Consider the following 142,570-nt stretch of genomic DNA (forward strand, 5'->3'; position numbering starts at 1 on the left):
TGAGGAGAGAGAGAACTGGGCATGTTCAGTCTTGAGAAGAGAAGACTGAGGGGGGACATGATATCCCTCTACGAGTAACTCAAAGGCTGTTACAAAGGGGAAGGTCAAGATCTCGTCTTGCTGATGCCAGAGTGTAGGACACGGAATGCTCAGCTCAAGTTATTTTCTCCAAGAGAAAATGTAGCTGTTCAGCAGGCTGACTTTCTATGTACTGGGAGTCAAGTTATAATACCACTAGTTCAAACAGGTGGGTAAATGGCCAGCAGGAAAATGAGGTGTGAAGCTCAGCGGCCGTAGCCTTGCTTGGTGATGCCAATGTGCCCTCTTAGCTGCTGGGCAAGGAGCTGACCACCCTGTAGACCTGCATGGCTAAAACCAAATGGATTTTTGATGAAGGAGGAACATAATGTTTTTCACCATGAATTTCAAGAAGTCAAGCTGCCCTGTATTTTTGTTAAGCATTTCACTGATAATCATTTGAATGATCTTGAAGGCAATTGTAAGCCGCCCCGAGGCTTCAGCGAATGGGGTGGCATAAAAATGTTTAAAAAAAAAAGTTATGACAACCCAGATTCAGGCTGGACATCAGGAAAAGTTTCCTCGTTGTCAGAGCAGTAAGACAGCTGAGCCAGCTGCCTAGCAAGGCGGTGGGCTCTCCCACACTAAAAACATTCAAAAAGAAACTGAGTGGAATGGTGTGAATTGGTGACCTCTTGGCCCCTTCAAACTCCACTGTTCTTGGATTCTGTGAGAGCCTCACAGAGACGTCCCACCCTGTTATGTGTCAGGAGCTGAGCGGGCAAAACTGCGTCTCTCCTCCAGAACTGCCCGCACCAGCCCGGTGCCCTCCCAGGGTGAGGGGCTGCAATGCCTGTGATTCACCGCCAGGGCGGCCTTTCTGGCTGGAGTTCTGGAAGCCACAGCCTCGCACATTCTGAGGGCGATCAAGGTGGGAACAAGGGCCGAAGAATGCAGAGGCCCCCAAGTGCCCTTGAGTCCTGGGCTGGTGTCACAGGCAAGGGGCCTTCCCCTTGCTTACGCCGTCTCAAAGCAGCTGGTGGTTGAAGACAAGCCCTGTCTATGTCAGCACAGTTTTATTTGCGTGATCTCTGCCTTCCTTACATCTTATAAAGTAGGAATATGTGATTCTCATATTGCAGACAGTAGCTTCTTTAAGGGCCTGGGTGAGTTCATTGCTAAGGTCAGATTTTGGCCCGGGATTCCCCAATCACCGTGTTCCTTTCTCTTGAAGGTATGACAGTGGGGCTAATTATCCCCATAAGGACCAAATAGTTGCCATATTTAATAACCTGGGATGGATTCCGCCCCCAGGATCACTTGGCCTTGGAATGGGAACAAGGCCAGGCCACGGGCGATGGTCTGAGATGAGCCAAGAAACGCAGTCCCAGATCCACCGCACGGAGCAGCACACAGAGAGGACCTCTTGCAACAGAAGGTTTTTCTTCCCTACATTCTCCTTTGGTCTATGGTAGGGCTCCCTTCCTTGCGTTAATGATATCTGTATGCTACTTATTAAACTAGCTTTTCTAAGGGTTCAATCCTCTGCAAATTTAGCAAGAGAAAAAAAGCCTTTGTGGCCGGGATATGCTGGGAGCTGCGGGCCTTTCTTTCTGCCTAAGCTTGCCTAGGATTGCACCTTAAGTGGTTTAGATACAAAAATACCAAAGCAAGGGAATGGACTCTCCTCAGCAGGAGGAAGCGAGAAGCCATATAACGCGGTTCTCTCAGCTCAAGAAGTTCCCTTACAAAGCTGCCGGCAAGATAGAGAAGACTGCCACCTAGTGATGGAAGACGTTACTTCAGATTCCCTATCATCACATGTTAGATTAATGGCAGTTTGAAACAGCACGGAAAGCCTGAGGGAGCAGTAACATTTTTGAGTGGTGTTTCCATCTAGTAAGAAGAAGCACTAAATGGTCAATATGTTGGGGGGTGGGGAGGCATTCAGAAAGGTGAGGCTTCACCATAGAAAAGGCCCAGCTTCCTCTCTTTGTGGTCTTAGCAGCAGCTGGACTCCCAGTGGAAAACTTGGTAGGCCCTAGCAATATTGAGCACTTAATCTCAATACGTCCTGTCCTTGCATTGGGCTTCAGCCTTTGGCGACTAGGGGTGCTATCAGATGAAGCAGTCACTGGCCAGGTTTGCATAAACACTACGACCCACTCTCATCTTTTTAAACCATGGTGTCTTGGAGCAAGCTTTAAATATGTAAAGCTTTAAAATATTTAGGCTGCCTCTGTGACTTGTTGTATCACCCAAACATGGCAAGGTTAAATTCCTGGCATGGCTCACAAACCACCCAGAACCCACACGCTGTTTTAGGATTGTGGGTGGTTTGTTAGTCACCCCACTTGTGGGTTTGCCCTGACATGACAACTGCTGTCAGAGTCTGAATGTCCAAAATGTCCACCTGTCTGGGGGAGTTTTAAGACACAGGAATTACCGCCCCACACAGTGTATGGCATTGGCTGCGATGGGAAGTGGTGATGGCTGCCAATCAGGGTGGCTTTACAAAGAGCTTAGTGAGATTATCCTAGCCTTGCTGGCCATGTGCTTCCTCCTTGACTGAGCTGGCCTGCCTGCCTGCCTGCACGCCCCAGTTGCCGGGGAGCTTGGGCAGGAGGGGGTCTTGCACCCCTCCTGCCTGAGGGGTCCTGTGGCAGCTGGTTTGCCACTGTGTGTCTGGAGTGCTGGACCTACTGGATGGACCTCTGGTCTTAAGTTCTTGTATGCTTGATTGTGCAAAGTGGCCCAATGTGTAATCAGGTTGCCTCTTTCATGAAATGTTACAGCTGGAGGTGATAGGTCCAAACATCCTCTTCCATTTGCAATTCTCCCACATTTTCCTCTGGAGTATGATGAAGGGAGTTGCAACACAACACTTATGGAAAATACCAAGTTGGGAACAACTTCCATAAGGCATGGCGCTCGACTGGTAAACTCCAGTATAAAAATTTTAAAGGCTTGAGCCTTTTGGTGGGGAAGGACAAATCTGCCTCTCACCAGAATCTCAGAATAATCCCTGCTAACCTAATTACAGGCAACTGGGCTCAGTCGTGTGTTGTCCTAGAGTGGTGCTCTTACTGCCTGGAGCAAGCCAGAGAAGCAAGTTAAAAGAACTATGGACCCAATTTCCATTTCAACCTGAGAACCATTTCCAGTCTTGTCCATATTCATTGCCACTCAACAATTGCTCTGTCTGCATGCAATCATTTAGGTGTTTCCAAAATGTCAACATTCAGGGCTGCCCATGGCCTTGAAACACTCACACTTTATATCATCATCATCATCATCATCATCATCATCATCATCATCAGTAGTCATGGAAAGGACATTTTGAAGGGCTTTCATTCATACACCCCCCATAACTTGGAGATGACTTGATGGCACATAACAACAACAACAACAACAACAACAACAACAACACAGGAGTGGTTGTCTTCCCTGTTGTAATAAATTTTCAAGGGTTCAAAATGTTTCCTGCGCACTTTGGAGTTCTGCTCCCTACAACCTTGTAAAGTGTGTCCGTGTTACTTCCCATATTGCAAACCTGAGTCTGAGAGAAAGCAGGTTACCAAAGGCAAGGCTGAAACCGAGGTTTAGCCACAAGTCTACACCAACTCACACAAAACTCTAGGTTAACTGTACTTATTAAATAGGTGCAGCAGGTACGGTTGCTGTGTGTGTGAGAATGGGCGGGGGTGCCCCTTGTGTTGTTTACAACTGCAGTTGGGCAAGTGTGGGGAGGGGGCACTGTCAGAAGCAGAGAGAGGTGTGAATGCTTCATTGTAGGGGAAGCTGATGGGTCCTTTTGGAAGAGGGTGGTGGGGGGGATGCAACTCCTGTAGGCCAGAGAGAAAAGAGGTCCAGGAAACCAACCCCAGGGGAGAGCCATCAAGGCCTTGGCAAGGAGCATTGATAACTTGACAGCTTCTTTTGCAAGACAATGAGCACTGAAGGCCCTTTGATACATTGTCCTAGTTCCAGAGCATTGACACCTCCAGGGGCAAGGGGAGGGGTGGGCTGGAAAAGGAGGGAGAGAACTTGACTCCCCTGGTTTTATCTCGCAGCCATCAGTGGTGCTTTTATCACTTTATAGGCCCTGATGGGTACTGAAGGCCAATCGGGGATAGACTGGAATGTCTGACCGGCACTGGTCTGCCTTGGTTAGGATAAGAATCTTTGACCTATCTGGGAAGGACTGGGCCATTTCCGAGGGATTCAAGGTTACAGTGATGGGAAGGCATGTCCTACCATATAACGCAGGGACAGGGGGTAATATGGCCCCTTAGTGTATCCATACGATGAACAATCCAGAAGGTTAACTCTGCCACAGAGAACAACCCTTGTTTGGGCAGTGAAAAACTTTAAAGGGGAGGGAGTTAAATTGATCCTTACTTTAAAAATACATTTATACTCCAGCTTTTTCCTCTTGCAAGGCATTCCTAGGAGGCTGATTGTTCCCCTAATTCATCTTTGAACAACACTGTGAAGGAGGTTAGGCTGAGCTTCAGTGGCTTAGGCTGAGCTTCAGTGGCTGACCGTAGGCCACCCAGTAAGTTTCATGGCCAAGACTGGACTTTGTTGTTACCTCACACTGGCTCTGAATATAACTGACACATTTATTTTGATTATTCATAGTTATATCCTGCCTTCCTCGCAAGGAAACCAGAGCAGCTAACAACCCAAATAAAAACAATTCAGCATAATCACATCCATGATATATCCTGTATTATGCGTTATTTTATTTTCATTTATTTATTTATTAAAACATTTCTATGCCGCCCCTTGCCAAGGCCTCGGGGCGGCTTACAACATCGAATACAAAATACATTAAAACAATAACAATTAATTTTGTGGCATCGTTTGTGTGTGATAACAGACTAGGGGAGACTATTTTTTAAGAATATTCCTAGCTATGCTTCCTTGGAACCGAGTGGGATTTATGGCTTGGTAAACATGAACAAGATGATGGGGAGTACAGCAAATGCTCTTAAAATGTGGCACTCTTTAGTGATTTGATTCTTGCACATAGTCAAAACAGGCTGCTGGGCTTTGTTGTTGTCAGTCTTGGTCCCACCCTCTGTTAGTAAAATCTTCCATTTCCCTAGAACCTAAAATGGAGCCTGGCAGTATTATATGGGGCCCGAGCCATAGGGGAGGCTCTTACTAATGGATTGTATGACGAGGCAGGCCAGGAGCCAGAAAAGGGAGAGCCATGGTGAAGCAATAGTCTAAAACTGAGCCTAAACCAGATGATGAATTTCTTAGATCCTCACCATTACGTATTCTGCATTTCGGGGTCAAACCAACTTTGCAGCCTCAACTACTGAGGTGTATGTACCATGTGGAAAGCTGAGCTTGTACAAGCAAATTGAATGGCATTTATTAAGGTGTGGAAAGGATATACTTCCTCTGAAGAAAAGGAGGAAGTTCTGGTCATGGCTGGGGGAAGCTACATCTTTGCTAAAATGATGGATGTGCATATTGCAAATTTGTAGCATATTATACAAGAGAGAGAGAGAAATAGTGATTTGTTTATGCACAAGGGAACATCGTTAAAAACAATGTTTCCCTAATCTGTTTTCACAGCTGGGTGTATTTCTGATCATTATGGTGTTCAGTGTTAAAAAAGTTTATTCCTCAATTCTATTTGTAATCTTAGATGTTTGTCTCAAGGTGTGGTTGCTCAGCTCCAAAGGGAAGTACTTTGCATATTCTGAGAAATACATTTCTACCTTTAACTTCAAGGTCAAGGACTGAGTGCAGGATTGGGCTTGTGTCCTGAGACTGCCCCCCTTATAATCTCAGTGTAGCTGGGACTGATTTCAGTTAGCGGAATTGTCTTTCTGGTTAAAATCCGATGCACATTTTCCTAGGAGTAAGCCCACAGGACTCAGTGGTACTTACTTCCGTGCAGACAGTATGATATTGCACTGCAACTGTTTCTCCCTCTTAATGCATAATTTGACTAGCTTCTTTCATCCCCAACAGTTACATTTTTGTATTCACTTTAACGAACTGCATGAAGTTAGTAGTTTTACTTTGGAGTAAACATGTACAGGAATGCATCCTAAAACAGAAGCTTGTGTAATACTATGCACAGATTATTAGCAGCTCAGGCTGAAATTACAAAAGTGACATCTGGACAACTGCAAGTGGAAATGCTTGTACTGCTTTGTACTGTTCTTAGTAATTAAATTCTTTGGATATTGAATTAACTTTTTAAAGTCATCATTACATTTTTATTGTTAGTATATGGTATAGTTAGATGCTTTAAGCTTCCTTTTGAAAGGAAAACTGGGTACAAACATGCACTGTAATCCCAAAGGGTTAAGACTAATTGAACTGAATGGAATTTACTCCTGAGTAGACATACGGAGGATGGCATGCAGTCACCTGCAAGCCCCATGGAACACTGACACTTACTTCAGAGTAATCATGCATAGAGTTACACCAAGGACCTATTGCTGAGTTCATTCAGGAGGCAATCCTATTGAGACAGCTTTTCCCCAGGTAAATAGACATACTAATGTAGATGCAAGTTTTAATTCTAAGTAGACCTTCCAGAAATTAAAAGCCATTGAACAGCCTGGGATTTAATTCTGAATAATTATATTTAGGACAGGACTGTAGGTAGTTTAATCAAGTGAATTAACTTTTCATTTCAACAAAAATAAGTGAGTGTAGATCTTTAAAGTCAAAGCAAGGGACAGGGAAGATTTCTAAAGCTTGACAGTCAAACTACCCAGTCATATGCAGAGTTAGGTGAAATTATTGGATGTTGACATGACAAATTCCACATAAGTTTAGGCTGTAAATCACCAATATCACATGAGGTCTAAAGGCCAGGTTCCACAGGAAGACCCAGGTTCAAATACTACCTTAATCATGAATCTTACTGGATAATCGTCCGTCAATCATCATCTCCTAGCTTAACCTACTCCATGGGGGCTGTTGCAAATAGAAAGTGCGTGGGTGGGGGAGGGGACCATGAGCCTGATGAGTTCAATTCCATATAGGACAGGCAGAATATAAATGTAATGAATGCATATATTCTCAAAAGGTCTTGTTATCCTGGTGTTACCTCTGGCCAGTAAGCACCACCACCTTGCCAAGAGACCCAGGTGTCCTGATACATAATTCTCTTACCACCTCAAATAGGGTTGCCACCTGTGATTGTCCTTAGCAAGGTTCCTGTGCCTTTAATAACTGCATGTCAGGCAAACACCAACCAGATGCAGCATATTCCCCAGATGGAAAACTTGTAGCCAGATGGAAAACTGCACCAGTTGAACATCTGTCCACTAACTGCTGTTCGTGAAACACTGCTAAAAACCTTGGTCTGATGACTTTTAGACTCTCAGACTCCAGAAACAGGGGTAGGCATTACTTTTCAGATTTCAGAAATTCTTCCCTAATCCCAGTAACTGGTAAGCAATGCAGGCGACTGTGGATCATTGATTAATCTTCACCTTTCACCTCATGGGGGATCCCAGTAATCCAGCACTGCCCCCCAGCCAAGAGCCCCCTTGCAGGAACCCCAAGGGCTGCTCTTGCGTCAACACCGCCCACTTCCCGTCCACCCGTGGGGCCCGTGGCCCCCTCTGCGGTCCCCCCTTTTGAGCCTCCCGGTCTCCTCCCCATTTCCCCTTTGGCTTTGAAGCACTCGGGCGCCCTTTCCTCCCACTCGGCCATCACCCCCCCCCTCTCCAGCCCCTTTTCCCCCCCAGGGCAGGCCCGAGATCTATTGTCTAGGCCTGAATGGGCGCAAGGATGGCCGGGGCTTCTCAGCCCGCTGAGCTGGTGGGCCCGGCCTTGGGAGGGGAAGAGGCTCCCCTGGAGCCCAACCTTGACTGAGCTTTGAAGCCCGGGGCGGGGAGGAGCCGCGGGCCGATTCATGCCCCAGAGGTACGTGGGCCGGGTGGGGTCTCTCCCCCCCGCCACATCCCCTCCCTCTGGCCAATACCTGGGGAAGAGGCGTGGCCAGGGGCACTTGAAGCTGGGGGGGCGTGCCAACCCCAAGGATGGCTTCAAGCGACCTTTTCAAATCAACCAACCAACCAAGCGTTTGGGTTGGTCAGGGAAAGCTTTCCTCTTCCTCCTCCTCTCTCTGTAGGACGTTTGGGTTCTTTCCTCATCCTTTGGGTGTTCCTGGGACTCTTCTTGCCTCTTGACCTTCCTGCTCCTTTGGGAACCTCCTGTACCGCCTCTTGGTGCATTCTGGGGCGAAGTGCCTTCAACAAATTCTGCTGGCTTTTTCCTTCTGCACTTGGCTTTTCCTGGGTCTTTCTCCTTCCCACCTGCTTGCATTTCTGGGTTCCTTTTCTTCCTTCGTTTTTTAAGACAAGCGCAGCTGTGAAAATTTGAAGCTTCGTTTTTAGACGTGGTGGATCTACCACGAGGTTTTAAGTACCTGCTGGGGAACTGCTTACCTTGGATCCGTTCTCCTCTCACCCTTTCTTACCTCAAACGTCATTCCCCGAGGGACTAAAGTTGGCCTTCATTTAGTCACTTGAGTAATTGTCAAGACCTGAAGACGCAAAGAAGAGGGAACATCTGGATGAAGGAGGAGGAGATCTGAGAAACAACATCTCTTTGGCTGCTTGGGATCGCTCTCTATTAACTTCAGTGTAGGCATCCGAGAAGCCTTTGGGTCTCCTTCACCCCAGCACCTTGGGCTGCCTTCGGATCGAAAGCTCTGCGCCGCACTCCTCTGGACACCCGAATTGATCCGGCCTTTAGGCAAGATCTCCATGGCGGGGCACCTGGGCCGTGAACTGGGCCGCCCATACCCTTTTCCCATCCAGGGCCTTCACCTCAGCAACATCCCTGCAGTTCCTCACCACGAAGCACCCGGGACCTTCTTGCCCGAAGCCTTTAATGGAGCGACTCCAGGGCAGGCCTTCGGGTTCAAGCCTGACTATGGGACGCAGGGAGGGGTGATGGAAGCCCACCCCGGCGGTGGCGAGGCCCCCCGAGCCTGGTACTCCTTTCCTGCCGGGGGGGACGCCTGGAGCCACCATCCTGGGGTGGTGATGGGGCCCTACGCAGTCCCTCCTGGGGAGGCCTGCCCAGGCCCCAAGCCGGAGATCAAGGTGGAGCGAGACTTCGACCCGCCCGGGCCCTACTACGGCCCTCCCTGGGCGGCCGGCTGCTACCTGCCTCCCCCCGCGGCCCGAGCGGCACCTGGCAACAGCAAGGAGGCCGGCTCGCCCGGCCACGAGCCCCAGCCGTCCGGCAGCCCGGCCAGCCAGCTGGAGGAGATGGGCAGCGCCGAGAGCAGCCCCCCCAGCCCCCCCAGCGATGGCAGCCGGAGCCCGGGGGGGCAGGCGGCCGCCGGGGAGGGCAAGGAAGGCGGCAGTGGCGACGAGGTAGGTACGGATGCGGTGACGTTTGGCCCTGAGCGGCCCGCGGCGCGACGGGGACCGATCCCTCCAGCCCGTATCTCTGGGTGCTTCGGGCTCCAGGCTTTCCCGGTTTAAGCAGCCGTCAGGAGCGACTCTCGAGTACGGAGGTTATATAGTTTCTCAAGCGCCTTCCAGCCACTCGGTTGTTTTGCTTTCTGACATATCGTAGCTGTGAATTTGTAGCAAAGGCGTGGATGGAAAACTACGAAAAGCTGAGGTTTGGCTTAAGTGGTCTCTTTTTGAACTCGTCTGCCCGTGCTTTTGCTTTCTGGCTTTGGAGAAAGCGCTACGTTTAAACCTCAGACGTGGTAAGAGCCATCCGTAGAGAGGGGGCGCAAGCATGATGTTGTGGGGGGAATGCTTGAGTTATATCCGGAAGATGGGAGTTCGGATAATCCAGATACAACCTCAAACAGGTGTCTCGCCGCACCGCTGTAGGCTGTCAAGGATAATGCTCGGTAAGGCGTGACCACTAGCCCTTGCTGCTCAAAACACAGTCAGGATGGATTTCAATGGAGGGGCCTGCAAAAACAGGCAGAATGGCCCCGCTCCAACATTAACCAGCCGCGTGGCCTGGGAAAGCCTTCGCTGTTAGCGCAAGGACGCAGCGTCTGGTACTCCGCGCGTCTCAGCTTGCACCGTTTCAGAATTGCCTAGATGGCTCTACTTCGCCCCTTGTCACAGAGCCACCGTGGCAAGAGAACCGCTATTACTATTTAAAAGTGCGTAGACCCTGCCCGTGTCTGGGCCCTGCAGTTAACCTTGGGCGGCTTTAAGAATGTTAGTAACATAATTGTCACTGCCTGCCCTTAACGCATTTTATTTCCTTCAGGTTTCACTGTTTATAAACTCATGCAGCTGAAACTGTAACACTTTATGCATCGGATGTAGCCGACTTTAGTTCGCAAAAGGCCCTGCCATACTAAATAATTAGTCTTTATGGTGTCGCAAAACTCTATCGTTGTTGAGTCCCCCCACTCCCCCCCCCCACAGTTTGAGTGGTAAGGATGGGTGAGAATAGAAGTAGCGCGAAACTGAATAAATGTCAGGTGAGATTTGTATCTTGTTCCCATTGTAATGGATTCCGCCTTCCCTTTAATTTCATCAGGGTTACCTTAGTTCTAGTTTTAAGTGAAATTGTGAACAGATGTTTCCCATTAATTTGGTAAGACAGCTATTTCTTTACTCATCATTTCACAGATTAGGTACCTCTCTTCTAATTATTATTCACAGCATTGTCCATTTTCAATGCTCATTGTGCAGTAGTAGCAGAGAGAGAGGATGAAGAGAAAAAAATGCAGGTTTGCTGCGCTGAGTGCCTATAGTCAGTCTACAAACAGGTAGGGTAGGAAACGAGGCAAGAGCAAGCTAGGCAACATTTGCCTTACTTTCTAGCATCTTATAAAAGTTATTATTTCTCAGCAGATTATTTAGTATCAGTGTTTTAAGATGCAAAGGGCATTATGTAAACTGTCTCATTTAACTTTGCAGCAATCAGTGAGGTGGAGTTGTGTGGAGGGATAAAGTTGCATCTGTAGCTTCCTCAGGGCCATCCCTGAAGTGCAGAGCTGTGCAGGGATTTGAACCTGGGTTGTTTTGAATCGGAATCCTCACACTTCACTTCTAGAGGTTATATATGCTGTCAGGTTCTGTTTCTAGTTCAAGTGGAGCACTGCCTGGACCAGATGCACTGCATGCAGGGGCATCTTGATAAGTTCTGCTTTTTTGTCTCTCCCTCCAGTGTTTCCGGATTGGATGTTCATGATTCTAGGCTAGTTTGAGCCCCTTTAGAAATACTTCGGAATGTTCCTAGCTACTCCTAGAAATTCCTCTGTGAGAGACGGCTCACTCCATGTGGTGGTGGTGGTGGTGACTATTGGTCTTATATATTTATATTATTTATATCCCATCCTTTCTTGTAAAGAGCCAAGAAACAGAAACAGAGCAGATACCTCTGAGCCCACAAGCAGTGGAGGAACTAAGAACCCTCCCTGTTCAAGCAACTAGTATTTTAGTATTCACAGGTAGACTGCTTCCACATGGGGAGTTTCTACTTAGTTATCATGGCTAAGAGCTGTATTCTTCATCTTTGCCAGTTCCTCCCATCTGAACCCATACTTCTAGTCCCGTCCTTTGGTGACAAGCTCCTACTGTTATTCAGGATAGTTTCTGCAGTTGTTTGGCAGCAGACTCAGGAACAATAAAAGGAAAGTATTTCTTTCTGTGGATTGTAGCTGTTGAAATTTGCTGCTAGTTGACCACTGCTGCTTTTTAGGGTGACTTGAAGGGGAACCAAAAGAAGTGCTACAGCTGGTGGACGTAAGTCTTCTTTGTCTAAACATACATAGTTTACATCCTACCTTTGGGATCGGGAGGAGGCTGCCTGCTTTCTCTCTATCACAATTATATACATTCTTGCTGCATTTTATGAACTAAGAAGCCTCAAACATCTCAACTATTCTTTGTTAGCAAGTTGCTTCAGATGCTTTTTTCTGTGCCTTTCTGGCTCTGTGGTGCTTATTTTTCCAGATGTTTACATGACCACAGCAACTGGAATTCTCTTGTAGGAGGGACAAAATCTTATCCTAAGCTGTTTGGAAACAGCTAGTATTTTTGTGTGGTTAGCCACACATTGGGCTGAATAGAAATCCTGATCTTAATAGGAGTCCCTTGCTCTGGAACTGGCTCCTGTTTCTGGAAGTATCAATGAAGACAAGAGTTCCTTGGAGCAGGTACAGAGTGTATTTCTACAGCACATACAAAATTACCTGCCATTGCACCCTGGTTTCATTCTCCCATTTGGTGCTGAGGGAATCAGTTTCTTGGCTAAGAGGAATGGCTTTTGTGCTCAATAGATGCCTTTTCTCCTCTTTTTTTCAAGGACCAGCTTTGGCGCTTCTGTGATTTCAGTGCAGGGTGCCTGGAGAATCTTTAAAGGGAAAATTGTGAGGTTTGCTAGACTGAGGCAATGCTGCTCCAGGCAGCTGTTTCTTGTGCAGTGCAAGTTGTGCAGTGGCAACAAGTTGTGCAATGGCAACAAATTGTTAGTTATTCCAATTGTTGTTTCTGTATTTTTACTGCCAGGGAGGGCAAGAGGTGCTTGTGGGATTTTCTGTCTGAGAGGCCAAAATAACTTGGTTTTTTCTCAGGTAGGGGAGCAGCATAGTAAAATGGAAGGAGGAACTAGCTTCCCATGATGGGGTTGAAGAGGTGGGCAAGAATATGGGGGAGGGGGGAAGAGTGGGGAAGTGTGTTTGTGTGTGTGTAGCTGTTGAAGCCACGTGGAGTTAAGCTGTAAATGGCTCTGGACGTCAGGAATCCTTTGTGGATCCTGTTGTGCAAATATTATTCTTTAATGTCTATCAAAGGTGCTGGGGTGTGGGGGAATCAAGTCCTGATGCTTTGCTCAGACATCTTCAGGGAAAGGTAAGAGGTACATAATCCTGCAGAATCCTGTCTCCCTCAGAGTCTGCGGAAAACAAGTCACATCTGTAGAACAGGTGAGGCGCCACCAGACTGGAGCAGGACAGATGTTGTCCCGGTCTTCTTCAAATAGGGGAAAAGGAATATCTGGGAAGTGGCAAGCTGTTCAGTCTGATTTTGATACTAGGGAAGAAACTAGAGGAAATGATGCAGCAGTCATTCTGAGAGCACCTTAGTAACAGTGCGGTGGGCGAGCATCATGACAGTTCACCCTGAAATTCAGCTGGGTTAATCAGGAAACAATCTACAGAGAGACACTCAAGTTCACCAGAGATTATACACCTTGGTCTTTCCACAGGGATCTCAAGAGATCCCATAGCAGTACCTGCCTTGTCAGTCTCTCCCCTGCTGTGTTGACAAGCCCTTCTAAACTTGCAGTGGCTCCCCCTTTCCTCCCCGCCCCCAATTTGACAGGCACCGGCAGTTCCTCTAAAATGCCCAAAGAGCACATTGGAGGTGTTGCCCCTGGTTCGTCATCCCCCCTTTTGTGCCCCAAATGTGTGTAGCTCTGTTCTTAATCTGATGTGCAGAGTTGTGCACTTCTTGGGTTCAAAGGCAATATCCTGGTTGACTAGGGGAATTGCAAGGAGTCTGTACCTATGGCGGGAAAAAAGGGGAGCTGCAGGTTTTTTCAATGTTAAGGAGCTAGAGTTTTGATCAACCTTCACGTTCCTGCAAAAAGGGAATGGCTAAGACTTCCACCTTCCTGGGCACAAGAGCCTCAGAAAAGGATAGAAAAGTGATAAGGATGTGCCAACAGTCCAATGGGGGAACCCCCGATGGATCTCACCATGAAAGGGATGAGCTGCTATCCATATTCTGGGGTGTCAGGAAAAAATACACCTCAAAAACAAAGCTCTTGGCAGTTTCTCTGGGTCAGTTCTGATGAGACATACCTGTTATCTTTTGATATCAAGTACTTCCTATGATATTGTCCCTAAATCACATTGCCATTCAAGAAATATATGTAAAATTCTGCATGGGAGAGGGGGGCAATCAAATGCACAGGAACAGGATGGTAACTCTCTGGCTTTGCAGTAGCACCTAGGAAAAGGATCTCAGGATTTCAGTTGATCAAAAGCTTAACCTGAGTTGGCAGTGCTTTTTACCTGCAAAAAAGGCAGGTGCCATTTTTAGACTGCATTTACAACAGTAATTTCTAAGTTACTTGAAGTGATAGTTCTCTTTTACTCTGCACTAATCAGACTTCACCTGGAATACTTGGGTCAGTTCTGTATATCATACTTCCAAAAGCAGACAGATTGAAAAAAGACTTAGCAGAGACCAATCTTTTCAAAGGTTCAGAGGAGGTCTGATAAAGCTGACACATGTAATTTATGGACTTCTCTGGTGTGGCGATGGCTTTAAAAAGAGGGTGATGGTTTTAAGGACCTTTCATATTCAGAGACACTGTGGTTTGGGGAAGGGGCAGGTATGTTGGGATGGGGCTAATGCCTCCCAGATGGAAGACATCTGATGGCCCACTCTCCATAGTAGGCTGTTGGGCTAGGTAGTCCTGCCCCCTCCTGCAGCGCTGCTCTGCTTTCATTCCAGAATGTAATTTAGTGTAATACCTTTATCAGGACAATCAAAAGGTCACAGAGAACAAGGGACAGTTTTTGCTCTCTGGGTTTCTTCGAAAGGGGAGAAGTTAAAGAAAGTGAGTGGGGGCGGAGGAGACTAATGATGATTGAGTCACCCCGTCTGCATGATTGCAATCTTCAGCTGGAATGGGTGGGGGTGGGTTGCAGGAGGAAGTGTCTGCAGCCATTCAGCTAAAACTTGGTAGGTCACCTGTCTGGTGGCAGAGAAGTGAACCTGCAGCTGCTTCCTAGGATAGCTGGGCAACCGAAATGGAAAAATGTTGGATTTTGGAAGTGTAAAGTCAAATTGTTGTTCAGGCATGTTTCCATGTCAGGTGGAACACACTGGCCATGTTTAACTGCTGTACAGAAAAGATACTGGGCAGTCTATCTATTAACCAAACCGGAGATATTAATAACTGGTTGACCTAATGAAAGTACTACATTATTATGGTTTTTGGAATTTTTCCAAGGGTCAACATGGCGACATTTCCCCTGACATTCTTATGAGGCTTTCTAGGAAGACTCTCAAGCCAATGCGCCTCAGCATTTCTGACTCACCAATTTTCCTCCTAGTCAACAATCTAAGAACTTCTGCAGTAAAGGATGTATCTCAACTTTATTCTTTGTAATTGCCTTTTCTTTTTGCCCTGCTCTGCCCTTGGGGAATACCAGCAATTTGTGAGAAGTGGCCCAAATTCAGGGGTGGCTGCCAACTTAAAATGAGAGTGGCTTATTGCTGATGGGATGGAGAGATCTTTAATCTGTTCGTGTACATCCCTCAGACCTTGATGCTCAAGAATACCATAGACTCTTACAGGCTCATGCACAGCAAGGCTATTTCTTTCCTTTTCTTTAAAAAAAAAACTCTCGAGATTCCTGACAAATGAATTTTTTATGCCTTTTTGACAGCTAAAAGACTGATATCACAACATCGGAAAGATAAACGCCCCCTTTCTGTAACAGCTTGAAAACTTAGTTGCATGGGTGCTATTTAGACACCATCCTTGAATGCATAAATATATGGATCTTTAGTTAACCTTTCTGAAATATATGCATATTTGTTTTTATTAATAGTTGACTTTTAAATAGACATATATACTCATGGGTACATATTTCATATGCACTTAACACAAGTGAGTCATTTCATTTTGTGCAAGGAAATAACTTGCTCTTTTTTCACATGGATTTCTTTTGTTGAAATTCATGATTAAAGATTGATATAACCTCCCCTGGCATTCCATAGCATGACTGTCTTCAACCATAAACTTAATTGATGGATGGGTGATCAATGCAACCCACTGTGACATGTGCTACCCTCTTTTGGAATATCCAGGCCTTGGTGGGTGGGCATGTGGCTTCCTGTGTGGTGTGAACCTGGTGAGGGTGGTTCATGAATAGGTTAAACAACCCTTGCATAACCCTAAAACAGTCCACTGGTTACATGAGGCTTATTTAACCCTAGCATAAGCCACCCTCACTGGGTTCACATGATACAACGAGCTACAACAACTCCCTGCTGTAGACTGAACATTCAAAATGGCTGCTGATTCACGCTCTGTGCCAGCAAAATAAGCCACGGTGGACTGTGGCAGTACTTCAGACTGCACAGACTTGCACAAAATGCCTGACTTCTGGGGATTTTAAATCAGGAATGAACAACATAGCATCCATGTGCACTAATGTGTGCTGAGATACCTTTTTGTACACACAAAGGTTTCTGCCCCCCCCCCCCACACACACACAAAGGTTTTATACTGGCATATTTTATTACGAGCAGCTGGGATTGCTGTGAAATAGGTTTCTGTGGGTGCTGAAGACAATGGGTTCAAAGAAGTTGTCCAATGTGTTGGGACTCAGCTCTTACCCCTGCCTTTTGGGCAGACACTTTGAGGGTCCCCATGACACTTTCCCAAATTGTCAATGTGCCCATGGCCCCAAAACCTAGCCTGTACTTTCTCTAGATCTTGCTTTCTCTCCCAGATCTTCTGAAATCAGGTGGAAGCATGATCCACCTATCACCCCAACAAGAAGTAATGGTAATTTGACTTTTAAAGTGAATCCAGAAGTCACCTCTCTGGTCAAGTGACAGGAGGTACTCCAATTCTCTGTGTTCTTCATGTCAACTGGGTTCACACAACATGAGTCCATGAGTCTAGTCTGACACAACTTTTGGGCCATCAGGAATATGTCTACAGTGTGCCTGACACTTCACAGCCATAGTTGACTCTTTTATAGATTGTTTACCTCCAAACCTAGTCTGCCAGGTTACTTAGGATTTCTTGATGGTGGTTAACCCATTATTTTATTTTATTTATTAAAACATTTCTATGCCGCCCCATTCACCGACGCCTCAGGGCGGCTCACAACATGAAGTAAAATACAAAAATAACAATATAAAAATAACAATATAAAATAAATAACAGTATAAAATAAGTCGCCCTGGCCAGATAAAATAAGCAACTACTGTTAACAATTAAAATGACGCTTAAATAAAAAGGTCTTAGCTTGTTTAGGCCCTATGATCTAAATAAGCCAGAAGTCTCAAGTTCAGACAACATGCTCAGCAACCTACATTGTGGGCTGCTGAGTAAAATGAAATGGCAGGGACATTTAAGGCAGTAAGTCCAGTCAGTTGCATGAACAGTCCCATTCTGTAGATGCTGGAAGCTCAAAGGGCTTTGTACAAAAAATATTTTAATTTAGAAATTCAGGGGCGACCCTCACCAGGGAGCCCTTGGGCAGGTGCAGGTTGATAAGCCTACAGCAGCCCGTGGTTGCTTCTGACATCTTTTGTTTTCTCCCACACACAATCCTCGGAAGCCCCATTGTATGTGGGCATTATGGGCAAGAACAAGCAACCATATAGCCACCACAAGAATGTTATAGCCCTCATAGTAGCCCCCATATTTTTCTGGCGGTGGCCACCTTTTCTCCCTCCCAGAATTCCTGGGTCATTTCAGGTTTCCTGAGAATGCTAAGGACTGTTGCCTGGCCCTACAAACATGTACTTTGCATCCAGGGAGTCCCCCAAGTGCCGTAGAGAGAAGAAATGGAGTCAGAAAATGTAGGTATGTTGGTGATAAAGGCTTCCTTTGCATATGCCTCAATTTCTTGGAGATTGGAGCCTACTAAGGAATGGAGCATTTTGTCCGCCTTATCAGTGGTGATGGTTGGTGCACCATCTTTGGTTTTGAATCCTGCTACAATGTTGGGAACCTTGAGTGGCTGTGAGTAAGCACGGCCTCCAGGGAGGGTCCTCTTGGTCATGGTATTCTGACCGAGGAATGCCATGGCTGGAGATGCTCAGTTGGCTCGTTATTTATACTCTTCTGGTGCCAGGTCTCCTAGGTCTTTAAAAACACTAAAATTTTAAAGAAGTGAATTGCAGCCTGCCACATATGTTTAGCTATACTGCAAACCTGCCGGTATCTTCCTTTCTGTGTTGCCTTTTGTTTTATGAAACTGTGTTTTATGTTTGTGAGTTACCTACAAGACGTTGTTAGGTGACCTACACAAATGCCATAAATAAACAACACATTTTTGACTGGGCCTTTTAAACAGCAGCATGCCATTCATTTCTGCTAGCAAAAGCTTCACCTGGCGAATGTATGCACAGGAGCCTACTTTTGAGACTAGAGCAGAGTCAGGAATAGAGGTGGCAGTCCTCTGTGGAGCTGGCTCCAATGAGGAAGCATCCTTGATGGTCATCGTAAGAACTCCTCTAATCTCAGACAGATCCAAGGGGCTCTTTCAACACACCCTCTCCACAGTGATTCCATACTTGTATTAAAAAGGGTGCGGGGAGGAAGGAAGGATAAAAGACATGAGTTACATTCCTCACTAGGTGGGAGAGATCTTATCAACAACAAAAGCTGAATCAGACCTATCAGCAGCGGAGGGGGAGGGAAGAACACAAACACTGTTTCTGTTTTCAAAGTGGTACATCCCAAGTACTTTGGGCACACCATGAGAAGGTATGATTCACTGGAGAAGACAATCATGCTAAAGAAAGTTGAAGGTGGAAGAGGAAGACCAAATACAAGATGGATTGACTCCAGTAGGGAAGCCACACCCTTGAATTTGGACGAGCTGAGCAGGAATGGCTGTTTTGGAGGGCCTTTTATTCATAGGGTGGTCATAAGTTGGAGAGGACCTGACAGCACCTAACAACAAATTTCCTAATTCTTAGACTGCAGTGTCAATCCTGTAAACTCTATTCAATTGCATTCCCAGAATATAAACAAGAATCTGCTGTTCTTAGCTTTCAAGAAAATGTATTTATGTGTTTGATTTATACCCTGGCTTTCCACCCAGAAAATGGGTGGGTGGAAACCCAGCAACAAGGAATGTGAAGAGCATTTGGGTGATAGGACTGTGAACGTGTTATTCAGTTATTTTATCCACTGCTACCTACAGTTTCTTTTCCTCTTCTCTTTGTTGCAAGCTTTGATTGCTCTGCTATATCTTGACAAGCCCCCAAATTGTGTCAGGCCTTTTAAGACAAGGAAATGGAAGTCTTCAGGGTGGACTGGAGATGCCTGCCCTGTTCCTTCACTGTGCCTGTATCATTCCTACCTTGTGAGATCGATCTGCTGTCATGTGCTTTGGCACAGCAGGCCTTCTAAGGGTGAGAAACTTGCACTCCTGCTTTTGGTGGGAGGTCGGGGGGTGGCACTGAGGAACGTTCTCTTTTCCCTCTTCTGTCCTTCGGGTCCCTTGGAGGGGGTGAGTAGAAGCCAGGGAACATGGATCCAGTCAGGACTGCTGCATTTACACAAGCAGGAGAGGCCACGAATGGTCTATGGATTAATGCCACCCTCTGCTCCAGAAATGGCCCAACTCCCATCAGCTGCCAAGAGCTGCGGTCCCCCAACATTGATGGTCTCGCTTGCTGTGCAGGAGCAACATTTACATGGGGGGTTGGCAAAGGAGATGGGAACAGAATAAGAGGCTTGTTGAGGAATCAGAATAGTGGGGGGAGTTAGTGGGTGTACTGAAAACCCCTCTGATTTTCTTGCTCTGTCTTGGTGAAGAGGGAACCAGTCCTTACCCGCAAGGAGTAATAGAAGTGCCTTGAGAGACTTGGAGCGAGCTTGAATTTTGCTTGTAAACATTTTACCTTGCTCCTCCTCTAGGGAAAAGAAGAGCCCAAAGTGGGCGCCACCTGCCTTGGAATCCTTTCCCTTTAACCCCAGGGGTGTGGGGACAGGCAGCAGTGGCTGAGGATGAAGGAAGGGAACGCGTCATAAGTTTCTGCACTCCTTTTAATTATTGCTGCACAGATCCTGGGCTTTGCAGCTGTGTGTGTTGGCACTACCTGGCTATGTCTGTTGGATCCACTACTGTAGCAGCAGCCATTGAGTGATGATCCAGTTGGCCAGTGGCAGTGGGGAACTTTCAGGCTCCCTCCACTTGCTGCTTCAGCTAACCTTGAAAAGAGGAACCATTGTATGATGGCTGGAGCAGTGGTCCCTGACCTTCTGTGACTTGGGGGCCACTTTAGAGTGGCCAGTGCCTAAAGAGGGCCACACCTTAAATCAAAATTATTAACCTACCGATTTAGATCAAAAATAAACATTCACAGGTCAATGGGGAAAATATTTACTTGAATGCAATCTATCTTGGAACTATATTTTACTTTGAAATCTCTTTATCTAGCTATACATGCTTACCTAGTCGGTATAATTTTTGTGGCTGTTTCCCTTAGCCAAGGCATTAATGTCCAATACAAGGTTTGTAACAGACACCCCTAAAATGTTGTGTAAATGTTCATCTGTAAGTCTTAACTTACTCTTGGTTTTCACAGTTTTCATCTTAGAAAAAGTTTGTTCACAGTTGTATGTGGTGCCAAAGACTTTGAACATTCTGGCAGCAATTTTTTTTTTAGGTTGGTAAATATTTTAGGTAGACCACAAGAGAAATCTAACAGACATTTTTCTTTGTAAATGTCTCTGAGATGATCATTGGTTTGCAAATCAATGAGTTCTGTCTGAAAACAGTTACCTGCATCTTCTGGTGCTACTGCAAATGGATTCTGAAAAATTCTTATTTCTTTTCCATGCTTATGGCAATCAGAGAACCTGATCTAGAATTCCACCTGTGTTTTGATGTGACTTGTGAATTGTAAATTCCCATTCTTCTCAAATTTTAGTTCATTGCAGCATGAGAAGTTTGAAAAGTTACTTTCACTAACTTGCTTCACAAAAATGTTTAGTTTCCTTCAAAAGCTTTCAGTTCAGAATACATGTCACACACAAGCTTCCTTTTCCCTGTAATCTTAGAGGCAATGTGTGCAGATGCTCTGAGGTACCAGTTAAAGCCAAAACAAAAATCCATCCAGGGTCAGAAAATACTTCTTGATCTTTCTCTTTGTCTTTGAGAAAGACATCAACTTCATAACGTAGACTGAAAAAATGTTTGAGGACTTGGCTTCTGCAAAGCTACCTGACATCTGCATGGTAGACTGCATCTCTGTATTCTTCATCCATCTCTGAGAGAAAATTTTTGAAACTGACAATGAGCAAGGCCCTGATGCCTGATGTAATGCAGGATACAACAATATGCATCGTGCTTTCCCACTGTAGAATCTTTCTGCACAAGGCTCGCAGGCAGATGATGCAGTGAAATGGCATGGGAAATGCACTATCTAATTTCAATATCTCTTCACTGATTCTTGCAGCGACACCAGCTTTATTTCCCACCATATTTCTTGTAACATCCGTTGTGATGCTTTTCAATTTATCCAACTCAGACCAAGAATCTCTACTGATTCACACACCTTCAAGAAGATGTTTTCTGCAGTCGTAATACCTTTCAAGCCCTGTGGTGAACACTATTCTTTTGTAATGCTGAAGTTGGAATCTATCCCCTGATAAATATTAGTAGTTGAGCAGTGTCTATAATGTCATTACTTTCATCTAAAGCCACAGGAATAAAATCAAAACTTTTTGCCTTGACAATCAGTGACACACACAGCTCCTCTCTTAGTTTTTCAACATGTTTGGCAATTGGAGATGCAGATAAACTGACCCAGCTGACACAAGATAGCTTATCAGGACACATTTTTTCCATTACTTTAACCATGAACTTCTTAACAAATTGACCATCAGTGAATGGCCCACCAATCTCAGCAATACATTCAGCAACATGATAGCTGGCCCTCACAGTCCACCAGTTCTCCCCAGGGTGCTTTCTAAAACTATTTTGCTGCAAAACATTGATTTTTTAAAAGAAATTATCTTGTACACTTGCACCTCTCCTTGATATATTGAGTAGCTCTTGTGACAGGACTCAAAAGTGCCTTTGAACACTGAGACAGTTGCAAGATGTATCAGTCAAACTGCTTCAGCCTTGTTTAAAACAAAGTCCTCAGTAGTCCATTTGTCATTAAAGACATGCTCATCTGCAATTTTTTGTTTCTTGGAAACAGCACTCTCTTTTGCAGGCATCTTCTTGCAGAATTTTTAGCATAGCAGCAGTTGCAGAGTTTAATCTTATCCTTGAATACATAAAAATGTGAGAGGTATAGTTTAGGGGTCTAACTCTTCTCTTTCCCATCAAATCCACCCCACTCTGGCTGCTGTTAGCTGGGGATTTGCATTTTGACCATGGCAAGGAAGAGGAGAGACCCCTCCCTCTACACTTCTCAGGAATATTGGGCCATATGCACAGGCTAGGAAGAATTTTTTAAACATGGATAATGAATCTGACTTACCAGATTGGCAGAGTTGCAATCCTGAGTACATAGAATACTATGAGATTTATTTCTCAATAACCGCACTGCCTTGAGATTTAAATCTACACATTCAAATAACTTAAAAATTGGGTGCCCTCCAAAAATGGGCAGGTAGAGAGAAAGCGTGAAGGAAAGGGCAGCCTCCCACCTGGAGCGCAGGAGACGCCATTAAGTTGGCTTCAGATTATATGCAGGGCGCACAGACACATCCTGCCTGCCCGCCAAGCCTCAATCAGGAGAAGCAAAATGTCAGCAGGGGGAGGGAACTTGGCTGGAGGAAGATGTGGGAAGGGGACTCCCATGGGCTTCCTGCTAAGAGAGGACTCCTTCCCCTCAGCCCAGGGGGCCACTCCCTGGCTCCTGCAATCACGGATGCATGAGGAGACTCTTGGCTGGAGTGGGTCGCCGAGGGAAAGGGAAAGCGAGGCCAAAAGCCAGAGCAAGCAGCTCTTGCTGAGACGGAAAAACATTTGTCTGAAGCAGCCACTTGGAGGAGCTTTGATGGACGAGCCTCTAGGGGGCAAAAACACTTTGTGACCCTTTTGGAAAAAATACCAGGCCTTTTCCTGCCTTTTTTGGAAAAGCAGGCCAGACATTTCCTGGACCCATCCACACAGCTGCTTTATCTTCCTTGCACACACATATCGCCTTCAACGTGATAGTTCGTGGAGAGGGGGGGTGGCAAAGCCCTCAAAATGGCCAAAATGCCCATAGGGAGGACAAGACCAAGAGAGGGCTGACAGAAGGAACTAGGAGACCGGAAGAAGCAATGTTTCTCTTGTGATTTTTGTAAGAAAGGGACAGGAAAAGGAGCAATCGCTGATGTGCTTGAGGCGAGAAGAAGAGTGTTTGGCTGAGGGAAAATGCATTGAGGGCGGTAGCAATAAACAAGCTGGTTGGGGGGCTTTGTGCAGCCCACGGGCCACAGGTTGGGGACCCTGGCCTAGAAAGTTAAGTAGGCCTCTTAAAAATCCGGTGAATTTCACACGGAATGACTATTCTTCCCCTTCCCTCCATAGTTATTTGACAAGTCTGAAAATTAGAGCAATCCTGAGTGCCTACCTACTATTTCTGTGTTTGGTTTATTTTAAGTGAGTTATAGGCTATTTTTAGAGGTAGAACCCACAGCAGCATATATGGTAGAAGCAATATATAAATTAAAATTTTATAGTGGTTCCTGAAAGATTAAAAGTGTTTTTGTCTCAATCCTAGCAATTTTTGTACTACCCATCAACAGAAATTCCCAGGGTTGCTAGCATAAAATAGAAAAAAGCTATTAAAATATTCATAAAATACAAAAAAACTAAAGAGGCAACAAGGGTTTAAAGGGCCTAAAGCTGTCTAAAAAGGCCCAGTATTTTCTTTCAAAGCATTTATCTGGTACTAAAAAGACAACCAAGTATGTTTGGACTGGGCTTTTTTAAAGGCAAGAATTCCCAAATTAGGGCTCTGTCACTGAAAGTCTGCTCCCTGTGAGACCCCTCTCTCTTCTCAGGTAGTGGGTAACAAATGGGGAGGGGGGGCAGGAAAGGCCTTCTTCTGAAAATGTTAATATACAGATAGGCACTTCATTGTGCCATCTTTTGTTTCATAGAATTAACATGAGTGGTAAAAACAGCTGCGGAGTGAATTGCTTCTGGTTTTCTCTGCTCTTTCCCAATGGCCTGTATTTTAGTTTGTACAGGGGCTGCCTTGTTTTGGAAAGTTTTTATTAAACTCTTAGATTGAAGGGCATGGTAAAAATGCTTATATGTGCAGGATAAAGCCATCAATGGCTGCTAATTGAGATAGCTACCTGTGTATTAACCAGTATGAGAGGCACGATGCCTCTGTATATCAGTTGGTGGGAACATAGGAGGTGCTGCTGCTGTGTGGGTGGGTGGGAGTGGGACCCTCTCAGCTGCAGTGCACACAGGATGCTGGGCAAGATGCAGCTTTGGAATGATTCAGCGGGGTTTCTTGTTCGTTCTTATGTTAAACAGGTAAATATCCCATAATCTTTTAGAATAAATAAGAAGCATTGGATGATTCTGCTTTTCAAAATGATTCTGCTTTTTCTTTAACTCAGTGGGCTGCAGCTGATAGTCCAGGAGTCGCAGCCAAGGTCAAGGCCTCACTCCAGGTGAAGTTGCCTTGGTGGTCTCACTGCCATACATATGCATGGTGAAGAAACTGAGAGGTGGTTCTTATGATACACATGTTTAGCAAATGCTTGGTTCAGTGTCTAAGAAAGATGGGAGGCTACTGAGGACCAATAGTGTTTTATGGCAAAATACTTCATGGCAGCCCTCCTCAGTCCAAACTGGCTTAATGCAGTGGGGCAATATCCATCAGGAACTCACAAAAGCCCTGTTCAGATATTCAGTTCCAGTGCTGACCTCCCTGTGTTGAAAGGTTTCCAAATGCGAGTGGGATTCCCAATCTTGCATTCTCAGGATTCCGGCCTGTGCAGAGCGTCACAACTGTGTTCATTTGAACAGAGCTTCATTGCATGGGGAAGTCGGGCATGGAGGGCACAGTGCTGGATTGTGTGTCCTTGGCTCCCTTGGTCCAGTTCAAAATGAGCAGGGCCACCTATGTGCACCCGGTGCAGGTCTGATTCCTGGACTGTGGCTGGTGCAAATCTGTCCAAAATGCATCTTTGGGCTGTGTTTCCAGTCTGAGGACTAAGGCACACTACTGTACCAAAACGCGTCCTATTTTCATTAACCCATCATTTCAGGTGCATTAGTGGCTTTTGCTGTGTAGGATCTTGTTGCTTTTTCCTCTTTCTGTGATCCAGACATGGCACACATTGAGGTTTCCTGGATGAAATGAGCATGCTGCATGTGTGGTGGAAATGTGCAGTCATTTTCTTGGTAGAGGTATGGGGGATTGGAGGGGTGGAAGTGTCCCCCCACCCCTCCTGCTTGGCGCCCTTGCTCAGGCATCTGTTAGGTGGCTGTCCAGCCTTCTCTGCTTGAAGACGCTGAAGCAAATTCAAATTGGCTGTGGCAAAGAGCTTTGCATGGCTTATAAAAGGGAGCAGGATTCTCAGAGGCAGTGCCGGTCTCCTTCCTTGGCCTCTCCCTTTGTGCCTGAGCACACCAGATGGAGAGAGCAACATGTGCAGAGGCTGCTGCCCCCTTCTCTCTTTTCTCAGTGGTGGTTCGACCGTCCTCTGGAGCGAGGGCAGGTGTGCAAGGCAGCAAGGGCAGCGGCAGAGATGCAAGAGGCATCAGCGGCGGGCTCCCTGCTGAGGCGTAGGGTCCAGCAGGTGCCTCATGATGCTTGCCCTGCACAGAAGCTCTGTGGCAATTTTAAGTATGGTTATCGCTCAGCTCAAGCATAGTCCAACTCTTGCTTTTGAGCTTCCTGTTGGCTATTCTGGGAAGTGGGATGCTGGACTAGCTGGGCTCTTCTTATATTCTTAAAGGAAAAAATAGGTCTGTCAATGAATATTAGGAGTGATAGCTAAATGGGATATTGTAGAGTTGGAAAATGTGCAGAAAAGGGCAATTAAAATGATGAAGTGGCTGGGGCAACTCCCCTAAGAGGGAAGGTTACAACAGCTGGGATAGTCTAGCTTATTAAAAGGCGAGTAAGGGAAGTTGCTACAACCCCTTAATCTTTTTGTTGCCCTTTTCAGCACTTTTGCCAACTGTGGAACACCCTTTTTGACTTTGGTGCCCAGAACAGCACATATTGCTGCAAATGAGTCTGCAGAGAGGATTTGTGTAAGGGCAGGATGATAGTGAATATTTTAAGTTCCTTTCCTAACCGTGCTTAATGTCAAATGTTCCTTTTTCACACCACACGGCTTGACTTTTCATCAAGCTGTTCAACGCAACCCCAAGATTTCTTTCTTGGTCAGTCACCACTAGCCCCAGGTTGCATCAACTTAGACTTGAGATTGAGGTTTTTTTTTCCATCCCAGCTTATATTCGCTTCCAATGAATCATATTTTTCCTTTTTGATGCTCCCTCTCCCAGTCTGGCCAGATACTTTTGGAGCTCCACACAATCCTTTCTTTTTTGACATGATGATAGTCAACCTTTTAAATAAATTAAGAAAGAGGAGTTGAAAAATGGGAGTCCTCTTGACTCCTCATCCTTATTTTTACAGGAAGAAATTCTGAGAGGTTTGTGATTAGCTCTAATGGGCCATCAGGTTGGGAATGCTCACACTACTGCTTGATACCCCTTAGATAATAGTCAATCTGATGTGGCTGGTCTTGCCCAAGGCAGAATATCCAGCTGTTTACTTATCACCCCCCCACCCCCCCAAAAAAAACCCCATAGAAAACTTGCCTTTGATATTTGTGACCATAGTTTGGTTGCTCTCCTTATCAAATTGACATTGCAAAATGTTAAAAGAAACCTGAAATTGTGTATTTACTTGACCATTCTGTCCATGGGGAAGATCTAATGGATTATAATAATGTTAACAGGGTGGGAGTGAAGTATTCTGATTTGTGGAATAGGACAGCAGTGAGGTCAGTTGGATTGGGTGCTTCATAGAAGTTAAGAATTTCCAGGATTCAAAAAAAAAATCTATTGGATTATTTGGGGTCTAATGAGTAGTTTTTACGCTGGCTGCAAATCATTCAAAGGTCCTTAATTTCTTTAATGGCTAGCTTTTTAACAGAATGATTGGTTAGTCATAGGTGAGTCCTATAAATAATGCTCTCGCACACTGAGTTTGGAAGTAGAATGGGGCTACTCTGGAGTAAGGGAGTACTCTTTAGGCCCTTTAGCATTTAGGGGTGGGGATTCCCTCGGAATGCAGAAGTGTATTCATTTGTAAATTTAATAGGTCAATTTAAAAGGCAAATTAAAAAAAACTTAGAGGACCTGCTGGCTCTGGTGGCTACAAAACTATCAGCTGAAGAAAGGAACTAATAAAAAATAGATGGTGGAGACTGACCAGCTCAAGCCAGAATAGCTCATTTTAAAACAAGCAAGGCTATATTAACTGTAAGAAAAATTCCAAGACTATCATTAAAGCTGGCACGATTTTTGTAAAATTTTGTTTAGTAAAGGTGTGGATAATTGCTTGTACCAGCCATATTGTGATATTTGCATACTGCAAAGTTAGAAAGCCACTGCTTTGTCCTCAAGGTGTTGTTCTTTTCTGCTAGCATTGGATGACATCTGAAGCGGGCTGGGGGAGGGGGAAACAACACTGTTTTCTGTTTGGACACGTTTGTGACAGAGAAGAGAGAGATGGAAAGGTTGTGTTACCTTCATGAGCCCTAAATCCCAGAGTGTTTTTCAAGCCATCGCTTTCCTTTGGAGTGATTGGTGAGGCCAAGCTTAAAGTGTGCTTAAAGTCATCAAGAGAGAGTTTCCAAACTGTATTCTGGGAGCTTATCCAGAATACTGAAAGGGGATGTTGGTGCACATACCTCTCGATGAGAAGATCTCATTTCCTCCAGAATGACATTTTTATGCCTCTTCCAAAGAGCTCAGAGAAACAGAACGGATTCACTTCCACAACATTTTATCCTCACTGTAAGCATGCGAGTTACACGCTAGACTGAGAGCTCAAGGTCTCCTGATGAGCAAGTCTGAGGGCGGGTTCCAATCCTGAGAGGCTCCATACTGAGCCTTTGGAGTGGGAACTGCCATGCTCTTGATCCGCCTGGGGCTCTGATGGATGGCGCTGTGGAGTGATGTTCCTTTAGGGCCCGGGGGCGTGTGGGAAATGAAAAGAGCTGGGCCAGCTGTGTCCTTTTCCTGTTCCAAGGCCTGCTTTTAGCTGCTCCTCGCGCCTGCTGTCTGCTTCAAGGGGAGAGGAGCAGAACTGAGATAAGGTTCCGCCACTACCCAGTTTCATTTCAGTTCAGCTTGTAGGTTACAGGAGAAAAGAAAAGCAGTGGCTGAATTGCACAAAGGCTGCCCCAGTCCAGAACTTTGACTTCTACACCACACTGGCTTCCCTAACAATGGTAGTCCAGTTTCCTTCAAAGGTTCCTTCAAAGTCTAGGACACATTCCCTTCATGCAGGGGCAACAAGAAACAAGAGAAAACATTTCTTGAATAGAAAATGTGCCTGTAATGTTCAGGTAGCATTCTGCAGACAATGGGGAAAGGGTTTGCTGATAGTGGGCAGTCTTGAAAATCACCATCAGATGGCTAATAATTTTAAACCTGCACTTGGGGCCATTGATGTTTTGTTCCTTTACTAAGTCCTTCCCACTGTGACATCTTCCAGTTGTTTTGGACTCCTCCACTACTGTGGCTACTGTGTCAGACCTTTCACTTGTACTTTTAAAATTTAACAAGTAAGAATACAAACACTTTTAACAGTTTCATGGAGTAAAAGTCAGAGTTCCAAAGACATAAGCCACTGAGGAATCTGAATGTTTTCTAGTTTAAAAGCATTACTGTAACTCTCAAGGTGATTTTCCTTTACACTTGAATATAATAGATGCAAACTTGAAAATAAGGAATCCTGACCACAAAATTGTTTGTATGGTTTGTGCTTTGTAAATGAATCAACTTTCTGTCTGTTCTGTGTGAATATATGACTTGTCCAATTTGCAGCACATCCTCTTCGTCAAGATTGTATACATCCACATCTGAACATTCTTTATAGTTCAAACAGGATAAGTCTGCCGCTGTTGCTATATCACTTGACAATTCAATAATTCTCTCATGAACTTTAATACAATTGATGATGATATTGAGAGCTGCTGTGGTGCTTAGAGGATTGGACTAGAGCCCTGGGAGATCCAGGAACTTGTCCCTGCTTGGCCATGAAGCTCTCTAAGTGACTTTGGGCCAGTCTGTCTAATCTACCTCACAGGGTTGTTGTGAGGATAAAATGGAGCTGTGTATGCAGTCTTGGGTTCCTCACAAGAAGAAACAAGTGGGATATACATGCAATTAATCATAATAATGCATCTAGGGCCTAGATTCTAGGCTTTGTTGGACAGACCCAAGGTTCCTTGCAATAGCTTTCTTATTGTATACCAGTACTTTTTGGCAAGCGCATACAGTCATAGACCTTTTAGAAAGAACTGTTAAGCCATTATACCAATCTATACAGGTGGGAAGTCAGTCCAGCTGTCAAGGAATGCAACCCTTGTGGACCTGGAGTGCAGTATTGTTGTTACTGGGAGACCTTGCAGAAATGATTTACCATTTTAGGAGCTGAAGTTGTTTGGAATGGAGAGCCAGGGAACCTGACTTCTGATTTACAAGCAGTATTTCTTCCACTTTGCAAAAAGCTGTTGCTTGAGCGGGAAACCTTGGAAGATCCAATTGGCTTAACCAGTCAGAATCTGGTATTTTCTGGCTTTTACTGGTTACCTTGAAGGAACATTGTTTTACTGGTCAAACCAGTAGAAGGTAATTGGTTGGCAACCCTAGAAGGAGACAGCACATGGTGGGTGGGAGGGAAGGGAGAATGGCTGAGGCTTTGGGGCATGGATTCCTAGGATGTCATCCTAGGGAAGTGCTCTTCACCTAGCTCTCTGGGTCTATAAGAAAGTGGTGTGTGGTGGCTTTACTGAAGTGCTTTCCCACAAAGAAAGCTGGATGTTTTCCCGAAAGTTCATCTTCCTTCCTGCTTTCCCTTAGGAAACCACCACCACGGAGGAGCTGGAACAGTTTGCCAAGGAGCTGAAGCACAAACGGATCACACTGGGCTTTACTCAGGCAGATGTGGGACTGGCCCTGGGTATGCTGTACGGTGGGTACAAGAAGAAGGACCTAGAGGACATGGGTGGGGGGCGAGTCTGGGAGCAAATTGCTTGTTGTGGAGTCTCATCTGCTCCAGAAACTGTAAATTATCCCTCCAAAACCAGGGTGGGGAGGACGAAGAGGTGCATGATGAGGTACTTTATGGGGTGAGTAGGAACAAGGCTTGTCTCATGGGCTCTCTTCAAGTCAAGAGTCTTACTGTGGACTAAAGACTGAGCTGAATATTTTTCTTTTTGTTTGTATGGGGAGAAGTACAGGACCCTACCTCTCTTTGTCAGTTTGTAGCTATACACTCTCCTTTTTTCCCTTTTTATGTTTTTGTGTTGGGTGACAAGGCATTGCCCAGTAAATTGCCCCAAACCAATCTGATTCACAAAAGTTCAGAACATTCATTCCCCCTACCCTTATTTTAATTCTTCCACAGCAGATATGGGGATTTCGGAAAAGCAGGGGGTAAAGCATCGAGGCTGGCAAACTCAATGTCCTGTCACTTGTTTGTAAGGCTGTGTGATGTGTTACATTGTAGAAAGAAAAGTTCAGAATGGGCCATGGTTATTAAAAGTTCCCTAAGCAATAGGAAATTCAGTGCACAGAAGCCGCAAGATAAAATTACATGGAGGGTGGTTCTTATCAACATCAAGAAGTGGATTATGGAATTCTCATACTTGCCTAACACTTTCTTAAACAGAAATGTTCTATTATGTTTGTACACAAAAGTTTTACAACTTTTTCCCTGTTGTTCTTAAAACTGATTTTTAATTCCCCCATGAAATCCATTGTGTTTTTATTTGATTTTAAAGATTTCGCCGAATTGTGCATTGTACTTTCTGAATTCTAAGAAGCATTAGGGGTAGGAATCCTTGTTGTATAAATGTGAAGAGAGCCTTCCTCAAGCTGCTATCCTCAATGTTTGGTGGGGAACAAGTCTCATCAGCCCCACCTAGAATGATGGGAGCTGTCTCAAAGCAAGCTGGAATCAGGTTGGGCTAAGAAACAGCTTTGTGCTTTGTCTTGGCCTGATTTCTCTAGGCGGCCCCGGGGCAGTCCCTGCTGTCTGTCTTGGTCTCGCCCATCTGTGGTAGATGATAAGTGTTGCCCAAAGGTGCCATTGCTGTACAGGTCCCAGAGTGTGAAATGTTATCACTCAGACCTCCAACCAGTGAAGTGGAATGTGGCTGATTTGATTGGGCAAGTTTTGGTTTCTGTGTCTATTGATTAAATCTTACACATCACCTACCTGCATTTGTAATACAATTGTTTGTAATACAATTGTACCTTCTGACTGATTAACTGGGCATTCACTTAGTCAGTCAAATATTTTAATGGATTGATCTTGTCAATTAAACCATGTTGTAATTCTGATTTGCATTGCATCAAGAGTGTCTGTGAGCCTGAAGCTTAACTGTTTTGTTTCTTTGCTCCTGTTGGGAAGCCTCCAGAAAAAATTGGGAAGCCTCCAGAAAAGAGTTGACCTAGATGACCTTCAATGTCGGTTCTGAGGTTAAAATAATTTGTGCTGGTATTTAATAATGCCATTAATAACAGAAACGTGGCAAGCGCTGGGTACTGATAGGGGTTATTTTTCTTCTTCTTCTCCTCTTCAAGTTGAGGTACTTGGAGGTACCGGATTGAGGCACCAAGGTCCCACCTGAGCATGCTTACCTGGGAGAAAGCCTCATCCAACCCAGTGGACCTACTTGAGTAGACATGCCGAAGGCGCTGCCCTTTCTCACTTCCTGTTCCAGCTTTTCTGATCTAGCCTTTTCCTCCCTTCATGCCTTCATGCAGGGAAGATGTTCAGCCAGACCACCATCTGCCGCTTCGAAGCCCTGCAGCTCAGCTTCAAGAACATGTGCAAGCTGAAGCCGCTTCTCCAGCGCTGGCTTGAAGAGGCAGACAGCAACGAGAACCTGCAGGAGGTGAGCACTCCCGGAATGGCCATGGATGGCGTGTCCCTGAGACTGGAAAGAAGTCTCTGTGTGGGATGCTAAGTCATTATTTATTGCTAATATTATTAAGAAGATAATGGCAGCTTACAGAACTGGGTAAGCAACATAGACTTCCGCCCAAGTATATACTTTCCTGTCCAAAGTATTTATTTTATTTACCAGTATTAACTACCATCTGGGAACAGAGACTCCTGGGTGGTGTGCTGCTTAAAAGCAAATGCTAGGAAATAGCACAAATGAAACCATGTGACTATGATTACAGAAGCTGTAGCAAAAATACAGAGTGGGTAAATATCAGAGGAAGGGAAAGATGAGGATAGGTAGGGAGCAGTTTGTGGAAATACTATTAACATGTACATGTACTTAAAATGAGGTGTTGAATATCCTGCCTGAGGGCTGAATTCCCCTTTGGAGAAGCTCTCTGGCTGCATTCCAGGGCAGGGTGGTGATGAAACCAAAAGGAGTGGGTGCAAAATAACAAAAATACCAACTTATTTTAGCTTTGCGTTGTTACTGCCCATGCTAAGCCTTCTGAGAAACATCTCAATAATCGGTGGGGAGAAGGGAGGACCAGGGAGAGAGAGCGGATGTAGAGTGAGTCTGTTTTGGACCTCAGGCCTGAGGTTCTTGGCTTGAAGTTTTGCTATGGTTGGGAACGTTGCTTAGGAGCATAAATCAACAGTCATGATGAAAAGGTGAGTTTTTGGGGAAGCAGCAGAGAATGAGGTGGTCTCATGGACTTATTTTAGGAAGTCATTTCATTTGTACAGGGCAACAAAGGAGAATGGGTAGAGTTATTTAAAAGATTAGGAAATCGTGGGCAGGTGAAAGTGATAGAGCTGGAAAAGTAGAGAGGATGTGTCAGATATGAATGAGAAAAGGGGCCCAAAAGATAAGGTAGGGCAGGGTTGCAGAGGAGTTTGCAAAGGAAGCACCAGGAGATCTCGCTGGATGCAGACAGGGATGGGAAGGGCAGGGAGGCCTCAGTGACTGGCAAGGTGGACTGTTTTGGTGGTGCTGTTTTGGATAGAGAAGAGAGGCTTGAGATATGAGCGTGGAAGGTTAGAAAGAAGAAGATTGTGTCAGTCAAGAATGGCAGAGGACAAGCCAGGGTTTTTAGGCTAAAGGGACAGAGGAAAGGTAAACTAGGTGGGATTCTGCAATTTATTTATTTATTTTTGATTTATATCCTGCCTTTTTCCTACAAAGGGCTCAAGGCAGCTTCCATCATTCTCCTCCTCCATCTTATCCTCACAACAACAACCCTGTGAGGTAGGTTGGGCTGAGAGTCTGTGACTGGCCCAAAGCCACCCAGTTGGCTCCATGGCTGAGCGGGGACTAGAACCCACATCGCCTGAGTCCCAGTCCCGTGCTCTTGACCACTACACCACACTGGCAATATGGCCATGGGGAAGAGGAGATGGTGGCGGTAATGTGCCATCAAGTTGTCTCCAACTTGCAGCATCCCTATGAATGAAAGCCCTCCAGAATGTCTTGTCTGAGCCAATTCCTCTCAGCTCTTCCATGTTCAAGGCTGTGGCTTCCCTAATGGAGTCATATTTGGTCTCCCTTTCCTTCTTCTGTCTTTGACTTTCCCTAGCATGATTGTTTAGGAAAAGAGGTACAGTTTGATAACTAACTGAACGTGTGGGCCAAAGGAGAGAGGTTGAGAATCAGAGAATACTAAAGTTGGAAGGGATCTGCAGGGCTATCAAGTCCAACCCTCTGCTCAAGTTAGGCATCTCTGAGGCAGGCGGCTGCTTCTTGAATGCCTTCTGTGTGGGAGAGCCCACAACTTCCTTGGGCAATTGGCTTCATTGTTGTGTTGCTCTAACAGTCAGGAAATGTTTCCTGATGTCTAGCCAGCATCTGGCTTCCTGTTCTTGAGCCAGTTACTCCCATGTCCTGAACTCTGGGATGGCCAAGAAGAGAGCCTGGCCCTCCTCCGTGGGACAACCTTTCAAGTATGTGAAGAGAGCCATCTTATCTCCCCTCAGTCTTCTCTTCTTGAGGCTACACATGCCCAGTTCTTCCAATCTCTCCTCATAGGGCTTTGTCTCCAGTCCTGGGTCATCTTTGTTGCCCTCCTCTGAACTTTCCAGTTTTTCTGCCACTTTCTTGAAATGTGGTATCCAGAACTGGACGCAGGACTCAAGACGGGGCCTAGCTAATGCCAAATTTAGGGGATCCAGTACCTCACATGATTTGGAAGCTATACTTCTGTTAATGCAGCCCAATATAGCGTTTGCCTTTTTTCCAGCCACATCACATTGTTGACTCATATTCAACTTGTGATCTACAACATTTCCAAGATCCTTCTCACTTGTAGCATTGTTGAGCCAAGTATTCCACATCTTGTAATTGTGTATTTGATTCCAAGGATGAAGCCAAGGAGAGCGTGACTGGTTGATAGGGTGAGTGTTGGTGTTGTTGAGAGATATGGAGAGGGGCCAGACTGGAGAAGGCTTGGGCAGAGCGAGGTTTGGACTTGGCCCTCTTCAGAAAGGAAGATCTGGGCAAATATGTCAATACCTGAGAAGATTCCAGAACAGGTGATAAGCAGTCCACGTGTCAGCACCTCGATGCTAATGGATGTTCAGTAGAAACCAGAAAGGATTTGTCAGCAGCATGTCCTGCCAGGCCAATCTTATTTCATTTTTCAATCAGGTAACTTCTTTAGTAGATTGTGGAAATGCTGTTGGCGTCATTTGCAGCAAGGTGTTTGACAAAAAGTGCCCATGGCGTGTGGATTAGCAGGTGATGTAAGAGCAGCTGGCTATCAGCGGCACTGTGTGGATCCACACTGGCCGGAGAATTGTACTCGGAGTGCTTGTGAATGGAGGCCAAGTGGAATGAGCCCTTATGGAATTTGTAGATGACCCGAAATAGGATGGCATAGCTAGTACTCTAAGAGACAGAAACAAAATTCAAAAAGCTCTAGGCAGAAGACTCGACCAAAATAACCAAGGTTAGCACCACTCTCTTCATTTAGGAAATGAATAGGCAAGGAAATGAATAGTACAAGGTTTAGTAATACTTCGTCATGAGCTGGCTATGAACCAGCAGTGACGTGACGTGACACGACGTGACAAGAATGTAGTTTTAGGTTGCACCCATAGAGGGTGAATTTCAGAATTATAGGAAGCAATAGTTCTACTCTAGTTTGCGCTGATCAGACCTCACCTTAAATACTGTGTCCAGTTCTGGACACCATGCTTCAAAACTGGTTTTGTTCACAACACAATGCTAACAATAACCTCTGCCTCTCCTGCCCCTCCCAAAAGTGTTAAAATGGTGGGGAATAATTCATATCATGAAAAATAGCAATATACAATAATCACTACTGTGGGAGAAGGAGCAAAAGAATACAAGGAAGGGAAGAAAAAGGGATTAAATTTTAATTTAAAATATGTACATTAATATTAATAGTCCATATATTTGTGGATGCCACATTTTCAGCAGGATTCAGATAAAATGGCCTGTGTTCAGAGAAGGGCAACAGAGTTAATCAGCAGACTAGAAACCCAAGTCCTATAAAGGGAAGAATGAAGTCTCTGAATACGGAAAGAACAGCATTTTCCACGTGCCTCAACTTTGTCATATAGAAATGGATCGCAGCCTGTTGTTTATCACCTTGTTAAGGCATGCAATTATTGGGCTTCAGTTATGGCGGGGTGGACTTATATTTATCTAAAATACTGTTATGCTGCTCTTACTGCCCCCCTCCCCCAGGCTGCTGAGACAACTTTCAGTCAATCTTTCAATCAGTAAAGGATTTCATTTAAAGATCAGGAAAAGCATCGTAATGCCTAGTGCAGTCAGGCAGCGACACCAACTGCCTAGCAAGGTGATGGGCTGCCCATGACTGGAGGACAGCTATCTGTGAGTGATGCTTTAAGTTAGATTCCTACACTGAGCAGGGAATTGGAATCAATGACCTAAATGGCCCTTACCAACTCTATAATCTCTGTTTTGCATTTGTAACTTCTCTTCCATGGATTAAAATCAAATACGAGGCCATTTACAAATCATGCATACTAATAATGATCTTAGTTTTCCATGTTCTCTGTCTTTCCATCACGGTCTGTGCACAAGAGAGGAGATCACAACAGGCCTGCAAAACCTGTAGTGGACAGAGGGATTCCCTCCCGTGCCACAGCCAGTAAGGATGTGCTGAGCAGCCACAGAATAATAATGGCCACGTGGGAAGGGGGTAGAATGGATTGCCATGGAGGGCGTGGCTGGCAAACCAGAGCAGTGGATGAACACTCTGCGTGGCAGCCGATTGCTACAAGCCCCACTGCAACAGTGCACTTCTCATGTTGAGACGGTGATGGAGACATCCAGGTGCATATTTCTGGCAGGCAGCATCTGGAACTGCAGACCTGGGTGGAGGGAGAGAAGAGAGAGCTGGACATCATCTGTATATAGGCGGAACTAAAATATGAGAGTTGAAGAGACGGTCCAAGGAGGGGAAATAGTAGGGGACCAAGAAGACAAGCATGAGAGAAGGCACAGGAGAATCTTCTCACCATGGAAACATTGGACAAACATTCTGATGGCTAGGAGGAGGATCAGCTAAAAATGGAGTTGTGGACGCCTAAGGCATGGAGGGAGACAAGTAGGAGGCAGTGTTCAGCTGGACCAAATGTAGCAGAGAGAGTGAAGGACGATCAGAACAGTTTAGAGATCTCTGGATTTGTCAGCGAGAAGAATGTGATTGTAGCAAGCGGAGTTTGAGCACATTGTGGTGGAAGATGGACTGGTTCACGAATGGAGTTGGAAGAGAGAAAAATCACAGTGATTTTAAAGAGCTCCAGGAGAAGAAGAGTGAAGAAGAGCTCTGGGAGTTTGTGGGTGAAAGTGAAGAAGTGAGACTGGCTGGTATTTCAGCCACCTTAAGTGCCAATTTTTGGTATGGAAAGATGGGGTACAACTCAAAAGAGTATTTAGGATATGACAAGGGGGAGGGATTTGGGGGGGATGGGAGAGATTGAAGCATTTGAATTAGATGATGTGCCAGAGGGAAGGGGTAATAAGGCCCTAGGGACAGGGAGTCCCAAGGCAGTAAGACCAAGGGGTCAACTGGCAGGCTTTGAAGAGGATCAGAGCAGAGTAACCACCCTGTTGAGAGAGGCTTGCTAGGGAGAAGAAGGAAAAGGCTAAGGAACATGGAGGAACAGCACGGAGTGTCTGATGGAAGTGGACTGAAAGGGGGAGGAAAATCACGTCTGTTTCTGCGGAAGGGCGTTGCTTGGTGGAAAGGTGGCAGAGTATGGGGAGCATTGCTGTAGTTGTGTTGCTTGCCTGGATTCACATCGGAGGAGAGGACAGCCTGGAGCTGTTTGAAGGAGCTCAGGAACAGCTAAAGAACTGAGCCAGAGATGGAGGCATCTAGTGCCTCCTTGTGGCTGTGATGGCGGTGGAAGTGCAAAGGATGGAGAGGGTTGCTTTGGCATGGGCAAGGGTGGGTTGTGGTCTCTAAGCAGCGTCACCGAACACCGCTCTCCTCCTCTGTGCAGCAACTCTGCTCCATGGAGACGGCTATGATCCAGGCTCGGAAACGCAAGCGCACCAGCATTGAGAACAACGTGCGGGGCTCGCTCGAGTCTTACTTCCTGCGCTGCCCCAAGCCCAACCTGCAGGAGATCTCTCAGATTGCTGAGGACCTTAGCCTGGACAAGGATGTGAGTGAATCTCTGTTGCACTGTCTCCCCAGGTGCCGCCCACACCTTGCTGCTCCTGGGAGCACAACCCCTGCCTTCGCAAGGCGTGCCCTTTGAATCTTTACGTGGCAGGTTCAGTCTTGCAATAGGGTTCCCTCCAGGTGGGAGTCACCATGCTGCTAAACTGCGGCAGGACACTGTGGATATCGTGATTCCTCTGGGATTGCAGGTGGCTGGCAGACTGAAGAACGTCTTCATGTGGAGCTTAGCTGAAACTGGGGCATCGCCACCAGAAGGCCACAAATGGAAGGTGTTAACAGAGAATAGGCAAGAGTCACAGAGGAGAATCAGTGGCGGCTAGTCCTGATGGCTGTCTGCTAGCCTGAGTATCAGAGGCAGGACACTGTCCTCAGCATCTGGTATTCAGACATTTCTAGAGACCGTTGGATGTGGAGGGTCCATTTAACAACAATTACAAAGCAAAGCCGGTCGCTGTTTCCTCTATGATTGAATGTCATGAGCTAGTTGGGGCAGGTGCACACATCTTCCTTTGGTCAGCCCTGAATCTATCGCTGATTGATTTCATGGGTTAAACCTCAGCACTGTTAGACAAGTTTCCCTGTCTACCCATTCCGGGCGTTCTATAATTTGTAAATCTCCATCCTCTCTCCTTTTAAATGATATTTTCCACTCTAAGCTACCAATTCATAAAATTCTTGATCCTTTCATGTTGGAAAGGTGCCACAACTTTTTGATTTATATTTTAATGGCCGTTCCCTGTACTTTCTGGGGGTGTTTCCTCCTTCTCCAAGAGAATACTATAAGGATATGACACAACACTCTTAACTGTGCCCCTGTCTTAGCTTTTTATATGCTAGCACTATTGCTATTTGCTGGTTTAAAGTTTCAGCTGTTTTTGAATTGGCCTGTTTCATTACTACAGGCACCCCTGTAGACAGGAATGGCCTGGTGGACCTTCTTGACTTAGTCTTCCAAAGGGTTTTACAAGGTCCCTCATCAAAAACTTTTGAGCAGACTTGGTAGTTCTTGAATAAGAGGGGAGGTCCTGTTATGAATCAGCAATTGATCAAAGCATAGCAAGCAGAGAGTAAGAATAAGTAAATATGTTCCCAACAGAGGTATGCAAACGGCAGGGTCCCTGAAGAATCTGTTGGGACTGGTGCTTTTTGGCTTGTTCATAAATGATCTGAGGTTAAGAGTGTGCGATCAGGTAGCTAAATTTGCTGACAATGCTAAATATTTAGGATGTTGAAACAAAAAGGGGGCAGGAGAGCTCTCCAAAAGGATTGCTCCAAACTGGGGGGTGGAGAGTAAAATTGCAAGTGGAATTCAGGGTAAGCAAGTGTAAAAGGTCCCAACTTTGTGTACGTACGGATGGGAACCGAGCTGGAGGTAACTGAGAAAGAGATCCTGGGGTTCTAGCAGATAGCTTGATGGAAATGTTGATTCCATGTGCAGCCGCTATGAGAGAGGTACATTCCATGTTGGACATAATTAGAAAAGGAATAAACATAAAACTGCTGATATATATAAATATATTTACATATAAATATAAGGTGTGAGCACACTTGGAATACTGCATATAATCCTGACCAATGTGTCCAAAAAGGGCATTGCAGAGTTGGAAAAGCAGCAGAAAAGGGCAACTGTGATGCGCGAGAGGCTGGAGCAATTTCCCTACGCGAAGAGGACAGAACATCTGGAATTGTTTAATGTAGAAAGAAATAAGGAAAGACGTGATTGAGGTGCACAACATTATGCACGGTGTGCAGAAAGTGGCCAGGGAGATATTTTTCTCCCTTTCTCATAAGATTAGTACCCAAAGAGGTCCTCCCATGATGCTGATTGGTAGAAGATTCAGAGCAGATGAAAGGAAGGACTTCACATGGTGTGTGTGGTTAAACTAGGACACCAGGCAAGTACATGGAAGAGAAAGCAACTACGGTCCACTTGTCATGAGGGGTTTTATATTACTTCTATATTCAGAGGAAGTATAAGCTCCACGTATCAGTCAGTTGCTGGGGAACATAAGGGGGGTGTTATGTCCGATTTTTTAAAATAATTATTTTTACCGTAAATCTCAACAAAACTATAAGAAAAGGAAGCAATAAATGAATCTGTGTGAATTTGGAAATATCATGGACATACGTACATGGCTATCCGGTGTGCCTTTGTTGCAGTTTATTATCTCCAAAAAGCTGTCTTTTCTCACAGTGTGTGTGTGTGTGTGTGTGTGTGTCCACTTTGGGACTGTGAAGAGGCTGTGATGTGGCCACAGTGAACACATGCTAGATTAGGCAGCCTTGGTCTGATTCAGCAGGGATGATTTCTGGGGAGTTGTAACTAATTTAGACCCCAGCAGCAGTATGTGTAGCATCTGGGTGAGTGCAGGACGTGTGCCTCCAAATCAGGAAACCTGTTAATACTCAAATGTCGCTCGCTCTTGAATGTCAGAGCACTCAGACAGTGGCATGAGAGGGCGATCTCCGTTTGGGATACGCAGGAATGTTCGCAGGAATCTGTGTGCATATAAAGACGTCTCATTTTCTTGTGGCTTCTGAGGTTACGAGTAGTTAGGCCAGGAGGTGAGCAAGGCACACAGGACCCCTTGAAGGGAGGTGCAGGCCCAACCCGCCCTGCCCAGCTTCCTGAGCCCGTCCAGGGTGGGACTGAAGGCATATAGCTGGGCTCTTGCGTCCGCTTTCCTGCCGGATAATTCCCAAAGAAGGGGCTACCAATCACTCTGGGCATGAGCTGTGAGGGGAAGTGGAGAGAAGGTCTGCAGGGGAGTATCGGCACGTGTGTGGAGAGGGCAGGAGTCACTTGGCAATAACACCTGTGTGTCTGTGTGCCCCCCCCCCCATCCCCTTGCCCTTTGCAGGTCGTCCGTGTCTGGTTCTGCAATCGTCGCCAGAAGGGCAAGCGCAACGTAGGAGCTGGCGCTCGGGATGACTGCGATGGCCCTGCGCTACCAGCGCACTTCTCCCATGGCTCCCTCCAAGCCCCGCCACCCGGGCTCAGTGCTGCCCACCACCAGCTACCCCCGGCGCCCCAGGGCTACAATACAGCTGCCTTCGCCACTCTTTACCTGCCCCAGTTTCATGACGGGGACTCCTTTGTCCCTTCCACATCCAGCTCTGCCGTCATGGGCCACCCTATGCATTCAAGCTGAAGTGCCCTTTAAGCAAGCCTCTCCCACATCTTTAATCAAGAGGACATCCTCCAGCCACCTTCTGCTTCTTAACTTCCTTTTTCTTTAATCAGGGTAATCTTTAGGAAGGGGAGAGGGTCTTGTATGTGTCCTCTCCTTGCTTTTTAAATCAGGGATGCCGGTTTTCTGTGATACTCCACTTCTGATTATGATTTTCATTGTGATTCTTACAACTGGGCTTTTCCTATATTGGGCTTTTCCTTCTAAGAGCCACTGTCATTTTTAAAAAATATTCCTCGGGGCACAGACCTCATTAACTCCCAGCTGGAGGGCATAGGACTTTGTTTCCTAGAGCCATTGACACCTGCTGATATCTCCATCACAGGAGCAAATCTGTAATCTGTGAGGAAATTGCAATTCAGACACGTTTCTCCTGTCCTGTCCAAGAATGAAAGCACCAAGAGTCTCCAGGAGCCTAAGCATAATCTGGCTCGAACACATTTTAAGTATCAGTCTCCAACGGGCATGGGAAATTTTTTAGCTTTTTTTTAGTACATGTAAAACAGATAAGTTGAGAATAGGAAGTGCAACCAATGTGTGCTGCCTTTGAAGACACACCAGCTGGGACAGAATCTATGGATTCATGTCGTCCTTCCTTTCTGCTAAATATTGCCAATTGATCTATGTAACAAGAGGGCAGGTCTTCTGGTCTTTTGGACTTTCAGCTCCCAGCATTCCCAACCCTTGACCAGACTACAAGTGGCTTCTGGGAGTTGAAGTCCCAAACATCTGCCTTCTTCCCACACCTAGTCTAGAATATCTGCATGGCTTCCTAAAAATATGATGCAGGGTATTTAAAGCAGTGTCTTCCTCCATTGGTTTAGGCTTTTAAAAATCCCTTTTTAACGTGCCACACTGAACAGTTGTTGCAGGCATCTGAAACAATGCTTTTAAGAGAAATTTTAAATTCAGCAGGATCTCCTCTTTACTCCCTTCCCCACTTCTTTGACTTGAATACCTACCTATCGGTATTAACTATTGTTTCTAGTGTGGGAGAGGAATGGTGGTTGTAATGTGTTTTTTTAAAATCATAATTATTTGGTCTCTGTATTTGATTTAAGTTTCATAATGTGCTCTTGGCACTCTTAGTTGTATGCATGACATTTCTCATAAGAGACCCCTATTAAAATTTGCTAACCATACTTTGCCTCTGTGCCTTTGTGTTTGGGAAAGCAGAATACTTATTGCTAGATTTGCATTAATATACTGACCACAGTTAGCCATCCATGTATTTCACAGTTTTCATAGTCAGTACCATCCCCTGTTGTCTCCAAACAGAAATAAGCAGTGTAGAGAAAGAGGAACTAAAGAGCCTTTTGATGCAAGTGAAGGAGGAGAGTGCAAAAGTTGGCTTGAAACGCAACATCAAGAAAACTAAGATCATGGCATCCGGTCCTCTCACTTCCTGGCAAATAGATGGGGAAGAAATGGAGGTAGTGACAGATTTTATTGTCCTGGGCTCCAAGATCACCGCAGACATGGACTGCAGCCAAGAAATTAAAAGACGCTTGCTCCTGGGGAGGAAAGTTATGGCAAATCTAGACAGCATACTAAAAAGCAGAGACATCACCCTGCCAACAAAAGTGCATATAGTCAAGGCTATGGTTTTCCCAGTTGCGATGTATGGCTGTGAAAGCTGGACCATAAGGAAGGCTGAGCACCAAAGGATTGAGGCCTTTGAATTGTGGTGCTGGAGGAGACTCCTGCGAGTCCCCTGGACTGCAAGACCATCAAACCAATGAGTCCTAGAGGAGGTCAACCCTGACTGCTCTTTAGAAGGCCAGATCCTGAAGATGAAACTCAAATACTTTGGCCACCTAATGAGAAGGAAGGACTCCCTGGAGAAGAGCCTAATGCTGGGAACAATAGATGGCAAAAGGAGGAGGATGAAGTGGCTAGATGGAGTCACTGAAGCAGTTGGTGTGAGCTTGGGTGGACTCCAGAGGATGGTGGAGGACAGGCAGGCCTAGAGGAATGTTGTCCATGGGGTCATGATGGGTCGGACACAACTTCATGACTAACAACAACCACCACTACTTTTGCAAGTCTGCCTGTGTTCCTTTGCTTTGTTCAGAATAGCTTTGAGACGGAAATGAGAGGTAGTGTTAAATGAGGAATAAGGAGACTTTACCATGGTGGCATCACCACCTTTCACCTGGTTAAGTAGGGGATATTCTCCCAGCTTCAAGGGTGTGTTAGCATTTATCTCTACCATCATCATAAACCATAAAGCCACAAAGTAAGGAGGTCAAAGAATGGCATGCTTAATGGAGTGGTTGAAAAATGAATAAGGGACAGGAGTGAATAAAACAATTCTTGCACTGGGTTGAAGCAAGAGACCAGCTAGGAGGAGAAGCCGGGTCAGGCACCCCACTGTCCCCCCTTCCCCCCTCCCCATACTACAATTCATTGTTCTGGCCACATTTCCACAACATTTTCAACTTTTGGCACCAGTTGAAGTGGGATCCAGCCAAGTGTGTCTACTTCCCAATTTTGTCACTGACTTATACATTGGTTGTTCCCATTTTCTAAATACATGCCAAATCTTTCCATGAGCTCAGCCACCTGGTTCTTATTCCCCCACAAAGGAATTTTGTGTGTTTTGTTTACTTTAATACAATCCAATGAGCTATTTTTAGGTATCTTTTTAATGCGATCCATCCTGGCTGCTAGCTGAAGCCAGCCATATAGCCTCCAGAGCAGAAACTTAGGGAAAGGCACTCTAGGAAGAGGCTCTGTGGTTTCATACCTGGAACACTTGTTTTCAGAGCGTCTGGCAGCAGTGCAGCTTCTATGGCAGAAACCCTAGAGCTTGTTCCGAGAGCATTCCACTCTTCAGAAAGTTCCACCTAACAGTGTGAGATGCCAGGACCCCTCAATGAGAGTGGATTACTGGTGGGAAAAGGGATAGTAGTCCGGATTGCTGGGTAGTTTGAGAGCAGAATTCTGGAGGGGGTGGGGGAGAGAGTTGGCTTCATTTCTTCTGAACAACTCTTGAACAAGAATTAGATTTGAGTGGAGTCTCAATTGTATGCGGTAGAGTGTGTATGCATGTACACATACATGGACCACACACTTTAGAATTGCACTTTAGAAGTTAAAAGTCTTCAGAAAAAAACATTCTTGGGGAATACAGGGAAAAACCCGAAACATAGCCCAGTGAAGCTTTGGGTACTGTATGCTGAATTGGGAAGAAAAACGAACGCCAGGAGGAAGGGGGAATCTAATGCAGCATCCCAGTTGGGGCAGGTAGGTCGGTCCACAACCCTGAGCTAGAGCAACGCCACACTGCAATGTTTTCTTGCAGGTCACATTTTCAGTGCCGTTAGGATTGCAGTATGCAGGTGTGGCAACTACTTTCCAAATGGGCTGGCCTGCTGCATGTTGCAGAGATGCTCTGGGCCATGTTTCTGAGGTGGCCGTACATGTGTCTTAATTATTAGGCCGCTTAACTGTAGTGAATTGACTCAACAAGCCTGATAGTTCTCCTGTGCACTGACGCAGGTCAGTAAGAGTTGCCAAACTCAAAATGTCACAAAGCTTCTCTGCCTTTGCTGTGTTCACTGGAGAACTCTCATTCTCCAAGTTGTTTAAATTCTTGACCATCAATTTAACTGGTCAGATTTCAGACCTTATTGCAGCATGCTGTCAGGAAGAGAATTTTAAATCAATAAATGTAAATGCAATGCATATAAAATAGATTTCACAAGGGACACAGTTACACACTGGGTTTTATTTCAGGATCTGTAATCATGCCAGCTGCAAACTGAAATGACCTCCTGCAGTGAAGAGTAACCCTTCCTTCCTTCCTTCCTTCCTTCCTTCCCCAAAGATAAACAACAGGGCAGAATAAGCTGGCAGGAACTAACCTTCCTAAATGGTCTTTGGTTATTTATGTTGCTTATTTTTGTTGCAGAAAGTTCCCTATACATATTGTAGCTTATTTTCGATTCATCATTTTAGAAGGCATTCTCAGCACGTCTAACAGTAGAAACAGCAAAAGCGGGGGGGGGGGGGGTTTTGGTGCTGCTATACTTCGTCTTTAAAGGTGCACACAGGGTAAATAACAGTGTGATGTTGAAGTGGAAAATACATTTTCCTTGCACAGAGTACAGTTGATCTTGCAAGCAATGTGAGACAACAGCTGCAAAAAGGCAGCGGAACTGCTGGTCCTCAGAAGGCAGCATTTTCCTTTCCAACATAGTGCTTGCAACTGGTGTGTATCCCTCCCCTGCGGTGGTTTAGTGCTGTCTCCCCTTATTAACAGGCTGGGACTCCTGAGGTCTGGGCTTGATTTTTGGCTGAGTTCCTGAAGAGAAGGTACTGTCTGAAGGCGACAGTACAAAGGAATTATGTGAAACAGCTTGAAGCCCCCATTTCTGTACCTGGGGTAGTTTCATCATCAATCATCATTTATGCCATTCTACCATCTGCCAAAGGGCAGGAATAAGACGTGGGGTTTTGCCATTTCCAGGGGTGCCTTGAGCTGCTGGAGCCAAAAAACGGATGGTCCTCCTCAGTTCTAGGTTTTGGCTCTCTGATAAAGGGGAGCACATCTGCCCAGCCCTTGCAGGTGGTGTCCCGTGCATTTGTGTGTTCATGTAAAACTATTTCGTGGCTCTGTTGCTAGTGTATTCTCGCTCACTTAAAAAGGTTCCCCAACTCCTTGGCTCAAAATCGGAATCATGAATGGTGAAAAGATGACGTCTGTTTGATCTCTGCATGCAAGAAGCCTTAAGGAGGCCCACACTGTCCGCACAGGTTTACTGGGCACAAGCTTTTGTGAACAGAGACACTTGGTCAGCTTAAGGAAACGGTATCACAGTGCCTTCAGTCTGAGTCATTCTGCTCTTGTGTATGGACCTGGGCTCCGTCTTAAGGGTACTGCAGAGCTCCTGTCTCATGCTGCATTTCAGCACACTGGGTCTCGCCATGCGTCAAAAGTCCCCTCTCTGTCCCTGTCTGGAGGTTAGATCCAGAAGGCGCCTTCTGCAAGCGCAGCAACCTGCTGTCCACTTCTGCAGTGTCTTCCCACTAGGGCAAGGATGCCAATCTGACAAGCCAGCTTTCACGGGCACAGCCGGGGCAACCCAGTGTTCCAAGTTAAGGCTAAGTCTTCCTCATTTTCCAGTCCCAGTGGCCAGTGGCTGCAAATCCCAGGACTTCCAGGTTGAGAGTAAACTGAAACGTAACATCACTGGCTTGCTGTAGCCTCGGCAAGGCAGGGAAAGCAGCATATTCCTTCCTTTTCTCTCACATGTGCAAGCGACCCCTTGAGCCCATTATTCTTCCACCTTGGCCGCAGCCGCGCAGACTCACTTTGCCACTCGCTACCCGCAAGAGCTGCCACCTGCCTTCTGTCTCCCGGAGAAGCCACTGGCCTTGCTCCTAGCAGGGCGCTTGCCGCAGTGGGAAGGCAGAGCCAGCAAGGCCCCATGAGCACGCCCTGTCCTGCCCTCCTGCTCCTGAGACAGCAGCAGGGATGGACAAGAGGCATGCTGCGCTAGCATTTCTGCAACTCTTTGGGGACTGCGCCATTGCTACAAATCTTGCAGCCCAACAGATCTGCACCAAGAGTGTGTTCCCTGGCTGGCTCTGGCCCGTGAAAGCTGCTGCCACAATGACTCTGTCAGCCTGTAAAGTGCTAGAAGATGGTTGCTTTTGCTGCGAAGGACTCAGGGCTGAATTCGAGAGAAGGCGGACATCTATCATCATTCATGTTTCCGTCCCGTGGGAGGAGAGTGCAAGGGGATGATTTGTTCTTCTAATATCAAACAGGGACATTTCTGAGGAGAATTTAACCCGCACCCCTGCTAAGTTCCATCAATTCTGTCCAAGGGTAGAAAGAAGAGCACACTGAGACCAAAGGGGTGGTGGGAGCAGCTCTCCTCACCTGCATTCTCCCTTTGGGGGGAAATTCAAAATACACACAGGCTTCGTAAGTGAACAGGGCAGGTATGTAAACCCTGTGTCTGCCCCATCAGATCAAGGCACGGCCTCGCTGTGGCTACCTCTTCAGAAAATAATATTCCCAGCTATTTGTTTTAACCTTCATTTCATAATTTATCCCTTGGTGTTAAAACAAAACACCAAAAACCTTGGAAAGGCAGGACCATCGTCCTTACTGGGTTCAGCCCCTTTGCTCTTGGACAACTGTCCCAGTGTTGGTTGTGTCATGTGTGCCTAATGAAGTGTCAGCAGGGAGTGTTCTGGAGACACACGTGCCATGCGGCTCCCTCACCAGCTGGCTTCTTTGGAGTCTCAGGCTGGGCAGGGCTTCTCCGAAGTCGATCCTTTTGCAGCTTGGCTGGTTGCCCAGACAACAGGGCTCTCACCCAGTGTAAGGCTTAGGGTGACCTCTTTTAAGCAAACCAGTGGGTGTGGTTAGGAAGCCAGCACATTTGTGTCCATCCACGTTGATGCTTTCAGAATTTCACAAGCCTTTCCTCTGAATTGTTCCCATGTACTGGGATGCCTTTCTTTGTATACCTCCAAAGGTTCTGAGGCCCGGAAGGCACTGTGGTGTCGCTTATCCGCACCAGCGGTCCCTGGCAAGCATTTTCATGCTCAGGCTAGCCTGTTTGCACTGGCTCCCATTTGTGGACACCTGCAGCGTGTAGTGCAGAAGCGGCTCCACCACATTCCCACTGATACTCACGGCCTAACCAGTGCAGTGGTTCTCGAGAGGGAGGGAGGGAGGGAGTGCTGACCACTGGGCAGTGTGACTCCTTTACACAAAGAAGAAAAAGAAAGCAAAAAGCTAGGTAGGATTCGGGTTCTTGTAGGTCAGGTAATGCTTCCAACAATTCTCTCTGACAGTCTTCCATTTCTTCAGGTTGATTATATTTTTCAGTTGGTCCTTCATCCACACACTGTTCATCACAATTCCTTGTTTGTTTGCCCATGAAACCATATACTCCTTGTGCAAATTTTCCCTGCTCCATGCGTGTCCACCTGGCACGTTTTGTTTAAAGTTCTCATGCGTCACACTTAGGTGCACTGAGATTACCTGCTTCCCGGGGGCCGCTCCTCTCCCTTGCCATCCTCACCTCCGTTAGGAGCGGCAGGCAGCACAGCGGAAATCTGCCTCCTTCACAGCGCTGTAGCTGCAGCCCACACACGCAACGTGGAACCAGGCATCGCAGCCATCACACTGGACCCACTCCACCATCTCGTCCTGAGGGAGGCGGCACCGGGGCGCTGCACATGGCTCAGATGCAGACAGAGTCTGGGAGAACACCTGGCAGGTGCCCCCTAGAGGGTTCTTCCGCGGTCGACCCCGCCGTTTCCTGCAAAGGAAAAGACCGGAAGGCATTCTCAGCACGGCTCATTTTCTCCCCACCAGCACAGCACATTTCCCACGTGTCCGAAGAGCCAAGCCTACCTTTCCGTGCAGAGTTGCATTTATAGATGATGTTATGGCCAATTGCACTATGACGCACCACTTCACAAGCGCACAGTTCAAACACCAAAATTCTCTACCTAAAAAGTAATGGGGGCAATGGGGGGTCACCACAGCTTGCGTGTCCCCCTCATCCCCAGTCCCTCTGTGCGGAGAGCATCACCCACAGCAACGGGGCCCTCGAGGTTCCAAGCACCTCTTGCCTCATCGTACTGCCTTCTCTTCGACAGGCAACTTGCCAGGTATCTCCACCTTAGCACTGAAAAGGTGCTGCGATGGAATTTAGAGCTGGATCCTAATACCTCTGCTCAATTTACATCCCCGTCAACTGCCACTAAAGGAGGAACATGATTGGTGGGTGTGGGTGTGAGGGTGGCAGGGAAGGCCTTCGAGACAAGTATATTCATTTACTCAACTTCTATTCTGCAGTTGCATTAATCCCAAGGAGTCTCTCTGTACAGCAATTCCACATCTGCGGAATAAAGTGCTGGGAGCAGATCCTCGTTTGCGGACAAATTTGCAGGTTATTTGCTGATCCTCTTCTTTCCTGTCTAGAAGAGCAGGTCATAAAGCTGCAAACGCCCGCGTCAGAAAGTGTCTGCAGACACTTGAGAGAGATTGGTGGCCACACTGAATTGCAGAGCTGGAACACTGCCAAGGGGGGAAATTAATGAGTGGGAGAGATGCTGGAGCATCTTCCCTGCGAGCTAAGGCCTGGGGCATTTTTAGTTTTTGGGGAAAAAATGGACTCTAGAAAAGCATGATAAAGGTTTGCAAAATTGGGTATGGGGTAGCCTTCACCCTACCCCATTTTCTTTCATAATGGTAGAACTCAGACACTGACAGGCAGTTGATCCATAGCTGATTAATAAAAGGACTATTTTCATGCAGCACAATTTATAAAACTTAAATGGAAAGGGATGTGGCCATGGCTGCCTACTTAGATGGCTTTAAAAGGTGATTAAACATCTTTTTAAGGATAAGGTTGCCAACGGCTACTAGTCATGTTGGCTCTTTGTTACTTGCAGCATTAGATTTTACAGTTCTGCATGCCAGTCGCCAGGAAACTTGAGCAGGAGTGTGCGGCTACACACTCGTGTCCTGCTGGTGAGCTTCCCTAAGGCACCTGGCTGACCATGCAGAAACAGAATGCTATTAAGAGGGGCCTCCAGCCTGATCCAGAAGGCATTCCCTGCATTCGTATTACTCTCACTTCTCTAAAAGGCTGTTTTGCCTCCCTTGCCAGCTCCTGACTTAGTCACTGGGGCGTGCTTCTGCCCCCATATGTCCTTATGAATTGGACTGCTGTTCCTGTCACCACACAGGTCCAGGTAAAATCGTCATGCATTATGAAAGGATAAACAGAACATTAAATATAAGCGAGAAGTCTGTAAACAGACATTTTTACACATGCAGCCATTGTGTTCGATGCACATGCCAGTTCAGCAGGCAGGAGAACTCTGCTACCTAGAAAGCAGCTGTGGATTCCTAGGCTTGTAAGGCGTGGCAGAAGAAGGCAGGCATGCTAGCTGGGCATGGCAAAGAAATAGGAGCTATTGGCCTCTAGAAGCTTCATCCATATACACTTAGATATCAACACATGAAACAGCCACATTATGCCAAGTCTGAGCATTGGTATCTCTAGCCCAGCACAGTCTATCCTGACAAGCAGCCACCCTCCAGAGCCCCAGAAGTCTTTCTTAACTTTGCTAAACCAGCAACCTGCCTATAACTGGGGGAGGGAGGAGCTTCTGGTGTGGGCCACTGTTTTCAGTGTTCTGTCGCCTTAGTTTTACTATTTAAAATGATTGTACACAAACTTCATGACATTTGAGCGGATAAGGGGGCATATACATGTTCTTATTACTATTTATTTATACCCCACCTTTTTCCTTCAAGGAACTCAAGACAGTTTACAAAAACCTCCTCCTCTCAATATTATCTCTGCAACAACCCTGTGAGGTGGGTTAGGTTGAGAGACAGTGACTAGCCCAAAGTCACCCAGGGAGCACTGTGGCCAGGTGGGACTTGATCCTGGCTCTCCTCTAGCCCAGTCCCACACTGCAGGCACATGACGACGACGACGACGATGATGGTGTAGATTTAGAAAGGAGCTCACCCACTGGGCGTGATGTGAAGCTTTGGTCCGACATCTTCCTGCGAGCTCTTGCTTCCCTCTGGCACTCGCTGCTGGAGCTGCAAGGAGGTGGGGCTGCTGGCGTGACAATGTGTGAAATGACTCGGGTGCTGCCCCTTGCCGGGCAGCAGCTGCTCCTCTTCAAGGCGCGTGATCTCATCCTCCAGTTCGGGCAGCAGGGTATGTGCCGACTTGCGGCGGTTCCGAGAAGCCCTCGGCTGGGCAGGGGGTTCCGCGCATCGCGCCCGGCCCAGGGAGAACGTGAACGGCTGCGGCTTGAGTTTGCTGAGGCTGCCGATGGAGTTGAGGATCAGGGTAGCTTTGGAGCGGCAGGAGAGGGAAGTGGCCGAGTGACGGGACAGTGGGCGGATGCGGTGGTTGCCAGACGGCAGCACCGGTCGGAAGCCGCTGTTGGAAGCCCAGGGTGCTTTTGGTTCTGTGATAGCAGCAAAGTCCTGTGGTCGAACGTGCACCTTCTGGAAGAGGAAGTAGAACTCGGAGCTGCCGTGCGGGCCTGGCAGGGCACAGCCCTCAGGCACCGGGTTGGGGTGGCCAAAGGTCAGGAGATCACCATCGGTCAAGTCGACCCGCCGGCCGTGGGGAATGCGGATGGCATTGACATAGGTACCTGGAGTGATAATTGGATAAGAAACCGAGGATATCTTTAGACAGCACAGTATTCTCCAGCCTGGGCCATCACCATTTTAGCTAGCGATGGCTGTCATACCAACCAGCCCATGTGCCTGAAAGTATCATGGCTGGGTCAGCATGACGTGTTGGCCCTGAGGAGAACAGCACAAGAGTCATACAGCCCCCACATAAACGATGAGTGCCAGCCACGCTGGTTCAGGGCACTCAGCCTTAGGGCACAATCCTGTGCGTGGTCGGGCATTCTGGCCGTGGTTCTCCAGGAGCTGTGCCAAGCTTTTCTGCCGCAGGACCCACCCTAAAATTCCTGCAATAGTTGCCAAGAGCTAAGGATCAAGAGGAACAAAGCTGCATGAAGACGCCCGAGGCACAGTGGGCTTCCCTCACATTCCAGCTGAACCATCATACAGCCAGAAGTAGGTAGCTAGTTCAGTCGACTGAAGCAAACACACACACACACGTACACTGCTGTGACGCATCACTGTGGCAAAGAGGTTTGAATAGCCAAGCCAATTTCACCAGCTGCATCAAGTGTTCTCCTTAGCTGGTGTGCACACATGCAGTTTGTCACTGCCCCTTGCATAAACAACGCACAAACGTACCACGTGTTGATTGTGAGCGCAGTGTCCAAAGTGGCTTGGTTAGCAGTGCAATGTCTGACCTGGCTATTTATGGGTTACACGACCTGGAATTAATCTAAAAATTAATGTTATGTTAACTCTAGGTTGCAGAGCTTGTAATCAACCCAGAGTGTCTGCATTTGGACATCGTATTATCAACCTACAAATGGGCTGGATGTAGGTTGTTCATGAAAACCGGAAGTGGCTTCTGCAGAGCACACATCCCCAAATCTTGGGTTAATTATCCCATGACTTGCTGCCATTTCTCTCTCCCACACACACAGTTATAGGAAGAAAAAGATAAACAGCAGAGCCAAAAAGCTATCTGACTTTTATACAGAAGACATGTGAACTGTACTTCTTGCATTTCGTGGCTGTTTGGCTCAGCTGTTTGTGTGTTGATTCTGATACGCCCCTGTAAGCATCTGCAAGCCGGCTGAGGACAATGGCTTATGCATTTGCAGAAGCAGGTTCTATTTCACAATAAATGCAAGTCTTGAAGTCACCAGAACAAAAAGCATTTCACAGAAACTTTGGGGCACAGTCCTATGACCCCCAAACGTCATCTGAGACACCAAGGAATTCTTTCAAGCCAGTTCTGAGATATTCTCTCTCCACTGTTAAATCTAGACAAAAATATCTGTGAAATAGTATTTAGGTATGCAGCACCAGCTAACTGTCCTAGTACTTACAATGGATCAAACCCTTTTTGTCTCAAATTAGTTTTCCTTCAAAAATCTGTGCTCCCCATGCTGTTTAACAGAGTGCACAAGCCCAGTCCTGCCTGCGTTCAACACACCTAGGACTAGGTACCCAGAACAAAAGGTGATCCTTGCAGTGCTTTGGTCTGAATTCGGCCCCGTCCAGCGCCAGCTGCGAGCTTTTGAAGGGCCTTGGGGAGACACCTCCCACCAGCCCCTCCCCTTGTGATTCTGCCATTTCACTGCCACTGCCACTAGCTATTATTGCACCTCACCCTGTTTCTCGTCATGGCTGCTACTTGTCTGCTTGTTTGACAGTCGGAGCCAGTGAACAAAACAGGCAGTGGTATCTCCTCCTCCTCCTCCACTCTCCTCCTCACCACTACCACTGCAGCCTTGGGGAAAAGGCAGGTGAATAAGCCAGGACCAGTGAAGGAGTAGAGAAGCAACTCCAAAGAGGCTCTTGCCAGTGTGGGCCCCTGATGGGATGTGGCCCCTTGACAGGTGGCCAGCCATGCTTACTCTTGGTTCCCACCCTGGTCTCCTCCCACTTGAGGACGGACACTTGTAAGGACTCACCATGAGTGCTGTAGTCCACCAGGCCAACACACCACTCGCCAGCTGTGCTGTCAGCATCCCTCTCTGCCTGGATTTCTGCATGGATTCGAGAGATCAAGGCTGGGTTCTGCTCTGACACCAGAATAACATCACAGACTTCTGCTCGGCGGCCCAACCGATAGGTACAGCTAGGCCTGGCAGGTCGGAAGGTGTAGAGATCCCTGTTGGGTGAATCCCCAGGAGAAGCTGGGCCCATCCGAAGTAACTGGAAGCAAGGCAGAGCCTCAGAAAGCATGGCTAACTCCTTCCTCCTCCACTAACATAGGAGGGATTGCTGTCAAGGAGTGAAGGCAGGGCAGAGATCTGATAGGTGGGAATGGGAGTCCAAAGGTAACTATGAAGACTGAGAGAAGAGGACTTGCAGATTTCACCTAATTTTACAGCAAGTCACTAACCACACCTTCAGCTTTGATAATGGCAAGCTTTTGGCAGTATATCAAGCTGTTCAAATATATAGCAGCATTGGGTGCAAAAAGATCTACAGTGTAAACTGGGATTGCTACAGGAAAGGCTGGCTAACTCGGTGCACCTGAACAGAAAATCTAAAAAATGACAGTCTACACAAAGACAAAAATCTTTAGGTGAAAGAACTGAGGTGGGAGAGTTTTGTCATACAATTTACAAATCACTACCCTGATCGGCCTTATTGCACAATAAAGCAAAGCCCTTCCTCAGTCCCCGCCACCTGTTTCCAGTCACAAAACTCTTGGAAGTCACTCCTAAACCTGCTTCCAAATCTCGGCAAGTGCAACGCTACAGACGTTCAAGTGCAATTCGCTCAAGAGCTCCTTCGAGGTAAAATTCTACATGAATGGGACAGGCTGCCCCGTTCTTGTCTTGCAAGTTGCCTCTGGAAGGCTTCGATGCCTCTGGAAGTCTAGTGCAATGATGATCCCAGAAGTCTCCTGTAAGAAAACCGCCGCCTTGTCCCCTAAACACGCCTGGTGGCTCCTGTGCGCGGCGCCTCCGGGACTCCAAGAAGGCCCAGCCCTTGACAGGGAGAAGACGCGAGTCCGGATTGCCTGAACTGGCTTCTCTTCGCGTCGGCACTTTGAGCAGCGGGAGGTCGGGGCCCTGAGCACTCACTCCCCGTTCCTGGGTTCTTTCGAGTCTCCCGAGCAACGAGGTTCTGTGCTCACCGCTCCCCTCGGGGGGCTGCCGCGAACGTGCTCCTACGTATCAGGCTCCAGAACGGGGGAAGGGGCGGTGTCAGGGCAATCCTCGGACTTGGAGCCCCCGCCTAGCGCCCCCGTCTCCTTGACAACGCAAAAAGAAGGTTCGGTTTCCTTCGCAAGGCGCTTCCAGAGCCCTCGACGTGGCCGATGGTGATGGCGGCGGCCGCGGCGGTGGCACCGTCCAGCGGCCACATCCACAGCCGGAGCCGGCCGTGTTTTCTTTGCACGGCCGGTGCTCCAGCAGCTGCTCCCCGGGCTCTGAGCGGCGCGCGCTGCCCGCCGATTGGCCCAGCTGAGGCAGGAGGCAGGAGGAAGGATAGGGCCTCGTCATGCTATTGGATGGCTGTAGAAAAAGCCTCCTTTCTGACTGGCTGATACAGCGAAAGGGCGGTTCAGCGAGCATGAGCGCGCGCGAGAGACTAAGGGCGTGGGGCGGGTGAATGTTATGATTGGTGGGTCTTTCCCGGCGGTAGCTGCCTGGGCGGGCACTGGTCTCGTGGCGCGTTCCGAGGAGGAAAGGAATTAGGCGGGGCAATAGAATTGCGCATGCGCGGGATGCGAGGCGTGAGCCAATCCGCCGCCAGCTGATTTCCAGCGCTCCGCCCGGGATCGCGTTGCGTGTTGCGACTGCCGGCCGGCTGACCCGCCCCTTCACAGCGCTTAGCCGGGACGGAAGCTGCCCAGCGCTGGGGAGTCTGAACCTCAAGCAAGGAAACGAGCCTCTGAAAGTGTGGAGCGGCTGAGATATTAACCCAGCGCCGGGCAGCCTCTGCCTTAGAAGGGAGAGCTGTGAAGGTACAGGCTCTCAAGAACAACAAGGGAGCTGTAAAGACACCTACAAAACTCCTACTGGCAGTAATATTAAAATTTCTCGGAAGACGACTATGTACTTTGGGCTCAATGCAGAACCCTTAAAGGGCAGCTGAAACACTGTAGAGCTAAGCCAACAGCTAAGCATCCTGTTTCCTTGTCTTACCTTCCCAACCAATATCATGTTCTTCTGCACTATCTAATGTGCTGAAAAAAATTAGACTTAAAGGCAAGGTATGGGTGTGGAGTTGGGTGTACTCCAGGGGATAGTGGAGGACAGGAGGACCTGGAGGAATGTTGTCCATGGGGCTGCAAAGAATCGGACACGACTTTGCGAATGAACACCACCAACAAAATACATCTTTAAATTAAACAGCGTGTGTTCCCTTCAGTTGGTGCATAGTAGCTGGTTGCATTCAAAAGATTCTTGCTCTTTTCAAGTTCTTCCAGATGTGCTGCTTAGCCCAAAGGAGGGTGCAATGCATGCCTTTTGTGTAAACAAAGAAACACTCTTCGATTAATTTTGTAGACAGGACTCTTTCACAGGCCTCCCAGCGGAGAGAGAGCAAAAGGGCACGTAAGGGATTAAAATCAGGCTGCCACTCGCAGGACTGCACCTTGAGAGGCTTTGAATGCTGTTTGCCCCCACCCTCAAAAAATAAAAAGCAAGACGTGGGAAGTAATGATAGCTCCCATGAGAGAATCAAAGACTAATTATGTTTGAAAAATAAGACGCTTCAATAAATGTTTGTGTACTTACTTGAATCATTTTTATTTACAAATATAAGTCTGTCTATTCCCATGTCCTGGCCTCCCCCAGTCAGGTTGCCTTCAAGAACTGCCATTACGTGCCTGCACTGCCACCTTCATCTTTATCTGCCTCCTCATCCCCTAAGATTGCAGCACCTAGCGCCTGCAGGTCATCCAGCACAGCCAGCAGGGACTCTGTGAGAAGAGGAGAGAGAGCCATAAGAGTATGAACCAAGTGGAACTAAGGGATGGTGCCAATGAGAGAGAGTTGCTCTCAGCCTGGAGCCTGCTGAGGGATGGAGAACAATTCAGGAAGGAAGAACCCCGAATCCCAGCAAAAGAGGAAGTAACAAGAATGGCAAGGAAATGTGGGCAGGCAGACGGCACACCTGTCCACTGTAGGTGATGTTGGGGAGAGAAGCCAAAGTGGACAGGTATAGAGGCAGTAAGGAATTCTGGGAGGAGGAGTCTCTACCTTTAGTAGGAGATTTAGTTTCTGTCCTCATAGTTGGCTCTGCTGGGCCCTGGACTGCAGCCAACCGATTCTGCCGATGCTGGGCCAACAGGCCCTCTTGCCTCAAGGTGGCCTGTGCAAGGAATGGGACAAGCTTGGATGCAGGAGACAGTCGCCAACAGGAAAGCCACCTCCTCTCCCCGCTTACTTCATGGACGTACCATCAACAGGTTCCTGTCCCTCTCCAGCTCCTGCAGACGTCCTTCAAGCCGTGCCATTTCCTGCTGTGCAGCAGCTTCCTGCAGCTTGGCCAGCTCCTCGGCACGAGTGTGGTCCCTCGCGGCCTGTCGCTCGGCTTGGCGCAGGGCAACAACTGCTGAGACACCCAGCAAGATGAAGAGGCACCAAAAAGCGGGGAGGGGAGCTGCTGGGTGTGAAGGCCAAAAAACTCAGGCCCAGACGACGTTTCCCTGTCTATCCCAACAGTGGCTCAGGCTGGGCTGCGGCTCAGCAGCAGAGCACCTGGTCTGCATGCAGAATGTCATTCCAGGCAGGGCTGCTTAGGATTCCTGCTGGACAGCCAAGAACTGCTACCAGTCAGGATCAGTAATTCCGGGCTATAGAGGCCAAAGGACTGATTTGGTAAGGCAGTTTCCTGTAAAGCAGCAACTCTCTGGGTTGTCAAGCCAAGACTGTTCCCAAACCTGCCTCTGGACCCTTCAAATGGAAATTCCAAAGCCTGAGCCCAAGGCCTTCTTCAAAAAGGTCCCTGCTCTGCCACTCAGTTGCAGCCCTCAAGGCAGACCAGCGGAGTGAAGCAGAGGCTGGAGCTGGAGCAGCTGATTGACTGGGTTCAGACAACACAGCAACCCACACTCGAAGGCTGAACTGCGTTGCTGTGGAACAGTGAGTTACCATGTTCTCTGAATCCAGCTGCACTAACGCGCTGAGGCCTGTTAACCACAAACAGTCTAGGAAAGGAATCCATGGTTTGTTGTTGGGTTATGAACTGTGGATTGTTCACAACGCTTGGTTACCTTGGCTAGTACAGGCAGCACAACATCTCATGTTTCAACACCCACCCATGGTTCAATGAAAGCACAAGCTCAGTCCTTGAACGTGGGTGAGCGTGTGGTATGAACCCAGTCATTGCTAATGTGTTACATTTTTCCCGTATGTTACTATTTTCTATCTCAGGCACTGAAGCATCTTGGATGATTCCTAATGGCCTTTCTCAGGTGTCAGGCTGCTCACCTGCCTTTGTGTGCTCTCTGCGTGCTTCATTGAGCCTTTTTTCCATTTCTGACAGATCCTCACGCAGCTGTGTTTCAACTTCCGTTACCTTCTCCTGCAGGGCTATGAAAAAGGGTATTAACCAGGGCTAAAGGTAAACTCCCCCCCGCATTCCACACTTCCCCAGTCCTTTGCTCACTACGGCACCTCAGCAGTGCCTCCATGCACCAAGCACACCTGTCTTTGACTCACTTTCCAGACTCTAAGTCACATGTCCAGTTCCAAGCAGTTTCTGCTCTTCCTACACTCTTGAAAGGGACTTCAAACTGATATAAAGAATATTTTGAGTCTTGTGCTTTACCTAGTGGTTGGCTAAAACCAGGTCCTTTTGCCTGCAGCCTGAAGTGTTTATGCTAAAAAAAATTTTTTTGTAAGATTCAGGCATGCCCTCTTACCACACACCAAGGAAAGGAGGAAATGATCAGGAGTCAGGCCAAGGACCTTTGAGACCAGAAACATGAATTGTGCCCCTAAAAACCATGCTTCCTCTACAGGCCTGGAACCTAACATTTTGTATGCGTAAGCTACCTCAGGGTCAGTTCAGCTTATATCCATACCCTGTGTATAGAAACGATATATCTGTATATGTGCCTGTGTGTTGCAACTGACATCCAGCAGTTTTATTTTCTTACAGGCGCACAGGACAAAAATATAAAATGCAAGAACCAGGGGTCATTTAACAGGTTCTCGTGTCTAGCCCCTGTGGTTATTATCCTCTCTACAGCAAAGGTCTCTCAGCATCCACTGCACACCTTTTTCGTACTCCTCTCTTAGCCGCCCCACTTCCTGCCTCAAACTCTCCGCCGCCTCCTCCGTCATTCGCAGGTCCCGGGCTGCAGTCTCCAGCTGCCGCTCTGTGCTCTCCTGCTGGCGCCTCAGGGCCTGCTCCACCGCTGCCTTTGCTTCTAGTGCCTCCTGCAGGCTCCGCACAGTCTCCTTCATTTCCTCAAGCTCTGACTCCGCTGCATGGCAAAGGGAAGAGTCAGTACACGTGGCAGCATACAGCAGACCAGCCCCCTCAGGCAGCCTCCCAGAGTGTTGGAGAGGCAGTGAGAAAGCGGGCAGCTCTGCAGAGCTCCTGGGAGCCATCCGTGAGAAAGCGGGCCTTGCCTGTGCCTGAGCCATGCTGCCTCTGGCCGCACGTTGCGATGGCCTCGTGGTTTCTCCCTGTACCTCCTTAGCCAATCAAATGAAAAGCATATAAAATCCAGTCTTTTGTGGAAGCCTAGCAGGTTTTGCTGTGCTTCAGGGCATTTTCTATGAGATCTGGTAGCTTAAATCAACGTAACTGTCTCTCTGATCTGTGGAAGCAGCTTTTGAGAGGTTGATTCTACCATGTAATGGACCTGTTCCCTTCTTTTCTTACAGTCCTGACTCTACATTCAGGGTGGTTCACACTGTTACATAGTTTGTCTGCTGGTTTGAACTGTCACCACCTCACATGGTCTAGGAATTTCTTCTCCCCCACCCCTTCTACAGGGTCTCTCAGCAAGCCCAAGATGTGCTGGTTTTCAGTCACTGCCTGACTAATCGCACTTGCTAGTCTTGACTTTGCAGAGTCACCTGCCAGCTCCTTCCCCCCTTCTAGTAGTGAGCGAGGGGAAGTGGAATCCAGGAGATCTGGGTTTTCTAGTTCCCCCTCAGCTGTGGCACTCACTGGGTGACTTTGGGCCATGTACTCTCAGCAAAACCTACCTCAGAGGGTTGTTGTGAGGATAAAATAGAGAGCAAGAGAACCTTTTAGCCTGCTTTGAGTTCCTTGCAAGAAGAAAGGTGGGATATAAATACCATGTCGTAACAACAGCAACAGCCTCCTGGACTGGGAAAGCAATATTGTGAGAGAGAGCAGGGCTCCATCTCCACAGCTCCCATGAATGAATTCTCTTCCATACCGCCCAAGAGCTGCCACCTACGCGGAGAAAACCAGCAGGTGCAAGTCGCCTCATTCCAGCTCAGAGCACTGTCCATCTAGCTTAGTTTGCTCAGCACTGCCTGGAATCTAAGGCAGGCCCAACCTGGAACTGCCAGGAATCAAACTTGGCACCTTCTAGCATGCAAAGCACTTGTTCTGTCGCTGAGTTATGGTCCTTTCCATTCTCTCTGACTTTCTATGTGCTGAGAATTTTGTGTAATACAGAGGTGAATTCTTTCACACAAACACCAGCCGACATTCTAAAGCAGGGCAGAAACACTACTGGATGAGAACTAGGCCCAAGTTAGTCACCTCTTTCTCTTGCTTCAGCCACCTTCTTCTCCAGGAGTTGAGCCCCACGTTTAAGCTCCAAAGATAGTTGATCTCGTTCTTCATGCAGCATCTGCAACTCAGTTTGCAGGTCCTCATAAGATGGCTGAATCCTGGAGGGGGAAACAGTCTGTTCTTTAGGGAGGAAATACAAGCAGTCACAACTCCTGAACCGTCTTGGCTTTAGCCTGTTCCCAAATTAGAGTTCTGAACTTACTTCTCCTGGTCTGATCGCACAGTGCAAGGTTTCTCCTCTTGCTGAAGTTTAGCAAGTGCTATTTTCTGGCATACTAACGCTACAAGACAAAAGGGTTTGGTTATCCACTGACAGAAATGTAGGTTGGAAACAAAAATAAAAAAATGTCAGTGCCCACTGCTTTGGGAAGGGAATTTCAAACACAGGGTGCCACCACATAGAAGGCTCTTGTTTTGAAAATTCAAAGTGTATGTGTCTCACTGATGTCATTTGGAGAGGGTCTCCTCAAAATATCTTACGCATCTCTTAATGTTTCTCTTTTGTACAGCTGTAAAGAGCAAGGACAAGATCAAAGTGTGCAGAGTTTGCAAATTTGGGAGAAAGCCAGTGTGGTATAGTGGTTAACAGCACAAGACTGGGATTCAGGTGACCTGGATTCCGGTCCCTGCTCAGCTATGGATCCAACTGGGTGCCTTTGGACCAGTCACAGACTTTCAGTCCAACCTACCTCACAGGGTTGTTGTTGTGGGGATAAAATTGGGAGGAGAGGAGAGGAGAGGAGAGGAGAGGAGAGGAGAGGAGAATGATCTAAGCCACTTTGCGTTCTTTTTAAGAAAAAACAGCAGGTTATAAATCAAATAAATGATAAGAGTCTGTGGTTAGACTGGAATCAATATGTGACCTTTAGAGGCTCTCTGACGCTCTGCAGGCTGGTACAGAGAAATGTGCCTGTTCTGCAACTGAAACCCCAGAAAAGCACTGCAAACATATGTTGCTCCAAGTACGCAAATAATTCCTTGAGCGGAGCCAGCTGGTCAGACTAGATGACTGAGGAGTCTCCTTCTGACTGCTTTGTTTCTATGTTAATTGCATGGCGGGATGTTTTATGAGGAATTCACACATGTATCTTGCTGCATCCCACTTCTCTGGAGTTTTGTCTTCTTTGGCAACGAACAGTGATAGAAGCAAGAGGAAGAGCAGAACAGGTGAGAGTCTAAACAAAGGACAGATTTATGGCACACTACAAACTTGTGTCTGTTTTATAACAGTTTAACTGTCACAGCTTTTCCAAGATGAGGTGCACAAGGGAAGAGGAAAGCTTCCCCTACCCTGTCAGAAAAAGCACTCAGCTCCAGCTGCCCTGAGTGAGAGGTAAGAACAATAGGTTTGCTTCCTCTATCAGCCAAATAGCCACAGATTACTATTCAGGCAAGAACTGTAGCAAAGGAAGATCAGCCTGGCCTGAAGCTCATTTAAATGTCATTTTCTTTCTCATCACCAAACTGATCACCTTCCACTATCTTTTTCTTCCACTGCTCTTCCCTTGTGTACATTGTCTTCATAGTTTCTAACCCTTAGGACAGGGACTGTCCCTTTTTTAAAATGTTGAGCCCTTTTGGTAGGCAATAATTACCTGAAAAGCGAGATTAAAATCCAGCAAACGCAAAAAGGTTAGAGTGGCAAAGGTGCCAAGATGTCGAACTCAGAAAGCCCCTACTGTTTCTCGCAGAATTGCAACATCCTGCGCAGTTTCTTTTCTCAGAAGTGAGTCCTGCTGAGCTGAAGGACGCTTGCAGAATTATGGCCGTGGACTAAAGTTCAGGCAACCCTGCCGGCCATTTGAAAGAAAGGGGAGGGGGGATAAACTGATCTTAGCAGTTTATCTTAACTTCTACTTGAACGTGCACCGCACAAAACTGGATTGTTATGCTATGGATGTGGACGTGCCATCTGAGACGTCAAAGGAGAGGAAGAGAAAGGAGACAGGATTGTCTGGGAATAATCTGAAGCATGTCTGGTATGCTGGGAGGGAACAGTACACCAATTGAGCAACACCGGGCAGTCATGCAAAGGAATGTGCTTTAACTGCTGTGAGACACCTTGATGAGGCTCGCATGACTCACGAAGGACTAGAAGCCAGTGACTTTTTGCCTTGGCCCCACGTGGCACAAGCCTCTTCCGTAACTGCCCATGCTGTGCACAGGCTGCCATTCCACCCGATCTACCTCAGGAGCCTAGAACAAGCCACGGGTGGCGGGGGAGTCTGGAAGTTGTCCACAGTGCCCACCTGACTGCGTCTGCACAACACAGAGACCCACACGCTGCATGGGTAAGGACAGAAATGAAGCAGCACCTGAGGCAAGAATCAGATGCTGCCATGGCTTCTTTTCCTTCCCCAATCATGCAAACCTGTGCATTATGTTAATGCATAAATAAGGTGCAAATAGAGAGGTTCCTGACTATCTAAATTCGGGCTGGCACTGCACTTGAAAAACTCAGCTGTAAGGAGGATTCCCATCCCTGAACACTCGACGCTTCAGCAAATCAGAAGAGCAAGGAACTCGCTTAAAAACAGCACCTAAAGCACAGATGTTGCAATGTCGTGGCCAAATCACCTTGATATGGAAGTCACTGGGTTAGGTTTGGGCCAACACAGACCAGGTAATAATATCCAAGTTGGGGTGAGGTGGGGAAGATTGCATTGTGCCTAGATTGTGCAGCTTACCTTGAATGGTGTCGACTCTCTTCGCTGCAAAAGCAACCCTGTTTCCCAGCCCTCCTAGGCGAGACAAGGCTGCCTTCCAGACCTCTTCCTGCCCCACCAGCTGTTCTTTTAGCCTGCAGAGCAGAAGACACGGGGTCTTAACCTGCACTATAGCACAGGGAGCAAAGATGGCTGCGTGAGAGGCGACCAAGAACACAGCCTTGCAAAAATAGGGAGCACAAAGACTTCTTCACAGTGGTGTTCAGGTTAAGGGCCCAGGGCCTTTTCATGCCTTCCATAGAAGGGTTAGCACCTTTCCTGCATTGAACATCTTAGAAGAGACAATCGGCAAGCCTTTTAAAAAAGTGCTTACATTTAAAATCAAATTTTGTTAATGCATTATCCAATTAACAAAGGATGTCATTTTAGCACATACATTGTGCTGTTGATTTTCTTTCAACCTTAGAGATGATTCCATTTTGGATAAATTCTTGGCAGCTGCAATCTGGCAGTGGGTAGAACAGAAAGCAAAATGGGCCAAAAACAAAAGGGATGGGATCAAAATTCCCACCATACCAGAATATTTTAGCTTGACGCTCTTACTGCTAGTCATTAAACCCTGGCTGAAGCTATGACGACAGCTCTGGTTATCTGCTGGGTGGGGACGGGAAGGAGTGTGGCCTCCTTGGGGCCCCAGGAAGGTTGGAATTTGGCCCCAGGCCCTGCACCTGATTTAGCACCTCCAGTTTAAGTGGCCCTGACCAGAATACGGGCACGGGACCAGTTCTTCCAGGAAGGATGAGGAAGAGGTGGGCGAGTGGGGACAGGAACAGGCCTATCCACAAGCAGTAAAAAGGAACAGGAAAGAGTCAGGCAAGAACGGGCTGGTGATGGGGCTTTCATGAGAAAGATGGTGAAGAAATGTTATTCTTGGGAGGAGAGAGACTTGACAAACAGAATCTGGGAGGTGGTTCTAACACACCTCTCTCCATGTGGAAAGCAGAGATCTGTGTGAGGAGGAGGCAACGACAGCCAAGAAATTAGGAAGTAGACTGGAGCTTTATGCAGCGTGGAGCCCACCCCCTCTTCTTGCCTCGCCGCTGCCCATTACCTGCTGACAAAGTCCACCAGTCCACGAAGGGCAGTTTCACCAGCTTCGGCCCTTCGATGCAGAGTCTCTGCTAGCTCATTCAAGTGCAGTGCCTCTGCCTGCAGCATCTGGAAGGGAGGAGAAAGCGTCAGAGCAAATGCTACCTTCTGAACAAGACAGACCCCAAAATCACAGACTTGCCTATTTATTTGAATTTTTTATTTATTTAAAGTTTTTATATGCTGTCCCCTTGCTACATAGCCTCGGGACGGCTCACAGAAATAAAAATTATGAACTCCCCTGCAGAATCACTCAAATGAAAAATGCTTAATCCTGCACCAGAAAGCAGCTTCAGAAAGGGAAAAAAGACTCCTCAGTCTAACCTTATTAGGGGGATTTCTGGGTTCACAGATGGGACTGACACTCTCTATCTAATGCAGGGCACCTCATGAGGGTTATTCTGTCTTGCTGAAGGGATTTCAGGTGTGGGGTCTACGAAAAGTGATTACCTTGTTTCTCACTCGTTCCACATTTACTTCGGCAGTCTTGTCATCCAGGCTGTGGAGCAAAAGCGCCACCTTCTGTTCTCTGGACTCCATGTCTTCTTCCAGCTGTTTTACCTACAGACAGAAAAGTAAGGTTTGCTGTAAACACTGCTGAAGATTTGTATAACGCTTTCCAGTTCTTGAAGTGCTTCATGTACATTATTTGCAAATAATCCTTATAGGCACCCTGTAAAATGAGTCTGTATTATCTTTTGCATTGCAGAGCCGGCTGGGAGAGAAGCTGAGAGAACAGCTTGCTTAACTTGCTGAGCGAGTGTGTGGCAGGGTCAAGATCTGAACCGACTTCTCAATTCAAGACTCAACCACTTAGCCATTGCACCAGGTCCAATCCTTGTATCCCTCCAGTCCCATCCTCATATTAACCCTTGGACCCCACAACCTTCCAATGGAGAAATGCAGAGTCAGTGCTTTTGCCTTTCCATCCAACTAGATCAGTAGTGATGAATCTGTGGCCCTTCAGAATTGGACTACAAAACACATAATCATGGAGTGCTGGCTGCACTGGCTGAGGTTGCTGCGAACTGTAACCCAACCACATCCGGATGACTGGTTCCCTGCCCCTAACCAGACCCTTTCACAGAGAGCATCCCCAAAGCATGTGCGCGCACACAGTTCTATTCCGAGGGAATCCAGATCTCCTAACTTCATCCCCTTTCTTCACTCTTCCTTCTGGAGAATCCAGGAATCTGGAATCACCGTTTTCAGACTCTACCTGGGGTATGCAAACATGGGAAAAGATCTGTAAGCCACCCAGAAAAATATTTTTATGGGTTGCCATATGCATTCTGCAAGCTAAACCAAGAATCAGTAACATCCTATGGGATTAAGGAATTTCAATCTCAGAAAACCCAGGGGTTTCAGCTTTCTGACCCTATTCAAGCACATACCTTTCTTTCCAGCAGTTTGGAGGCATCCCTGTGGTGAATCTCCTGGGATTTCAGCTGTACCAGGAGAGAAAAGACTTTCTCCCGCCAGCGGGTCAAGAGGCACTGAAGTTTTTGAGATGACTCAGGCTGAAGAGGGTCTTGCAGTTGCACCTGAGAGTAAAACACAAAACCCGACCTGTGAGAGGCAGTCTCTGTTCCCCTTACAGTTCCAATGGAAATGACTGGAGAGCGGAGGAAGACCAGACGTGTGACTTGTGAGACACAACAAAGACTGAAGGCTAGTTTTGTGCAAATGTTTTGTGCAAACCTTGCCAGGACCATGTTGCTTCTGATTGCAGGAGAGGGCTCACAGGACAGAATGTTCTCTCATGGGAAAAATCTTCCTGCCATAGAAAACGAACTGGTCAGGGAGAAAGCTAGGCTGCGGGCATATTAGTTTTGCACGTGAGGGCTTTTTTCCAAGTGTGTGTCGTGTAGGAGCATTCCAACATCTCAGCCTTCGCTTGCTGCCTGAAGTGACACAGTCAAAATGCAAGTTTACCCTCTCATTTGCTTGTGCAAGATAGGCTTGAGGCTAAGTGTAGCCTTCATGTGTGGACTTGTACAACCTCTACTCTAGGGAACCACTTGGGAATATGCTACAGTTAGTAGCATAACTGTAACTGAAGAGTTATTTTCTGCTGTTATTCCCCAAACAAAGGAAGGATAAAAAAGTGATCAAAGATTATAAGGGAAAGGCCTCCAAGGAGCATTAAGAAACTTGTGAGATCTTGATAATGCTCTCTTGGTGTCTCTGGGTGGCCTCTGCCCTCAGCAGTCTAGCCACTGCCGGGAGGATGAGATACACGCTAGGAAGCAAGCTGACTATAGAGTGTGGCAGCCAGAGTGACTTTCCAAAGTATTCTGCACCTTTCCAGCCAACTGTGCTCACTGGTTGGACTTCCAAATGTGCATGTGCACCCACCTACCAGTTCCCTCTCACCAATGAGACTAAAAGAGCAAGTGAGCATGAAAGAGAGATCTTCAAGTTGCCATTGCAAGGAGAACTGGAGAAAAAGAATCCTCGAGACAGGTAGCTACAAATACATGTGAAGTATGAGATGCCTTGGAATCGCACAAAACTTCCAAGCACAGAGAGAAAGCAAATGTGTAAAAGAAACTAGGATGGCAGAAAAAAAAATGCACCCATACATACACAGAAAGTACTGAAAACATTCTCCAAAAAGGCATGGCAACTTCTCAAAATGATTATTATGACCTCACCAATGTGCACCACCAGCACCAGGTCCGAACGATCGCCCTTTAGGATTTAGGAATGCAACCCTAAATGGAAAGAACTCCGACAAAGAATCTTATCTTTGCTAGCTTGTTATAATCTATTGTCTGGACACTAGTAGCCTTGCTGGTTCCACTGATTTATATCCTCGGCAAACAGCACACCCCTTGGGTGCTTGAAATGCAATTACCTTCTTGCTGAGCTCTGTCTCCTGTAGGGTCAGGATATCACTGAGGGACGTGAGACGAATTTGCAGTAGTTCAGCGGTAATTTTCAAGGCATCCTTCTCATCTTCCAGTTGCTGAAACCAGAGGGAAATGGAGTTGCTGCCTACCAAAGGAAAGACAGGGAACTGCAGCACACCCATTCGCCCACGCAGAGGAGAGAGTCCTGCTATTTGACTGTGTGCATCCTTTTCTTTCCAACTCTCACCTGCGCTCTGCTTATCAACTGCTCCCGCTCAGAGCTGGGCTGCCCCAGTTCCTGCTCCCCGACGTAGGTCTTCAGCTGCAGCACCAAAGTATTCTGCAAAGCCAGCTCTGCCTCAGCTGTGCTGGAGGAGAGAAACCAGGAGGCTGCCTTTGGCACGGTTTGAGGAGAAACACCATCTGATTTGGGGGGTTATAGAAGGAATGAAAGAGAGGAGTCTGGAGGGATGGATCATACCTGAGCTGCTTCTGGAGAGCATCTTTCTTCCCCCTCAATTCGAAAACCTCCCTATGCTGAGCTTTCAGTTCTTCTTGGAGCACACAGAGCTGTTGCTTCAGGGAATTCACTTCGGCCTGATGGACTTCAGAGAGCCTATGTAACTGTGGGAGGAGAGAGACGGACTGGACTCTCAGCCCGCAGTCTTTTTATGATGCTCTGGATCATACCACACCCCTGGTGATCCTCAGGACAGTTTTATCATACAGTTTTATTTTTATTCTATTTTATGAGCACATTGTGTTTATGAGTGTTTTATGAATTGTATTTTACAATTTTTAACATTGCAAACCATCCAGAGAGCCTGCGGGCTATAGGGTGGTATACAAATGTGAAAAACAAACAAACCTTGCACACCAGAGATCTTTTCCCCGCTGCACGTCTTTCTTCTGAAGAAATTTGTCTCCCAGAGTGCTTCTCTTCTGGCACTTACCTCTGCCTGGTGCTCCTTGAGTGCCACCTGTTGGCTCTCCTGAGCCCGCTCTTCCTGCCGCTTCCGCTCAGCACCTGCCTTGTCAAGCACTGCCTGCAGCTCTTCCCGTGCCAGTTTAACTTCCTGGCTATGCCTGGCCTTGGTCAGCTCAAGTTCCTCCTTCAGGGTATCGGCCTCCAACTGACTCCTCCTCCTCAGCTCCCCCAGCTCTTCCTTCAGAGTCTCAGTCTCCAGTCTGCTGCTCTTCCTGACTGCCTCCAGCTCTGTTTTCAAGGCAGCAGCCTCTGCCCAACTCCGGCTCTGGAGCTCTGCCAGTTCTCCTTGGATGTGGGAGAGGGTATTTTCCCGACTCGCCACTGCTGCCTCCTGCTGGGTCGAGGCAACCCGGAGGGCAGCAAGCTCAGCTTCCAGTCGCTGGATCTCATGGAGTTGATGGGAGATGATCTCAGCCTGTTGAGACATGGCCAAGGCGTGGCACACATTTGAGGGCTCTGCATCTCGATCCAGGGACCTGGGAGGAAAGGGGAGAGAAAGAAGTTGGAAAGTCCTCCCATCTCCAGGGGGCGCCATTCTAAAACCTGCTTCTGCTAGAGCCCAGGCAGTGGATTTCAGGGTGTTTCCCTTTCAAAAGTCACTGACCAAGATGCTGACCAGTGGGCTGGTCACTAACTGGTACAGGAGAGGTGGGGAATGGGTGGACTTCCTGCTGTTGGACGGCATCATTCACCTGGTTCTGTTTCTTGCTTCTTCAGTGGGATCTCCCTTTGTGGCCAGCCTATGGAGCTCATCCTTCAGTCGCTGGTTCTCTTGCTTGAGTGTGGCTGCCTCCAAGTGAGGAAGAGCTGCGGCACTCCAGGGCACCACCGCAGGTCCTGGCAGAGGAGGTGCTGACCAGCTCTGGAAATGTGAAGGTGGGATCAGTTTCCTGGGTCCTGAGAAAGACACAACAACAGAGAACAACAACTAGGTGCTTGCAGCACAATATAGGAGTTTGAGGACTGGGAATGTAGAGAATTGCCACTGGGAAAAGACAACTCGGAAGAAAGAGGTGATACTACAGATTCACCATACTGTTGGGGTGTTCATACTGTCAGGATCATACTCACAGCAAATCATACTGTGAGGCCACATCAAAGAAATCAAAAGTCAGACTCAGCACCCAAATGCAGACCAGCCTACAATCATTATTCCTGTGTGTGTGTGTGTGTGTATTTGGGATATGCATATCCAGGGATAATGGAATATGCATATCTAGGTCAGATGGACACCAAATAAGAAATCACTAGTGAGAAGTGGGGCATACAGGAGCATAGGTTATGCAGCAAGGTAACAAAAAAATTCTAATCCAAATCTTGATCACACATAGGGGAAGAACATAAGGACATCCATTATCAAATCTGTACATAGAGGAAGGGTAATGTTAAAAAACAAACAAACCAAACCAACCCATGCACAGGCACACAGTAAGTCCTGGAAGATGGCATCAACTTACACTAGGATTGCCAAGTGACCAGAAAAAAGAGATGTCTTGGCCTGCTCTTGTGCTGCAGAAATCCACAGGGGAGACTTTTCATTATGCAGAGGTAAATAAGATCTCCTGCCAATATTATCAGATGGGACTGCTTTTAGAGGCATAGCCACAAAGACCAGTTTAAAAAGCCAGCGGCCTTTCCTCATTCTAAAATGGACACCATTCCCAGCCAGCTTGATGAGAATTGTAGTGTAACACATTTGGATGGCTGGTTTAAAACCTGGCAAGTTAATAAGTCCTGGTTAATAACCTAGCAGTTGTTTTTTTATCAACTGCAGTTCATGAGAAATCTTTAAACATAGCCTCACTGTAACATAATGTTATTCTAAAAAGTGCCAGGGCTTGGATAACTGTGGCTACATGATCTTGAATCATATATACCTAGCTTTCCAAGTAAGCAAAAAACAAATATTAATAAATCAGCACATATAGGAGTGTGACAGTACATTTGATTCCCCTCCCCCACCATTTTTTACCAGTTGGCCTTGGGGCCGTGAAAGCAGCAGGAGGCTCTAGCTGTCTGTCCGAATCTTTCCTTCTGTCCATGGTCCCAAGTCACAATCCTTCAAAATACATAGTAAATATTTATCTAATTCTACTGGACTGCATTCAAACTTGCATCCCCTTCCTTGTTCTCAAACAGCAGGCCCGTAGCATTCTACATGACAACGAAAGAAAACAGGGTTTTTGCCTGTCTCAGACGTCCAACAGTAGTTGTGGGCAACTGGACTGCAACTTCTATCAGCCTTAGTCATCATCACTGGTGATGACAGATAATGGGAGGAGCAGTCAAACAACATCTCAAGGGCCACAGGTTGTGCATCCATGCCCTGTAGTAATAATGCAGTGACTGTGAGTCAGTACATAAAAAGACATCTGAGGAATGAAATAAAAATAATCCCTACAATACTGTACTCTGTTTTCGATTGCTTAGTGTCATCCAAGGGGCCACTCTTGGTTGCAGAAAGGGCATCTTCCAGCCTGCAAGCCCGATCTGGTTTGCAGTGGGGCCAGTTCTGGACTGCAGGGAGTCCAGCACTGGCTGGGATCTTGCTGCTGGATGAGAAGAATCGCCATGCTATCTGGCATTTGGGAACTCAAGGGGATTCACTTTTGCACCACACATCCTCTACCAGAGGGCAAGCAGAACAAACCCAAATCAGGCCAGAAATTGGAGATAAGCTTGGGGTTTTCATGCAAGCTCTGGCTGAGTCCCAACTGAGAACTAAGCACCACGGCAAACAGTCCAGCTCAGCTGCAGCAATTTAGAGCTCACTCCATCCTATTCAGTATGTGCAGAATAGTGAACAACTTCTCTTGAGCAGAAAGAGCCAAAGCGAGGAAGCCAAGTGCATCTTTAGGTTTTTCTGACTTCCACACCAGAAAGTTCTGGGATATGCAATGGGACCCATTCCCTCCCAATGGAAGCTGTGGATTTCTTCCTCACCACTGCTTGATTCTTCTGTCAGTGAATAACCCTTCATTTTATATTCCTGCTGCATGGCTCAAGCTTCCCTTCACTGGTGAGGCATGGTCAGTCCTTCAAACCCTGTTCTTTCATGAAAGAAAGCCGGCATCCGTAGTACCCCATTACCTAACCTAGGATGGCCATCTTTCCCCCCTTCAGGGCTCCTGGCCATTTCACAGCTTGCATGGTATGAGGAAAGCAAGCAGGTTAATCTTTTTCTAACACGTCTCCTTTGGGGCCTCTTCTGCTTGCCATGCAACTGTTAGAAGCACGCCAGGGGAGAAAGGTGGCCACCCTTATACGCAAGCCCGGCCCCACTGACCAGTTCAACGTCTGGCTGCTCCCTGGAGCCCCCCGCCCGCTGCCCTCATAGGTTGGCTGCTGGAACCCCACTTTCCCTCGTTGGTCGCTCCCCAGATCCCCCTACTTCTCAGTGGTTTGCTCCCAGGACCCACCTTGCCCTCATTCAACCCACTCCCCCCAAACTCGACCAGAGGCCGCTAACGTTCCATCAACCGACCGGGATCCAAATTGCCCATGCGCACGACGCGATTTTCCCAAGCATTGAAAAAGGGCCGCTGTTCCCGAAGGAGGAGGGCGCTAACCACGTCTCTCAAGCGAGCGCTGCACCAATCCGAAGGGAAAGCGTTAAGACACAGCGCGAAAAAAACCCTGAAGTGAAAGTGAGTTGACCACGCCCCTTGATAGCTCATCCAATCAGACACTGCTATAGTTTAGGGCTAACGCGATGTTTGCTGAACGTTCCTCTGGGTTTAGAAGCGACCGCTCCCCCGCTCCTCACGAGCTCCTTCCCTGGTAACGGATCGGCGCGCGCGACGCAGTAGAGCGCGCGCTCTTTGGCAATCAGCCGACCGTAGAGCTGCTCGAATGTCTCCAGAGCTGTTACGAGACTTCCGAAAGTGCTTTATCGGTCTCGAATCGTGCATGTTCGGACCTTTCTCTGCTTGGCTAGTTCATGGCGTTCAGGGGCTGGGCGTTTTGGGTTTTTTGCTACTCCGCAAATCCTCTTTCTGGAATGCGCCCAGCCAGTTCCTTGTCTCTGTTAACGTCATTCTTTTAAGTGTTGCAGTTCTGTCCCAATGAGCATCGGTTGTTAATGTGTTTTTATTTCTGCCTGAAACTGTGTGTGTTTTAACAGGCGAGTTTTGTCCTATACCTGCATCTTTGGCCAACACTTCCTGCATACGGTGGATTTTTTAAAACCATGGGAGGACTGCCCTTCCCATCGGGGCAACCAATAGTAAGGCATGATGGAAGATATTTCCAGCGATATTTTGGGGGTTGCCAGTTCCCCCGACTGCTATAAGCAGAAGTACCATGCCTGAAGAGTCGGGAATAGCTGTGCTGCTCTGGACATGACGTCACAAATACAGGGCCATCCTGGCTCAGTCGTCAGAGTTGACTATAATTCAAGAGTGCAGACCTGTTCGGGAATGGAGGGCTGCATCGCCCTGCACCCTGCAAGCTGGATGATGTCATGGAATGTGATCCTGTTCTCTTAGCATCACCCTCCCTTTTTTAAACATCCAGGGATTGGGGTTTGCCTGTGTGTGGGGAACAGAGTCCCCCAGTTCCTGTTTGGAGCCGATACCCACCAACCCATTCACTGGTACGGGATATCGCTGCTGTTCTATGAGAGGGGAGATAACAGCAGGAGTTCAACTGCTGGTGTGCAGGCATCTCTGGTTATTTGCACTCTCGGATTGGAGCAATGGGGCTACCTTCTAGGGTGCTTCCTCATGGGAGGAGGCATATCTTGGAATGTAACCCTCTGGAAGAACTCTGAGAGGAAGTGTGAGCCCCACTGGCTGAGCTTTGTATCCCTGCCTTACATGTTCTGCTTACACAATACTGGAGCCAGTGGAATTTGACCATATAGGAGTTCCAGCGAGCATAAAGCTTGGGAGGGGAGCTTAACCGACCCTTTGGGGGGATCCAGATATGACACAGTTTGGCACCTCATGTCCCTGAAGGCAGGTAAGCATAGAAGCATCGTCAGGGTGAGCAAGTGAAGACTAGAAGAAAAGCCCTGCTGGATCAGACGACTGGCCCGTGGAGCTCAGCATGCTGTGCACACAGTGGCCAGCCAGCTGCCCACAGGATCCCACAGCAAGAGGCGGGGGCAAAAGCAACCTCCTGTGCTGCTCGTTCAGCGTTTGGTATATTTAGGCACCCTGCCTCTACAGCCAGAGATGGTACATGGCCATCAAATCCAGTAGCCATTGGTAGCCTTCTCCTCCGTGAGCTTGTCCAATCCCACTTTAAACCAACCCAAGTTGATAGCCGTGTGCAAGTGAATTCCATAACTTGATTATGTGCTATACAAAGATTCTGACCTGTCCTTAATTTCCCACCAATCAGCTTCATGGCATAATCCCAGTTCTACTGGAATGGGAACACAAGAAAATGTCTCCACACCACGCATAACCCCGTGTACCTCTGCCGTGTCTCTCCTTACTTTCCTTTTTTCCAAGTGAAACAATCACAGTTGTAGTTTTTCCTCATGGGGAGTTGCTCCAACCCCTTGATCCTTGAATAGTAGGACTTTTTCTATCTAAACACGTATAAGATTGTACCCTAAATCACCTTATACAAAAAGTGGTCTCACCCAATCCAGATGTTGCTCACATTGCGCAATATAAAACATTAATGAGTAGGATATGATTCTCTCCATATTGTGGGCAAAAAGGAGTGACATCTCAGTCTCTAGTTGGAAGAAACTACCTCAGTCAGAGGTGGACAGCTTGCGGCTCTCTGGCTGTTCTGGCTCGCAACCCTCGTCATCTCTCACTATTGGCTATGCTGGTGAGAGTTGATAGGAATTCTAGGCCAAAACTTCTGGAGGGGCTACAAGTTGCCCACCCTTGGTCCTGATAAAAGGTCTTCTGCAGGCAGGAAGCAAAGGCTTGGGCTTGTTTTGGGACTGGCTGGATGAGGCTCTCCAATCAGCTGCCCCAGCATTACTCCCTAATTTGAGCTGAAGATGGGAATGGGATTTTTTTCTGTCCTTGCTTGGCCCTCCCAAAAATCTGTACAGCTGGAGGGATGATTGCTGTTTGCTTTCTCTCCAGCTCCAAGAATGCTGGGCTCCTCTCATGCCCCTCACAAGAAGGCAATAAATTATGTTACCTGGCAAGGTGATGTGGTCAGCAGAAACATGGATGCCTAGATATACATGCAATACACAAGACAGACATGCTTGCTGCACTCAAAAGCCAGGCATCTCAGAGCATCAACATTTTCAACAGAGAGTCTCATGGTGTCTTCAAGCCTAACACATTTTATTATGGTAAAATTGTTCCTGGAGTGCCGCCCACTTTATCATGCATGGACTGTGGCTCTCAGTTGTCAGGAATATATATACCCACAGGTATAAAGTGGTGTGTATAGAAGGGAGGGGGAGAAATGTAAAGACTGGAGTGACATGGCAACAGAAGGTAAAAAGTACATCTTGTGACCATTCAGATACAGCAATATCAGAAATCACAGCCCAAAGTAGCAAAGCCGAGAGATTTTGCTTATGGCATGATATTGTCCTATCAAAAAACACACAAAAACTGCAGACAATGCAGTATTTAGGAGTAGCTTGCTTCAGAAATGTATAAAGACTGAGAAAACAGTTGCGGGACCAATTAAAATCAGTATGTTGGGGAGGCCCTGGAGGCATTAGTAATCCACAGGCGCTCGCTCTCCTTCTTTAGCTCTCAGAGATTTCAGTGCACTGTTTATTTCCAGAACTAAAGCCTGGATTTCCTTATCGGCACGGAATGCCTCTCCCCCCTTCCCTCCCATCACTTCTGCAATTTCTTCTAAGACACCCATCAAGGATTCAGGGACACAGGCATGGCTGGACATGACGGCAGCTGCATGAACCTTGCCTGCCAATAGATCCAGCAGCGAAAGGCATTTCCTGATGGAGGATTGCTGCATTGCTACCTGCTTCTGGAAAGCAAGCAGCTCATCGCACTGGGATTGAACCCGGGGGATCCTCTCTTCTGTGGAGCTTATCCCAGCCTGCACCTTCTGCTCTTCTTGGGAGAAGTGTACGATCTCGTCGCCATAGCCAGCCACTTCTGCTATGCTCCGGTCCAGGGTCTGCTGGGCCTCCGCCACAAGCTTCTCAGCTGAGTCCAGCGCTGCCTGGTAACCCACAATCATGCCAGCCCCTAGAAGGAAAGACAAATGAGTGAAGGCAAGTCCAAACCACCAGAGGACATTGAGGGAATGGTACGCCTGATATTCTCTGGCATGGGTGGTGCCCCTTCGGTACATTGGACTGTGATCCACATCATTCCCAGTCCAACATACCAGGAGGATGCCAGGTTGGAGGAGGCTGTTCGAAAGGGTGACATACTAGAGTAGGCTGGTCTTGTAGGGATGACCTTGTCCAGGACTGTCTTGCTCTAGAGAAACACTAACCTACCAATGAGAAACCCAAGTCCTGGCAGCGCCATCATCCATGTGCCAATTTCCCGTCCTCTGTGGTTCTTGGCCACTTTCTCATGAGCCAATCTCAGCTGCTCCCTTGTGGTCTCCAGATGTGATTCTGCAGCTTCCAGCATCCCTTGGGATTTCTTCTTGGCTTCTCTGAGGGCAACGATCTGGCTCCTCAGGTCCACCAAATTCCCCTTCCTGTCCTGCAGATCATCTTGCATAACTTTCTTCATGTTGATGAAGGCTTCCAGCTGGGAATCAATTAGTACCAGGCGGGATTCTAGGTCCTGTTCTGCCTCAGAAAAATGCTGGAATGCTTTGTGGACGTAAATGTGTTTTTTAGCGCACGTCTCCTCATTGTGTGGCCGTGGGAGGAGCATCAACCCAGCTAAGAACATGAGCTCTTGCATTCCTGCTTCCACCTGTTCCTTGATGGATGAACTATAATTCACATCTTGCAAGAGGGCCATAGTGAATGGTGATGGATTAGGAGCTGGAAGGAGAAACAGAAGGGTGAAAGTGCATGAAAATTAAGTGCACTGTTATGGCAAGCTTTGAGTCCTGATGGCTTTTCACATCTTATGTTGAGGGAGAAATGTGCATGCTATATCTAGAGAACTGATACAGTGTAATGACTGAGAGAGGAGTGGTAAGAAAGCAATGCAGAATCTACTAGTAAGCCTATGGGCCATCTGTGGTAAATCGGTAAGGCTTTCCAAATGTTTAGCAATGGCAACACAAAATGACACACACCTGCCTGCTGCCCTAAATTACAATGCTGGAATGAAGAAGTGGATTTTTGTGTGAAATGAGGGGAGGGAGGTTGCTAGGTCCCAAAAAGGTCTAGGGTTCAGGTCACAAGCCAGAGACAGAGACAGAGAGAGAGAGAACAAAAGTGTACCTGCTAATTTGGAAATGTTCTAAAGCAGACACTCTCTCTCTCTCTCTCTCTCTCTCTCTCTCTCTCTCTCTCTCTCTCTCTGTGTGTGTGTGTGTGTGTGTGTGTGTGTGTGTCTTTAAAGGAAACTCTCTCCTAAGGATATCCCTAAAGTAACATATGAAGAAGGGAAAGGGGGGCATTGGCAAGCTGGCAGCAGGAGGTGAAGCACAGGTGGGCAAAAAGCCAGCTCATCCAGGTGGATCAGGTGCAGCAGAGAGGGACTCAACAGAGTCCCGATACCTTTCTTTTAGCAAGAGCCCGTAGGCAGCAGAGTGGGGGGCCAAGTGGCTTCCTGAGATCTGGGGCTACAAACAACAGATTTGAGGCTCCAGCCCTTTGGGGCTCGTCCCTTACACTGTCTTTGGTGCGAAAAGTCCATGAGCTCTGTTCAGTTCTGGTAGTCAGAACAATTTCCTGGGCTCAGGATTCTTTCTTTCCAAGTGCATTCCTTTTATGGCAGGCTCTGCTTGGTGGGTCTCAGCTTGGTAAGAAAGAAGCTTAGTGCATCCTTCCAGCCTGAAATCTGCCCTTCCTTAGATTAAAAGATAAATGAAGTCCATTCACTTTATCTCAACTAAAGTAGGGATGGTCCATCTACTTCAACAGATGGATATTACTGAAACCTATACATGTCTGCTTAGAAGAAAGGACTGTGGAGCAAAATTTATTCCCAAGGAAATGGGTAGAGGATTGCAGCCGAAGAACCTGACCTGGCTCAGTGAAGTCCACTGGCGTTAGAGGAGCCAAATACAAACATCAGTTGGACCAGACCAGTAAAATTATCTTGCAAATAACATCAGGTTGCATGACTGTCTTATGAATGTGGAAGGACTTGATTCTCCCTTTGAGGTGAGGGGGGAATTCCCTCCCCAATATTGTGGAAGGAGTTAAGGGTCTCGGAACAGTATGTATGGGTGAGAGAGCTGGACAGCCAAGAAAGCTGACAGGAAGAAAACCGATCTCTTTGAAACCTGGTGCTTGAGGAGAGCTTTGCGAAAAGCCTGGAGCAACAGAAAGATGAATAACTGGGTCTTAGATCAAATCAAGCCTGGACTTTCCCTGGAAGCAAAAGTGATGCAAATGAAGCTGTCATACTCTGGGAACATCATGAGAAGGAGAGACTCCCTGGGGAAGAGTATTATGCTAGGGAAATTTGAAGGAGCAAAAGAAGGAGAAAACCAACTATAGGATAGGTCCATCTCATAAAGGAAGCCACAGGCTTGAATTTACAGGATCTGAGCAGAATTATGAAGGGCAGGACAGTTTGTTTATTTATTTAGAAGGCTTCTATGCCACCCCATTCGCCGAAGCCTCGGGGCGGCTCACAATAATAAATAAATACAAACAGTATAAAACAATACAATATGAGTCGACCTGGCCGGAAAAATAAAATAAATAAATAATATCAACAATTAAAATAGTGTTTGAATAAAAAGGTCTTCGCCTGGCGCTGAAAAACAAATAACGACGGCACCAGGCGGACCTCTCTGGGGAGCGCATTCCATAGATTGGGCGCCACCGCAGAGAAAGCCCTCCTCCGGGTACTCACCTTCCTAATTTCCTTCACAGAGGGTTCCCAGAGAAGGGCCTCTCCCGCAGATCTCAGGGGGCGGGAGGCATATATGGACGTAAGTGCTCCTTCAGGTAACCAGGACCCAAGCCGTTTAGGGCTTTATAGGTCATCACCAACACCTTGAATTGGGCCCGGACTTCAATGGGGAGCCAATGAAGCTGACGGGGAACTGGAGTCATGTGACATAACGCCAGTCCCCGTCAGCAGCCTGGCAGCTCTATTTTGAACCAAATGAAGTATCCAGACCGTCTTCAAGGGCAGCCCCACGTAGAGCGCGTTACAGAAGTCAAGTCAGGAAGTCACCTACGTGTGTGTCACCATTGCCAGGCAGTCCTCCTCCAGGTAGGGACGCAGCTGATGGATCAGCCGAAGCTGAAAGAAAGCGCTCCTCGCCACTGCTGTCACCTGAGCTTCCAGTGAAAGCTCTGGGTCGAGGAGCACTCCCAAGCTGCGGACCTTGTCCCTAAGAGGGAGTGCAACCCCATTCAGGACTAGGTTCAGGTCCCCTTTCCTGAAGCCCGATCCGCCAACCAACAGGACCTCCGTCTTGTCTGGATTGAGCTTCAGTTTATTGGCCCTCATCCAGCCCATTACCTCGGCCAGGCACCGGTTCAGCACAGCCACTGCCTCACCTGGATTGGTGGAAAACGAGAGGTAGAGCTGGGTATCATCAGCGTACTGATGATTCCGCAGCCCACACCTCCTGGTGACCTCTCCCAGCAGTTTCATGTAGATGTTAAATAGGAAAGGGGACAAAATGGACCCCTGTGGTACTCCATGGCATAACTGCCATGGCGCAGAGCCATAGTCCCCCAGCACCACCTTCTGGAACCGGCCATTGAGATAGGAGCAGAACCACTGCAAAGCAGTGCCTCCAACTCCCAATCCCGCTAGCCTATCCAGAAGGATACCATGGTTGATGGTATCGAAAGCTGCTGAGAGGTCCAGGAGAACCAACAGGGACGCACTCCCCCTGTCCTTCTCCCTGCACAGGTCATCGTACAGGGCGACCAAGGCAGATTCAGTACCGTATCCGGGTCTGAAGCCGGACTGAAATGGGTCCAGATAATCAGTTTCATCCAAGAGAGCTTGGAGTTGTCCCGCCACCACCCGCTCCAACACCTTGCCTAGAAACGGGATGTTTGCCACCGGTCTATAATTGGTGGCCACCTCTGGATCCAGGGATGTCTTCTTTAGGACCGGTTGGACTACTGCCTCCTTTAAAGGGGCAGGTACCCGGCCCTCCCTCAGAGAGACGTTAACCACTTCCAAGATCCAGATCCCTATCCCGTGCTTGGCGTTGTTAATTAGCCAAGACGGGCAAGGGTCCAATAGGCAGGTGGTGGGACGTACTCGTCCAAGCACCTTGTCCACATCATCAGGCTGCAGTAACTGAAATTCATCCATCAGTTCTGGACCAGACGGCGACATTGGTATCAGTTGGACAGCATTCACTCACGGTGTTGCCATAAGTCAGAGACAACTTGACAGCATGTAACAGCAATGATGGGTTTTTGAACGTAAGTGGAATTTCTTCTGAAATCAGCAAGGATGTGTCAGCCACCCTTGAGGTGGCTTTCACATTCCTTTTGTTTCCACAACAGGTTTGTGGTTGGGTATGTCACGTAACAGATGCAAACTGAGATAATGACGTAAGAGGCAAGACTGTAAAAACAAAGGGGATATACTTATGGGAGGGTGGGAACTGGAAGCTAAGAGAGGGACTGGCCCAGTAGGTTAAAATAAACTTTGCTTTTATAGGTCAGTGCTGTGGGGTTTCCTTAGGAGGGAAAGATTTAATGCTTAGAACCAAGAAGAAACCATTGGACTGTCTATGCAAGAGAATCACTACATCATGTTTGTTCAGATAAAAGAAAGAATATTGTTTTCCATCCCACTTACAAACCTTAAGCCAGATCTCCAAACATATCAGTTATGAACTTACTTGTTTATTTTGTTTATGACATTTATATACGACAGAGATTCAAGAACAGTAAATGATAAAAAGATGAAGATAAAAATCATAAGAGACAATATTAAAACCAGAATATCCATAAAAACATAAGTTTCATGTAAGCAAATAGGACAGCAGCTGCCATTGTGAAAAAGCTGTGAAAGTGGGAATCAGAGGAGAATTCATCTCAGCTGTGGGAGCTCACTTGACCCCCAGCAGTATGCAGGCAGCCTGAATGTAAGGAAGATCGGATGCTTCCCCATTGTGTGCGTAGTGTGGAATTCCCAAACTTTGTTCCCGTCACTTTGCGGGGCACGTACCTGGCATCATCGTCCTGCTGTGTTTTCTCTATCATTCTTTGATTTTTCCTTAGTCTGAAGAAAATCCAACATTTGGGAAAGAAAGGAGGACTGGTGCTATCCCTGCAGAGGCATAACTTGGTGTCCTGCAACAGCAAGGGGTTGGACCCGATGGCCTTCTAGGCCCTTTCCAACTCTACTCTTCTGAGCTTCTGAGAGGCAGATGCCCCTCGCACTAGTCTTCTGCCTTCCAAGAATAGGGTGTGATGTATTGGGCTGGTGAACTTATTGCCACTTGATACGCTTTCACGGTTATTCTAACAGCAGCTCATAGAACTGTCATAAATGCAGACTGTGAGTTGTCTCAGCACCAGAATGGCCTCAAGATAATAAAACAGGACTTAAGTCATTATATGTAAGTGTGAAAGCCTGTAGAGTATGGCAGAGCTGTCACTCCAGAATATACAACAGAGCACTGAGGGCAGATTTAAATATATTACATAAATGCAATAAGAAATTAACTGTGGCTTTCATCAGAGTGACCACGCTTTTTTGTGGGACTCTGCTCGAGATCCATGGATTTTGTTATATACATTCTGTCCAAATTTTGTGGATTGTTGAGTGTCTTTCATTCCATTGTGCATTCAGATGGAATGTGATTTAAGAAACAAAACAAAACAGCATTTCATTCTACTTATGCTAAATAATTTCCTTTCTTCACCATCCAATAGCTGAAGCTCTCTGGGCAGCTCACAGTGCTTATGCATGGATTAACACATTTGCACAAGTGCCCATTAGCACACATGTGCATTGGTGTAAATCCCTCATCAAAAAGCTCCTCAGCAACCTTGTAGAATCCACTTGACTCAGAAAAAGATGGTTCACTGCCGATCTGAAGAGTGGATTCATAGGGAAGTGAACACTGTCGGTGGCATTGTGAATTTCTCTGGCATCACTAGGTCCTCTGTAATGATGCAGGACAGAGATGGTCCTTGATTTTCAGGTGAAAACAACTTTTCCAACTTTCTTTTAAATATTTGCAAATTATGGATATATTCTCCACCTTCTGTCTAGAAGCTAAACAAATCCAGTTAATAGCTATACATTTCTCTGCTTGATTTGTTTTCTAAAGCCGTTATCATGCCATCACTTTACTTATACATTTTGGGGGGTATTTTTGTTCTGCCTAACAAGGAGCCTTGCATTTTTTGCAAACTTCCATGAGCTCAGGTTAATTGTTCATCTAGCTCAGTTTTTTCCAGTCCAGCAGGACTTTTTCACATCACCCACAACTCAATAAATTTTGTTTGTTTTTGACAAGCGATACCTGGGACTTTCTGCATGCAAAGCATTTAATCCACTGATGGACCCTTGTCCTGTCCTAGTATATTTGCATACAAGCGTCAATTGCTGCAGGAAGGTAGCATCCAGTATCTATCATTTCTGCCTACTCTTGTTATCCAAAATGTTTGCACAGCCTATCCAACTTTTCCTCCGTTAGAAAGACTTACCCTACGGGAAGCTTGGAGGGTGTGAGCTTAGCTAGCTCTGGATCTCATCTGGGCTTCCAACTCTTCACTTTACTTTCCAGGGCCACTGATAAATAACAGGGCTGCTGAGGGGCAGCCAATCAGCTCTTAAAGCACGGAGGTTTGTGGAGAACCTCTGGAGCAGAATTCTGCCCACCCCACCTCTGAAATGTCAGCCTGGGAGGAGCTGGACATTTTTTTAATCCCTTGTGCAGCCAGGTATTTCAAAATGCTTGTGGGGTGGGGGGGTCTGTCCCTATATATGAAGCTCTGCACCAAGACTTGAGCACACTGCATCCTTGCCTTTTGGCTCCACAAGAAAGGTGAGGGAACTTTGACGCGAGGTGAAGGGTGCGCCGGAAGACTTTGGGGCCCAGACTGCATTCCCAACAAAACTGGTGAGAGACGGCAGAATGGCAGGGATGGATACCGAGGAAGTAGAGCTCTGTGGGCCTGGGAACCAGGGGTCTTGGGAACTTATGATGTGCTCTTGCAGGGCGGGGGGGGGGGGCAGAGGTTGGGAGATGCCCACGGTCTGGATTGCTGCAAGGACGGCAAGAAAAAGGTAGGATGATAAACTGTGGGGAAGAAAACGTAGAAATATAGGCAGCCTCCTTGTGCCTCCTATAAGAGGGTGGAATAGCTTTGAAAAAACAAAACTCCATACTCACATATGGATGGTAAAAAGAGAAGTAACTCCTCGGGTCCCGTCAGCCACAGGCAGAAGAGCAGGCACACAAGGCCACTGGCTGCCATGGCAATCCCCAGCTGCGGCCGCGTCTGTCTCCCTCACCTCCTCCCTCCCTCCCTCCTCACCTGCAGCATGTCCCTCCCTCCCTGCCCACTCTGGGTGTCCCCCCCCCCCCCGGCCTATTCCACCTGCCCCTTTTCAGCAGAGGCAGCTATTCCGCTGGGCTGCTGTGGACAGGCTGGCTTGAGTGCGAGGTGGGGAGAATTCCCAGTGGGGCCACGCCAGGTGGCACACTCTCACTCCAGCAGTTCCTGCCACCGCCACCATGTGCCACCCAGCCAGTCCCCTCTGTGCTCTCCCACCCTCTTCCTCCTGCACTGCCAGGGCCTGTGGGACTTGCTTCTGGGCAAGTGGCGAGCTGGCCCTCCCACTGCAGACTGCAGCACAAATTGTCTCCCACGACGCCAGGCTCTGAGGAAGAACCCCTCCAGCTCCAGCATTTAGACCTGGTTCATTCCTCAGGGGAGCTGCCTTGGCGGTCACCTGCACCCCCATCCTCTAAGAGGCCCCCCACCTATCACTTGCCCTGGCAGGATCCACAGAGTGGGTAGTGAGGCTGAGCTACGGAGGGGGTGGGGGACTTGCTGGCAGCCACGGGTTGGATGGGCAAGTAGCTGGCCTGCCCCCCTGGCTCCGTACCCCGGTGCCCCACCAGCTCTGGGGATCCTGTCAGAAGGAGCACAGATGGTGTGTGCCGAATTCAAATGTGTGTACGGAACTAGCACAGGTATGTGGCAATATGTCTCAGTACAGTGTCTTGTGTGAAATACTGGGCTGGAGCAGTCTTTGGGTGCTTTCTGAATAATCAGCTTCATTGACATTTGATTGCCTGTGTCCCCTAGAAGGTGTTGGGATTTAATGTGCTGGGCGGAATTGCTGGTTTTAAAGGGAAAAGGATAATTTATTTGCAACATTTACATACCCCTCCACATCTGGAGAAGTGAACAATAAAAGATGAACTGCTCTCTGGGCAGTTCATAACAATCAAGGAAAGCACAAAGATACATCAGTGACCAAACGGCTCATTTCATTAATATTAATAGTGACTGGGCTCAAAGAACAGGAGAAGCCATGCTGGTTTATAGGCTGGGGTGCTTGTCAGTTGTCTCATTGCATCAGCCTGGTTTGTTAGCCACAAGCAAGCCACTCTGGCTGGGTTCAGACAATACACCAAACCATCCTTGGCTTATAAGTCCCTGTAGCTTAACAAGTTGTGTGAACCCCAGTCATTTTAACATTTCAAATGAGTTGCAGAATAGGCAAAAGCAATACTTACAACATCATATCAATCATTATTTATTAGTAATAACTAAGACAGGGCCAAATACACCAAATAAACCATTCCTGTGCATTACTATATTATATATTAATCATTATATTAATACATAGTACAAACAGCAAACAGTTGCCCCAAGTGCAGAAACAGCAGCCAGTGATTCTTATTCTGATGCAAGTTCTCAAGGCTCCAAGAGAGACAAGGGTCCTGGTGGTCTCTTTTCCCATGCTCGGGATGCAGCCTGGAGATGCAGAAGATGGGCTTGGCATACAAGTAGGAATTCCCTGAGAAGCGCACTTTCAGCCTTGTAAATACATGCTCCTTTCCGTGCTATTCCCAGAATGCCACAGGTGCATGTCTGCGCAGTGGTGCCCTCAGAGGCCATGTGTACGTTCAGCCTGTACTTGACTGGGCTCCATTTTGTGACCATTCCAATCAGCAAGATAAAAACTTTATAGCCTGAAAGCTGAGGAAGGCTCTCTTAGCCCTTTACAAGCGATGTTAAGCAAGAACTAATAAACCAACCCAGGCTGAAATGCTTTATGGTTACTTCTTTTATCAGCTCCTTCCTTCGCCCTTTCCCAACTCCGCTCTGGCTTGTTATTATGAAGGGACAGCTGATTAACTGTTTGTGTGTTTCTATCAATCCAAGGCTGTCATTCTCTGATGAAGGATAAATGAAAATTGAGGCTAGACAGACTCAGCAAGCTAAAAACAGGAGTGCATCTGCTGAAGAGACAGTTTTTCCGTCCTCCCGTGAATCGCGGCACCTTCATTACGTCTCAGAAAAGCCCGGAATCCTGACTCTCTGCTTGCTCTGCCCTGAGCCAGAGGCCACTTGAAGAGCGTTCAGGAATCCTCCCAGCCTATTCTGCTCCCTTTGCATCCCTTTGCCAGATAACCCAAGAGCCACACCGGCTCTCCACCACGTGGCAGCAACTGCAAAAGAGAGGAGGGATTGAGCCTGGCCTACACCCAGCTGGAATTCAAGGATGGTATTACCCTCCTGGAAATCCCAAAGGCCTAACTCCCAGCACCCATTCCCTGCCCTCCTTGAGAACCCAGGAAGCCGGCTCCCAGCCCCTCCTCAGCTGTAACCCAGGGATGCTGCTGCACTTTAAGGAAATCCTTCCACAAGTCCTGCCTCAGCATCTGTGCTTTAACTTACAGGTCCCAGTACCTTTCAAATAAACCAGTTCTTAATCCCACCCTCTAGGTATGATTGAATCAGGAAACAAGACCCTTCTAGGGAGCCCAGCTCGCACCATGCTCTAACTGGTGCTCTGGGAATCAGCCATGTACAGTTTATTTATATGGCTCAGTATTGCTCCTGGAAGAAGAGCTTGGAGGAACGGAGGTGGCCACTCACAAGCTGGGCTGTGACAATATGGGTGGTGCAGTCGAGGAAGCAACAGCCACTACTGTCTGCCTCCCACGAGGAAGGTGAAGGGCACACCGGCATCACCTTCAAAATCATTGGTTCATTCAGCCAATGAGTCCATTGTGGTAGGTTTCTGGCTTTATGTCACCCAGCCTCTCGCCTTTGCTTTGCGGGGAAATTTGCAGTAAAAGATGATCATCATACATCTTCCAGTTACCTTGGGCAACAGTGGCCTCAGAGATCTGGGTCTGTCTAGTCCTCTACCTGGGGATGCTACCAAGATTTCTCTTGTGGTCATTGCCAATAACGTTCACTCAGTGAACAACTGAAGAGATTGCTATTAGATCTATTAGTGCTAACAAGGTCTGGCTTAGATTCCTAGCCTTCGGGTGCTCTGAGACACGAATCTGTCTGGTTGGTTAATGTGCATGAGTAAAAAACAGCACGTGATGGACTGTTCTCCTGAGTAACAAGCACTCTCCTCACCACCACCCAGGTTGCACATCATGGCGGCATCCGAAGAGAAACCACATGCTCTGGTCAAGGCTGTGATGACCCTCAGCAAAGGAAAAGAGGTGCACAAAGAAACGGAGCTTCTCATGAAACCTTATGCCAACTGGGAAGAGTTTCTCATGCCAGCACCCATCAGCATTGCTATCTTAGGTGAGCTGATCTTCATCTCAACTGGACAGGGTGATTTCTCCATCAACAAGCTTCCACCTCTGGGAGGCTTCCAGCACCTCAAGTACCCAGAATCCTTCAAGGCCTCCTTATGCCAAGTAAGCAATCGAGGTTGGATTGCCTTCAATGAGGCCCACGTCAACATGGACCAGATCAGGTTGCTTGCCAGCGGCATCCCGGGACAGATGAAAACGATTGTACGGACTCTCATCCAGGAGGCTGAGGTGGTCACAGCCTTGCTTCCGAATCAGCTGAAGAACCTGCAAGCAGCGACAGAGCAGTGTGGGGGGCTGGCCAAGGCAGTGAGGGCCAAGTTCACGGATGTGATTAACCTCATCCAGGAACTGCTTGAGGCTTGCCTCAGTGCCAAACAGGGCTATGAGAAGGAGCTGGAGGAAGTGAAGATAGCTCTGGAGCAGGCCCGAATCAGAGATGAATCCGCCAAAGAGGCTAAGGAAATGGCTGGACGGTACCACCAGCACATGAAAGAGCAGGTAGAGGAGTCCTTCCAACAGTATAAAGAAGCCATGGCATCCATCCCCACAGGGTGGGATGCAGTGGGGATGGAGCTGGTCACCACCCTTACCCAGACCCTGAGTACTTTTTCCATTGAGTTTTCCCGGATGCTGGCAGGGGGGAAGAGGAACCTGGGGGAAGCAGCCTGTGCAGGCAGTGGGGCAGGACTGGCAGGGATGGTTCCATTTATCTCAGCTAGTGTCATATGCTCCAAGTCAGCTGAGCTTTTAACCTTTGCCAGTAGCCTGAAGAACCTCTTGGACGGACATGGGGGCCTGAAGGCCTCATTGGTCCTTGACGAGAAGAGTGGGGCAGTCAAAACAGAGTGGGTGAAGAGGAACTTTCAGAGGCTGAGGGACTCCATTGAAAAAGAGGAAGGGTGTGACCCCAAAGTAAAAGCCCAGGAGATCTGTCAAGCTGGACTGGAGATTTGCCAGCAGTTGGAGAAGCTGGCCTTATCAGTGGGTGGCATTGGCAAAGCTGAGAACTTGCAGGATGCGATACACCAACTCCATAAGAAGGCCTCAGAGTTTTACTCCTACAGCAAGAACTACACTCGGTCTCCATCCTTTTCCCCCAAGCCCCCTAACATCTCCAAGATGGGAGAAGCGATGTACTCAGGTGTGGAAAATGCTCATCTAAAAGTTCAGCAGAGCCGAGAGGTGTTGAGGGCCACAAGGGAGGAGTATCAGAGAAGCTTTGAGAATTTCAAGAAGCAGAATGAGGAGCTCACTGAGATCCTCTGCACCATGAGAGGTTACCAGGTCAAGGAGGTGGATTTTGACACTGCCAGGAAAATGCTCATCAAGGGACTGGAAGCACTGGGGCGGGTGAAGGAGCAGTGGGAGAAGATGGTGAGGTTTTTCCAAATGATCTCCAACTTAATTGAGTCCTGCCTGGTCTGGAGCATAAAAGAATTTGCTGACACAGTGGATGGTGCCCAGAAAATCTCCAGCTACTCCTCAAAAGCCTTCACAGCCGATCTGGTTTATGGACATGTTTTTAATGCCTCCAGTATGGCCCAGCTGGTGGCCATGATCTCTGAGACGTACACCCTGGTGTCAGAAAAGTACCTGATGGAACGGGTGAGCAGTTTAGGACGCCTCCTCACCATGTAAGCTGACGAGCCTAGATTAGCCGCCGAGCGAGCTGCATTGGCAGAAGGCTGTGATGCAGCTCGGGAAGCAGTGAAGCAGCTGGTGCTGGTGAAGAAGGAGGAGTTTGAGAAAGGGCTGGAGGCCAGAGCAGAGTCCATGGACAGGGAGATGAGAGCAGTGTTGTCTGCAAGCACAGATGCTGCTGAACCACACCTGAAGGAGCTTAGCCTGGAGGAGAGCAAGTTCCTGTAAGCCATGAGAAAACAGCTCAAAAGATGCTGCGTGTTCTGCAAACAAGGAGTGGGGAGGGCAGAATTAATATCAAGATAACTCTGTAAATTAAGATTGCATAAAGGGTCTGTATCAGCATGTTGAGAATATCAGACATGGTGATTTTTAAGCTTATGTTAGTTAAAGCAAAGTGTGCATAGTCAAGGCTATGGCTTTCCCAGTTGCAATGTATGGCTGTGAAAGCTGGACCATAAGGAAGGCTGAGCGCAAAAGGATTGAGGCCTTTGAATTGTGGTGCTGGAGGAGACTCCTGTGAATCCCTTGGACCGCAAGGCGATCAAACCAGTCAGTCCTAGAGGAGGTCAACCCTGACTGCTCTTTAGAAGGCCAGATCCTGAAGATGAAACTCAAATACTTTGGCCACCTAATGAGAAGGAAGGACTCCCTGGAGGAGAGCCTGATGCTGGGAGCAATAGATGGCAAGAGAAGAAGGGGACGGCAGAGGAGGAGGTGGCTGGATGGAGTCTCTGAAGCAGTCAGCGTGAACTTAGGTGGATTCCGGGGGATGGTGGAGGACAGGAAGGGCTGGAGGAATGTTGCCCATGGGGTCGGGATGGGTTGAGCACGACTTTGCAACTAAACAAACAAACAAAAAGTTAAAGCAAACACATAATAAACAATAAACGCATTGACTGGGAAACTGCAGAGGGTCTCTGTACTTGTGTGCATGGAAAATTAGAGGAAATGCTTGTAAACCAGCTGCTTCTACTGAAAGATGTGCATTTGTCATTTGAGAGTGACAAATTCTGCTGTTTTATACAAAATGAAAAGGTATTTCATAATACTATGGTGAACATCAGTTAAAAAACTCACTGACCCAGTTTGCATGACATGGCAACCCATTGTGGGTAACTTACCATGGCAGGTTGTTGTGTCATTATTTATTTATTAGATTTATATCCTTCCCATTAGCCAAAAAAACTCATCCAAACTTTATGTGCTTCCTGCGGGTTAGCTTATTTTCCATGAACGAGCCACCTTCAGAATGGGTGGCTTATTTTAGGGATGTTCATGCATCTGTTGCCTTGTCATGCCATCCAAACCAAGCAGAGCAATATTATAATGGGTTGGTGGGAAAGTCTGCAGAGCTGCTTGAGAAGTTTGGCAAAAGCCCCTGCCTCTCGCTTTTGTGATTTTGTCAGTGGATGCCTTTCCACCAATGCCAAAATGGCACTTTGGAAGGATGGTTACTCATTCCTTGGCTTAAAAAAAGCCCTCAGAAATTAGCAATTGGCTTCTTCTTTCTCAGGCTTGTTCAGGTACAGAAGGGCACCCTTGTAGCTATTTGAGATGTAAAATCTTGCCAGGTCAATTGCCTTGTCAGATTCAGTTGTGAAAGAGCAGGGAAGGCAGGCTGCATGTTGGCTAAATTCTGCAGAGTTTCCATGGATAGACTGTCTAGATGTCACCTGGAAAATATTTTTAAGAGGGGGACAAAGCAGCAACCAAAGGTGCTCCAAAACGATGAAGACTGTATCTCCCACTTTGCAATTTAACCCTCTTGATTTTGATGTTGAATTGACTGTTCTTAGTGCCCTCAGCTTTTTAACAGTTCCCCAATTCTCCAGCTATTTCAGAGAAAGGAGAGATTAATTTCCCCCCTTTACTTGTGCAAGTCCCACCATGGTAAGAAACAAGGCTATTGACACCCGGGAGTTGTCTGCACAAGGTTGTTAGTTGCTGTATATATTTTGGTTTAATTGCAGCATTGATATCCAAAATCTACATAAGGTACTTTTTCTTTCCTGCTTTCCCACTATATAACCTGTAGATGTAGCTATGTTATACTGGAATACATGGAGAAACAGCACCATTTTCCCCATTGTAACAGCGTACCTCATTTTCCCCATGCTTAACAACAACAGGAAAGTACTGTGAAAAAACAGAGGCAAGACTAGAGGATCATTGTAGAAAGAGTAAGGAACCCCAACCACAAAACAAACGCAATCTCCAAGGGAAAAATACAAACAAGAATGTGACATAAAGGACTGTCAGCTTCTTCACCTGTTGCTTAAAAAAGAAAGGAACGCAGCGGCACGATATGCAGAAGTTAGCCAGTGATGCCTTTCTTGACCACTGCCGGTTGTTGCAGACCATGTGACTGTGTGGAAGGCACACTTTAAAACAGGTTTTCCCAATCTGTTGCCGCCCAGGTGTGTTAGACTGTGACTCCTTTAATTCCCAGGAAGCGCTGTTGCAGTGCAGCACATCTGGAGAGCTCTGGGTTGGGGAAGGTTGCCATAAAGGATGCCCTGAAAACCTGAAGGACCCATTGATACGGCAGTGCCCCCATCTCCCATGCTACAGTTCTTTTTGGCTGTGCCGCTCCCATGCTCCCAGATATCTGACGTGCTTTCTGAATGATCCGGTCCCTATTTAAATACCTGATCATCTTCCTGGAAGGACGTGTGTCTGCTAGTGACTGTGCTTTCTGATTCTGCCCTGCTCTATTCTGCTTGGCAAAAGAAGGTCCACATCTTACCAACTGTGAGAAGCATGAGCTGCAAAAGCTGGGATAGCTTTAACTACAAGCAACAGCTTTCGCTTCCTAAACACACCATCTTCCCTCTTTTTTCTCCAGCTCTCTAAACTAGGAATGGAAAACTTCAGGCCCTGGGGTCCAAGCTGGCTCATCTGGGGTTGCAGAGCACCCGCTGGAGTTTCCCAGGTGGTCTCATCCACGGGTCCTACCCCTTCTTCCCACAAGCACGGGTTATTTGATAATTTCCCAGCTCTTGCATGCCCCCCACCACACCCTAAATGGTTAAAATGCCTTTCCGATGGCGTTCCTTAAAGCATTCTCTGCTGCTTCCCCTGACAGCAAGTTACGCTTATGCTAAAATACATTGGCCTTTTTGGTCCTGCCCTTTTTGTCTCTGGCTCGACACCCCTGTTCCAAAGGTTTGTCTTTAAGCCCTCTTTTCTCCTCACCTGCTTCTCAGCTGATTGAATGGCAGGGGGCGGAGAACTCCATCCTTTAGCTCCTGTAGAAATCTACTTTGCTGCTTCCCCCTCCTTGTGTCCATCCAACGTAGAAGAAAGAGGCAAGAAAGGGCAAAGCCAACCTCTTCTTCAGCACCCTCTTCTTTCACACTGGCCCCTGATGTGTTCAATGTGTTTGGCGTGGAAAAAATGAGGCACTGTTTACCATAGGTGGTGGCCCATCTCTTAAACAATATAGAAAGAGAAAATGCAACCTTTTATGGCCTCAGGTGTATTCTGTTTCCAGTAATCTTATTTTAGATTATATATTAACTCCTCTTTATCGCTTGTTTTTCAGTTGCTGTCACTTTCAGTTTCATTCTGTAGTACACCCAGTCCCTCAGTTAAAAACAGAAAGAGCAAATGAGCCAACCTGGAATTACTGCCTCGTCCTTGAGTGGCAAGTGGGTGCAAGCGGATTTTAGCGTATATGAAAATGTTTCTTAAGTTTATGCAGTGGCAACATAGTTGGCATGGTTTTCTGGAGGGTTCGAAGAAATGGAAATGGTGGTGGTGGTAGACTGGTAATGCCACCTAAGTGATTACATGGGGTGACGCATCATATAGGCATGGTAAGGGGAAGGGGACTTCCAAACAGGTACGTGGCAGAGAGCATGAAATTTCCCCTCACCTGTGCTTCACCATCACCTTCAATTAACCTACCCAGGTGTTGTCCCACCAACGTGTATTATTTTCGATCTGCAATTTCAGCCATGAAATAACTTGCCCTGCTTTATGAATGCTCAGACGTTCCCTTTGTTGCAAAACATGGCTCTATTGCTAAATATCTGGGTTATTAGAATCATTTTACATATTCATTTTAATGGTAGAGTTCTTGGGCTCTGGATTGTGTGTATGTGTGTGCAGAATGGGCTGTATGTAGTTTTCACTGCAACTCAAGGAGATGATGTCCTATATGGGATAATGCATCCTGTATTTGATTATTGAATGGCAATAATCATATTTCCACCCTCTGGCAAAATTGGCACATGTTCAGAGAGCCAGTCCCCAACCAACTGTTGCTGGCCCAGTGAAAGAAGAGATGCCAAGAACGTGGAAGCTTCAGTCAAAACTAGAGGATACCCAAAATAACAAGAGAGAACAAATACCAGGATGTATGGAAATAGTTTTACTCTTCAGGTAGCTCTACATCCTGAGACTTTTCCTGTCTTTTCCATCAGATGAAAGGCTCAGCTTAAGGCATGCATCTACAATACCTTCTGGTACAGGTAAAGTGGACTTAGAGCATATCAAAAGAGAAACCACATCTCTCTGGGCCAGTTCATTTGATCAGACAAGCTGGTTCTTATCTCTGGGATTTGCCAGCACGCCCTGGGTTATCTGAGGGTTTTTTCCTCCTCAAATATGCCTTGCCACCTGGGTTTGGACACCATGTGCCAGGCATTAAGTCAAGCCACATTTAATCCACCATGCTTTGTTTCAATCATGCAAACTGGGTCCTTGTGTTGGGTATAAGGGTGCCTTGTTTTGTGAAATAAATGCACAGCACTGCTCCCACGGCTCCCTTTACTTACCTTTTTTCTAAGCTGAACTGCCCCAGTTGTCATAGCTGCTCCTCACAAGGGAGTTTCTCCAGTCCCCTGATCATTTTCGTTGCCCTTCTCTGTACTTATCCCAACTCAATGATGTCCTTTTTCAGGTAGGGTGACCAGAATGAACACAACATTCTAAGTGCAGTCCCTTGTATAAGGGAGGAAAGATTTTGGCAGTTTATTTTCTCTTCTGCTCCTATTTATGCCTAGTGTGGAATTTACCTTCTTCATAACAGCTGAACACTGGGCTGACATTTTCGTCAAGCTGTCCACCACTACCCCAAGTTCTCTTTCTTTCTCAGTCACTGCTAGCTCAGATCCCATCAGTGTATATTTGAAACTGGGATTTTTGGCCCCAATATGTATTACTATTGAACTGCATTTGCCATTTTGGTGCCCATTCTCTCAGCTTGGAGAGATCCCTTTGGAGTTCCGCACAATCCCTTTTAGTTTTAACCACCCTAAAAAAGTTTAGTATCCTCAGCAAACTTGGCCATCACACTTCTTACTCCTAATTCCAGATCATTTATGAATAGGTTGAAAAGCATTGGACCTAGTACAGAACCGTGTGGGACTCCACTGGTGACCTCTCTTCATTGAGAGAAGTTGCCATTTATTCCCACCTTCTGTCTTCTGTTCTCTAACCAGTTAGGAATCCGTACGAGGACCACCCCCTTTAATTGCATGGCTGCCTAGTTTGCTCAGGAGCCTTTGGTGAGAGACTTTGTCAAAAGCCTTTTGGAAGTCCAAGTAAACAACGCCTACTGGATCCCCCCTGTCTATGTGCTTACTGACACTTTCAAAGAACTCCAATAGGTTAGTGAGACAAGATTGCCCATTGCGGAAGCCATGCTAATTTTTCCCCCCCAGCAGGGCTTGTCCCTCTCTTCATTTTTAATGAAGCAATAGCCTGTTCCTTCAATAAATTAGGTTTTAATCTTTAGAGTTATGCCTCTACTCTTCAATCTTTATGTGCATCTCCCTGGATCTAACAGATCCATATTCCCAATCCCCCGTTTTCCCTGCCCCTCCCCCATTGTGTGGAATGAGATATGGTGCATCTGTCCATTTAAGGACATGCATATGATTGTCAGATCAAATCCAATCAACAACTCCAACTTAAATTAACAGGACATCTAAGAGATAATTAAGGGCTCCTTTACATTAACCTTTTAACCACTACTTTACCAAGATGTGGACTGTCGTGCACACACACTCAGAAGAGTCTGTTACGGGAGCACAAGAGGAGGAAACTTCCCATGAGAACCAGAGTGTTGATGAAGAGCTATCTCTGGTGTCAGCAGAACAATATTTACTCTCCAACTACACAGATGATGGGAATGAGAATGAGCTAGATAAGCAGGCTCAGGGAGAAGCCACAACAGAGGTGCATACAGAGGCCAATTTGGGAGTAGACGGGGAAACAGTCTTGCAAGTTGCCACTACGGAATGTGAGACCCAAAGAGATAAAGAGAAAGAGATAAAGTGCGCTTTCAAAGATGCGCACTCTTGCAGGCGTAGGCGCAGACTGGGACAGCTAGAATTGAGATTGACTGAGAGACACAGAGAGGGGTCACAGCACCCCGCCCTTGGAGGGACGTCCCTGAAGGGTTCATAAACTCAGTGCGAGCTGAACTTAGTTAGCATGAGAGGACAACTTTCTATCCTGTGTGACTGTTATTGTAATACTGTTTAGAATAAAGACATTTGTAGTTTCAACTGGAGTGATTGCTTTTGTTGGGAAGGAGCACTTGCTTCATGACAGTAGCTAATGTCAATTTAAAACTAGTCTTACTTAATTTACTTACTTAATTCTTTTTTTTTCTTTTATAACTTTTCTTTTATAACTTCTTTTATATCGTTTATATTTTTTATTTATTTTATATTATTAATTTTAATTTTATATTGTTATTTTTGTATTGTATTTTATTGTGTTGTAAGCCGCCCCGAGGCTTCGGCAAGGGGCGGCATAGAAATGTTCTAATAATAATAATAATAATTTAATAGGGCACATAACAGCTAATTAAGTGGGAGGTTTATTTTGTCTGGCTTATGTGGGGTGGGGGTTAAGTGACCTCATAAAAATATTTTTTTAGGGAACAAGTTGCCCTAATATGTATTTCTACAAACCCCTTTAATGTTCATAAATACTGGGAACAAATTACTCCCTCACATTTTGCTGCCACCAAATGCACGCTCACCAATGAGAGTTCCTATGACTGGGATCAGCACTGACCACAGAGCACCATTTTTCTGACTCTGCTGCTCTTCAGCTTCCGCTCTGGCCATCTTTTGCGGCTGTTCTGTTTGCTCCTCCATGGCTCTGTGATGTGCAAAATTATCCAGGCTCTCCAGTAGCTTTTCATTCAAGGTGTTCAGGGTGGGATGCAGTGTGGCTGGTTCCTCCCTTCTCCTTTCCTGCCCATCCATGAGCTGCTTCTTCACCACCATGAACTTCAGGCTCTCCGAATCCACCCTGTCCAGCTCCTGTTGAATGAAGAATTCTGCTGCAGAAAGCGCTCCAGATGCTCTCTCAATGTGCACCCATCTTCCTATAAATGCCGGGGTCCTCCTGCATGATGTGCAGGCATCTGGCCAGCCTTGCGAACTCCTGTATCCCTCTTGAGAAGTGGAGCCGGGCAGTTTCTTCAAATCCTTCGCCCTTTGCAGTCATGACTGAAAGTACTGCAATAGACAGCACCAAAGACTCAAATGTCTCTTCTCCGCACTGGGTCCCCTTAAGCTGCGAGGTCCAAGCACACAAACTTCAGCCCTCCTGGCTGCTCTGTAAGGGCAGAGAATTGAGGCTTTGTGAGGGTGGTGGGCCATTTGCAACGGGGACCGATGAAGGGCTCGAAACTGCTTCCTTGTGGAATCAGCTGTGTATGAACTGTGCATACGATACCTTTCCATCCAGCGGGTCCGTGTCATGTCTTACAACGCTAAAAGCAATAATTGGCTTCTCTAGTGTGCATGGAACCACGTGGCATTCTGCTTTAGGGCCAGTTCCAGCGTTTGGGGCCCTGGGCAAGGTGCCCATGTCCCCAGGGCCCTCCCAGTGCTGCAGTCATTCCAGCTCATGCGTGGGCTTACCCAGCAGCAGTGGCTCATCACACCCCCATGATCAGATAAGCCAGCTCCCTTTCAGAGCCTGGTGCTGCTCCCCACACGGTGTAGGTTGTCTGCTTGAGGGCCCAGGATGTGGCACATTGCGGGTTCTTGTTAGGGGTGTGCGAAGAATCCATCTTGCATGGAACATCTGCAGGATGCCCTGGTTCCGGCTTCCTGGACTCCAGCCCAGCATCCAAGCTCCTGGTGGGGGTGCCCAGCATTTGTGGGGCACTCGGCGGGAATCGAGCCCCACGTGCTGCGCAAGCAGTGCCCTTCTTTCCTGTCCGCCAATGGCAGCAATGAGCAGCGAAGAAGATTGGCGACAGATGTTGTGATCTGGCAAATTTCAGGGGCTGACCATTTTGGCTGGACTGGCAGCTCAGAGTCTGCAAATGAGATGTGTGCAGGTGAGTTGACCTATCCGGGCAGGGCTGGCAGCTCAGGCTGTGATAACGAGATGATTGTTGAAAGGGGCGCAGTTCCAGCTGCAGGCCCAGGCCCTGAGTACCCGCCCGTGCCTGCTATGGGAGAGATTAGTTCAGGGGCAGCTGAGAGGCCAGGTCAATCCCCCCATGGGAATGAGGAAGAGCAACAGCATCTTGAGGGAGGAGATTCAGAGATGGGGAGTTTACTGGGTGGAGAACTCCAGCCTCCTGAGGAGGTGGACCCAATGGTCTGTCGTCACAGTCATAGCCCAACTGGGATCCCAGAGGGGGAAGTGAAGGCATGCCCAGTCCCACAGCGCTCTTCCTGCAAGGGGCAGGCGCAGAAGGATTCATAAGGACAGCTGTGGGTGAAGAAGGCCAGAGAGGGTTCAATGTTTTGCTTCGCGTATGCTCAGAGACTTGCACATAAAATAAAGACATTTGGCAAGAAGCGCTGGTGCGACTGTTACCTGGGACGGAGAACTCAGCTCACGGCTGCAGGGAACGGCGGCCAGTGCCCCACTTGCAGCTGCCCTCTTTTGCACCCAGCAGCTGCTCCCGACAGGCACGCTTGCCTGAGCCCTCCTCTTCTCCCCCAAGTTGCTGCTGGCCCAAAACAGCTGGCAGGGAATGGGGAAAGCCTCTGGCAGCCACACCCAGGTGCTTCTTGGGTACTTTGCAGGGGGCTTTCAGTGGTGTGTGTCTGGCCAGCAGTAGAGGCGCTTCCCTTTCGCTACAGGGATACATTTCTGGATATGAAAACTGTCACATGTGAAGCAGCTGCCAGAGGAGGCATCACAGGGCTTTGCAAGGACTCCAGATCACAGAACTGTTTAGAAAAATGTATTTGCTGCATTCATGGGAAATCCACTGTTAGAATTTGTCTTCAAAATCCTGCTTTGGGCAACAGGAAGGACATGAGACAGAAGTCCCACTCACTGAACAAGAGAAAAATGAGCAAATAATTCTAGGAGTCAGGATATTTTGTGTTCTCGCGGTTAAACAGCAACTGATTAAAGGATGGCTACTGCTATTTTTATTTTTATTAATTTGTTGTAAAACGTCCCGAGATGTCTAAGTAGGGAACAGTATAGAAAAGTTTAAAATAATAAATAAATAAATAAGTCTGTGACTCCATCAGATAGTTTAAGGCTGTTCAGAAAGATTCTGAAGGCACAAGCCTATCCATGTTCAGACAGAAAATGTCCCATAGCATACGACTTCTCTCTGTGTGAACATACATAGGATTGTGCGCCCAAAAGCCAAATCCTCTGGGGAAATTACCTCTTGGTGTTACCTCACATCTTTGGTCTACGATTTTATGAGCTCAAAGAAAACATCTCAAAGCTAAGCAGACACACAGAAAGGTAAAGAATTATGGCAGACACAGCTTGTCCTGTAAGGAAAAAAAGGCATTTGATAGTATCTTTTACCCATTGTTTGAAATCCCTCTCTCCTAAACCCCTGCCCAGACAGGAGAGGTTCTTCTTTCCAGTTCTGGGCAGAACATAACTTTTTGCTTATGCAGTTGAAACTAAAATCTAGTGTTTCTTTCACAGATAGCTTTTCAACAGTAAAATTAGCATTTGTTTAAAGCTATGAGGTTTTTTTTTTTTTTTAAATCCCATTTATACAAGAGTCATGATCCTGGAAAAATGTTACTGAGAAATTGCACATTTTATATTTGAAAGATAAAACGTAACATACACAGTACTTACTTGTTGGCGGAAAGCTTGTCTTCCCTTCCAATGATCCAGTTTCTCTTTCCAGATGTGCAATTCAGGGGCCCAAACTGCTCTTCAAAGCGCAAGCGCCCCCTTGTGGACTGGATTCATCATAATACTACTGAGCACTTGAATAGCTCTACAAGATATTCAGAGTGCTTGACTTCCCCGTGTAATCACACACGCCGAGCCTTTTTTGGCTTATGAGCCACCCTCTGTGGCATCTTCTTCTTTCTTTTTCTCCCCCCCCCCCCCAATCTGTTTGTTTATTTTCAGAAAATTCAATAGAAAGAAAACAAGGTGGTATATCAGAAAAAAAAGAAGTCAAGGATCATTCCAAAAAGTTAGTAACCAACTCCTCATTTAAATACATTTACAATAACCAAAAGTCTCTGTCAGCCACTTTCCCATCCAGCCCATTCAATTCTCAGTCCTATATTTATCCAGCCTATGCAGTTCATTATAGATCATAACATTGCTTTGGTAATGAATAGTAATCACAAACATTTATAAGAATTATATTTTCTTTAAACATTATTTAAAGGGTTCATAGTAAGCCTTCCATCTTTAACTGGCCTCCTGTGGACATCATTGGTTAGCTTCTCCAGTGCCACATGCTCAGCTAGCTTGATTTTCTGCTCTTCCGCACAGGGCAGTCTTCAGCTTTCCACTTTGAGGCAATTATCCCTCTTGCTGTTCTTACCATATATTTGTATAAACCTGTGCAAACCTTTGGGATCGTCTCTGCACAAGTACCCAGGAACATGTTCTTGGCATTCATTGGAAAGGAATTTTGAGAATTTTCTGCATCTCAGCATGTATCTGCTTCCAATTTTTAAAAATTCTGTCACCACATATGGTAAAATGGTCCATTAGAATTCTTGTCCATTTTTATATATCTTTCAGGGTAATATACCACTGGAAATACATCTTAAACCAATTTTCGCTTAGTGCTTGACATGCAGTAAATTTTATGTCCTTTGTCCATAAGACTTCCCCTTGGCGGACCAATATTTCTTCTAGAAAATTCTGCATCCAGCTCTTCCTGCATGTTTTGTCTTGTTGACCCTCCGTGGCTTCTTTGCAGGAGCAAAGGCGATCAGCTTCACTTGTGCTTGGGTTTTCCTGCCATTCCTCCTTCCCTCTCAGACATTCCAGTTGGCAGCCGCACTTATCCCAGGAGTCTTTGCAGCTGAGTCAGCTTCCATGATTTCTTGGGTCACCAGTACATCACCAGCTTGTTTCTCACCAGTCCATTACTTCTGTGTCAGGAGCTTTTCCCCTCCAGATCTACTTGGTGAGCATGGCATGTCTATCTCCCACAGTGAGACGGTAGGACTTAATTCTAAAACCATGTTAAACCATGTTTAACCCTCACACAACCTGTACTTGCTGGGTTTGCACAATACAATTGCTGAATGAGGGCTGGGTATACAAGATGGTGCCCATGTGGGTGCTGCAGCTTATCACAAATTAAGCCCACGATGAGCCGCCAGTCAGTGTGTTTATCTGGAGCCAGCAATTAGTGAGAGGATACAATAGACCATTATCCTTAGAACTGCAGGTGGCTTTATGTTTTCAACAGCCACGCGGGGGCAGCAGATGGCTGGCAGGGGAGGAGCTGCAATTTTCACCCTGGTGCCAGAGGGCCATCAAATTAAATAACACATTTTCCTCTGCAGGCTAGGAAACCCGAGGAACTAGATGTTTCTTGGGGCATATTTGTTGATTCATTATACTGTCCTGTAGCTGAAGCTGGCTAGGCTGTGAACAAGTTAGGTTTTCAAGGACTAGAACAGACTTCAGTGGACACTTGAAACTCCTTCCCTCCCACCGCCTCTGCTGTGTTTGTGCTTGCCTTGGAGGAGATCCTGCCTTATGGAAAATCTTGGTGAGACTTGGGTGTAAAGAATGTAGAAATCTCGAATCGAGTTGAATCACCTGTTGCTCCCAAGTCAAGTCTGTGTCAGGCTTGGAAACAAGTTGCTTGACTCAAGTCCTCAGCACTGCTTTGCAGTGTTTTGGGCTACAAGGCTAAACCCATTTACCTGAGCATAAATCCCACTGAGCACAAAGAGATTCTTGCTCCTAACAAGTTGTCAGAGATCCATATCCAACCTTTCCCTTTCCTTAAAGTCAGATTTAAGTCCTTTTAAACGATTCAGTCAAACAATCTCTTTCCTTTTTGTATCAAGGAAATTGACAAAAATGGGAATTTCAATATATTTGCATAATTGCAAATAGCAAATGCATTCATTTTAACCCCCCTGGTATAAAAGTGCCTCTCTGACCAGTCCTGTTCCTTGTGCATCATTTTTAGCTCTGCTGCAGTCCTGATATGGACATGGGAGCCACGTATCAACAGCACTTCCATCTTGTCTGAATAAAGCTTCAATTTGTTGGCCCTCATCCTGCCCCTCACCCTGGTCAGACACTGGTTTATTTATATAGAGAGGGAGAGAGGGAGACTCAGCCCAGCCTCTCTGGCAAAGAGCTTTGCGTTGTGCGAACCAGATCAGTGTTGGGACTAACAGGGGAAGTGGGCTGGCGGTGCCTGGCGGTCCTGCAGCTCAACAGATGGCAATTTGCAGTATAAAATGGCGGGCAGGGGGAAAGTTACCCAACTGCTCAGCCTGCCATTTCTCTACTCAAAATTGCAAGTTCCTAAGTCGAGCAAAAATATCAGCAGGGCATTCTTTGCGAATCAATGCATAGTTTCCTGCCTTGGACTGGAGCAATTATAGACTTGCAGCCAAATTTCAAATCCTGAACCGCATCAACAGATCTTCCTCTACAAAGAAAGTGACTTTCCAAAATGTACAATGAATATTTCTGGTATATTATAGTTTTGAAAATGAACCTCATCGCCATTACAATTGCACCATAACAACCTGTACATCATGAAAATTGCATAACCCTTTAATCCTCCTTCCATGGAAACTCAGTTATCTCACATTACAGCCAAGCTCTTATTGTGTTTATTTCATTTAGGAATGAGAAAGGCCTTCATAATGTGAGATAGCTATCAAGTTGTATCCATGCCAGGACTTTATTGTGCAGCCAGGCCTGACTTCTTAGGAAATCCAGATCAGCACCTATGTAAGTTGATGACCAATGTTTGCGTATGGGCTTGTCTTCCTTTTAAAATCCAAGGATAGCTTATGTCCTTTGTCCTCCCTTTCCTGGTCAATTCACAAAACTGGCTCTTGAGAAGCATTCAGTTAACACTCAGAGGCATAAGCAAGTGGGCATCACATAACCAGAGCAGTATTCCTCCTTAGAAGCTCTTGAGCATTTTCTGTCAGTGACCCTGGTTAGAGGGACCCTGGCAGATCAGTCAGAGGAAACCTAGGGGTGCTGGCAGACAGGGCTCCTAGAGTACCCATGAGACAGCATCAGCAGCTATTCTCTTCCTCCTCATTGGCTTATTGGCATTAAGAAAAGAGAAGAAAGAGGAGGGAAAATATGGGAACCAATATAATTATTTCCTCTTGACCATCTGCATAGCTTCCACTCCCTGCACAGGTGGATGATGATGCGAATGGGCTCCTGAAAAAATCCTGTAACTGAGGCAGTGTAGAGGCAGTATAAAAGCTTTGCCTGGAAGCTCCGAAATTATTATTATTATTATTATTATTATTATTATTATTATTACTATTATTACATTTCTATGCCGGCTTACAACATGATAAAATACATTGAAATACAATAGTACATAATAAATTACCATTAAATACAAAAATACAAAAAATACATTGATTTACAAATATAAAATTAAAATTATCAGTATAAAATAAAAATATAGGAGGAGAAAGAGAAGGAAGAAGAAGTTGCCCTGGCCAGATCATATGTTTTAACAATTGAAATGATGTTTAAATAAAAAGGTCTTTACCTGGCGCCAAAAAACCAGTAACGACGGTGCCAGGCGGACCTCTTTGGGGAGTGAATTCCATAGGTTGGGCGCCACCGCAGAGAAAGCCCTCCTCCGGGTACTTACTCTCCTAATTTCTTTCATGGAGGGTTCCCGGAGAAGGGACTCTCCCGCAGATCTCAAGGGGCGGTCGGGCATATACGGACGTAAGCGCTCATTCGGGTAGCCAGGACCCAAGCCGTTTAGGGCTTTATAGGTCATAATCAACACCTTGAATTGGGCCCGGGCTTCAATGGGAAGCCAGTGAAGCTGACGGAGGACTGGAGTCATGTGAGCATAACGCCCCATCCCCGTCAGCAACCTGGCAGCTCTATTTTGCACCAATTGAAGTGTTCGGACTGTCTTCAGGGGAAGCCCCACGTAAAGCGCGTTACAGAAGTCTAGGCGGGAAGTCACCAGCGCGTGTGTCACCGTCGCCAGGCAGTCGTACTCCAGGTAGGGGCGCAGCTGATTAATCAGCCGAAGCTGAAGGAAGGCGTTCCTCGCTACCGCTGTCACCTGAGCTTCCAAAGAAAGCTCCGGGTCGAGGAGTACTCCTAAGCTGCGGACCTTATCCCTAAGAGGGAGTGTTGCGCCATTCAGGACCAGGTCAAATCCACCCTCTCCGAAACCCGATCCGCCAACCAACAGGACCTCCGTCTTGTCTGGGTTGAGTTTCAGTTTATTGGCCCTCATCCATTCCCTTACCTCGGCCAAGCACCGGTTCAGCACAGCCACTGCCTCACCTGGATTAGTGGAGAACGAGAGGTAAAGCTGGGTATCATCAGCATATTGATGATTCCGCAGCCCACACCTCCTGATGACCTCTCCCAGCGGTTTCATATAGATGTTAAATAGCAGAGGGGATAGAATGGAGCCCTGTGGTACCCCATGGCATAGCTGCCATGACGTAGAGACATGGTCCCCCAGCACTACCTTCTGGAATCGACCGTTGAGATAGGAGCGGAACCACTGCAAAGCAGTGCCTCCAACCCCCAATCCCGCAAGTCTATCCAGAAGGATACCATGGTCGATGGTATCGAAAGCCACCGAGCGGTCCAGAAGAACCAACAGGGATGCACTCGCCCTGTCCTTCTCCCTGCACAGGTCATCGTACAGGGCGACCAAGGCAGATTCAGTACTGTACCCGGATCTGAAGCTGGACTGAAAAGGATCCAGATAATCAGTTTCATCCAAGAGTGCTTGGAGTTGTCCCGCCACCACTCGCTCCAACACCTTGCCCAGAAACGGGATGTTGGCCACAGGTCTATAGTTAGTGGCCATCTCTGGATCCAGTGACGCTTTCTTCAGGACCGGTCGTATTACCGCCTCCTTTAAAGGGGCAGGCACTCGACCCTCCCTCAGAGAAGCGTTAACCACTTCCAAGATCCAGGTCCCAATCCCGTGCTTGGAGTTATTTATTAACCAAGACGGGCAAGGATCCAAAAGGCAAGTGGTGGGACGTACTCTTCCAAGCACCTTGTCCACATCATTGGGCTGCAATAATTGAAATTCCTCCAATAATTTTGGACCAGACGGTAGCATTGGCGACTCCTCAGAGACCTCTGATTCATTAGTGGAGTCCAGCTCGTGACGAATCTGAGCGATTTTCTCCCTGAAATGCCTGGCAAAGTCGTCACAGCGGGTCTTTGAGGGTGGCATCGGATCTTCCTTAGGACCCAGGCGAACCAGGCCTTGCACCACTCGAAAAAGCTCCGCCGGACGGCATTGTGAGGAGGCAATGGAAGCGGAAAAAAACTTCTTTTTCGCCGCCTTCACTGCCACAGCATAGGCCCGATAGTGGGCTCTCAAGTGTGTTCGGTCAGATTCATCCCATGATTTCCTCCACCTACGCTCTAGCCGTCTCCCAACTCGCTTCATCGCCCATAATTCAGGTGTATACCAAGGGGAAGAGCGGACTCTGCCCCGTGGGAGAGGACGCTTAGGAGCGATCATGTCCACAGCCCTGGTCATCTCTCCGTTCCACAGTTCGACCAGAGCCTCGACAGGAGCACCAGTCTTGTCCATAATGATCCTATCAGTCAAAAAAGGAGGCAATGGCATGCGGGAGCCCAGCGGCAGAGTGCCTCCACCACTCACCCCTGAAGTCACTCCGAAGAAGGTGCAGCGATAGACAAAGGAGGCCGTGATCTGCGTGGCCAACTTTCGGTCACGCGCATGCACAAGGGCGCTGCCAGGAAAAACCCAGGGCACCTCCTTCCCATCGCCCGTTGGCCAGCAGGCACTGCCTTCATTCAGAGCTTGCAGGGCTCCTGCCAAGCAGGGACAGCAACCATTCTGGGAAAGGGACCGTGTCTGCATGTAGAGCTGGCAGGTGACCCTCACAAGCAGTTCTCACAAGGCTTAATGCCTTCCATCAGCACAGCCGGATAGCAAAAAATGGCACCTGCAACATCGAAGGGACCGCAGACCCGTCTTGTGCCACAAATATTAACTGAAAGGCGCAAGTACTAGGGACATCTAGGACACATCATTGAATTGTATTTATGTTGTCCCTTTTTCCCTCCTGCAAAGGACCCAGGCTGAGGTAAGCTAGGGTGAGAGTCTGGCTGCCCCAAAGTCATCCGGCGACCTCCAAGGCCGAGAGGGGTTCGAACCCACATCTCCAAAGTCCTAGTCCCACACTCTTACTGTCACTCCACTGGCCGTCTATAGGAACCCCATGCAAAGTGCTGCCTGGAAAAACATTTTGCTTTGCTAAACTCTTTTCATGGAAAATCTGCCCAGCCTATCTGGTGTGGCTTTCTTCCAGCTCTGCCTTGATGCTCCTTACTCACTGCCTAGATAGATGTTCTTTCTTAGGTAGGAGTGCTGGGCCCTTGTACAAACTCTTCCTTTCCAGATGAAATAGACAACATTTTTTCTGCCTTTTTTTCGGGGAGTTTGAGAATTTAGCAGACATTTCTCAGGATGCAGGGGTCCAGTGCAATATATTAGTGCATGGAAGTCAGTTGCAGTGGGGAAGGGGGTGAGCTTCATATTTTTTCATTTTTAGCCTTCTTCCAGCCTTTCTGGCAGCTTGGGTTTTCCTCTGAAAAGCTCCCTAGAGGTCTTAGCTGGGGCTTAGCTGGAGAAGCTGCAAAGGCAGAATAGTAAAAATGGTGACGCAGAGTGCTTGGCCACCTTCTTCCATAAGGGAGGCCCCGGAGTCCTGAAACCTGAGAGGTTTCCCACCTCTTTTCAGAACTTTTCATGTGCAGTATCTTCTCACCCCTCCTCTCAACAAGCTCTTGAGAATTGATAGACTGAAAAATTTGGCACAGGGCAGCTACGAACTGCCCCAAGCTGCTCTGCATTATATACTGGACGCTGCATGAGGAGCAACAAATGCAGAAGCTCGGCTTGGGTGGATCAGGTGGAAGGAGAAGAATTGCATTTTTGACCTCTGTGGGTGATAGATACCAGGTGTTCCTGATACTGGCTGTTTCTGCTTCCTGTTTCACATTTAATGCATGTTATCAGTCCAGTTCAATTTAAGAATAGCTAACACCAGATCATCCCAATATAATATCGCTCACTGATGTGAGTCATTGACTTTTATCAGCACTAAAGTTTGTTTTAACACTACATGTAAGATTTGGGTCTTAATGCTTATTAAGTGTATGCTCAGGGAAAAAGAACCAGAATAAAAGGGGAAACTAGGGGGTGAAATAGGGGCCCGAGTTGTTTAAAAATAAATTAAATTTATTAATAAATAAATAAATTCCAACAGTGGAACTGCAGCCATAGCCTGTATAAATTCAATGGCTTTCAAAAAGCAGAGTAAAAATACTTCAAGTAAATAAATACATAAGATAAAGGCAGCACCCGGCAATAACAGAGGAAAGGAATATAAATAAGAAGAAAATAAAATACCATCTCACCACTTGACCCTTCCTTCTTTCCTTCCTTCCTCATTAAAGCAAGTTCACCTACCAGGGGTAGTTTGTGCTCAGTTCATCTAGTTTGTTCATTGGAGAAGATGCAAGCAAGTCATGACAAGGGTTGGACCCACAGTCAAGGGTTGTGTATGGGTTGAATGTGGGTTGTTGTTCTACCATGAGTTGTTGTCGGAACATGGCTTATTATCTGTTAAACACAAACAACCCATGAAGTGAACCCAGGATTTGTTGTTGTGTTGTGCAGTGTGGTTTGCTATCTCAGCTGAGTTCAAACAACAGAATAACCCACCATCCAGCAAGAACCTACAGTTCCATAATCCATCCTCAACTCTGCAGTGGGTTATCCTGTTGCCTGAACCCAGTCCTTTTCTTTAGAGGAGCTGAAGAAGAGACCAAACCAAGCGACTAGCCAAGTTCGTTTTTTCCTAACTTGCTCCCAGATTGGACTGGGCGACAGCAGCTGCACACCCCACCCCCTTCCTTTGTAAAGGCCGACAGAGAGCTGACAGTAGCAGAACCTGATCTTGTGGGAGATCCTTCCCTCAGGCCCCCACAGGGAGCTCCCTGGTGCTGGGGGAGCAGCTGGTACCCATGAGTGGCCATGCACATGCAGTTAGTGCAATCGAGGCTGCTGCCGCTGCTCTCAGAGGAAGAGGCAAGCAAGCAGCAGTGGCACGCTGACTGTTTGTGGGGAACCGCAGGCGCCTATGGGTGTGAGGGGAGGGCGAATGTGGGTGCCAGCGGTGCCCTGCATTTGATGTCCCCCCTCCCATGGCCTGTTGAAATCTGCCATCACTGCCTAGCAGTGAAGATTAAAAAGACATTGCGCAGCCACCCCGGGATGAGTGAGAATAGGTCTTTTCCTTCTTCTTTGTGACAGCCTTTCAGCTACTGGTAGAGCGCTATCATGTCACCTCGAAGTCTCAAGGCTGAACACGCCCAGTTCTTTCAGCCTCTCCTCATAAGACTTATTTTCCAGGCCCCGGATCATCTTTGTTGCCCTCCTCTGAACCCACTCCAGGTAATCAGCATCCTTTCGAAACCTGGGTGCCCAAACTGGAATGCTGTATTCCAGGTGGGGTCTCACTAATGCAGAGAAGAGGGGAATGAATACTTCTCTACTTCTGGAAGTGATGCCTGTGTTTATACCTCCCAAAATAGTGTTTGTCTTATTGCAGCCGCATCACACTGCTGACTCATATTTGACTTGATATCTACACCAGCTCCAAGGTGCCTTTCACTCTCAGTACTGTTGAGCCAAGTGTTCCCCATCTTGTATCAATGCAGCTGATTTTTAAAATTATTTTCTTTTATGCCTGGGTGGAGGACCTGGCATTTGCCCCTGTTGAATTTCATTCTGTTGCTTCCTGCCCAGTGTTCAAGCATCTCTAGGTCTCCCTGGATCTTCTTTTTGTCTTCCGGGGTGCTGGCTATTCCACCCAGTTTAGTACTGTCTGCAAATTCATGCCTTATCTGGAAGCACCCTAAATCTGGGAGAAGGGATGCTGCCCACGCACCCAGGGCCCTTCCTTGTTCGGAAGCAGGAGGATGCAGAAAGAGGGAGAGGCAGGGTGAGTGAGCCCCCTGGCTAGTGGTGGCTTTTCAGGGACTCAGAGAGATCTTTCCCGTACCTCCCACCTGACACTTTTCCACTGGAGTTGCCAGAGGCTGATTCTGCAGCCTTCTGCATGCAATTATGTGGTCCACCACTGTGGTACAGCCCTTTCTCTTCTTCAGGAAGGCCGTCCCCAATGAACTGAAGGGATTGAGCGATGCATGTGAGATATGTCACCTTTCGATAGGTTGGCATCGAGAACGGGCCAATAAAAGCTGCGGAAACCTGAGATAAGTGCAAGCTTATTTGCATGAAGAACGGTATAAGAGCAGCAGGATGAAGACGACTGATTTTGCACAAGAGGAATCTTGGTCTGAGAAAATTCACTTCTTGAAGTGTAAGTAGACTCTCTTGGGAATCTGGTAATATTTTTCTTGTCTCAGTTTTATTCCTAGCAGAGCAACAGTTTCAAATGAAGAAAAGCCAAGTGACTTATAGGAAAGAATATGCTTCTTATCAAGGGTTGGAATAATACGGTATTCTTCTTGCTGGAAGCTTGTTGCCTGCTACTGTCAGATCAGTTTTAATAATTAAATATAAACACAAATAATTGCATAGGTAAGGCATGAGAAGGACTGCCGTTCAGTGGTGAAAAATGTGCCCTGGGTGCCCATCCCTGGCACCTCCAGGTAGGGCTGGGAAAGCGTCCTGCCTGAAGTCCAAGAGAGGCAATGGCAGGGTTGGGTGCACTACTGAGAAAAAACAAATAAGGAACCTCAAAATTGTCAAGTTAGATTGAGCATTGGGGGTGGGTGGGAGATACAGTTGGGTAATTTAAGGTGCATTGTTTGAACATAGTACAAAGAAAAGTTTCCCAGGCAAAAGTTGAGATTTGAACGTGCTGGCTTGGCTGTTCAACCTCTGAGATGCTCTTCTTTCTGAAAATCCCTGATGACGGACCACCAGAGCATGTCATATGCTGGGCTTTAACCATTCTGCGTCTCTCCTTTCACTGACTCCACTGTCTCTTCTGTTTTTGCTGAGGGAGGCTGGGGTGGTTTAACTCACAGGGCAGTTGATACGACCCAATAAACTCCCTCCGTGGAGATCAACAATCACAAGACTAACGGGGACCAGTCACTGAGCACGAAGGAAGCAATGATCCTGTATGGGCTGGAGTTCAGGGTGAAGCAAAAGAGACAATTGCCAGTTCCTGGGCTAAGTAAAGGCATTTCTGAGACTCAAAGCTGCATTACAGGAATTTGGGTGGTTTGTTATTCAGTACTAAATGGTTTGTGATGGTGGCATGGGGCACCTCTACCTGGATGCTTGTTGGTGAAGGTAACTGGTGGGGGACACTTAAGGATTGGAGATACTTCCTGCTTTAGATCCATCTCCTATTAAGGCCATTGGGTTCAACTCCCTACTCATTCAGGATCACAAGTTAAGTGTCCCTGACAGAAGGCTGTCCAACTAACTCATGAATGCCTCCAGTGCAGGAGAGCCCATGACCTCCTGGGGAACTGGCTGCACTGTTGTACTGCTCTAACAGTCAGGACGTTTTCCTGATGTTCAGCTGGAACTTGGCTTGCTGGAACGTGAGGCAGTTATTCCATGTCATATTCTCTGGGATGATCAAGAAGAGATCATGTCCTTCCCCTGTGTGACTCGAAGTTCTTCAAAAACTTGTGGAGTGCTATCATATCTCTCCTCAGTCTTCTCTTCTCTTCTCAAGGCTAAACATGCCCCATTCTTTCAATCTCTCCTCACAGGGCTTTGTTTCCAGTCCCCAGATCATCCTTGTTGTCCTCCTCTGAACCCTTTCCTGTTTGTCTGCATCTTTCTTGAAATGTGATGCCCAGAATTCACTCATTCACTCATTTACTTTCTTTCTTTCTTTCTTTCTTTATTTATTTATTTATTTAAAAAATTTGTGCCACAGCACCTCTGGACAGCTCACCATCACAAGATAAAAACACAATAAAAACATAATAAAATCCAATAACACATTAAAAGTAACAATAAAATACAGCAGTTAGTTATGGCAATTAGCTATTATTATTTTTTAAAGGAAGGTCTTTGCCTGGTGCTGAAAAGAAAGTAAGGAAGGTGCCAGGCAAATCTCCTTGAGGAGACCATTCCAGATACGGGGAGCTCCTGCAGAGAAGGCCCTCCTCCTAGCAGCCATCCCTCTCACCTCCTTAAGGGATGACTCACACAGGAGGGCCCCCCCTGAGGTGATAAAATAAAATACTCAAGGTGGAGCCTAACCAGTGCTGAGCAGCACCTCGCATGATTTGGAAGCTGTGTTACTTTTAGTGTAGCCCAATATAGCATTTGCCTTTTTTGCAGCCACATCACATTGTTGACTCATATTCAGTCAGTGATCTATGACAATTCCAAGATCCTTCTCACTTGCCACATTGTTGAGCCAAGTGTGTCCCATCTTGTAACTGTGCGTATGGTTCCCCTTTTTAGGTACAGAACCCAGCATTTTTCCCTATTAAATTTCATTCTGTTGCTTTCAGCCTATCAAGATCACTTTGAATTTTGCTTCTGTCTTCCAGGGTGTTAGGTATCCCACCCAGTTTTGTGTCCTCTGCAAATGTTGAAGAGTACTGAGCCATAAACTCTTTAAGTTTGCTTTCATGGGTTGCTTGACTAGGGTGGCAATCTGTAAATGGAAAGGCTGTGCATGAGGTACCAAGCTTTGCATACTTGGCTGAAAGCAACCTCTCAATTCAGTTCCAGCCGGGGACACATAGGTTGAACTTTCCATATTAAAGGATAATTAGGCAGCCATAGCTCACATGGTACCCTCCGGGACTCTTTTGCTCCTGACTCTCTCCAAAGCCTTTGCCATGTGAAACTTTAACTCTCCGCTCCACCAAGGCTTCTACATTCAGATGCTTTGTGGGATTGAGACAGGCTCCTCTGCACCCACTTTTCTTGCCCCTGGTTTTCATTTCTCTGCCTTTCTGTTTGTTCCATTCTACAAGCGCAAGGTGGTGCTCTGGTACTGTGGAATTCAAAAAGACCTGAGGATCGCATAGCACAATTTCCGGATAATACTGCACCTTTCTCCATCTAGAAGAGGTTGCTGAGATACTGGAAAAGCATGGGAGAAGCCCTGGGGAACAATGACACCATGCAAAGCAGACTGCTATGAGTGAGGAAGCATGGACCCAGAGTAATGACTCATGCAGAAAAGCCTCTGCTCAAAAAGGCAAAATTCAGGAAAAAAATGCATCATGGCCAAGCATTTTATAGCACAAAAAGCAACATCAGGGCACACTGAAGGCAAGCACAATTGTTGTGCCTGGAGCTTCCCTAGACTGTGATCCACTTTATCAGTTACCTTTATTAGCAGACTGTGCAGCAGCTGGGCACTGGCTGCAGACTGCACACACCAGGGGGCAGCAATTTGGGGAAATTTGGAAGCCACCCCCACCACTCATGGGCTTCATATCCCCTGGGAATATAGTAATGAAGCCATAAAACAAATTCTTACTATATTTAATTACTGGGAAATCCATTGCTGTGAAAAGCTTGCTTCACTCCTGAGAGAAAGATGCTTATGCATGCTTCTACTAAGTACATTAATGGGGACTTTGGGGCTTCTTCCTATCCTCCCCTTTCTTTTCCATGTTGACAGCTACAGAGAGTTAGGCATTTTCTAGAATTTAGGGAGATTTGTACACAACCGTAGCTTGTTAGTACGCATCTTGCATTTGGTGTTGGCTGAGGAATGCACCAAGTGTCCAAGCAAACTAGTGATCCTGGGGAAAGCATCCATAGAATGAGGAAGCCCTGCAGCCAGAGAGACACACGTAAGTTTATCTTTGACTATTTATTGGTAGTCTGCATCCATATTCCAAGTTTGAGTTCAATACACAACATGGAATCTTTCACACAAGGGCCTTTTTCTATTCTCATTCTCCTCAGGTTTAAAAAGAAGTGATCTTAGCAAATGAGGCCCCTAAAGTAATTGTTCATTGTTCAGTCACAAAGTCATGCCCAACTCTTCATGACCCCATGGACAATATTCCTCCAGACTCTCCTGTCCTCCAACATCCCTCAGAGTCCACCCAAGCCCACACCCACTGCTCCAGTGACTCCATCTCCTCCTCTGCCGTCCCCTTCTCCTTTTGTCGTCAATCGTTCCCAGCATCAGGGTCTTCTCCAGTGAGTTGTTCCTTCTCATTAGGTGGCCAAAGTATATGATTTCCTTTAAGATTGACTGGTCTGATCTCTTTGCAGTTCAAGGGACTCTCAGGAGTCTTCTCCAATACCACAATTCAAAAACATCAGTTCTTTGGTGCTCAGCCTTCCTTTTGGTCCAATTCTCACAGCCATGCATTACAACTGGGAAAACCATAGCTCTGACTATACGAACTTTTGTTGGCAGGATGATGCCTCTGCTTTTTAGTATGCTGTCTAGATTTCCCACAGCTTTTCTCCCAAGCAGCAAGTGTCTTTTAATTTCTTGGCTGCAGTCTGTGGTGATCTTGGAGCCCAACAAAATAAAATCTGTCACTAACTCCATTGCTTCCCTATCTATTTTCCAGGAAGTGATAGGACCAGATGCCATGATCTTAGTTTTCTTGATGTTGAATTTCAAGACAACTTTTGCACTCCCCTCTTTCACCCTCATCAAGAGACTCTTTAGTTCTTCTTCACTTTCTGCCATTAGAATGGTATCATCTACATATCAGTTAGAATCAGAGCAGTGTAGGGCCACAAGGTTGGTGGCTGGTTTGCAGGGGATGCCATATGAGTCAAGACTGAGGGCTCTGGGTCTCTCCAGCCTGGAGAAGACTCAGAGGGGATCTGTTGGTGACATAAAGGTATGTGAGGGGGTGTCACACGGAGGTGGGTAGAGACCTGTTCTGCAGAGGAAGGCAGGATGCGCTCCAATGGAGCAAAGCTCAGAGAACCAAGGTTCAATTTAGAAGCCAGGAAGCACTTCCTGACAGTTAGGACCCCAAGGGTATGGAACGGACTTCCACAAGAGGTGGTTGAGGCCCCATTGGTGAGGGTGTTCAAAGATAGGCTAAACATGCACATGGCGGGCATGTCATGAGTGGAGCCGGCTGGAGCTGGGGGTCAGAAGGAGGCCCCTTCTGACTCGCTCTGTTTCTATATCTGAGGTTGTTGATATTTCTCCCAGCAATCTTAATTCAAGCTTGTGATTCATCTAGCCTGGCCTTTCGCATGATGTACTCTGCATATAAGTTAAGTAGGCAGGGCAACAATATACAGCCTTGCCATACTCCTTTCCCAATTTGGAACCAATCAATTGTTCCATATCTAGTTCTAATTGTTGCTTCTTTGCCCACATAGAGGTTTCTCAAGAGACAAATAAGATGGTCTGGTACTCCCATTTCTTTAAGAACTTGCCACAATTTGTTGTGATCCACAGAAGCAAAGGCTTTAATGTAGTCAGTGAAGCAGAAGTAGATGTTTTTCTGGAACTCCCTAGATTTCTCCATGATCCGGCATATGTTGGCAATTTGATCTCTAGTTCCTCTGCCTCTTCAAAATCCTGCCTATACTTCTGGTAGTTCTCAGTCCACATACTGCTGGAGCCTAGCTTGTAGGATTTTGAGCATCACTTTGCTAGCATGTGAAATGAGTGCAATGGTGCAGTAGTTTGAACATTCTTCATGCAGTGTGTAACTAAACCATGGGATTCTCTTCCACAGGACACAGTGATGGCCACCAAACCGGGCAGCTGTAAAGGGACTGGACAAATTCATATTTGTGACCATAGGCCAGTTGCCAGGGAACCTGACCTGTTGCAGCCATGCCCCGTTTGTGGGTTCTCTGGAGGCATCTGGTTGGGCACTGTGAACAGAATGCTGTACTAGATGGAGCCTCATCATAGACTCATAGAATACTAGAGTTGGAAGGGGCCATGGAGGCTGTTGCAGGAGACCAGCTTACACCATCCCACTCAGATGGTGTCTGGTCCCTTGGTCTGGTCCAGCAGGGCTTTTTCTCATGCTCTTAGAATCATCCTTTGCCAGAAGTGTCTACTGAATCACTTCATTCACATCTTTGCTTGCAGTCTGTCTCTTCCGTGACATCTGAAAGTTACGGTTTCTTCATCTCAAGTTGCCTCTATCAGTAAACAACCTGCTGTTTTAATTCCTGAGATATCACAAATGGCACTCTCTCTGGCCAAGCCATGCACAAGACCAGCATAGCAAGCACCATTAAACTATTATGTTGAAACACAAATGAAACTGTCTTTCTCTGTCTCCAAGTCTTTTTGTCACATCATTTGGTTATTTTTATTTGTTCCAGGGTGAGATGATGGCATCTAACAAGGATAACTCCCAGGAGGTGCTCCAAGCTTTGCAAAGTGTCAGTAAGGCAGAGCATGTGAGAGAGGATGTGGCAAGAATGATGAAACCTTATGCCAACTGGGAAGAGTATCTGAAGCCAGCCCCTCTCTCCATCGCCATCCTGAGCGAACTTGTCTTGATTTCTTTAAGACAGGATGATTTCTCCATCAACACCAACCCCCCAAAGGATGGCTTCAAATACATCAGATACCCAGAGTCTTTCAGGGCCTGTTTAGCCCAAGTGAGTAACCAAGGCTGGGAGGCTTTCTGTGAGGCACACGTCAACATGGATAAGATCCGTCTTCTCTCAAGCGCTGTTCCAGGGCTGGTAAAGGTCATTGTTCAAATTCTTTTCCAAGATCTTACAGTAATGGAAATTATGCTGCCGAATCAACTGAAGAACCTACACAAAGTAGCTGCGGAATGCACAACATGTGCTTCAGCAGTGAAGGACAAGTTCACTGCTCTGATCTCTCTTGTCCAGGAGCTACTGGAGGCCTCTCTGAATGCTGAGCATGTATATGGGCAATTACTGGAAGAGGCTAAGATAGAACTGGAAAGAGCAAAAATCAGGCAGCAGGCTGCTGAGGAGACTAAGAAAATAGCAACAGAGCATCATGAGAAGATGAAAGAGCAGGTTGACAAGATTTTCACACAGTACAAAGAAGCCATGAAAGCCGTTCCTAGTGGATGGGATGCTGTGGGGATGGATATTGTTCAGAATCTTGTAAATGGATTTTTAACTTTAGGAACAGCATTTTGTAACCAGTATGCTGGAAGAGCTGGCATGCCGCAGCAACCTCAAGGAACTGAGCAGGCAGACAAATCATATAACTTCTCACAGATTTCCATATGTACAATGGCACCTTCACTTCTGATAAAAGCAACACAGCTCCAAAATTTGATTAATGGTCCAAGCAGTCTCAAAATGGATCAAATATATGATCAGGAGACTGGGAAAGTTAAAACCAACTGGATAAAATGTATGTTGGAGTCCATTAAAGGCGAAATAAACAGCAAAGAAAAATGTGAGGCTCAAGTGAGCGCCAATTCCATCTGTAGCAGGGGCATTGCCATTTGTGAAAACCTAGAAAAAATTGCCAAGTCCAAAGAAGAGCCAGAGATGAGCAACATTGTGAATGAGATTTCAAACCTGCACAAGGAAGCCATGGTCTTTGATTCCTACAGCAAAGCCTGCCTAAATTCCCCAGCATTTCATGGCACACCACCAAACCTGGATAGAAGTCTGCAGGAACTAGCACAGCAGGGTGGTGGAAGGGGATCATCAGCGGTAGAAAGTGCCCTCTTAAAAGCACAGCAGAGCTGGGAAGCTCTGAAAGCCACCCAGGAAGCCTATCAGAAAACCTTTGAGAACCTCAAGAAGGAGAACGAAAAACTGGCAGAGATTTATGCTGATATGAAAAAATGCGAGGTGAAAAAAATTGACTTTGAATTGGCCCAAAAGATGCTGATCCAAGGTCTGAAGGCTCTGGGCCATATGAAGACACAGTGGGAAAAAATGGTTAGATTCTTTCATATGATTTCGAACCTGATTGACACCTGCCTCAATCAAAATATCAAGCAACTTATCAGCACTGCTGAAGGTGTCCCTAAAATCGCCGGGTATTCTCCCAAATCCTTCATCGTTGATATGATTTATGACCAGGCGTTCACAACTTCCACTGTAGCGCACCTGGTGAACATGATTGCTGAGACGTATACGGAGGTCTCCGAAAAGCACCTGATGGATCGTGTGAGCAGCCTAGGAAAGCTGATCACCATGCAGGTCACTGATTCTGATTTCATGTCCGAGAGGGATAAGTTGATAAGGGGCTGTGAAAATGCTCAGCGAGCCATTTATGAAATGGTGATTGCACATAAGAAGGATTTTGACGACAATATAGAAGCCAGAGCAGCCAGCATTGAGGAGACATTGAAAGCTGCATTGCCACCAGTGGATGAAAAATCGAAGGGGAGAATAGAAGAAGCTGCCAAGCAAGGTTACAAAGCCGCCATGAAAGAAATCACTCCAGCAGAGGAAGGTCAATACATCTAGAATAAAGTCACAGCAATCGATGCAAATACTGCCCGTAAACCACAGGCAGAAGTTAAGGATATGGTCCTGTAATTTTGTTCTTCTTTTGCTACAAATATAGCTTGCTGAGTTTAGCCAAAAGAATTCCAATCAAAAGCTCCCCCATCCCTTGTGATCTCTGAAATGCTTCTCCCATATCAGGCTTATTTCTATTCTCCAGGAAACAAAAATGATGAGAAAAGTTAGTAGCTGTGGTTTGAAATGGTACAGCTGATATCGATGGCAAAAAAAAGAAAAAAGAGCAAGAAGAAAAAGAAAGAAAAGAAGAGTGAGATGAAGTTTAAGGCTACCAGCCTATACCTGCCTACTTTGGGGTGAAGCTCATGAAATACAGTGAGACTTACTTCTGTGACACATTTGTCCTTGTCCAGGGATATTATGCCATGGGATTTTTGCATTTAGCTGATCATGGGTAACAAGGTAATGTGTCCCATGCCATAATGCAGGTACAAAGCATCATTAAATTATAACTTAGAATTCCTGTATTATTACATGGAGTATTTAGATACCAAATTTTGAGCACAGGCTTGCCTTTTCATCTTTTGCTTTACTGTCTTAAGTAGGTTGTTCTGGTTTGCATGCAATATAACAGCATTGAACAATACTCAAAATATCCATCACTGTTACAACCGAAACTCATTTTTAAAGTATTGTAAGTTTGATTCTAGAAGTGCTGCCTTTAAAATTATACAATATCTTACCCACATGGAATTGCTGAGCCAGAATGCAGAAGAATGCAAAGAAATCATTACACCAAGAAGAGACTAAAAAGGTGTTTGGTGGCTGAGTAGATGGCATTACTGCAAGAGACTGGAGTTTGCTTTGATAGGATGCTGATATGAATTGTGTTTACATAATGTACCTGGTAATAATATCTTACACTTTACTCTGGACTGTTTGGGACACTTATGAAAGGCAGAAGAGAAACTTTCATCTTCAGCTCTAGGTTCAGCTTCAGAATGATGTAGACATCATTCTGATCACAGTTAAGAGGGACTAAGAGGGATTGACTTGCCAAATTTAGCAGTTTTCCAACCTTTTCCATTTTCTTCATGGTAACGAGATTACATGGCAGCAAACAGTACTGGATTATTTGAATTCTTCTTGGAACTTAATGATAAAATAATGTGAAGTTAGAACAACCAAGAGATTTGGAATGCTTTGAACTAGATGAACTGGAAGAAGTATTCAAAGATGCAGTGTAGGGCTTTAAAAACGTACAATCAGATTATTCCATTAGTAGTGGCTTTGTTGTTGTTCCTATTCAAACTGCCATTCTTTTATTTTCTTAATTATTGATCTATTCAAATCACATTTTGATGTTTACTATTGCTTGTTTACTCACATTGCATTCCTACATTCACATTGCATTCCTACATTGAAATAATCGGATACATTTTTTAAAAATGTTTGTATAGCCATTTGCACTATAATATTAATTCTGTATTACTTCTGTATTGAGCTCTGTATTTCAATAAACCAATCAATTTGATTCATTTTAGTTGCAGTCTTTGTGCTTCTTGTCATGCTAACCCCTGGGATGGTCTATATTTGGACCTGAATTTATGCCATCACCTCTATATTATATTTTTACAAAGTGATCAATTCAGCAGAGAAGGAAAGAGAACAGTAAAGCTGGAAACTGAAGAATAAAGTGGGTTTGAGAGTTTCCAGACTGGGTTTAGAATAAAGCACTGCTTCGACACTTCTTACTTCCTCGTCTCAGCTGAAGCAAGGAGTTGCATTCAGAAGCCAAATGTCATGATGGAACAGAAACGTCGGTTAAAAATTCTCCTTCCACACACACCCCACTCATGCCATACACAGCGGTCACTGAGGACAGAATCCAGCGGGATGTTCATGCTCTCACCTCTTTCACAAGCAGAACCCACTGCACAAGTGGTGATCCCATTGCACAAGTGGGACCTGCCACATGCACGAGAGAAAGTGAGTGCTTCCTAAAGGGAACCTGGAAATGAGTGGCAATGCTCATTTTTGGGAGGGGGCAGATTAGTAGTGCTTATTTACATGAACTCCACTGACCTGCTTCTTTCAAAAAATAAACATTTCCATTCTTTTAAATCTTGCCCCAAGAGAGGTAATTCACTGTTGTGCAAATTGTAGGGCCACCTGTGTGATGGAATGAATGGGGCATCCATATGAGTGTGTTTGAAATAATTTTAGATGGGTGGCATCCTCTACAACATGGGTCCTCAAACAACGGCCCGTGGGCCGGATCCGGCCCGCCATGCCCATTTAACTGGCCTGCCCCACAGGTTTTGCACTTGCTGGGCACATGCAGGCGCACGGCTTGCTTGTGAGGAGGTCGTTTTGGACTCGCTTGGAGAAAATGGTCTCCACACGAGCAAGCCGGTGCCTCGCCCTGCACACCCCTCGACCCCTCATTGGCCTGCTCGCACCGCCGGCACCTTTCAACTGGCCCCCTGTTGAAAACGTTTGAGAACCCCTGCTCTACAACATGGGTGATTCCATGCCATTTCATGGAGGCTGCTCTATCCGCAGCCTCTCCTCATTGCCCCAGGATCTGATTTGAGGCACCAGCATGAATGGAAACCTCTGGCTTTTTTGCTGACTGCGGATGTTAAGTGTTTGATTGCCTTTTGATCTAATCTTAATATTTATGTACCACCCCATTCCGATGGGGTGGTTTAAGATCTTTTACTTGTAAAGCTTCAGCAATGGAAAAACAAATCAGCAGGCCAACCTGGACTGGCGTCCTTCAACCTGGGAACTGGTATATCATAACCGGTCTATAGTAATTGTAGGCAGGTATTTTGGCCCACAGTTCCCTACATTCCCTGCCATTGCCCATTCAGGCTAGGGCTGATGGGTGCTGCTGCCAAAAGGTTTGCAAAGAAAGTCCTGGCGTTAGTGGGTTTTGAATGTTGGTCCTCCCACTCTCCATCCTCCACATCCCCAGGGGCCACATTTCCTACCATTGCAAATAGGGGGCAACTGTTGTTTGGTTTGGGGTGTTAAACACCCCCACTGCAATGGGGCATGCGCAGCGTAAAAGGAGTTTTGCGTTCATGCCGGTGATGCACCCTTCGCCACTGGGGCCCTCCAGAGGCCTTGGATTTCAATGTCCAGCAGCACCTATTGGCCAGTGTGCAGGAATACGGGGAGCTGGAGTACCACCCGTCTGAGAGGGCACCAGGCTGGGGAAAGCCGCTGGAGCCCCCCGCTGTGAGGCGCTGGCGGCGGCTCCGGGCGGGTCGCGGGGCTGCGCCCTTCCTTCCGTCCCGCGCGGGAGCGCTCGCTCCGGTGCTGAAGGAGCCGCGCAGCTCCGCCGCCGCCGCGCTGGGCGCTGTCCAGGGTCCTGGCCTCCCCGGGCGCGCCCCCGCCCCGCCCCGCCCCCCCAGCGTCGGAAATCGCGCTTCCCGGGCCGGTTCTGCGCTCCTTCGGGAAGAAGACGCGCCGGGGGATGCGCGCCCAGCCCGCAGCCCTTCGTGCCCCGATGCAGCAGCACGCAGGGCCCCTCAAATGAGAAGGGAGGAGGAGTGGGTCCCTATCGTCGTATTTTACACCAGTAATAGGATGTCACGAATAGAATGCAATGTGAGGAAACTGGGATTAGACAGTGGGCTAGGATTAGGGAGTCAGGCGGGGTGGCTGGGAGGGGCTGGCCCAGCGGCGGGAGGCACCAAAGCAAGAACGAGCAGGCAGTCGAAGCATCCCCAGTTGACCTTGGGCACTTGTTGTAGACGGATGCTAACACAGCCCTCTCAACATGTGATAGTCTCACAAAAATGGAGCAGAATTTTTTACGTGTTAATTGACAAGGGCCATAAGTGAAGCGAAGGCAACGCTGCCGGCTCAGCTCCAGCCATTTCTGCTATTAGACGAAGGCGCCCTCTTGTGACCAAAATCGCTCATTGCCGTCCTGCCTGACAGACCAGACCGCTCACCGTCTAGCTCTGTATTGCCCATTCCTTCTGCCAATGACTTTCCAAGGACTTCAGCGCCGGCCTGCATGTAACAACCTTGGAATGCCGCCCCTCCCCCAGGGAGATCAAAGGCTAGGAGGGGGGCATTTTCTGCACTGGATTTTCCAGGCTCTCCCCAGGGGACATACGGCTGGTACAGACTTTGCTTTCTTTTAGAAGCCAGGTAAAAACTTTTTGTTCAAACAAACTTTTGGTTCATTTAAATTGTATTCTGTTATTGATTATTTATTTAATTTCGGTTGCTAATTCATCTGGTCATACTTGGTTGTGCTCCGTATGTTTTTATATCATTTTTATTATGTGAGATGTTTTAATAATTTGCCAATTGTATTGTTTTTATCTGCTTTATTGATTGTATCTTATATGGTGGTTTCAGCATTTGTAAGCCACCCAGAGAATCCTCAGGTTATGGGGTGTCATAGAAATAGAATGGCATAAACAAAGAAACAAACAAACAACCCCAACAACGGTTGACTATGGTTTGTCACAGAATTGTGGGTTGTTGAAGCATGGGCTGTCATCACATGTGCACTTGTCAGCCAGGCATAATTAGGAGTGGAATATGAAGTAGAACTGCCATGATCTTGCCTCCCTTATACAAATGCTTGCTGCAACCACGCTCGGCATCTTATGTTCCGTTCTGGTTGCCCTACCCGAAAGGGGGCATTGTTAAGTTGGGAAAGGTGCAGAGAAGAGCAACAAAAAGGGCCAGGGGGGCGGAGCAGCTCCCCTGTGAGGAGCAGCTATGATAACTGGGACAGTTCAGCTTAGGAAAAAGGCAGGCAAGGGGAGACACGCAAGAGGTCTTCCAAATACTGCATGGTGCAGAGAAGAGAGGGGGAGACATTTTTCTGACTGGAGGGAGGTTTAGGACAGATAGAAGGAAGTACTTCACACAGCGTGAAGTTAAACAGCGGAATTTGCTTGCCTGGGGAGCAGCGTGGCCACCAATCAGAGTGGCTTTAGAAAGGGCTTGGAGAGACTCCTGGGTAAGGAGGCGGTCAGTGGCCAGCACTGTGGCCTTGCTGGCTACGTGCGGCTTCTTTCATCAAAGGTGGCGTGAGGAGCTGGGTCGGAGGAGGACCTGAGCACCTGCTGCTGGAGGGCTCCCGGGGGCAGCTGGTTTGCCACCGTGTGTATGGCGTGCTGGACCGGATGGACCTTCGGGCGGATCTGGTATGCCCTTTCTTATGTTCTCAACAGTCCAGGGTTTACCGACCAACAACTATTATTATTATTATAACATTTCTATGCCGCCCCTTGCCGAAGCCTCGGGGCGGCTTACAACACAATAAAATACATTGAAATACAATAGAACATAATAAATTACCATTAAATACAAAAATACAAAAAATACACTGAGTTACAAACATAATAATATAAAATTAAAATTAACAGTGTAAAATAAGTAAATAAAGAATATAGGAGGAGAAAAGAGAAGGAAGAAGAAGTTGCCCTGGCCAGATCATATATTTTAACAATTAAAATGATGTTTAAATAAAAAGGTCTTTACCTGGCGCCGAAAAACCAGTAACAACGGTGCCAGGTTGACCTCTTTGGGGAGTGAATTCCATAGGTTGGGTGCCACAGCAGAGAAAGCCCTCCTCCGAGTACTTAGTCTCCTAATTTCTTTCATGGAGGGTTCCCGGAGAAGGGCCTCTCCTGCAGATCTCAAGGGGCGGTCGGGCATATACGGTGTAAGCGCTCGTTCAGGTAGCCAGGACCCAAGCCGTTTAGGGCTTTATAGGTCATAACCAACACCTTGAATTGGGCCCGGGCTTCAATGGGAAGCCAGTGAAGCTGATGGAGGACTGGAGTCATGTGAGCATAACGCCCCGTCCCCGTCAACAACCTGGCAGCTCTATTTTGCACCAATTGAAGTGTTCAGACTGTCTTCAGGGGAAGCCCCACGTAAAGCGCGTTACAGAAGTCTAGGCGGGAAGTCACCAGCGCGTGTGTCACCGTCGCCAGGCAGTCGTACTCCAGGTAGGGGCGCAGCTGATTAATCAGCCGAAGCTGAAGGAAGCCTTGAACTAGCCTTGGTCCATCTTCCTGCGTTTGAGCATCCTCAAGTTTCCCGGCACAGGAGCTGCCTTTGGCCATCACCCTGTGTGTGTGTGTGTACAAAAGTGTGTGCAAACAAATACTTGGTTATCTGTCCAATTATCAGTCAAACTTGGACAGCCTCCAGTAGTGGTTTTGAGAGGCCGCAGAGGGATTTTGGCTAGGACTTGCCCACAAGTAAATCCACCACGTTCCCTCTAACCAGCCCACATTTAACAGGCTGCAAGGACTGGCAGACGCCCACCAGTCCCAGTTGCACTGGCCATTTCCCAGTTCTCCGGCACAGAGGCTGATCTTAGGGACACGTTACATACTTTTGTTGGACGACTGGCAATTTCATCTTTGAATTCCTAAGAATTCTAGGATGGTGTTGATTTATGAATTTTCTATTTGTTGATATGGTTGAGTTCTTCATCTTTTGCCACCACTATCTGCGCTAGCTCCTCAAGCTGTTCCCACAAACATCAGGGCAGGGACCGGCATTGGCCCTGCATCTCCTGGAGAGAAGAGGGATGAAAAGAATCCAGAGATTCTTGCTACTCACCACACGCGAGCACATGAATGATGGATTGAACAGCTGCTCTGTGCCATTGGCACCTGCAATAAAATGTTGCAGTGCAGACTGCTTATGTTTGATGTCCCAGCCAGCCATGGCCTTTTCTGCACTGCCCTCCTACTCTGCGCCCCATACTAAAGTCACACAGAACATGCACACACACACACACACACACACACACAGCAATGTACAATGACCCTGCAGAAACGTGTTTTGCTACCTGAAAGTCCCATGTACAACCCCTTTGCACGAAAGAGCCCCCGCCTTGCAGAGGGGAGGGGACTTCTCCCCTTGGATAAGAGCCTGCGCTGAGCAAGTTCCTTTCCCTCGTACGACTGCAGTGAGCCACAGCCGGGCAGCCTCCCAAAGCCTTGGGAGGCTCGGCGTGTGTGCAGCGCGCACCATTTTATAAAAGGAGGTTGCTGCGGTGAGGAAGGCTGGCTCTCGGCAGGGCAGCAGGAGCAAAGAAGCGGAAGAGCGCAACCCGGCCCACAAGGGGCAGCGGCTTGGCAAAGGGTTCTGCGGCCACCCGCACCGATTTGAAGCAAGACGGCTCAGGGCCAGAAGAAAGCATGACCCACCTTGCAAGGCATTTACTGGGTGCTTTCTGTTCTCAGCTCCCGGGATTTTCGCGCTCACGATCCTCTGCTTTTGTTTCTCCAAGGTACTTTTGAAGAAAGGAAAGCGGGCTCTGCAGAGCTGAAAGGAAACGCCTGCTGGAGCGTCTTTGAGCTGTCCTGGTATCCCACAGCGCCACGTAGCGGTTCTGTGCAGGAAAGCAGGAAAGGAAATGTCCCCGCGGCACTTGGAGCTCAAATCCAAATCGAGTAAATGTGGTGGTTTGAGGGCCTGTGTAGAAAAGCTCTGATGCTCCGGTCCCAGTTGGTTTCTCCCTGTCTGCAGGAGAGGAAAGGTGCCCGGAGTCTGAAGCCGGTGGCAGAGATGGAGCGGTTCCGCCAGGCTTTGAAGGACCAGGTGCAGTTCCTGCTGTGTCCCCTGGAGCAGCTACAGTGCGGCATCTTAAACAGGCGGGATAAAAATATCAGCAGATGTGCCAAGGAAATATTATACCACAAACTTATATTGTGTTTATATCCCACCTTTTTTCTTACAAACAATTCAGAGTGGCTTCCACCATTCCCCTCCTCCTCCTCTCAATCTTATCCCCACAACAACCCTGTGAGGTAGGCTGGGCTGAGTCTGTGACTGGCCCAAAGTCACCCAGCTGGCTCCATGGCTGAGCAGGGACTAGAACCTGGATCGCTTGAGTCCCAGTCCACACTCCTAACCACTACACCACGCTGCCTCAGCCTAACCCTATGCATATGGATTTGGAAGCAACTCTGACAAGGTTCAGTGGGGCTTACATGGGTATTTGTACACCTTGCCTCTGACATCTTATCAGATGCTCCCCTTAGTCCATAATTATTGCAATGATGCACCAATATCTGGTTAAAAATGAATCGGCGACCCATGGGGGTGTGAAATTCCAACAAACAGCTTTGGATAACTCTGCCCAAGGAACTATGCTTGGAAAAAGCACAGGTCTTTGGAGCCCTGTGATCCAAATTCGGATAAATATTTGCCTGGTAGGATCTCAGCTACCTACCACCCAGAATGGAACTGGAGTGCATACTCGCCCAAAGAGCACATCCTGTTCTAATCTCTGGCCTCTGGAGTCGGAGTGCTGATCAATAAAACCTTGCAATGCATTTCTGTTTTGCACTGTCATGATTCGGAGCTGCCAGACGGACCAGTCCAGGCATCCGGCAACACAGAACCTCTGCAGTGGGCTAATTTGCCCTTTTACAGCCTGGGACTCAACGCTGCTCCCTCTGCACCCATAGGTTATTCTGGGTCACACTTGTTCCCGTCACTCCAGACTGCACCTCGCTCCCCTTGGTGTCGACATCCCACTGTTATTTAATGTCTGCTGGTCTTGGCAAACCTGAGCCAGACCAATTTAGCCCTTTTGGTTTGTCATAAACCTTCCTACCCCAAACTCCCTCCCATAATTAGTTTTGCAGCTCCCGTGTCAGTCAGCAGCTGATTGTACAGGGAAGTGTCGGACCTGACAAAATCTCATTGGACTGCAGAGCTGAGACCGGGGAAAGGCCTGAGCCTGGAAGAAGCCGGTGCTCTGGCCCAAGTCTCCCATGAGCTGCTGCGAGAGGATCTGAGAAGCCCCGAGTGCACGGTACGGCACCAAGATTTGGTGGGTGGTGGAGGGTGGGGTGGGTGGGCATAGCCACCACCCCACCCAGTTCTTGCTACATGTGTGCCACAAACCTAGCAGAATATTCCTGCCCGCTATAATCCAGGCAAGCCGTCCTGAATGCTGAAAAGATCATAGAAATATTCCTATAAGGCAATCCTATGGGTGTTTATTCAGAAGGAAGTCCCACATATATTGGGGGGGGGGGGGCTTGCACCAGGAATGTGTATTTATGACTGCACCTGGAGAGGTGTCACATTTTGGAATATTCTCACCTCTGGCCATCGAGGGAACAAGACGCCTCACTGTGATTTTCATTATTTCTGATATATTGCCTTGTCGTCGAGCCTCAGACCCAACAGTTTTACGAAGCTGGGTTTGTTGCGTATCATCAATTTGAAACAGCTGCAGCTAAGAGTTAGGGGGCCACCAATGGCCTCCGAACATCATCTGGGAGGATTTAGGGTTATTTGGAGCCCCCTCTGCGAAATCCTGCACTCTTGGAGCTGAGCTACAACTCTGGAGGCTGAGTCCCCCAGGCCGCGGCCTTGCACTGCTTCCTAACGGCACCCCCCTCCCCTCCCCTCCCTCCCCTCCCCAGAGCTTTATCTAGGCAGCCATGCCTCATTGCAGGCACAGGGAGCGCAGAGCTCAGAGCTGTACGTGCACGGAAGACAGGGAATGGGGTTTTTTGCTGAGCGGCTGTTTCTGGCCTTCCAGCTGGGATGCTTTGAAGGGGAGGAAGAGGCTGGAGAGCCACGAGGATGGCCTTCCCTCATCTTCCCACCCTCTGTTGAGCCTCTCTGAGGCTTCTCTCCCGGCCTCCGAGAGGCGGCTGCCGTGGTTCTTTCTGTGCTGAATGCAGGAGGTCCGAAGAAGGGTGGATTCCTACTCCCAGAGTTACCCCCACAAGGCATAGCGATTGACGGCCACCAACATGGAGGGTTCTGGAAGTGGACTAGGCACATCGAGGAGGACAAAGGAATCAGTGGCTACAGGCTGTGAAGACTCCCTGATTCCTGCAAGACCAGCTGTGGGATCCCTGTAGGGGCCACAGGATCCATCTCCCACTCGAGGGTTTTTGTCCGGCAGTTGTTGATCAGTGTGCAAAAAGAAGGGAGGATGAGATGGACCTTGTTCTGAAGCAGCAGGGCTCTTCTGATGTTGTCTTGCTCTTAATAAGAAGACAGGCGCAAAGAAAAAGGAGCAAGAAGGCGGAGCGCACCTCAGGGCCGCAGTGTGTGTGTGTGTGTGTGTCAGGATATGAGATGAGGAGCAGAGTCCGCATCCTGTCGGCCATCTACGTGCTGCTGTGCTGCATCACCACATGGGCTCTCCTTGCCTATTTCTGAACAAGCCCAGCAGTAGGCCTCCAGCTGCCAGGTCCTCAACTGGGCCGGGCATGAAGGAGGGAGGAGGAGACGCAAGGCTTGCGCAACAAGTGGGGACACTTGGTGAGACGTTCTGGGAACAGAAGCAAGAGGGGGGCCAGGAGCCAGCAAGGTCAGACACTGGCAAGGCATGCCAGGACCAGCGGCGAAGGCGAAGCTGGGCACAGGCGGTGCCAAGGCCCAAGTGGAGCAGGCGGGACTAGCAGCAGGAGCCAAGTCTGGGAAGCCTTTGGCAGAGCCTCCCGTGGCTCCCAGCTGGCCTGTGTGGTTGGACTGGGCCGAACCCTGCAAGCACCTGAATGCCTGATGCTAGTGCTGCAGGTTTTTGAACTTAGAACTGTTCTGGATGGGAGATTTTGGAGGGCTTCCATTCATAGGGTTGCCATCATTCCGAGACAACCTGATGGCCCACAAGAGCAAAACCAGGCTGCCATCTCCATCAGGCCACCAGAGGGCGCTGTGTCCCTCAGCAGATCCACCCGCTGGTGCTTTCTCCTCCAGAGGAAACCCAAGCCCAAATATTGCTGCCCCTGGAATGTCTCGCCTGCGAATGAAGTAAATAACGTGTTCTCACTGGTATATTTTCTTGGACAGAAACTGAGTTGGCAAGACTCCTGGAGCCTTTTGGGTTCATATTGCAGCAACACAAGGGTGCAGGAGTGCTCTGTAACCAGCCTTCTCCAACCTGGCGCCCTCCAGGTGTGTTGGCTACAATGACTATAACATTGGCTGGGGCTTATGGAAGATGTAGTCCAGCACATGTGAGGGGGAAACTGCCTTACGCTGAGTCAGGCTGTTGTATCGGGCCTGGGCCATAAAATCCAGGCTTGGGTGCCTGCCTCTGAGAGTAGACCTGTGTGGCATGGGCAGTGCTGCCCAAGAGTGCCCCTGCCTACCCAGTCACAATAGTTGCTGTCTCCTGGTTCTGAGGAGGATGGTCAAAAGACTAACTGCACGGCTGTGTTTGGCCTGGAATGCCACCTTATTGACCTGTTAATGAGCTTCTGCTTGTGTTATGATTAGCTTAATGAGCTCGTGCCTTGTACTAACCATGCTTAGTTAATTGGCTTATGCTGTAGCATGTTATGAGTGTCCTGACTGACACTGATGGAAGGAAGCCTCGGGTGTGAGGACTTGTGGCTGGCTGGCTAATGAGGCTGAGAAACTGCCTGTCCCATAGAGCACAATGACGGGAAGCTGCATCCAGCATGTGTTTGGGGCTGGTGGCTGGCTGGCTGGCTGGCTGATGAGGCAAACAGGTAATTGTGCACCGTTGGTCCCCGTCCCTCAGCAGCAGCTCTTCCCCTTGGGTGGTCTGTCAAGGCTGGCCTTTTCCCTTTGGGAGAGGGGACTCTGCGGACCCGGGCCGTCCTCAAGGGGCTTCGCTGACTGTCCGGCCAGCTGATCGGGGCCTCCTGGCTCACGGCCCGCAGCCTGCGTTTTTAGGCTCTTCCTGGCCATGTGGGGACTGTTAGGCGGAGCACCTGTACTTCAAAATGTATCCTGTTCCACTGATAACAGGAGTGCATATGACTGAGAAAAATACCTGCCCCGTTTTGGGAGCGTGCCTTGCCTCAGTGCCTGGGGCGATGGAGGGAACGGGAGATTTGGAGGAGCTGGTCTGGGTAAACGAGCCCCCTAACACCATGCACCTGAAGATAAAGATCTGTGGCAACACTTGGGACCAGAGTTTGGAGCAGATCGAGGGAAGCATGACCAGAGGGGGCAAAGAGCCTCGCTGGGGATGTGCATGGAGTCAGCAGACAAGGAAGGGGGCTCAGGCTCAGGACAAAAAGAAGCTGTGGCCACCCAGGAAAAGCTGTGCTCCTGAGGGGCCTTTAACTGATGCGGGGAATTCTTTAGAGAGCGATCGATTCAGTAGGCATGTGACTTTGTGCAGGATGGTGGTGGGTGGACAGGGATGGCTGAACAAAAGGCGGTTGCTTGCTCGTTATGCCAAAGGGCCCCCGGACAGTGGCCACCTGCCCCTCTGCAAGTCAACACCGATGTCACAAAGGGGACTGTCATCCCGATGTCACTGCACTGCTCCGGGGTGACGCATTCGCCTGGAGGCTTGGCAGGTGTGGCAACTGGAGGAGCTGCTCCATTTTGCAGAAAGGTCCACTCTTGTTAGGCAGAAGGCCCTGGAAGCCTAGAAGCCTGGGATGATTGTACCGTTTCTGTTTTGTTTTGCAAAAGGTGATGCTCTGCATGAGAACATAAAGCGGGGGGGGGGTGACTTTGCTCCTAGCCATGTTTTCAGTGTCTTAACTGGTCCCTCTGTTTACCCTTTTTTCCATTCAGTTGGCTTTTTGAACACTAGGCCGGAAGATCCTTTGGGAAGGCGGTAGTGGCTGTAGTAGCGGCATGGGCAGCCACTTTGTTTTGTGGGAGTGGGGTAGACTGCTATTGACTAAGGCGGTTAGTTTGTGTTTCTTTACTCTGAGCCCTTGGATAGGAAGCAGCCAGAAATCTCTTGTCTTGACTGGGGGAAGCTGTGAGAAGTTGATTCTGACACCCCCAGCGTATAGCTAATGCTGAGGGAAGGTCTCTGTGTTCCTGAGTCCCACTAAAATAAGTAAAAACCAGCTCACATGTGATTTAAAAGAACCATGATCACATTTTCCAGCATTTAAAAATTATTATATTATATTATATTATATTATATTATATTATATTATGACAGGACTATTGCTCCCTGAGACTACCAGGGAGAGCTCTGTGTTTAATCAGAGCAATGGCAAAAGACTTGCAAATGCCAGAGGCGGCAGAAACTGGATCTCCAGATGCTTCAGGGTGCACTCCCTGCGTTCCGCATTCATCGGCCAGCTCTGGCAGAGGCTCCTGGGAGTCACCATCTGAGGCATCTGGGCATCTGCCTTATGCCAACCCTGTCAGGTTTATTTTATCTTATTTCATGTGTTTATTGGCTGTCTTCTATGGTAAAACCCTCCCAAGGCAGCTTCCAGTGTACACTTTCACAATATAAATGCACACAATTCTTAAACACCATAAAATGCCAAAAAAATACAGTTATATAAACAAAATACTTGACCACCCAAAACACAAAACAGGCTGTGTCCCTACTGAAGCCTCCACAGCAATGGGTCATATAGCAGCTTGGGGGGATTTAAGTCAGAGTCAAGGAAATGATATTTACCTTCTTCCACATGCACCATTTCCCTGATCTAAATTCCACAGAAAACAATACGGTTCGCTCTGTAGGGAAAAAGTAGAAAGTTTGTGTCTGTTACAACTCTTGCTTGACGCATAAGATTTACTTTGCTCTCCTTTCTGGAGCAGCAGGCATGGCGACTGTTCCCTCCCCAAACTGTCCCAAGGCAGAAGCGGCCTGCTCAGTCTGTTCGAAGCCTTGTCTATACTCGGCCATTCAGCCCTGTGGGCACAGTTTTTGTCAAGAGTGTTCCAGCCGATTCTGGGGAGAAGAACTACAGGGAAAAGTCTCCTGCTGTCACTGCAAAGACTTCCTTCTGAACAGCAAACCTGGCTCTGAAGAAGTTCTTGGGAAAATGGAAGGAACCGCCAGCGTGAAGACTGTAGATGAAACGACACACGCAGCAGACAGTGTGTGTGAAACACACAAGGAAGGCTTAAATTTCTTCTGTGTGGAGGATCAAATCCCCCTTTGTTCGGTCTGCAGAAAATCTTGGGATCACGCCTCACACACTGTCGTCCCGGAAAACCAGGCGAGAAAGATGGACAGCCGGGTAAGCGAAAATGAGACCCTGAGGGCAAAGGGGCCAATGCACAAGCAGGGGTCCAACAGCCCTTCCCTGGCCACTTCCATCAGCTGATGGGCTGCCAGTGACCCCACCAGGAGAACTTTCTGAGTAGCCTTCAAGGGCGCCTCCTGGAGTGGGGCAATATGGCAGTTCAGTTGCGTGGCTAGGCAACCACTCTGGCTGCTTGGCCCGATAGAAAATGTCTCACCCGTATCACCAGAAATCTGCCCGCCCTTTAGCCCTTGCTTCCTGAAGGATACCTCACTGGAAGGGAAAGTGCCATTTCCCAAAAGGGCCTTGATGGAGGGGAATTGTGGGAGCTGCATTTCAGCTCATCGGGTGGGCACCAACTTGGGAAGGCAAGACTACGCCGTTCAGCCAGCCGTCCCCACACGCCTCCAAACGCAGAATTCCTAGCATGCAGCATTCAGTTTGATGCATTTCTCTCCCTGTGAGCCAAAGCAAATTAATTCAGCATAAACAGTTAGCGCAAAGGAGCATGGACTATGCAATGCATTGTGGGGAGCGGGGAATCCCAGTGCTCATATGCATTCTGGGGCACCCATCGCCTATAAAATTGTCAACGACACCTGCTGGACTCCAGACAGGTCAGGATATTTCTTGGCAAAGCTCACATAGTGCTCTATCGAAGCAGGACTTTGCCTTCATGTTAAAAGCAAAATGAAAACGGGCCGACCACAAGGCTGGCCCAGACTGTGCAGTCACAGCCGACTTCCACCAGACACAGACTGCATCCTCCACCGATCCTGGAGGAGCAACCTCGCTGGGGCGTGTGCGCGATGCTGAGGAAGACACTGTGTGCTCCATTGCCCAGCATCTTGCCACTGGCCTCTGCTTTGCAGCTTGCCTAGCTCTGAGCCCCGGAGACTGGAACTGGGCCAGCTGGGGAAATGGCTGTGCGCACAGGGAGCTGCTCTTGGCTGCATCGCAGTTTGGAGATTGACCACCTTTCCACACGGGGTATTTGTTGTGTCTCCTTGATTCCTTACTCATGGTAGTTTGCCCGTGCTTTACACACACAGCCATCCTCCAAGGCTCCCCCTATGCTCTGTGATCATTTTAGCATGTGGGTGCATGGATGTGTGTTTTCCCCTAATGAGGAAAGTCTGGTATTATCAATAAACGGGGACATGAAACCCGCATGGATTTGTGCCATTCTGCTACACCATAGCGCCACCTTGTGGCCCTGGGCTGGGGAAGAGTTCTTTCTCTGCCTTTCTACTGTTCTATCACATGGCCACAAGATGGTGCGGTGGTACAGCGGAACCACACAAATGCTCGTTCCGCTTCCTTTTGCTATTTCCAGATAATACCACACTTCAGTTACTCTGAGAAAATGCCCCAGAGATGCTTGGGAAGTGCAAGTGGAGGAGGCTGGGCTGAGGAGGACCCATGAGTGCACAATACGCAAATGCCTCGTGTAGAGAGGCTGCCAAATAGTTTCCATACAAAATGCCCCCACACTGTCAGTGAAGGCATGAGGGTTGGGGACGCTGAGCAGCCTCTTGCCCCTGCCCTTCTGGAGCCCTTCCATGCAGCCTAGCGGACTGTGAAGAGCTCCTCTTTGCCTCGGACACGCACGGCCCTTTCCGACTGCAGCATCTACGTGGGTACCAGAGGGGTGTGAAAAGTGGGTGCATCAGCACCAGGGGGGCGGTTTGTGGGTGAGCCCTGTCCCTTCTCCTGTCTGCACAGAGTCAGCTTCTTGTCACATTATCTAAAAGAAAAGAAAACACCTCCCGCCATGTAGAATAATTTGTGTTCATTGGACTGATTCAATTCCATCGGTTAAAATGCATACAAGGAATCAGCTTAGATCCCCTTTATCTGGTGGACCATATATGAAATTTGCTATGAATGCATATCCGAGCTTTTTTCAGAAATTACAAAGAATTAGTGAAATGCATGTTTTTTCTCTCTTTTCTTTCTGTCTAGGAAACTGGAAGCCCATTGAGTGGGTAAGTACCACTCACAGAGGTGTGCCTGGCGCTGACACCGTGCACCGCTCAACACCAGGCCAAACCCTTTTTATTTTCACAATAGTTTAATTGTTAAAACTTTGTATTTTTAGCGTGCTTATTTTAAATAACACTAGGGTCATTTGTTTGTTTAATCTGTTTGATTCTATTAATTTTATAATTACTTCTACTAGATTATATTTTGCTTTTATATTTTCTTCTAATTCATGTGATTTTATTGTTTTTTATCTTGTGAGTATTTAAATGTTTATGCTAGTGTTTGGTATGTTTTAAATTTTTAATACGAGTACATATTATAAACCATCCTGAGAGTCATTGACTAAACAGGGATGGTATTGAAAATGCTTTAAATAGAAAAAGAGTAAACACTGATGCACCATTTTGCTGGAGAAAGGTTTAGTACTACATTTATATGTCCTCCTCTCCCCTTTTCAAGCAACCCACGTCCTCTTCCTCTCTGTGTTATCCTCACAACAAACTTGTGAGACAGATTAGGGTGAGAGTCAGTGACTGGCCCAGCGTGAGCTTCCTGCAAGAGGCCCAGTGTGGCCTCGTGGTGAAGAGCGCAGGGCTGGGATCCGGTTCTAGTCCCCACTCAGCCATGGAGCCAGCTGGGTGACCTTGGGCCAGTCACAGACTCTCCGCCCTCCCTCCCTCACAGGGTTGTTGTTGTGGGGATAAGACTGAGAGCTGCAGGAGGAGGAGAATTTTTTTAAAAAAAGAATAAGGCAGGATATAAAGCTAATGAATAAAAGAACATAGTGAGTGAGTGAGTGAGTGAGTGAGTGAGGACCAGAATCCCTCTCTCCTCATTCCCAGCCCTGCAGTCTAACCACCACTCCACACTAGTTGTCCAGATCACAATGCACAAAAATCACACCCCACAGCCTTCTCTGAGCAGATGTTTTAGACTTTCCAGATTTAGATTTCCAGACCGCTGGCTGTGGGATTAAGGGAATTGTAGCTAAACATAACAGGAGACCCCAGGATGAGGAAGGTGGTTCTGCCTTGCAGCTGAGGGCAGCATTTCCTTCCCCAGGGGGCAGTCGGAGCTGATTGGGGTGGGGGGGACAGTGGGCTCCCCTCAGCTCTTTGTTCCCTGGCCTGGGCAGGGGCCAAGCAGGGCTTCTCCTTTGCTGAGGCAGGGAGGAACTGAAACTCTGATTCTGCAGCATAAATGTGAAAGGAGATCGTTTTGTTTTCTCTGCAGTTATGAGAGCAGTTTTCCCAAATCAAAGCCAACCGATCCGACCTCTGTGGGCTACTCAAACACAACTGCCGGCTTCAAAGGGAAAGGTAAAGTAGCCTGCTCTTGACTTCACTTGCACAGTCAAAATACTATTTGGGTCATGCAAACCAGGGTATCTAAAGCATATAGCTGGGGATATCCTGAAGCAATATTTGCAGGAATTTTTCGATACAAGCTTGGAAGTAATTAGCTAGTTTCTCGTAATGCTTTTACACTCCATCAAATAGCGGAAAACTCCAGGGCGATTTTACACAACTATTTTCAGGCCAGAACTCCGGAGCTTTGGTGGTCCCAGTCCAATCCTCCATATGCCCAGCCCTTCACAGGGACGAAAAATGCCCCCAGTCAGCTGTCTGGGGGATAGTGGGCTGCACACATGTACACTAGTGCCAGAGGTCAGACTAGATGGCCTGGGAGGCCCCTTCTGACTCGCTCTGTTTCTATGTTTCTATGTTACACGCATCCTTCTGACTGGGTCCATGCAAGCCACGGGGGTTGTGAGCCACGCTTGCTTCTGAGTGACTTGCCCTGCTATCCAAACCTGCCAGCGTGGCTTGGCAACCACGCACAAGCCAGTCTGGCTGGGTTTGGTCAGTGTGGGGAGCCACTCTGAAACGACAATGGCTCACACGGCTGTCTGGAGGGAGGCAGGTGAGGGAAGAGGTAGCGGGATAGGAAAATACATCCAGAGAAGCGGCTTTCTATACCTGAGGCAAGTTTAGGTAGAGCTACCTGCCCGTTTCTGTTTTTTCACCAAAGGAGAGGCCCTTGATGGGACTGCGAAGGGAGATACGGACAGACTTGAGCTGATTGAGCAGTGGGTTGACTTCAACTTGGAGGAAAAGAAGGAAGGTAAGATGCTGCCCTGAGACTTGCTTGCCTGGCCGAGCTTCTGAAGACCAGCTGTGAGCCACATGAGGAGGAGGACACCCTGGCCCTCCTGTCCTGCTCGTGGGCTTCCCCCAGGTGCCCAGGTGGCCACTGTAGGAAACGGGATGCTGAGACAGGTGAGCCCTTGGCCTGACACAGCAGGCGGCTCTCATCTTCCTATGCAGCAGACCAGGGCTCCTTCTGCTCCAGCCAGACACCGTCCAGGGGCCGACAAGCAAGCCTTGCTGCGGGTGACCACCCTCTGCTCTCGTCTTTTCCCCCCGGCACTGAGTGGCTTAATGCCTCAGGAGGTTAATGGCCCTTCACTACCACTGCCCTTCTCTCCTCAAAGCAGCTATAATGGGAGCTCAGGCTGTTAGTGTTCACCCGTTCTCCTGTTGCCGTTGCTATTAGTACTTGCCTTACCTGTGGCGCCCAGGTGTGCGTGAGGGAACCAGCTGCTGCACAGGTATGGGGGTCAGCTCTGCAGCAGGGGCGGCTCCCACTGGGGACCAATGGGGCCGCCCCCCACCTGCATGCAGCAGGGGGAGAAGCAAGGATGTTTGCCCCAGGGCGTAGTGAGTACCTGCTGAAGGCCATCGGTGGTCTTCCGTCCACCTCCAGCCACCTCTGCCTGCCCTCGGCCCCACCAGCCCCAGAGGGCACCTGCTACAGCCGCAAGATGGAGGAGCCACCCACTCGGGGTGCCAGCCATGGAGACATTGAAGGCCGGCCTGGGCTCCACCTGGCCTGGTCAGCCAGCCGGGACTCCCTAAACCAGGGTCTCCAGAACGAGCACCCAGAAGCCGGATCTCCTCACAGTCCCTGCCGCTTGGTCCCCAAGGCAGGCGACGGTGCTGCGGCACCAGGCCAGGCGCTTTAAGATTTCCCAGAGCAGGGCAGAGCCTGGTGGAAGGATCCCCAGGAGAGGAACAGGCCTCTGCAGGCCCTGTGTGAAGGCCCGGGAGCGATCGCAGGGATGGGTGCTGGATGAGAGGAATGGTTGGTTCGAGGCTGGGAGTGGAGGCGGGGAGCCTGAGCAAAGGAGGCGGTTTGTGTGGGTGGGAGAAGGCCAGGCAGGCCGGGAAGCAGCTCTCGCCTTCCCTTTCCAGCTGCTGAACTACTGCTCAGCATCTGGTTCAGAGGCAGGAAGGAGCCTGGCGCCCTGGCTTTTTCAAGTGCTTTATTAAAAGTAAAGTGTGGTGTAGTGGTTCAGGATGTGAGACGGGGACTCAAGCGATCCGGGTTCTAATCCTCACCCAGCCACGGAGCTCACCAGGTGACTTGGGCCAGTCACAGACTCTCAGCCCAGCCTACCTCACAGGGTTGTTGCTGTGGGTTAAGCCTTGGAAGTGGCAGGGGCCGCTCTGCCTGCCTTCAGAATCGTGCTTGTTCTTCTGAGCCCTCCGTGGTCCTCAGTTGTGACGCTGCCCCCCCCCCCAGAACAACCGGCCCAGTAATTAGAATTGCTGCTTTTTAATTTTATCCAATGTTGCCTATTCCAGACAGGCAGTCAAACGCCAGAGTCCAAAACTCCATCACGTGGATCGTTCTGGTACTGTTCATCATCCAGATCGTGGGCTTGGTAACCACCATCTTTGTTTTTATGAGTGAGTAGAAAACATCTGAGCATTTCGGTAGTTCTGGTTGCTGAACCAGAGGAATTTTTATAGCAATGTTCAATACGCATTACCTACTGTTGTTCTGCTTAATCAAGTACTTGGAGCAGCTTCATGCAAAACCACTCTTTTGCATCTGTGTGCTTTCTGAACACATTGTGGTATCCCCTTATACCTTTGTGAACCCCTCTTGGAAGAAAAGTGGGATGCGTCATTCACTTAACTTAGCACATTTGAGATGTTAGCACTCTCCCCTCTCATAAAGCCAATAAAAAGTCTGAACATTTGCAGCAATTGCTTTTGAAAGTCAAACCAATACCTTTGTATAATTTTCAGGTTATGTGCACGAGAAAAAATGGGGTTTGGTATTTGGCTGAAGGAATTACTTGTTTCCTTTTTCTTCTTGTACTGTGCTGACTCTCAGAAACCTGGACTACACGGTCCTAAAATGTGAATTCATGTCCGTGTTAAATGAAGCACTTGAATGGCTTTGCAAGGGAAACATCCGGCATGTTCGTCCGGCCGGCCTCGGTCACACCGCTCACCTATTATGCCCAGACCAGTGGAACTGTGGCATGAAAATCAGCCACTGAGGCAAAGAGAATTATCGGCTCTCTTTTACGTGGGACTGGCGTGAGCGCATTTGGGAAAATAATGCAAAAACAGCAGTAAAACGGAGGGAAAATGAATATCTCGGAACGCAAGCCTCAGATCTTTCCTCCCTAGAACTGCCCCCTGAAATGGCCATTCCAGCTGCGCATTATGTGACACTATTTCATTTGTCCATGTTCCTTCGCTACATATTCCTGGTCACGTCTTTCCTTCCATTGCGTAGGCGAGTGGCAGCGTGACCGGGGGGGCGGCTGCAGTGGGAGGCAGGTCTGGGAGGAAGGCGGCGCAGACCGCTGGCCCATGCCTAGGTACACAATCACCATGCCGGGCCCAGTCACAGGCCGCTGGCTGTGGGCCTCGTGGAGTTATGATGTGGACTCTGACCAGCTAGATACTTCCATGGGGAGGCAGAGGAAGGAACTGAACCCCCCACCCGAGCGCCTTTGAAAGAAGTAAGAATAACACGGCTCTCGGTTCTCGTTGCCAGAGGCCAAGCCCGACCTGCCAGGCACTGCCGCCGCCAGCCACTGTTGCCCGCCCGGCTGGGTGAGGAGCCAAGGGCACTGCTACCGTGACCCGGGGCTGGAAGGGCCCTGGGAGGCTGGCCAACGCCACTGCTCCCTGCTCGGTGCCTCCCTGGCCGTGATCGAGGACTTGGAGAAACTGGTAAGGGAAGGCCCCGCTGCGTGGCTGGGCGGTGTCGCAACCTGCTGACGAGCTGATGGGCCACAGCTTCCCTCACTGCAAGCCCGCCCGTCATCTCCCAGCTCTGCCCCGCTGGGTGGGTGAACGCCTCTTGGCTCTTCTGCACCTGTTCGTCCCTTTTCCAGACAGTGCCCTGCCCTGGTGTTCTTAGGCAGAAATTGAGACCCACATAAAAGAATCCCCAACTATGAGAAGGATCCCCTTTCTGCATCCCGAGTGAAGAAACAGCAGAGCATCGTGACAAGGCACCCTGGAAACAGGCTGCAGCAGGTTGCTTGCTCACTCGCTCACGCTCCCACATTACTCCGTACAGACAACCCGGTGCTCTGTGGCTTCCAGGGCTTGTTTCCCCTTCGGCCCTCCCGGCGTGTATCCCAGCACGGCCTCTGCAGCCTGCTCCACGAACTCTACAGGGAGGCCCCAGTCTGATCCCTGGATCCTCCGGTCAAAAGGATCACGTAGCAGGTGTGATGGACGATCCTCTGCCCAAGCCATGGGGAGTGGCCACCAGTCAGAGCAGACTGGGCTACGCAGCTAGCCCGACTAGTCTAGCACCGGGATGCTTTGTGTGTCCTGTTTCACACAATGGTGCTGTCTTTCCAGTTTTGTCCAAAAAGGTACTGCAATGAACTCAAAATTCTGATTTCATGCATGTACACTGAGCAACTAGCCCAGAAGTAGAACAAACAAGAGACAGGGAAGTTTTGGTCAGGTGAGCCGGGTACCCTAAATGTACAAGGACCAGTCCCAAAATGTAATAAAACCCACCTCCCTCTTCCTTTTTCCAATACTCAGATCGGCACGGTGCCCAGCAAAGGCCCCTTGAACCACTGGGTTGGCCTCCTCCAGGAATCGGAAGCGAGCTGGAGGTGGCCCGACGGGACGGCCTTCAGCAACGCGTGAGTTCTCACTTCCGCGGCTCAAGCTTGGCTCACATCTGTTTCTCTGGACAGGACTGAAATCAAAGGCAGGCCTAAGGGATCCTGGGGCAGCTCAGCTCATGCTTCGCATGTAGAAGGTTCCACATCCAGCCCCAACTTCTCCAGTGAGATGATCCCCACCCCCAACTTAGAGGATGGCTGGGAAAGCACCCCCCCCACAGTGGCCCCCCCCCCACAGTGGGCCGATCCCTCCATGCTTCTCCTCCGAGGGGGATTTCACATGTGGAGCTTAAATCAAGCTGGATTTAGATGGGGAACCTGTGGCCCTCCGGGTGTTGACAGATTACAGTTCCATTCATTCATTCATTCATTCATTCATTCATTCAAAACATTTCCATACACTGCCTATAGCCAGTCGGCAGTCTGGATGGTTTAGAAACATTTAAAATATAAAACAAAACATAACATCAGAATAAGATAAAACTAAGAACAATTTACAATCATCATCAATAAAAGCAAAATATAACCCGTAACAGTAAAGAACAGAATATGAAACTACTAACAATAATAAATAAATAAGCCACAAAAATAAAATATATTTTTTCAGCAATGAAAATATTGAGAAAATGAAAGGATTTTAGCCAAGCACTGAAAGGTGTAGAGTGTCGGTGTCAGGTGCACCTCTCTAAAAAAGCTGGTTCCACAAACCAGCATCCCCACCATTGGGTATGCTGTCTGGGGCTCATGGGAGTTAGAATTGTGTAAGCCGTCCAGGGACTTTTAGTATTGGGATGGCATATCCTGTAATTTTTTTAAAAAATGAATAAATAAAATACACCCAGCAGAACCTGGAGACCCCCATTCCCAACTTAGAGCAATTCCTCATGCCAGCGCAAAAGCTCCACATCAGGTCCAAGATGCACTGAACTCTCTCCTGTGTGTTGTAAGGCATGTTGCCTAGGCTGCTGCTTTGCATTAGGTGAAGTATGTTATACATGCCATAAGGTACGCTGTATGTGGTGAGCTGCTTCACACTAGCTGTACAGAGATGCCACTACAGGATGGGGGACTAGTTGTTTTAAAAAGTCAGCGAACTATGGAGCAAAGGTCACCCTGTCAGGGGAGCTGCTTTTCAAAGGTGACTACGGCATCTGGCCTGGTTTGCACTTGCATCCCTCGCTTTACACTGAGCCCGTGAGTACCGGGATTAATTTCTGCAGTGTCTTCTGACCAGTGATACCAGGAATCCGGATATCCTAACTTCCCAGAGTGAGATAACAGCCCTTGTGTGCTACCGTTGGCTGAGTTAGAGACGGGGACTGGAAAATCAGGGTTAACAGAATGAAGGGAAAGCACCCTAAAACGATTTCCATTGATAGCTATTTTTCCATTACTGTGTCCAAGTTTCTGAACAAAGTCACACATTTATTTATTTATTAACTTTATATCCCACTTTCTTTCATTGTGGAACTCTAGGTGGCTACTTGCAGTTCCCGGGTGGTCTCCCCTCCAAGTTCAGGCCACCCCAGATCTGCTTAGCTTGGATTCCTTGTGTGCCTTCAGACCATACTTGGAAGGAAGGAATTCAAACTGCATAAATTTAAAAAAATGTCCTCCAATAATTGCATAATGTCAGTTTCTTTTAGATTAAAAAAAACAAGTTTCTAGTTTTGGGAGTGATGAAGAAATGCATACATTTGAGGTGGTATAGAAGTTCTGTCTCTGGTGGTATATGCGGAATGCTCCATTCATATGGACAAATCACGGATGCCACAGTCATATCTTTGGAAGCACCTTTTCCATATTTGCTGCCCCATTTCCTCGGTCCACATGCTATACATCCCACCCATTACCTTGCAGAAATCACGCAGCAGGGCCTTCTCAGCTGTGGCACCCATCAACTGGGAGAATTCTCTCCTAAGGGAAAGCATAGTTTTGTCTCTTCCAGGTATGCATTCCACCACTCTTGCTCTCATAGGCTGGCTTTCATGGAGAATTATGACTGGTGGAGAGCCTGTGCCTTTTTTTAAAGTGGTGTTTGTTTTGGTTTCAACATAGCTTCATAATTGTATCTTACTGGGTTCTGTTTTTTTTCCAATTAAGTTCTGAGCATGTTACCTGGAATACTTCCTTGAGAATGCAAGTTAGAAACACCATTGGCAAACCGATTCATTTACCTGTGGTTCCCCTCCCTTTCCAGCTTTGAAGTGCAAGGAAAGGAACGGTGCGCTTACCTGAGCGATGGGGTTGTGAAGAGCACCGACTGCTCGGTTGGGAAGAAATGGCTCTGCAGCCAGAAAGCGAAGAGAAGTGCTGGAAGCCGCAGCCACTGCGGGGCGACCTGAAATGTCAAGAGCGGAACCTGTCGTCAAAGGGACTTCGGGCGCTTCCCCGTGATGCGAATGGCCACTCCTATTTTGTGCACAAATGCCTGAAAAATGCCAGTTATGCACGGCAGTGATTGGGAATGTGAGTGTCTTGTGTATCTGAGCCTCAGATAAAAGCTTTCTCAAGCTATGACCACAAGAGCTGGTAGCCAGAAAGCCATGCTGGAAACTTTTTCTAGCATTTCTTTTTTATTTGTTTTGTCATTATTGGTTGCTGCCTAAACACACTTCCGTGGAATTTACCAGTGAATCCAGTGGAATTTACCTCTGAGTAACTTGGCCTAGGATTCTGTCTTTAAAATTATTATTCTGCTACTTTTCTATATGCAGCCCATAGCCACAGCTCCCTGGGTGGTTCACAACATTCAAGTCACCCATCCAGATTTCAACCGGGCCCAACTCTGCTTAGTTTCCAAGATTAGGCAGGATCAGGCACTTAGGACTATATGGAAGCTATAGTACATGCTTTATTGCAGACTCTCTCTAATGGGACTGAGGGTGTCCTGTGATGAAGTTTGTAAATTCAGCTTTCCTTCTACATGAACTCATTGCAAGTTCCTAGTCCTCAGGAAGAAATCTTTCAGGACTTTGCCCACCTGTGAGTCACTGAAAGGTCCATTAGTTCTAGAAGCTCATGATTCTGAAGTTCATTTCATGATAATGGAAATTTGGGACTCAAGTGCAGGATGATTAGGTTAGAAATAATTGCATGCAGGATTTTCTATAAGACAAAATGTGGAACAGTGAAGGTTTTACAACAGGGTGGGGGATAGAAAGCTTCCACCTTCTTTTGCATTAAGAAATACTGCATGGAAACTGTTTAGCCCCATAACTAAGACGTTGATAACCCCGCTTGGAAAGAGACCCATGTGATCCGTTGCAGGAATGTTAAAGAGAGGCAACCTGCCTCTTGTCAATGCGGGACAACCTGGGACGTGCTTTGGTGACAGCTTTGCTCCTTCGTAACATGCAGTCCAGAGGGCTGAGCTCTTCCGAGAAGCAAGGACTGGAAAAGCAGGTCTGGCGGCTGGAGCTGCCGTATCAGATTCGCACGGGGGGCATTGCTCCCGTGCTCAGCATAGACGGGGGTCGTATCGCTTTCTCAGCCTCTCGGGCACTACGAGCAGTTGGCAGACTCAGCCCGGGAGAAGTGCGGCGGCGGCGGCGGCAGTAACAGATGCGAGCAGCAGCCCTTCCCCTGTGCCTTCGCACGCAAGCGGACACGTGGACGGGTGCGTGTGCGAGGTATGCTTGGCCGAGCGAGTGGTCTGTGAAGGATTTCCTGGCCAGGTGGCCAAAGGCCATGGAGGATGCATTGATCCCCAGTTCTTCTTCACGGGCTGGGCTGGGCCATTTTGACAAGGGCAGCTTGCGATCGGGGAAGTGAAATTCCTTCGTTAGTGTTGAAGGCACCAGTGACCGATGGCTCTGCTTGGCTTCCAGCTGCTTTGCTTTATTTAATGTCGATTTTAGGCTACCTTAAGGGGCACAGCTCTCTCAAGGCACTGTACATGATTTGAAAAATTTCAAATATATGCAAAACACACAAAGAAGTAAAAGCAATAGGGAAGCGTGCCCTAAAATGTTATAAAAACATTATGAAAGAAGGGTGACAGCAATAAAACCTGGTGCTCGAGAGGGTTTTCTCTGCCCTTCAAAAACTCGCCGATGGTGCTGTTTAAAAGCAGAGGTGAAACTGGAGAATCACAACGTTGTCTAAAGACCCCTAAGCAACTGTGAGTAGAAGGGATCGATCAGCACACAGTAAATGCCTCACCTAGAAAACCCCGCTCGGTTACGGAAATGAGTAGAGCTGCAATAACGAAACCAGGCCACCAGGTGGCAGTGTCTACTGACAGTGATTTTGTGCCTTGGTTCCTCCCCGCCACCGCCCAGTTTGGCTTGTATTTAAATTTACTTTGAAGAAAATCGGTGCTGGAAGTACCTGCTGCAAGGTTCTAAATACAGAGCAATTTCAACTGCAACAGTGTCAAACAGGGACGCTACTGTTTCTGGGTTTTTATTATATAAATAAAACATGTACTCTATCAATATCAACCCTGACTGCTCTTTGAAAGGCCAGATCCTGAAGATGAAACTCTCATACTTTGGCCACCTAATGAGAAGGAAGGACTCCCTGGAGAAGAGCCTAATGCTGGGAGCAACAGATGGCAAGAGAAGAAGGGGACGGCAGAGGATGAGGTGGCTGGATGGAGTCACTGAGGCAGTCGGTGTGAGCTTGAGTGGACTCCGGGGGATGGTGGAGGACAGGAAGGCCTGGAGGAATGTTGTCCGTGGGGTCGCGATGGGTCGGACACGACTTCGTGACTAACAGCAACAACAACATATCAATATCAGGAATATTGAAGCTGCAGAGGTGCAGATGTGGGGGGTAGGGGGAGCTTTGCCTGTTGGATTTCTGTCTATCATGCCCCTGTTAAAAGCATAAGAGTTCAGCTCAGAGGTGGCAGGGAGGGAGGATGAAGGGTGACTCTGTGAACTGTTGTTGCTATTGATGCAAAAACTCAGAACCACAGGGGTCGCTTGTTTTACAGGGACAGAAGAGCGGATCCCTATAAGGTGAGGAAATGAAAGGTGTAACTATTGAAAAGAAATCTTTGTCTCTCTGCGTGCCAAACTACGCTCGCCAAACAACCACTGGAAAATAGCAGGGTCCCTCGTTTCTTCTGCTAGATCAGCCCCAAGTCAGGAAGTGCATCTACTTTGGACAGGCTAATAAATCCTGGATGGGCTCAAATGTGGGCAGACAGGTGAAGACTCCCTGACTGCCTTACATGATGCTCTCCTGGTCAGTGAAAGATCCCACCTGCTGGCATTAAGGCCCAAGGCTGTGTGCATCTCTGGTGCCTTGTGGACATCAGGAGAAGATGCAACTTTATACTGAGTCAGACCATTGGGCAGCCTTCCCTTGTTCTGTTCACGCTGAGTGACTTCCAGCAATGACTTCCCAGGATTTCAGCCAGTGCCTTTCCCAGCGGCACCTGCAGACACCAGGTACAGTTTCTGGGCAAATCTGCACGCAGAACAGGTGCTCTGCCACGAGGCTGCGGCCCCCTTCGGAGTCATGCATGGCGTACAGAAGGAACTGCCAGGCTGGGATCCCACGGTTCCTGGGAGAGCATTCCAGAAGCCTGGCCTGTTTTACAGCTCCCCCACCCAGGGTGGAAAGAGAATCCCGACCTCGGAGGGGGAGAGTTGCCCTCCCAACCCCTCTCCAGCTACCCAGGAAACTTCCGTGGGCCATGGTCTCTGGCACTGGAGCACCAACACTGGCACAGAACAAAAAAGAAAGCAAATATTCGAGGATGGAACAGGGAAAGCTTAGATCTGCAGCATCCATCGGCTTCCCAGTTCCCCGATTCAGCACCAGAATTTGAGGAAATGTACGTATATATGCCCCGAGGTGGTCACGTGTCATTTTCTTCGCCTGGAAAATCACAAAGTGTTGTGAGTTTTTAGGAATGTGGGGCAGAGGAGCAGGGCTCCTCCTCTCTTGCACAAGGCTGGAAGTTTTCTGTAAGGCAACACCCTCACGGGCGGATCTCCCCACCAAACCCTCTTGCAGGATCACCTGATCTTTGCCCTCATGCCATAGGTCAGTCCTGGTTTCTCCTTCCCTTGTATCCCTTCAACCCAAAGAACAGACATCCTCCTGCTTTTAAATCAGTGCAGGGTAGATTGC

The 142,570-nt window shown here is 47.6% G+C and overlaps 3 protein-coding genes across 6 annotated transcripts; 1 reads left to right on the forward strand and 2 right to left on the reverse strand.

Annotated features, from left to right (window-relative positions):
* The first annotated feature begins 8,777 nt into the window (after window positions 1-8,777).
* Window positions 8,778-41,912, forward strand: POU5F1 (POU class 5 homeobox 1). The gene is made up of 5 exons (XM_044419595.1): window positions 8,778-9,395; window positions 29,801-29,912; window positions 31,712-31,842; window positions 37,395-37,559; window positions 40,441-41,912. The coding sequence occupies exons 1-5, from the start codon at window positions 8,778-8,780 to the stop codon at window positions 40,729-40,731; spliced, it is 1,317 nt and encodes a 438-aa protein (XP_044275530.1). The 3' UTR covers window positions 40,732-41,912.
* A 5,912-nt stretch (window positions 41,913-47,824) lies between these two features.
* On the reverse strand, window positions 47,825-53,131 carry TCF19 (transcription factor 19). The gene is made up of 3 exons (XM_044419563.1): window positions 52,858-53,131; window positions 50,292-50,937; window positions 47,825-48,059 (listed from the first exon to the last, which is right to left on the reverse strand). The coding sequence occupies exons 1-3, from the start codon at window positions 53,129-53,131 to the stop codon at window positions 47,825-47,827; spliced, it is 1,155 nt and encodes a 384-aa protein (XP_044275498.1).
* A 2,497-nt stretch (window positions 53,132-55,628) lies between these two features.
* Window positions 55,629-70,868, reverse strand: CCHCR1 (coiled-coil alpha-helical rod protein 1). Of its 4 annotated transcripts, none has more exons than XM_044419599.1 (18): window positions 70,713-70,868; window positions 69,266-69,352; window positions 67,986-68,190; window positions 67,259-67,769; window positions 66,787-66,929; window positions 66,553-66,673; window positions 66,311-66,421; window positions 64,845-64,994; window positions 63,901-64,011; window positions 63,413-63,519; window positions 62,323-62,435; window positions 59,838-59,916; window positions 59,603-59,733; window positions 58,131-58,340; window positions 57,340-57,441; window positions 56,307-56,458; window positions 56,107-56,218; window positions 55,629-55,826 (listed from the first exon to the last, which is right to left on the reverse strand). In XM_044419599.1, the coding sequence occupies exons 2-18, from the start codon at window positions 69,333-69,335 to the stop codon at window positions 55,726-55,728; spliced, it is 2,529 nt and encodes an 842-aa protein (XP_044275534.1). In that variant the 5' UTR covers window positions 69,336-69,352; window positions 70,713-70,868; the 3' UTR covers window positions 55,629-55,725. The 4 variants fall into 4 exon arrangements, with proteins under 4 accessions (XP_044275534.1, XP_044275531.1, XP_044275532.1 ...); XM_044419596.1 differs by having other exon boundaries at window positions 56,307-56,461; XM_044419597.1 differs by having other exon boundaries at window positions 56,307-56,461; window positions 70,778-70,862.
* Window positions 70,869-142,570: the final 71,702 nt, after the last annotated feature.

This window comes from Varanus komodoensis, unplaced genomic scaffold (genome assembly GCF_004798865.1).
Source record: "Varanus komodoensis strain SLA01 unplaced genomic scaffold, ASM479886v1 scaffold105, whole genome shotgun sequence".
Lineage (NCBI taxonomy): Eukaryota > Metazoa > Chordata > Lepidosauria > Squamata > Varanidae > Varanus > Varanus komodoensis.

Coding starts and splice junctions, on each gene's coding strand:
- POU5F1 (XM_044419595.1), top strand. CDS start 8,778: ATGGCGGGGCACCTGGGCCGTGAACTGGGCCGCCCATACCCTTTTCCC. Junction 9,396..29,800: donor AAGGCGGCAGTGGCGACGAG/GTAGGTACGGAT, acceptor GCTTTCCCTTAG/GAAACCACCACCACGGAGGA. Junction 37,560..40,440: donor ACCTTAGCCTGGACAAGGAT/GTGAGTGAATCT, acceptor TGCCCTTTGCAG/GTCGTCCGTGTCTGGTTCTG.
- TCF19 (XM_044419563.1), bottom strand. CDS start 53,131: ATGCTTTCTGAGGCTCTGCCTTGCTTCCAGTTACTTCGGATGGGCCCA. Junction 50,938..52,857: donor GGTGGACTACAGCACTCATG/GTGAGTCCTTAC, acceptor TTATCACTCCAG/GTACCTATGTCAATGCCATC. Junction 48,060..50,291: donor CTTCACATCACGCCCAGTGG/GTGAGCTCCTTT, acceptor TTTCCTTTGCAG/GAAACGGCGGGGTCGACCGC.
- CCHCR1 (XM_044419596.1), bottom strand. CDS start 69,335: ATGGACAGAAGGAAAGATTCGGACAGACAGCTAGAGCCTCCTGCTGCT. Junction 68,191..69,265: donor CACGGCCCCAAGGCCAACTG/GTAAAAAATGGT, acceptor TGTCTTTCTCAG/GACCCAGGAAACTGATCCCA. Junction 66,930..67,258: donor TCAAGGAGCACCAGGCAGAG/GTAAGTGCCAGA, acceptor CTCCTCCCACAG/TTACATAGGCTCTCTGAAGT.